This window comes from Mesoplodon densirostris, chromosome 19, assembly GCF_025265405.1.
Source record: "Mesoplodon densirostris isolate mMesDen1 chromosome 19, mMesDen1 primary haplotype, whole genome shotgun sequence".
In the NCBI taxonomy this organism is placed as follows: domain Eukaryota; kingdom Metazoa; phylum Chordata; class Mammalia; order Artiodactyla; family Ziphiidae; genus Mesoplodon; species Mesoplodon densirostris.
In genome coordinates this window covers 12,234,206-12,356,101 of record NC_082679.1, presented here as the reverse complement: position 1 = coordinate 12,356,101, position 121,896 = coordinate 12,234,206, and the positions used below count along the sequence as shown (strand labels likewise).

The window sequence follows — 121,896 nt, the reverse complement described above, 5'->3', positions numbered from 1 at the left end:
CTCTTCACAACTTGGACCAACCTCTGTTACTCTCTGGGCCTCGGTTTTACTATCTGTAAAATGGGTCTGAGGATGGTTCAGCTACCTAGTCTCTGCCTGGAGTCTCTCCAAAGCCAGGAGTCAGGGGAAGGATAAAAGTGAGACTTTTACAACTCGTCTTTTTCTTTCCCCTACTCCCAGGAAGCCCCTCTGGGAGCCTCTCCCGAGCCATGGACAACCCCAGTCTTCCAGAGCTCCAACAGCCTCTGCTGGTGGGTGTAGGCGGTGAGCCCCCTGTCCAGAAGCCTGGCGAGCCTGAGCCAGGGCCTCCCTTTCGAGAGACAGCCTTTGCAGAATCACTGAGGGGTTGGCAGTTCCTGCCACCATCTCTTCCTTCTGTGAGTGCTGTACTGGGGGAGCCAGGGCTCCCCGACCTTGAGGTAGGAGCAGGACCACTAATGTAGGCTACTTAGTGGGAGCTGGGGGAGGGGGCTGGAGGTGAATGCAGCTGTGGCCAACATCTGGCAGGCTGCTGGCCAACTCCAGCTGCCAGCTGCTGGCCTTGAGTCTCACTTCGCAACTGCGCGTGGCCTTCCAGGTGTGGTTTTTCCTGTTCTCCATCCCCCCTGGCTTCTTTACCTTTTCCTCTCCAGATTCATCTCTCATCTTTGTTCCCTTTGTGTCTGTTTTCCCTCTGATTTCTGACCCCCCTGTTCTCTATCAGTCCATCTCTTTCCAAAGCCGATGCATCTCTGTGCCTCTGTTTGCCCTGGTCTCTCTCTCTCTTTTTTCCAATTAATGTCATTTTTTATAATTTCTTATTCCTTGTGCATATTGTCAAGCTTGTCTTTTATTTGCTAAACATGGTTTTCCAGTTGCTATTGCCATATAAGAAATCACCCCAAAGCTTAGTAGCTTAAAACAACAATCATTATCATGGCTCATGGTTTCCATGGGTTGGGAACTTGGGAAGGACTTGGGTGGTTCTGCCTCAGGGTCTTTCATGAGGTTGCGGTCAGCCAGTGGCTAGAGCTGGAACAGTCAGGGTCTGAAGCAGCTGGGGTCTGGTTGACTAACTCTCTCTTAATGTAGTCTCAGGGCTTCTGCAGGAGTCTCCCCATGTGGGCTGGTTTGGGCTTACAGCATGGCGCCTTCAGGGCAGCCAGACTCCTTATGTGCCTCCAGCCTCCAGCAGGAGTGTTTCAGCAAAGCAGAAGCTGCCTCACCTTTTCTGACTTAACGCTTGCAAGTCGTGTTGCATTACTTCCACCACATTCTATCAATTACAAATGAATCATAGCCTGCCCAGACTCAAGGAAAGTGGACATAGACCTCACCCCTGATGAGAAGATTATCAGTCACACAGTAAGAAGAGCATGTGGGAGGGAAGAGATGGGTGTGGCCATTTTTGGAAACACAGTCTGCCACACTGTGGCAGTAAGCTTCGCTTTGACATGGTTTGTGTCAAAGAATCCCATTATTTGAAGACTTTGAGGGCCTTATTATTTCTGCTAGTTCTCCTCCACGGTTCCTGTCTGCCTGGTTATCTTTGACTGCATGCTGGTCACTGTATTTGGAAAATTGTTTTGAGGCCTAGAATGAAAGTACCTTCCTCAGGAGAGGATTTGGTTTGCTTTTGTCAGCTGTCTGGGGGTACTACCAGTTAAAGATCATTTTTAATCTAGTTCAAGGTCTGAATGAAAGCTTAATTTCTCATTCAGGGATTGATAAATGCCTGCAGGGCAGAAGGGGCCTTCTCTGTTCCTTTGACCTGTTAAATTAACCTTGATTTTCACTTCAGTTTTGGCTTTACAGTAACTCCTTAAAGTCTTGTGAGCTATTTGATGCAAGATTTTTAAAAATGTATTTTTAACTTAGAACCTGTAGTTTCAGCAGGCAGGTTTGTCCTAGTAATTTAGGCCACCAGAGCTGGCTCCCCTAATCGCCATCCTTTTGCAGGTTCCAGTCCCCATTGGTTTCTGTCGTCACTTCAGCGGTTTTTAACTCAAGAGCTTATAAGCAGCTGTAGTATCCATGTGTGGACCTGTGAACTTGAAATTGAACTCAAAGCTTTTGAGTGTGGGTGAGGCTTTTCCCTGGAGACAGGGTCCAGAGCTTCCCGTCAGAGGGATCCAGGATGTGGGCAAGTCAAGAGCCTACCTCTTGGAACATTTTTCTCTCTTGGTGTCTTTGGGGGCATGGGGAGTGGAGCAGTGGGGCAAGGAAGATGGGTGGAGATGACCACTTAAGACTGTCTCCTGCCCATAGGATGTGTCATCCAGTGACAGTGACTCGGACTGGGATGGGGGCGGCCTTCTCTCCCCACTCCTACCCCACGACCACCTTGGCTTGGCTGTCTTCTCCATGCTGTGCTGTTTCTGGCCTGTGGGCATTGCCACCTTCTGCCTGGCCCAGAAGGTCAGTCTGTGGGTGGAGCTGGGAGGGGGTTGGATATAGAAGAGAAAAATGCACTCGAAAGAAAAGAAAAAAAAGAGGAGGCATGCTTGGGGGAAAAAAAGTGATGGAGAAAAGGACTTACATAGAAACATTCAGGGGTAAAATGAGGCATTTTTCACAGAGGGCAGCCCAGAGTGGTGGTTAAGAACCTGAGCTCCAATCCTAGGCCTGCCACCCTCTGGTAAGGTTGTGGGCAAGCCACTTAAACTCCCGGTGCCTCATTTTCCTCATCTGTACAATGGGAATGAATAATTCCTGCCTCAGGGTCATTGTGAGGCTCAGCGAGTTAGAACTGTGGCATATAGTAATATATGCATATTTTTATTAATCACCCAGTATCCCCAGTGCCCAACTGTGCCTGACCCACAGTAGCTGCTCCCTGTTTTTGGAACATATGAATACATGGGTGTATTGGGTGGGGGAGGGGTCGGGCTGCGGGAAGCAGGGTGGGATGAGGGGATACCTGAGTCACCGCTGCCCAACGCCTCCACAGACCAACAAGGCTTGGGCCGAGGGGGACGTCCAGGGGGCAAGGGCCGCCTCCCGCCGCGCCTTCCTGCTGGGGGTCCTGGCTGTCGGGCTGGGCGTGTGCACGTACGCGGCCGCCCTGGTGAGCCTGGCCGCTTACCTCGCCTCCCGGGACCCGCCCTAGTTGCCCCTGCGGTCCCCACTGTGAACCCACGGGCCGCCCGCCCAGCGCGTCCGCGGTCAGAGTGGAGAATCCAGGTGGATGAGGCGGCAGCGCCCAGAAACGGGGAGGGAGTCGGTTCTCCCCCTCCCCCCCACCCCCCTTCCTGGAGGCCGCAAACAGCGATTAAACACCAGACACTCCTGCCGCCAAACCTCTGTCTGTGTGGGAAGGCGGAAGGGACGGGCCGGAGTGACAGGCTGCCCCCCGGGGTGCTTCCGGACACCTCAGAGCCAGAGAAGAGGGAATCCGAGGAAGCTCAGAGGGCTTCCAAATTGCAGAATATTCTCTTCACAACGTGGGTGATAGGTAGAGAATTAGAGAAAGCAAGGTTCCAAGGCCTTCCTCCTCCAAGTTCACTGTGTAACCTCTGCCCACGTACCTTCTGAGCCTCACTTTTCCTCATCTGCAAAATGGGACTAATTTCTCCCACACCTGGAGCAGCTCTGAAAACTAAAGAGTCATACAGTGTAAACAGCAACCTCCCCCAGAGCCCCCTCGCCAGCAAGTGGCAGAAATCCAACTTAGACTGCCTTATACGACAAACGGGAAGCTGAGGGAGAACTGGATTGAGGGCCTCAGATAAGAGTCTGGTCTCCCCATCTCTTGGCTTCACTGCACAGGCTCCACCTCGTGGGGGAGGAGAATGGAGCAGGCAGCTCTGGTACCCCAAAGATCCTCTTCCCCAGGCACCCTCTCATTGGCCCACCCGGGCTAGGAGGCAGCCCCATCACATAGGCAGAGACTGGGAAGGATGGGGCCTTCAGGCCTCAAAGTGCTGACACTGGCAGGCAAAATAGCCCTGTTCTGAGCTTATCAGAGGTACATTAAATGGAGCCTGATATTACCAAGTAATAAAGTGAGAGTGGTTTAGTTTTTTCATTCCACTTAATGCCATTTAATCTTGCTTCTTAGAAGAAAACACTATTCCTTGTTTGTGCTCTCCTGCGCGTCTTCACGGAGTGTAATTTCAAGCTAAAGATATTTATGCATTTCCTTCTTGTTTACTGGGGATGAAAATGACACCTGCTCAAAGGGGCAATTGTGGGCACCGTGTGGGCCAGTTTAAGCATGTGAAGTGTGCAGCAGTGGGCCCCCGGATGTGTCATAAAACCCTAAACGTCAGTGGCAGACAGGATCTGGCAGCCATGTGGCCCACCTGTGGGAACGTTATTCCTCGCTGGATGCGTCATCTTGGCTCCTGCCCCCTGCATGTGAGGGTGGGGATTAGTCAAATCAGAACTGAAAATACATCCATTTCCAAAAGCCCCTTAGGGGGTGCTATCACCCCTGAGAGAGAACCAACAGGCCTTGGCCACTTCCTTTCACAGACAGGGACCCGAGGTCCAGAATGCGCTGGCACCTCCAGTGTTTGTCTGCATAGTGAGGGCTCTGGGTCTGGACATTTTTTTTGGCCACACCACGTGGCACGTGAGATCCCCAACTAGGGATTGAAGCCGTGCCCCCTGCAGTGAACGCGTGGAGTCTTAACTGCTGGATGGCCAGGGAAGTCCCTGGGTCTGGACTCTTGAGTGGGGCCCGTGCTCCACCACTTAACTAGCTGGTGACCTCTGGCGGTTAACTGGCTTCTGAGCTTGTTCCCTTACCTTATTCTTTTTTTTTTTTTTTTTTTGCGGTACACGGGCCTCTCACTGCCGTGGCCTCCCCAGCCGCGGAGCCGGACACACAGGCCCAGCCGGTCATGGCTCATGGGCCCAGCCACTCCGCGGCATGTGGGATCTTCCCAGACCGGGGCACAAACCCGTGTCCCCTGCATCAGCAGGCGGACTCTCAACCACTGCGCCACCAGGGAAGCCCTCTTCCTTGAATTTTATTTATTTTTTTGGCTGCGTTGGGTCTTCGTTACTGCACGCAGGCTCTCTCTAGTTGCAGCGAGTGGGGGCTACTCTTGTCGTGGAGCACGGGTTCTAGGCACATGGGCTCAGCAGCTGTGGCACGTGGGCTCAGGAGTTGTGGCTCGAGGGCTCTAGAGCACAGGTTCAGTAGTTGTGATGCACAGGCTTAAGTGCTCCTTGGCATGTGGGATCTTCCCGGACCAGGGCTCGAACCCGTGTCCCCTGCACTGGCAGGCAGATCCGTAACCACTGCACCACCAGGGAAGTCCCTTGTTTCCTTACCTTAAAACAGAGACTGTAACAACAGCCACACCTCACAGGGTTGTCGGGTGGGTAAAAGCAGCATTCAGAGCCAGATTCCCCTCCGAGGCCCACGAAGCCCACGAAGCCCACTGCCTCCCTGACCACCTCCTTTACTCTCCTTAGCCCTCTGCTCCAGCCACACTGGCCACCTTGCTGGTCCTTGAACCTCTGCCCGTCTCTGCCAGGGGGTCCTCCCCCTACATGTCCATGAGTCCCTGAGTTTGTCCCTGGCCTCCTCCTGGGCTTCCCTCAGATGTTCCCCTCTCCACGGAGGTGTCCCCGACTGATGTATTAAATCTGCCCTCCCCCCGACTCACCTAAACCCGTCTTCCGTTTGTTTTTAAATAGCATCCACCATCCAAAAAACACCAATTTTATTTGTCTATCACGTCACTGCTCCTCGAACCTGGGATGTGGGCCTCCTTCACTGCTGAGGCCTCAGCACCCAGCAGGGCCTGCACACTCTAACAGCAGTCCCACTTCACTGGGCTGTCAGAATGAGTAGATTCAGTCAATAAATGAACCATCCTACTAGCGTTTTCCTGGGGTGGGGTGGGGTCTGTGCCCCCCGGGCCCAGGGGCTGGCTATAGCCACTTTCTCAGCAGGGCTGGGCTACCAGTTCATTTGACGCTGGAGGTGGTGGGAGGGGCACCTTGCCCCAGCGTGCCTCAGCTCTTCGAGTAACGCCTCTGCAGAGATTCCCGGTAGAAGCGGAAGACGTGCTGGGAGGCAGCCTGGGCTGCAGCCAGGCACTGCTGGAGCTGGGAAGGGAGGGGGCTCAGTGCTGCGGGCCCAGGCCTGCACCCACACGGCCTGACGGGCCCCACCTCCCTGTTCACCGGGAGCCCCGCCCCCCAAGGGGAGGCAGGTGGAGCGGGGATTACTCCCTGTGCATTTCCTTCTTCCCCACTTCATGGGCTCCTTCAAGGGGAAGGCCTCAGGGGTCAGGTTCCAGCAGCTCCAGGCCCTCAGACCAAAGGCATCAGGCATCCTGACCCCTGGACGTGACCCCAACCTTGTTGAGTTCCGGGGCCAGATTGGAATTTTAGAGCCACAGGCCCTGTGACTCCAAATAGTCTTAAAAGCCATGGAACCTGAGACCCCAAATCTTTACTGCCTTGTATACCTGGATTCACAGGAGGGCCAGGTGGGAAATATTCTTGGAGACCATTTGGCCCAACAGGTGCCCAACTCTGTTTTTCAGACACCCCGAGTTCCGGGGTGCACAGCTCTGAGCTGGAAGCTGGGAGGCCTCCAGGTGCCCCCATCTCTTGATTTCAACCTGTGCCCCTCTTCTCATAAATTGGTCTTCCCTTTAAAATGCCCACAAAGGTTTCTATGGCTACAAAGTTTGAAAACTCCTATTTACAGAAGGGATGCAAGGACGGGGCCCTCCTTAAGCTTCCTAGGATTGGGACAGGACCTCATGTCAGGTGGGTGGGAAGGATCTGGCATTCACCCCCAATTGCACAGTGGTACCTCAGCATCAGAGTAGAGCCCCTTGGTGGTGGACATCAGCAGTTTCTGTTCCACGCTGTCAAGTGCAAAGGTCAGGACTGCCCGGGCCTCCTAGGGATGAGGGGTACAAGGTGGGGGACCTGGGACTCTCTCTTCAGACACATTCTTAGCTGGTCCCCAAAAAAGTGTATTTTTAAAATTTTTGGTCTACATACCACCCGTTCCCTGCTTCCTTGAGTAATCGCTACCCATGCCAAATTCCACCACATGGTTCTGACAGGGGCTTCCGAGCACAGTATCCTGCGCCACAGGGGCAGCAGCCACAGTGCCGGTCGTTCCCCGGTGCCTCCCATCTCCCTGCAGCGCTCTGTACCCCTGGGGCTGGAAGCCAGCAAACTACATTTCCCAGATTCCCCTGCCAGTTAGGTTCTACCAGGAATCTGGTGGGAGACTGGGAGGGAGGATTGCAGCAGGAGTTTGGGGTATATCACCTGCCACAGGAGGCATGGAGATGGGGTGGGTTCTGGACTTCAGCAGCCAGGGCAAAGCCAGACCATCTCTGTGCATCTAGATCTGACTGCACCAGTGTCTCCACCAGTACAGAGCAGGAGCTGGCTTCCGGCTTCTCATCTCTGGGTGTCCTCTCTTCTTCCCCTTTGCTCCTTCAGCTCTTCCAATATGGTTATAGCTAGTTCCCTGCATTAAATTCTGTCTGAAATCCCCCAAGGGGTTTCTGCTTTCCCAACTGGATGTGACTGTTACAGTCCTGAGCAGATAACTGGGAATAACCAGAACCCTAGCACACTGTGATCTTGAGCCAATGAAGAAAAAACTCTTTCCTCCTTTGCTTTTTTTTTTTTTTTTTTTTTTGCGGTACGCGGGCCTCTCACTGTTGTGGCCTCTCCTGTTGCGGAGCACAGGCCCCGGACGCACAGGCTCAGCGGCCATGGCTCACGGGCCCAGCCGCTCCGCGGCACGTGGGATCCTCCCAGACCGGGGCACAAACCCGCGTCCCCTGCATTGGCAGGCGGACTCTCAACCACTGTGCCACCAGGGAAGCCCTGCTTTTGTTTTTGAACCTCTTAAAATCAGTTCCCTTTTTGCTTCAGCAGGTTAGAGCTGGGTTTCCAGCACTTGCCAAGATGAACAGGGCAGAGCTTGCCAGCTGAGACTGAGGTGGTACAAGCCAACTGTTTTGGAGAAGTGAGGCCTAGAGGAGGAGAGGAGGAGTGTCTACCCAAGGCCTTTGACCACCCCCCCCTTCATACCTACCTTTTCTTGCTTGGCTGTGGGGTCCAGCAGGAGGGTCCCATCAGAGTCCAGAGCACAGGTGACCCCACAGAAGAGGGCCCGCATGGGCACACCTGCGTCCACCAGTGCCATGCAGGCGGCATTCAGGCAACAGGCCAGGAGCTGAGTGCCACAGGCAGTGGTTAAGAGTTTCTTTTTTTTCTTCCTTTTTTTTGGCCGCACTGTGAAGCTTGTGGGATCTTAGTTCCCCAACCGGGGATTGAACCCAGGCCCTCAGTAGTGAGAGAGCAGAGTCCTAACCACTGGACCACTGGGGAATTCCCAGGTTAAGAGTTTCTACTGGAGGGCTGGTCAGCAGAACATATCCATACCTCCATTCACCCTGCCAGTGCCTGGAGCAGACATCACTAATTGATCACAGAAAGGCAGAGTAGTTCTGGGATCAAGTATCCTTGGGTTCCAGACCTGAATTTGCCACCTCTAAGCTGTGTGACCTTGAGCAAGTTATGTATTCCCTCTGAGCCTCAAGCAGGGATCATAATGATATTCGACAGATATGCACCTTCAGGGAAACGGAGGGCAGAAGCCTTCCAAGATCACACAAGGAGGCAGTGGCAGAGCCAGGCCTGGAGCTGGGGTATCTAGAGCATGCGGTGCTACCAGGCGATAGACGGGCAGGGTGACAGAGGGAGGGGTCGGTGTCCTCAGGGAGCCCACAGCGCAGGGGAGAGGTGTGGCCCTGGCATAGTGCAAGGTGAGCACAGGCCTGAGTCAGACAGGTGGCGCCACCTCAGTTTGCTCAAGTCTTTCCTCCCCAGGGCCCAGCTTCACTATCAGTCAGTCCCACCTCTGCCACTGACCCTCCATTGCCTCCCCTCTGTGAAATGGGTTCGCAACAGTCCTCCTCTTCCCTCATCTGTGAACTGTCTGCCCAACGCAGGGCCATGCCTGCAAAGCCGTCTAGTAATGCCCATTTCTGGTCCTTGGCCTCTACCTTTCTCTACCTCTACCCAAACCACAGCGATCTTTCAAGGCTGAGCTGCTGAACCTAAGGTTCTACCTGCTCAGGGCTCCCCTGGTGTTGAGCCTCAAATCCAAGCTCAGGGTCAGAGTTGAGGTCACTGGCACAGGCTTTGGATTCTGGAGGACTTCCTGGAGGAGGTGGCCTGGGGGAAAGGATACAGAGCCAGCATCGCTGACGACCTGCAGCACCACGGTTATGGAGGTGCGGGGGTGCAGAGCTCCCAGTACCACCGCTTCACAAGTGTTTCTGATCAGCCGCTCCCGGCTCTTCTCCGCTACGCCTGGGGAAATCAGGGGTGGGGTGGGGTTGTCAGACGACTCTTCCCTTCCATCTGGCTCACCTTCCTCCATATGCCCCACCCAAGCCCTCTGGAAAAGGGCCTGCAGTCCCAGTCCGGGTTGCTGAAAGACCCTGAATGGACGACAGAGGAGTCCCAGTGGGAAGGAGGCAGGGCCTGACTGCCACCCACCCGACCCCTGCCACTTCCAGCACCCACCAAGGGAGCCTCCCGGGGAGGAGAACCTTTGAGCTCCCACGTCCAGTGCTGCTGTCCACTCCCATCCCAGTGGGCCCAGCCCTGGGGAGTGAGGGGGACGGAGTAAAAGAGTGGAAAAACAGGTTAATGGAAAGGCGGAGAGATGGAGCCAGGAAAGAGGAGGGGAAAGTGAAGATGGAGAGAGACAGGGAGAAAGAGAGAAAAGTGACAGAAACAGGGACTCAGAAGCAGAGAGTTGGAGAAAGAGACAGATATAGCTGAGGGCAGGGGACTTCCCTGGTGGTCCAGTGGGTAAGATTCCACGCACCCAAAGCAGGGGGCCCAGGTTCGATCCCTGGTCGGGGAACTAGATCCCACATGCATGCCGCAACTAAGACCCGGCACAGCCAAAATAAATAAATATTAAAAAAAAAAAAAGGGAAGAAATAGCCGAGGGGTGATGAGAGGGAGGGGTAAGGGAGACACCGGGTGAGAGGCCCAATTACCAGGCAGACCGATCTTCGGCCTCAGGGTCACCTCCAGTGTGGCCTTGTTGAAGATCTCTTTGCTGACTTTCACCTCTGCTGGCCCGTACACGCCTGCCAGGACGGAGGTATCCCCTGGGGAGACAGCATGGGAGGTCTCACCCAAATCTTCCCTGCCTCTGGGGCCCAACGCCTGGCACTTAACATTGTGGGCCCTGAGCCAGGTGGCCAGGGTTGCCCACATCACCCTCACTGTGGCCCACCATTTGTTGGTAGTGATTCTTTGAGCACTTGCTTCATTTCTCTGCCTCCACTTCCTCATCTGTAAAATGGGGATAACTACAGTACCTCCCTCACAGCTGTGAGGATTACATGAGATAAAAAGAAAACCACTTGCGACTGTGCCTGTAAGTGTTGAGTGCCCAAAAGACTTTAGCTATTATTATAAATTTTAATGGGAAGTTCTTCCTGAGAGCTAAACTTTCTCCCTCTTACCGCTGCTGGTCCCAACTTCTCCATCCAAAGCTTCCCTTAGCCCAGCTCTCTTCCCTCTGGCTCACATCCCGAAACTGTGCAGCAGTCAGGACACCTGAGAAAGAGATAAATATCTGGGGGTGGGTCCTGACACCTGCTTATTTCCTCCTGGCTCTGTAACCTCAGCTGATTTTGCTCACTTCTCTGGGCCTTAGTTTCACCATCTGCAGAATGAGGAGACTGGACCTCAGCAGCAGCTTGCAAACTTTTCTGACTCTAACTCCCAATAAGAAATACATTTTAGAGCAGGACCTAAAACTCACCCAAAATGGAACAAAAGCCTCACAAAACAACTCTTACCGTTATTGCTTTGATATACTCTGATATCTTCTACTCTATTCCAGTTAAAAATAACCACTAATGACGCAGTGGTTCTCAACCCTGGCTGCACAATGGACTCACTGCGTAGCTTTAAAAGATACTGATGCCCAGGTCCCTCCCCGAGAGAGCCTAATTCCATTGCTGGGGGCTGGGGCTCAGGCACCAGCAGCCTCAGAGCTCCACAGGCCATTCTACTGTGTAGCTGGGCCTGCAACCTGCAGTGGGAAGAAACGGAGCTCCAGCAAAGCTTCAAAACACTGGCCTGCAATCAGAATCACCACAGCAATTAATTCAAAACTGTAGAAGGCCAGCCTTAGTCGGAGTGGGTAGGTTCTGAGGCTTTGCATTTTTTTTTTTTGCCGTACGCTGGCCTCTCACCGTTGTGGCCTCTCCCGTTGCGGAGCACAGGCTCTGGACGCGCAGGCTCAGCGGCCATGGCTCACGGGCCCAGCCGCTCCGCGGCATGTGGGATCTTCCTGGACCAGGGCACGAACCTGTGTCCCCTGCATCGGCAGGCGGACTCTCAACCACTGCGCCACCAGGGAAGCCCGAGGCTTTGCATTTTAACCTCATCAGAGATTCTGAGGCCAGAAGCATGTGGGACACACTTTTGAAGGTCTGCAAAGGACCCTGCTCCAGGGTCCTGGGCTTTGGGGTTTTAGAACACAAAAGGGGCTCAGTATTTCTTAAGCTCTAAGAAACTCCAGGCATCTGCATTTAGCGAGAGAGCTAAGCCTTGGGGAGGTCCCGGGTAGAGGCCTTTATTCCCCTGGGGTTGGCGGGGAGGAGCTGCCACACAATGGAGGGGATTCTCTTGGCTCCAGGAGAATGCACCCGAAGGGGGGAATTATCCAAGCAGAACTAGAGCCACACTGGGGCCTTCCTTCCTGTTACTACAGATGAGCTGTTTGTGGTTCACGTGAGCACAAGAGTTCCTCCCCTCTGGACCCCACATCCATCTAACTCCTGCCCCATTTCTCTGATCCTCTTACAGCAAAGCTCCTGAAAAGCTGTCTCCACTCGCTGACTCTTTCTTTTCCTCCTTGACCCCATCCCTCCACCAGAACAGCTCTTGACTGCGCTACCACCAATGACATACGTCCAAGTTGTCAACCCACAGGTCTAGCCCATCCTCACGTGATACAGCCTCTCAGTAGGACTAATGCAGTTGGTTGGCCCTTACAGCTCAAACACGTTCTTCTCTGGGCCCCAGGTCACCGCCCTCTCTTGGTTTTCCTCCGACCTTACTAGCTGCTCCTTCTCAGTGTCTTCTCCTAGCTCTGCACAAGCTAGAAGACCCAGGGCTTAGTCCTGGGACCGCTTCTCTTCTCCATCTATACTGATTTTCTCGCTGATCCCATCCAATCGGTAGCTTGAAATACCATTTATAGACGAAGGATTCCAAATTCCAGACTTGTACGTCCGACTGCCCAGTCCACACTGCCACGGGGATGTCTACTATGCACTGTAAATTTAATGTTCCAAACTTATCTCATCTTCTCCCAGCACAGCTGATCTGGGAAAAAAACTTTCACGTTATTCCTGACTCTTTTTTTCATATCCCCAAACCAAACCATCTGCAAAATCTGTCCGTTTTACCTTCAGAATCTCACCACCTGCACCGCTCCCACTCTGGTCTGAGCCACCCTTACCTCCCCCTTTCCCCCTCTAACCTCAACAGTGCAGCCAGAGAGATTCTGTTAATATATATTCAGATCATGTCACATGGCTCCATTCTCAATCACTAGGCCTTATAGGACGGGCAGGCCTCCTTACCTCCCTCCCGCCTCCTGTCTCTGCTGTAGCCACACTTGTCCCCTGACTATTCCTCACCAGGCAAGTTTTGGCCTCAGGGCCTTTACCCCTGTGGTTCCCAATGCTTGGTAAGCTTTCCTCTTGATCTCTTTAGGGTTTGCTTCCTTACCTTTAGGTTTTTATTCAGAAGGTACCATCTCAGTGAGGCCTTTCCTTACCATCCTAATTAAGACTGCAACCCTCTCTGGCACACCCTAATCCTCTTCCCTACTATATTTTTCTCCACAGCATTTTACTATATATTTTACGTAGTTATCTTTTGTCTGTCTCTTTGACTAGGATGTAAACTCCATTAGGGCAGGAATTTAAAAAAAATTTTTTATCCATGTATTCTCAGTGCTAGCAAAAATACATGTGTTCAATGAAGGAATGAGTGAAAACAGGTTCTGTACCTGGGTCTGAGGTAACGCCCTAAGGCAGGGCCTGAAGCATTTATGGGGGTGATCCTTAGGCCTGGCTCCAGAAGAATATTTCCCGGGGTCAGGGAGGTGAGTCTAGTCTGAGAATTATTTAGCTAGGGGAAGGGGATATTTACCTAATAGGTAAGACCTGCCCCAATCTTAGGGATATAGGAAGAATTGTGTATCCCAGTCAAAGGGATATTTACCCAATGGGTGGGGTGGGGCTGGGGACATCACCCTCAATCTGATAAGTATCCACTTCGGTAGAAGATCTGCCATGGGTCCAGGGAGTAATTAAACCGCTAGTGGTGATTTGCCAGTCTACCGGGTATTTATGCGAACCAAGGGGTTTGCCTCACCCTGGGATGTATGGACGCAGGGTGCGTGTGTGGGAGGCGGGGGAGGAACCTAGTCAAGGGAGACACCCGGGTAAGGAGATTTCCCCCATTCTGGAGTATTCGTTCTTAAGAGGAGGTCTGCCCCTCTCTCATTCTGAGTACTTACCAAAGTGGAAATACCTTCTCCCGGCTAGTATGGAGAGAGAGGTATATGTCTACTGACGTATGCAGTAGTATCCACCTCGGCAAGAAATGCACCAGTCCAGGAGGAATATTTACCAGCTAGCACAGTACACTGTAACCGCGCCCTAAAACGAATACGACCTGGGTGAGTTCCTACCTTGCAGGAAAGAGGCCGAGCCATCGGGCCGGGACAACAAATTCTGTTCGCAGGCAAAGTTCCGGAGGCTACAACCGGGACCCCGAGGGCCGGACTCTATTCCAGACTCAGCGCGGATCTTAGTCTCAGTCTGCATCGCGCCCTCCATCGCCCCGGAGCCCATGTGCAGCCGGGATTGTCGCTTCCGTCCAGAAGCGCGCGCTTGCGTACAGACTGCGTACCTAGTGCGCACGCGCCGACCCGGGGTCGGGGGTGTTTCCAGGATCGGCTCCCGCACGTGGCTCCGCGTTTACTAACAATTTGGTCCCTCCTACTCCCCCCTCGAAAGTCCAGGAAAGCCATTGGACAGAAGAGAAGAGAGGGAAGGCCTTGACATGTCCTACCCGAGGTCCCCGGGTCCTGAAACCCTGAGGCTCTGGTCAGGTTGCCCTCTTCTTTGCCTGTTACAGGAACAACTGCGATGAGGCGGTCAGAGTAATTTTGGGGAAGCTAGATTGTTTTATCCACCTACATATGTGTACTAGAGACCGCAGGACTAGTAGCAAGTGGTTTCTTGACAGGGTGATGCTGGCATTTGCGTCAGGCTTTTGAAGTGGCAGCCCCAAGCTCGGCGAGGAGGGGCGGATCGGCGAGGGATTGTTAGCCAAGATGGCGGTGGCGGCTGCCGCGGCGAGGGTCTGGGGGTCAAGTCGAGGCTTGGGCCGGGTTGGCCTACTGCTCCTGCGGCGGCCAGGGGCTCGTGGGCTGGCTAGATCAGTGAGTACCTGGGACACCGGGGAGTCTTCTCCAAGGAGGTATAGGGATGTTTACGCTGTCTTCAGAGTGTGGGGGTCCCTGTAGGGAGTGGAGGAAGGGCTGTTACAGAAGGGACAAGGGCTGGGAGAACCACTTGGAGAGGACACCCAAGGGAAGAACTTCCAGTTCCTTAGGAGGAGAAAAGCCAGGCAGCTCCTTTGTAACCCTGAGGGAGAGAGACAACTTGGAGAGAGCGAGGGAGTTACTTATTAGTTGCTGCCGTTCCCCAGGGGAGGCCGCTTGGAGGACACGGCGGGGTGGGGGGAAGGTGTGACCTTTCCTCTCAGGGGTTGGAGAAAACTGCCTTTGTAAGGGACAGACTTTCTTCTCGGTAAAGACTCCCCACACTTCAAGGAGGAGAAAAGAGAGATCAGGTTTCCCACCAGGGGCTTTTAGGGCGCCCTTTGCTCTAACTCTGATTTTTAAATGAATTGCGTAAAAAAGTCGTTTGATCCTGTGCCCCCTGATAGAATGCCTTGTCGGTTTTGGTGACTCTGCAGAGAAGGTGATCAATAAATATTTGTTGAATTAATGAGGGAGCGGGGGCGGGGGGAGAGAGGTCCAGACAGAGCACTTAGCCCACATTTCTTAGAAGCACTTGAGAAATGCTTTGTTTCTTGTCAAAAGTGTTAGGTTGGGCTTCCCTGGTGGCGCGGTGGTTGGGAGTCCGCCTGCCGATGCAGGGGACACGGGTTCGTGCCCCGGTCCTGGAGGATCCCACATGCCGCGGAGCGGCTGGGCCTGTGAGCCATGGTCGCTGAGCCTGCGCGTCCGGAGCCTGTGCTTCGCAACGGGAGAGGCCACAACAGTGAGAGGCCCGCGTACCAAAAATGTTAGGTTGATGCTGCTAATTGCTAGCTCACACAGCACAAATCTAGTTAGGAGCCGCTATTTAGGACAGAGGCTGGGGGCTGAGAAAAGCTGTGAACTAAGATTTCGCATATAAGAGAGTCGTGGTTAAGAAGATGGGCTCAGGAGCTAGACCATGTGGCGCCATGTCCCTAATCTGCCACTTTCCAGCTCTGTAGCTTTGGGCAAGGGACTGCTGCTCTCTGGACCTAATTTCCCCCTCTGTAACATGCTAACAATGGCCACGTCTTAGGGTTGTGTAAATTAAATGTGTAAAGTGCTAAGAACAGGACCTGGTATATGACGAGTGCAATTGGAATGTTGGCCGCTGTTGAAAGTGAGGGTGGACGGAATGGACAGAAACTGTCTTCGGAGATGGGGGAGAAGAAAGGAGGTGACCTTGGGAGGGTCTGGATTGGTGAGGGCCTTGGCGGGAAATCTATCGAGATCTTGTGGGGTTGGGCCTGACCATCTGATGCCCAAACCAAGGGAAGATGGAATCTGTGGGAAGAAGCTCTAGCTAGGGAGAGAAACGGGGGCAAGAACATGGGCTGGGAGTGAGGTGTGGGGACACCTGGGAAAGGAGTTGACGCAGGTAATTTCCGAAGGGCTGCTGGAGCAAGATGGAGGTGGGAGAGTCCCTGCCTTTTGGCTGTTCACGGTCAGTTTTTTTTTGTTTTGTTTTTTGAGCAGTCACATTCCCCACAGCTGAGCTCCCTAGAGCCCATTGGTTGGGCCTGCGCGGTGGGGGTGGGCTGGACTGGGGCAGGAGTAGGGAAGGGTCATTCATGACTGATTAAATCCGCTTCCTTCCTGGCTCAGTCTCCTCGCTGCCCTTCTCACTTACTTCCCCTCCTTTTTTTTTTTTTTTGGTGGGTTGGGTTGGGGGCAGGAGGTCTTTCAGAGTCCCTACGTTTTGCGTATATATTTTTAGAGTCCCTGTTTTTTCTTCTTCACTTTTAAATATTTCACTTGTTTTTTTTCTTAAAATTTAAAAAGGAAAATTTTTTTTTTTTGAGGGGAGGGAAGGAGTAGTAGCATTTAGTCAAAGATTTTGAGCCTGATCTGGTCAACAGGACTTTTTGTAATGATAGGAGTGTTCTATATCTATGTTGTCAAGTACAGTAGCCACTAGCCACACGTGGCTACTGAGCACCTGAAATGTGGCTTAGCATGACAGAGGAATTGAAGTTCTCATTTAATTTTTTTTTTTTTTTTTTTTTTTTTTTTTTTTCCGGTACGCGGGCCTCTCACTGTTGTGGCCTCTCCCGTTGCGGAGCACAGGCTCCGGACGCGCAGGCTCAGCGGCCATGGCTCTCGGGCCCAGCCGCTCCGCGGCATGTGGGATCTTCCCGGACTGGGGCACGAACCCGTGTCCCCTGCATCGGCAGACAGACTCTCAACCACTGTGCCACCAGGGAAGCCCTCATTTAATTTTTTAAAATCTATTTATTTATTTATTTATGGCTGCGTTGGGCTTTTTCTAATTGCGGAGAGCAGGGGCTACTCTTTATTGTGGTGCGTGGGCTTCTCATTGCGGTGGCTTCTCTTGTTGCGGAGCAGGGCTCTAGGCTCACAGACTTCAGTAGTTGTGGCTCGTGGACTCAGTAGTTGTGGCATGCAGGCTTTAGAGCACAGGCTCCGTAGTTGTGGTGCACGGGCTTAGTTGCTGCTTGGCATGTGGGATCTTCCCAGACCAGGGCTCGAACCCATGTGCCCTGCATTGGCAGGCGGATTCTTAACTAGTGCTCCACCAGTCAAGTCCTTGGCTAGTGTCTTAATGAAGCACTTTATCATTTATAGTGCCAACTGACACCATTATTGTATTTAATACTGCCATACTGCAAGGTATGTACTGGTAGTGTTCTTCTCTTACAGGGGAGGAGACTGAAGCTCAGAGAGGTGAGGTCTGAACTTGGAGCTCCGGACTCCAAAGCCTAGTCTCTTTCCACAGTACCAGGCTGCCAGGAGGAGAGGGTGTAGGGCTTCGGTTCAGGTCTTGCAACATCCTGCTTGGGGGTGGGAAGAGCCGGCCTCAGCCCCCATCATGCCCTCCCTTCACTGCCCTTCAGCCCCCACTGGCCATTTTCCCCTTTCCTTGGATGAGCTCCTCCCACCCGGAGGCCTTTGTAGGGATATGGTCCTTCAGGTGTCAGGCTGAGAGTTCACTTCCTCAGAGAAGCTTTCCTGACCCCATGACTGGTCTCAATGTGTAAAACAGGGACAATAGCAGTACCTCCCTCAGAGAGATACGCTGGGGGTTAAAGGAAACAGTTCTTAGGAAGCACTTACACATATATCCATGTGCTCGGTAAGGGCTCAAGAAATGGGGGCTGCTGTTTTCCCCCAGGAGCAGTGAATCAGTGGTGGCCTTGACTGATGCAGGGAAAAGATGCTTCCCATTTTCAGTGGCTGGGGGAGCTTAGTGCTGCTAAAGCCCCCGGGTCCCTGAGGCCAGAGAAAGCCTGATCCATCTCCGCACTTCCCTGGCCTCCCCAACCGGATCCCCCTGGAAGGGGAGGCCGCTGATGAGGTCAGTGGCATTCCTGAGCTGGAAGTAAAGCCAAGGTCAGCTTTGCACTCTTTGAGGCAGAACGCCTCAGACTCCAGGGAGAGAGCAGGCTTGGCCGGCCTCAGCTCTCCTAGCTTCGGAGGACTCGGTTAACTGGCACCATCCACACAGCCTTCCCTGGCTGGACCCCGCTCTTCTCTCCAGCTTCCCTGTAGTGGGCAGGCTGCCTGGCTTCATATGCTGACATCACTGCTCATGATCTCCCTGGGTCATGGCCAAGTCACCTAACCCCTCTGAGCCTCAGGGCCACCTGTGTGGTACGGAGGTGTGGTCATGGCGCCTGCTTCACCTGGGTGCTGTGCAGGCTCAGTGAGACACAGGCACCATACAGCAGGTGTCTGGTGTGGCGCCGAGGCACGTAGTTAACTGCTGTGGTTAACGTGCTACAGCCAGGTGGTCTCCAGGGTGCCAGGATCTCTCCTCTTGCCTCAGAGCCTTTGTCCTTCCCAAGGACTGACGTGTTCTTCCCCCAGCCTTTGCCTGGCTCACCCCGGCTCGTCCCTCAGGCCTCAGCTTCGCTCCCCCTTCTCCAGGAAGCTTTTCCTCCTGCTGCCTGTGATGCAGCTAGTGAAAGCCTTCCTCCTTGAGCTACGGCAGGTGCTTTACACCCGCCTCACCACCAGCCAGTGAAATGGAAACTTATTTCCACGAGGGGACACGGGTTCAGGGAGACAGTCTCCTACCCAAGGTGACGTGGCCGGAAAGGGACAGAGCCAGGATTCAAACACGGGCCGCTTGGCTCTCCAGCCCTCATCCTGCCTTGCCTATGTGTTAACTAACTTCTCTGCGATCCTGCCTCCTCTGACATTGCCCCTCCTGACTATAGCTTGTGTGTTCAGTGTCTGTCATCCGTCTCTCCCCGTTGTCCCCAGCCCTCAGTTCAGGGCCTGACTTGGAGCAAATATTCAGTGATTACTTGTTTGACCGCTACGGTCATCAAGTCCACTTGTTAGCTACTCATATTTATCGAGTGTTTGTTATGTGTCAGGCACTGGGCTGAGCACTGTACACACAGGAGCTCTTTAAATCCTCAGGACCGGGCTTCCCTGCCAGCGCAGTGGTTGAGAATCCACCTGCCAACGCAGGGGACATGGGTTCGAGCCCTGGTCCGGGAAGATCCCACTTGCTGCGGAGCAACTAAGCCCGTGCGCCACAACTACCGAGCCTGCACTCTAGAGCTCGCGAGCCACAACTACTGAGCCCTCATGCCACAACTGCTGAAGCCTGCACGCCTAGAGCCCGTGCTCCACAGCAAGAGAAGCCACCGCAATGGGAAGCCTGCACGCCGCAACGAGTGGCCCCCGTTGGCCGCAACTAGAGAAAGCCCACGCACAGCAATGAAATAAATAAATAAATGCAGCCAAAAATAAATAAAAGAAAAAAAACACTGTAAAAAAAAAAAAATCGGGACCATCTGTGAGATAGATGTTCACACCGCCCTTGGTTTACACATGAGGAAACTGATGCTCCGGGAGCTGTAGTTACACTCCCGAAGGTAGCAGTCAGCTCAGAGTTCCTGCCCTTAACTGTGGACCCATAGGGAGTGGCTCGAGGAGGGGCCACCACAGTACCTGTGGGGCAGACCTTGGCCTTCCAGAGCAGGCGTCTGTGTCCTGTGTGGTAGGAGAGAGCGTGGCTTCAAGGCTTTGTGTAAATCTGTGCAGCTTCTGCCATTGTAGATCACTGCCACCAGGACAAACCCACTCCCCCACCAAAAAGAAGGAAAAATGGGTGGAGACGCATATATCCTCTGCAGGCATTTTACCACCCACTTCCATTATGGAGCATTTCCTCAGGGCCAGGCACTGTGCCGATCCCTTTGGTAGCTCAAGGAATCAACACGGTAACCGTGGGGTAGGTACCACCTTCATCTCTACAGGCCCAGGAAGAGGGGGCATGGCCAAAGCCCAACTCCAGGGTACAGGGGGCATCAAGGTACCCTGATTGTAGCTCTCCAGCCTCTGGAGGCAGACAGTCCTGCCCTGACACCAGGGTTTGTTCGGAGCCCCATGACCCTGTCCTCCTGGCCCCTGGCCTCCCATCCTAGAGCCCCGCCCCAGATGGCGTCTCCCCTGTGTCTCAGCCTCTCTCTGGAGTGTCTGCTGGGGCCTCGGTCTGGAATTACAATACAGTCTTGAGATGCAGTCAGCCCTTCTCCCCAACTCCTCTTTTCCCCATCTTCCCAGGGTGCCAGTCAGTTTCCTTTTTCCCATTTCCTGACCCTAGATTTTGGGGTTTTTCCTCTTTTACCAATTTTTGAGCATGTAACGTGTCCCATGCCTTTGCTGAACCCTTTGTGTGCCTTAGGAACTTTTTGCAGCAGCTCTCTGCAGCCTTTTCGCAGATGAGGAAATTTAGAGACACGGTGTTTTGCAGAGGGCTGTGCAGTGAGCTGAGAAATTGGAACCCAGGTCAGTCTGATTCTAAGCCAGTGAACTTAGCCGCTCATTCATCCGTTCGGTCAGTAATTGCCTGTTGAAGTGTGCTCTGTAAACCAATGTGGACATGCTTCTTGCCTCCCTGGAGCTTGTGATCTGTGTGGGAGATACACATGAGAGGAATGGATCCTCTAGGTGAATGGAAGGGTCTGGCCGCCTGAGCGCTCAGAAGGCAGAAGCACAGTCTGCAAGAGTTGGGCCGCTGCCGTGCTGTTGTCAGGCCTGGACCCGCCCTGCCGTTGGGAGTATAATTTCCTTTATATCCTCACAATCACAAATGCAGATAAACGCACACATGTTCACATTCCCCTGCTGGAACCTGGGACGACCTCTTTGCCACAATTAAAGGAGGGAGGGTGGGGAACACATTTGAGCACCCATGTGTGAGATCCAGCTCATGACAAGCCCAGACATTCTTCTTTAGCACCTATTGGAAGTAAAGCCACAGTTACTGAGCTGAGAGGAACCTGGCGACCGGTGGAAAGTAAAGATGCAGATGTCTGCAAAGTGGGCCAGCAGTGGCAGCTGGGGTTCGGGGCCTGGGTTTAGGGGTCTGGATGTCAGCCCTGCCCAGGTTTGAAGCCCAGTCCTGACTTATTTGTTTTAGCCCCGGGGCCTGGTGCAGGGAGGTTATATTACCTCCCTGAGCCTGGGTTTCCTCGTCTGAAGGGCAACAGTACATACTCTCTGCCTCACGGATGTGCTCTTGAGGACTCAGTGAGGGTTCTGCATGCGGACCTCAGCCTGGTGCCCGGCAAAGGCATAATATAGGGGCGCTGTTGCAATGCTGAGATTAGTTCAAGGCATTCTAGCTCAAGTGCTGAGAAATGGAATTGGTTCCCCTCCTGGTGCACATGTAGGCTTCTTCCGGGCTTTCCTCAGCAGGCCTCCTCTCAGCCGGGGTCGGGGGGGGGGTGATGCTTCCCACGGGACTCCTTCCCAGTTCCACAAGGGAAGTGAGCAATGTGGAAGCTCACTTTTTGCCTTTTGCGTGTCCTGTTACCCCAGCTTCAAATGCCCTTTCCCTGATTCCTAGATATCCTTCAGGTCCCAGCTCTCATATCACTTCCTCGGGGGGACCTTACCCTCTTTCCACTCTGCTCTCACCCCATGGCTTCTCCTGGGAGAATACGCATCACCCTCATCCGCTCGGCGTTACTTGTTGAGGCTCTGTCTTCCTTGCTGGGCGGCAGGGACAGGTGTCTTGCCTCTCTTAGATCCCCAGAACCCAGCATAGCCCGTGGAACGAAGCAGGTGCTCAAATATTTGTTGAATGAGTCAGTCTGGGCTCCTGAACTGGAGTGGAGAGGGTGGTAAAGTGTGTGGAGCAGTTTGCCAGGTGATGGGGAAAGAGGCCTTCTAGTACAGAGAAGAGAGCAAGAGATGTGGTGGTAGAAACGACAATCAGCATCTTTTTGAGCCTTTACTATACGTACAAGTACTCTGCTCGGCGTTTTATACACGTGATTTTGTTTGAGCCGCGCAATGTTCCCATGAGGTGTTCTCCATTTTACAGGTTGAGAAAGGGGAGACTTGAAGAGGGGAAGTCCCGTTCCCATGGTCACTCAGCAAGGGATTTGAACTTGGCAGGCTGACTCTTAAGGGCTCACAGACATAAGCTCTAAGCTGGGTGGCCTCCTTGTGGGTAGAGGGGTCAGTAAGGAGCCCTTCTGGCTGATTGGAGGTCACTGTGCGGGGGGGGTGTGTGTGTCTGTGGTAGCCGTGGGAGATGGAGAGGACGGGGTAGCGGCGGTCAGCCCTGGGGAGGCCTTGAATGCCAGGGTGAGGAGCTTGGGCCTCTGATAATAATAGCTACTGGTTCTTGAGCTGCCTGCCACTTTATTAGATTATTTAACCTTTACAGCAACCCTGTGTGGTAGACATTATGATTTTTCACCCCAATTTTACAGCTGAGGAGCTGAGACACAGAGCAGTTGTAGGAACTTGCCCAATGCGTGACCCATTGGGAAGGTGGCGGAGCCGGGATTCAGACCCTGTGCATCAGGCCCCAGAGTCCCCCGCGGCTGTGGTGGCTTAATCACCAGGCCACGCTGCCTGCGGCTGCGGGGTTGCACCTGCAGAACCTCTGCTGCTCCTGACGAGGGCGTCTCCTCCCCCCTCCCCCGCCTTCTCTCCCCAGCATCCCCAGAGGCAGCAGCAGGACTTCTCGTCCCTGGATGACAAGCCCCAGTTCCCAGGGGCCTCAGCGGAGTTTATAGACAGGCTAGAGTTCATCCAGCCCAATGTCATCTCTGGGATCCCCATCTACCGCGTCATGGACCGGCAGGGCCAGATCATCAACCCCAGCGAGGATCCCCAGGTGAGAGGCCGCTTCCCCCCGACCCCGTGCCCAGGCCCCTTGCCCGTCGCCTCCCCTGTGGTCCCAGCTGGCCCACATGTGTCTGTGCCTCCACCTGCAGCTGCCCCAGGAGAAGGTGCTCAAGTTCTACGAGACCATGACGCTGCTCAATACCATGGACCGCGTCCTCTACGAGTCCCAGAGACAGGTGCGTGGGGTCGGGCTGGGGAGAGGGGCGGGGGATTGCCTGAGGTCCCCCTACCTGTGTTTGGGCCAAAAGACAGCTCCCAAGGAGGAGGGAGTGCAATGGAGATCCTTGTCTTGAGGTCCTTAGAGTTCTTGGGGTTCTGCTGGGGCTCTGGAGGAAGAGGGTGGGAGGGTCCTGCCCAAGGGCAGAAGGGTGGACCGGACCACGGAAAGCCTACTGTACGCCGGGCTGGGGGCTTAGCTGTGCTGGGAGAGGGCAGGCAGAAGACTGGACGCCCCTTCCTCTCGGGTGCTCACGGTCCTGAGAAGCAGGGTGGCTCTCGGTGCTTCCGGGGTGCCCGTGTCCACGGTGCCGCGGTGGGACACTCAGCAGTGTTAGCATCAGCCGACACAGACCCAGTCAAAGCAGTGTCAGCAAAGAGGGAATTGGTTGACGCGACTAACTGCAAGTCCGTAAGGCCCTGTTTCAGGCACAGCTGGACCCAGGGTCTCAAAACATGTTTTCTGACCTGTTTCTCTCTCTGAGTGTCTCTTCTACTCTCCTTTGCCTTGGCTTCCTTCATTCTCAAGCTGCCGTGGTCTCTGGACGCTCCAGATTCACGGAGAGGTGGCAGAGAAAGGGTTCAGGGTACAGGCTCTGGAGCTAGACTGCAGTTCGAGTCCACATTCTGTCACTCTCTAGCTTTGTGGCCCTGGGAAAGTTGCTTAGCCCTTCAGTGCTTCAGTTTTCTCTTCTCTAGCTATTTCATGGGGTTGCTGTGAGGATTGATGGTGGCCTACGTAATGGTCTTAGGAACAGTGAAACTGGCATTTGTCACGGATAGCAGTCTTGCAATTATTATCCTTTCTGTTTAGCAGTGGAAAGAGCATGTCTGGTCCCTAATGTTCCAGCAAAAGGCCCAGAGCTGACGCTTTTTGGCCAGGCTTTGGTCACAGACCCCCGCTTGAGCCAGCCCATGTGATTGACCGGCCAAGCCGGGGCCATGTGCCCACCCCCAGGAACCAAGGGAGCAGAGACCTGGAGTCCGTCCCTCCCGGGCTGCGGAGACGGAGGGCAGGAGCGTGGGGTCCCTGTTAGGAAAGTGGGAAGAATGCTGGGCAGGCTCGTCCTCAGGAGTGGGGATGGGCTTGGCGATCTGCACTTGGATCAGGCCCCCAGGCGACCCCACTGTGACCCCACTGTGCACTGAAAGCACGAGGCCCATGAGGACAGTTCCGAGCAGATGAGGCGGGCAGCCAGCTCCCTGGTTCTCTTGCTCACGGGAGCACTACGTGTGCGTTTTCCACTCTGCCCAGGAACTTCCCTTGGCTCCTACCGTCCACAGGATCAAGACCTGCCCCTCCTGTCCACCCTGTCTCCCATTCACTGTGGCCTCGGCCATCTGCTCCCCTCTGCATGGCCTCAGTGCCAGGCCACCCCTCCCACCCTCTCTCACATGCCTGGGCTTCTTCCTGACCCCTGGGTTGGCTGCGCAGACGGGGGCTTTGGAACCTGACGGATGTGGGTCCAGTCACAGATGTAACTTTAGGCAGGTGATTTTTCTTGTCTTTGCCTCAGTTTCTTTAGTGTATTAAAACATAGAAATAACAAGAGAACCCACCCAACCCCACCCGACCAGGTGGGAGTGGGAATTCTGTGAGACCCGGCATGTAAAGCCCCTCGCCCGTTGGCTGACCCAGGGAGCCCTCGGTAAGATCAGCTCAGCCATCAGGTTTCAGCCTTCCTTAGCTAGGGTTATCCCAGCAGCCCCCCCATCCCAACAGAAATAAAAGCAGTAGTTTAAACAGATTAATAGGTTTTTTCTCTTGCATAAAAGAAATGTGAAAATAGGTGGTCGGGGCTGGTATGGTGGCACCACGATGTCATTGGATACCCAGCACTGGCTTCTAGCCTCCAGGGCCCCTCATAAACCAAATGGCTGCTGGAGCCCCGTCCATGATGTCTCATTCCAGGCAGGAGGTAGAAGGAAGGTGGAAGGTCAAACATGGCACTGCCCAGCTATCTCCCCACACCCACATTTATAGAACTTGCCAGGCAGTTCCACCAGAAAACATGACACGTTTCATCGGTCACTCCCAGCTGCAAGGGAGACTGAGAAAGTAGTCTTTTAGTCCGGGCAGGTGCTGTCTGTGGTGGCATGAGATCTGTTAGCAAAGAGGAAGAGGGATCTGATACCGTGTAGGCAACCAGGGACCTCTGCCACTAGCCCAGGTCCTGTTTCCTCAGGGGGCCCCCCTCTCAGGCTCCTCCCCACACCAGCCTCGCAGCCCCGCCAGGCCCTCAGCACCCAGCATCCGCCCCGCTCATTGCTTTCAGTTGGCCCCCCACTTGGAAGAAAGTGTTGTTCATCTGTGGTTCCCCCACTGCGACAGGAGGCCCCTGCGGAACACGTGAGGCCTGGGCACAGGGCGTCCTGCAGCTGCTGACCCGGCTGGCTCCATTTTTACCTTACACACAGTCCTGCTTACCTCCATCTCTGTGCCAGGGCTCCCGGATCTCCAGCCAGACTTCACCCCTTAGCCCCCGATCTGCTTGGCTTCTCACCCCGGGTGTCCCTCACCAGATTCAGCCAGTCCAGACTTAACCTCAGCACCTTCCTCCCGGACCTTCTCCTCTTCCGCCCTTAGGCCATTTCTCAGAGATGGTACCGCCGTCCACCCATTTGCCCAAACTGGAGACCTACTGGTATTCCCTGTCCCCTCCCACCCCCTCACTATCACTTTCCCCTTTCATTCACTCTGCCCTTAGGTATTTCGTTAGAAATCCATTCTGCTCAGCACCCCCATCGGGAACCCAGACTTCCTCCCTTTCTGCTTCACCATCGTGGGCGACTTGGCTTTCGCCCTGTGCTTCTTGCCTCACGTTCACAAGATGGCTGCCACAGGTCCAGGCTTCACGGCTGTGTGCAAACCTGGAGGGACGGGGTGGCAGTAGCTGCAGTGACCTCTTTTATCAGGAAGGCAAGAGCAGGCTCCGCTGAGTCTCCGGCTGGAACTTGTGTCCTGTGGCCACTTCTGACTGTAAGGGAGGCTGGGAACATATTTTTCCAGGCTCTGGGATTAGGGGACTCAGGAGAAGGGAGTTGCCCCAGGCACCGGTGTAGGGAACCAACACAGGCCGCCGCTCCCTGCACCGCTCACTCTGCTTCTCAAGACTCTCAGCCGTCCTCTCCCTGCCGCCTGCCCCCACCGGGCCAGGCCGTGCCCCCTCCCACCTGGCGCTTGGCACTCGTTCCTGTCTCCTCCATCCGTTCCCACGTGGTAGCCTGAGAGACATTTTTAAAACATCTCTCCCCTGAGAACTGTTGGCGGGTTACCGTCGTCCTCAGGGTAAAGTCCGACACGGCGTTCCCTGCGCTACCTGGGCCCTGCCTCTCTCTCTCCCTCCTCGTCGTCCTCCACCCCTCCCACGTTGTGTCCCAGCCCTTCTGACCTCATGGCCTTTCTTGTTCTCTCTGCCTGGAAACCTCCACCCTCCCTACCTTTGCTCGGCATAGGCATTGCTCCTCGATGCCCCTCCACAGTGGGGCGGGTACCCCTTCAGCCCCCATCAGGCAGCCCCATCACCCTGGCTCTAACCAACCTGGCGGTTCCTCTGTGAAGGCAGGAGCGCCAGCGTGGCCTGGCCCAGAGCTGGCCTTCAGGAAGCATCTGTTGAATCACAGAGTAATCAGAAGTCGGTCAGCGTTTGGATGTTTCTCTGTCATTGCCCGGTCTAACTGGACCCGGCCCTCTGGGCCCTCCTCCACCCCCAGGGCCGGATATCCTTCTACATGACCAACTATGGTGAGGAGGGGACGCACGTGGGGAGCGCAGCAGCCCTGGACAGCACGGACCTGGTGTTTGGCCAGTACCGGGAGGCAGGTACGTCTGCCCATGGCAGCAGGTGCCAGGGACCTGGGTCTGTGGTCCCCATTGAGACAGGTCAGGCCCAGTCCCTCCTGCTAGGAAGGCGAGGCCCACATTAGTTACCAGTGGGCTCTTCTGGGAGTGGCACCTTGCCAGGGAGGCCTAAGGGTGCTTCCCCTCTGCGGAGGCCTGGCAGTATCGTAGCTAAGAGCCTGTGCTCCTGACCATTCCATGCCCTGCTGGTGACCAGTTGTTCGATTTTGGGCAAGTCACTTCCGTTCTCTGAGCCTCAGTTTTCTCATCTTTGAAATAGAGATTATGATGGGATGGCAACCCCTTGCGCTGTGGGGCTGCCACGAGCCTGCAGTGAGGCCAGGCCGAGCTGGCCTCTTCCCAGGTGCTGTATCCTGCACGCAGCTGCAGCCGAAGCAGATGCGTGGGCGTGTTCCAGCCTGGGAGCGGCTAACTTCTGAGTGAATGAGGGAGAGGATGGAAGGAGCAACGACTAGGAATGAAGAAAACGGATGAGTGTTAAGGAGAGACTGGGGGTGCAGGAGTGAGCCCGGGGAGCTGAGGGTGGGCTTCCAGAGCAGTTGTTGGTATGGGGCCTGGCAGGGGAGCCAGATCTGACCCTTCCTCTCAGGTGCTGCACGGTCTTGGGCAGGTTGCTTAACTGCTCCTTGCCTCAGTTTCCTCATCTACAGTGGGAGATGGTGAACCCTCCCAAGACAGTTGTTGAGGGGTTTCACAGGGCAGATGACGCAAAGCCCTCAGCACAGGGCCTGGCGTGGCGTAAGCACTCGGAGTCAGAGGCGGTGTCGTGACCAAGGCCTCTCACCCGGGGACAGCTCTTCAGTGGGGAGGTGTGGCCTGGCCAGGCAGGCTGCCCAGAGCGCTCCCGGGACCAGCACAGCCTTCCAGTCTGCTCTCAGACTATCTACTGTCTCAGCTGCGCCAGACCCCCCACCCCACATGCTCCAGGGGAGCAGATGCCCTGTGACGCTGTCCGTGGTTCCGCATCATTAGGTTTGCCTGGGCATTGGGCCGCAAGCCAGGCCCCTGCCACGTCTGCTAAGCGCTTCCCACTGTCTCTGCTGAGGGGATCTGTCTGGGGAGGGCTCCAAGCAGGGCCTGGAGGGAGGGTCCTGAAGTTACGGGCGGCCACTGGGCTCTGCACACGGGGGCTGTTTGGGCCCCGGCCACCTCTGCAGGAGTGAGCCGTCCTGCACCAAGGGTCATGGAAGGCCCTGCATCCAGGCAGCTGCCGAGGGCGCCTTTGCGGGACGAGGAGGAAAGGCAGGCCCCGCTTGTCCCAGTCCTGACTGGGCAGCTGCTCCCCGTGTGACTCTGTGTCTCCCGTGAAATGGGGAGAACAAGGGCACTGAGAACGGTAGCGCGCACTGAGCTGTCGTCAGTGCTGGAAACCCTGGAGCCTGTGTCGGTTCCCCTCGCAGCAGAGTGGAGGCCCCTGCCCACCTCCCACTGGAGCGGCCGCAAGGAACCCCCGCCAGTCCCACCAGCTGTGCGGGCCAGCTGGTGCGAAGCTTGGGTCAGAGAGGTGCGGCCTTGTGGCGCCTTTGATGACGAGGTGGGCGTCCACCGGGGTTTTGTTTGAAGAAAGGATTTTACTGCCATGAGCAGGTTTGAATATTTCCTCTCTAGTCCACAAGTCGTGAGCACGGCCCATACTTTTATTTGGTTCATATGATGATTTTTTTTTTTAAGTAGATGAATTAGTGGAAACGCTTAAAAATCAGGTAGCTTCCCCTCCTCTCCCCTAACACCCACCCTCTCCCTAAAAGAAAGCAAGCTGGATTGCTCCTTTTGAAAAACTGGACCATCTGGCCTCCCTGGGCAGAGGTTAGTTGGTTTGAATGGCAGCCTCCGTCTTGAGGCAGGCCTGTGCCTTCTGCTCTGCCCGCCTGCTTCCTGCACCCGCCTGGTCCCTATAAGCATCCGAACGCGCCTTCCCTGCTGTAGTACAGTCAGTGGAACAGGTCCCGGGCAGGAAGGGCCTGGCCCAGGGGCCCTCACAGGGTTGGCCTGTCCCGCACACCACCCGCCATGGTAACCCTGCCTTCTCCTGCACCAGGTGTGCTCATGTACCGGAACTACCCCCTGGAACTGTTCATGGCCCAGTGCTACGGCAACGTGAACGACCAGGGCAAGGGGCGCCAGATGCCCGTCCACTATGGCTGCAGGGAGCGCCATTTCGTCACCATCTCCTCTCCACTGGCCACGCAGATCCCTCAGGGTGAGGATGCACGTCCCGGGCCCCGGCCCCACAGTCTGACGTCTTACCCTGCTCGGGCCCTAGCCTCCTCCATCCCTTCCGGGGGCTTCCTGGTGGCGCCACGGTCCTAGCGCTGGTCTGGGCTCTAGACTTACAAGACCCCTCTTGTCTGGGACCCTCGTAGGAGGGCTCTAGTGGCGTCTTTGCCCCATCCGGCAGGTTTGAGCAGACACAGTCACAGTCTCAGTTTCCCACGCTTGTGCCCAGCCTGTGTCCATTCACCGGCACAGCCAACTGCATGGGACTGAGCATGTGCCAGCTTCCTTACTGAAGGTCACCCGGCAGGTAGCAAGAAGAGTAGGCACTCAAATCGTGGACCATGTGGCTCCAGAGCCTGGGTTCTCCACCCCGGCCCTGCCCTGCCCCTGTCCTGAGTGACTCCCCTAAAGCTTACTCCGCAAGCCCACGTTGCTTAGCGCAGTTGGTGTGGCTTCTGTTAAAGGTGACTGCTTGTGAAGCAGACCCGCCGGGGGAGGGCTGCGGCCACACAGTGCAAAAACAGGGATGTGGACAGCCCCCGCCCCCCGTCCTGTGGAGCCTGCACTCGGTTGAGGGTCAGTCTGCTCCAGGGCAGACACATGAACTGATGTGTACAGGGCTTAGAGTGCCTGGCATGTCAGAGGGCCCTGGGCACGTTCGCCCGGTGTGTTCTGTTTGGGAACAGGAGCGGTTTGTGTCTGAGGTGGGAGGCGGACAGGGCAGCTTTCTGGGAGGAGGTAGCATTTTCACTAATTTCCATTTTGTAGGCTTTCCATAAGGTGGGGCCTGGCCCTCATCTTCCATTTGGGTGACCAGTTAAGTCACTCAGGTGGCCAGTGTATGGAGTCCATGGTGTGTGCTGGGTGCCATTCTAGGTGCATTGAACAGAGGCAGCAAAAACCTCAGGCTTCCTGGTGCTGACAGTGGTGGGAGAGACGGACAATAAACAGGATGAAGTAACACATGGAGCATGTCAGGGGTGATAAGGCCCACAGGGAAAAATAAAGCTGAGAGGGAGCGGTTCTTGATGGGGGAAGGTGGGGACACGTGTCACCAGGTGAAAGTACAGACCAGAAGGTGAGAGAGGGAGCCACCCGGGATCTGGAGGCGGGTGCCTGCTCGGTGACGTGTCTGAGGTGCCAGGAGGAGCCAGTGGGGCAGGTGTGGAGGGAGGGGTGCACGCAGGTGGGGTCTCAGGCTGTGGACTTTCGAAGACACTTTGACCCAGAGTGGACCCGAGCTGGGGGAGGGGGAGGAGTCCTCTGCAGAACCACCTGCCAGCTCGGCTGCTGCCCTGAGGGTAACAGCTTGGGTGGGAGGAGCAGGGGGCTGGGGAGGAGGCTGCTTGGGCCAGAGGTGGGGCTGGGACTACCAGGGAGAGGTTAAGGAGTGGGGAGAAGGGCTCAGGTTCTGGCTCCATTTTGAAGGTCGAGCGGGCATATGGGGGCGTGACAGAAAGTCAGGAGTCAAAGATGCTTTAGTTTGTGGTCTGAGCAGTTGGAAGGATGGAGCTGCCGTCAGCCAAGGGGAGGAGACTGTGGACGGGGCAGCTTCTGGGGGAGGGGAGGGGCGGCTCAGGTGTTTTCTTTGCCCCCAGACCTTGGCAACCGCTAGCCTGAGGGCCGGAGCCCCGGGTTGGGGTGCGAAGGTGTGGACGCTGGGAGGGTGTGAGTGCAGGGAGACGCGTGTCTCTGCTCCTGCAGCGGTGGGGGCAGCCTACGCGGCCAAGCGGGCCAACGCCAACAGGGTCATCATCTGTTACTTCGGAGAGGGCGCGGCCAGTGAGGGGGACGCCCACGCCGGCTTCAACTTCGCTGCCACCCTCGAGTGCCCCATCATCTTCTTCTGCCGGAACAACGGCTATGCCATCTCCACACCCACCTCCGAGCAGTACCGCGGGGATGGCATCGGTAAGGGCCCTGGTGGCTGCTCCCCGCCCTGCCTGTGCCCTCTCCTTCCTCCCCTCTCTCCCCACTCCCTGCTCCTGTCTCACCTGAGCCCTGGGGCCTGACCTGCCTCCCTGTCCCTACAGCGGCTCGAGGCCCTGGATACGGCATCCTGTCCATCCGCGTGGACGGCAATGATGTGTTTGCTGTGTACAACGCCACCAAGGAGGCCCGGCGGCGGGCCGTGGCGGAAAACCAGCCTTTCCTCATTGAGGCCATGACCTACAGGTGCCTGCTGCCCCCCGTCGGTCCCCAGCCTCGACTGCTGCCGTCCTCAGCACCTCCCCCACATTGATCACCGTCCCCGCGGTAGAACCCCACTGCCCTGCCCCGTGTAGCCCCTTCCGGCCTTTATTCCATTCCCCCCTTCTCCCCTAGTCCACCCCTTCCTTCCTGACCTTCACCTGAGGGGCGCCGGCCTGACCCTGGGTCCCCCTCCCGCTGGTAGGATCGGGCACCACAGCACCAGTGACGACAGCTCGGCGTACCGCTCAGTGGATGAGGTCAATTACTGGGACAAGCAGGACCACCCCATCTCCCGGCTGAGGCACTACCTGCAGAGCTGTGGCTGGTGGGACGACGAGCAGGAGAAGGCCTGGAGGAAGCAGTCCCGCAAGAAGGTGGGCAAGGGCCGCCCTCTGTTGGAAACCACCCCAGGGGCCGTGTTCCGGGATGGTGTGTCACAGAGAACCCTGGAAGGGTGGGGAGGCTGGGGGTTGGGGGCCATTGAATTGGCAGTCTCGGGGATAACCCTGGTGACGTCTCTAATGTCACGATGCCAGGACACGTGCACCTCAGCCGTGTTCTGCCCTCAGCTCCTTCGCCTCTGAAGAGGGATACTGGGGTACCCACCTCAGAAGCTTGTCTGAGGGTTTGCATCTGATCCAGATGGGGTGTAAGTGTCCGCCAGAGTCTGTGCACTGCCCTCCTTGGCCCTGGTCATCAGACACCAGAAGCACTGCGGCCCAGTGGGCAGGGCAGACCCTGGTGTCGGGCAGCATGTGCTTCCTGGCTCTGCCCCTGACCACGTCATCGTGGGCACGTCCCTTCTCTTTTCTGTGCCTCGGTTTCCTCACCTCTGAGCTGCCTGCTTCTTAGGGCTGCTGAGAGGCTGAATCGATTCCATACTCTTAGTATAGTGCCTGGTTCTGCTAAGGGTGGAGATGCTGGGATTTGGGACATCAGTTGTCACCACTGGTTTTTTTTCCTTTTTAATTTATTAATTTATTTATTTTTGGCTGCGCTGGGTCTTCGTTGCTGCGTGCGGTCTTTCTCTAGTTGCAGCGAGCAGGGGCTACTCTTCGTCGTGGTGCGCGAGCTTCTCATTGCGGTGGCTTCTCTTTGTTGCGGAGCACGGGCCCTAGACACGTGGGCTTCAGTAGTTGTGGCGTGGGCTCTAGAGCGCAGGCTCGGTAGTTGTGGCACATGGGCTTTGTTGCTCCGCGGCATGTGGGATCTTCCTGGACCAGGCCTCGAACCCCTGTCCCCTGCATTGGCAGGCAGATTCTTAACCACTGTGCCACCAGGGAAGCCCGTCACCACTATTTCCATTGTCCACGTGGGAACTTGAGGCTCAGGGGGCTTAACCCCTCGCCAAGATCCCACAGGTAGGAAGCAGGTTCCTGGGTGAGAGGTTGGCTGCCTGCCCACTGCCGCTTGTCCCCCAGGTGATGGAGGCCTTTGAGCAGGCCGAGCGGAAGCTGAAGCCCAGCCCCAGCCTGCTCTTCTCAGATGTGTATCAGGAGATGCCTACCCAGCTCCGCAAGCAGCAGGAGTCTTTGGCCCGTCACCTCCAGACCTATGGGGAACACTACCCACTGGATCACTTCGAGAAGTGAGGCTACTTGCCCCATCCCCACCTACCTCAACTCTGCCTCTGAGGGGCAGAGGTGACGGGCAGGATGCTACCCTCTTCCCCTGACAGCTCCCTGCAGCACACTCGGGCCAGGGCAGCACTTGGGGCGGCTCCTGCCTCTCCAGGCTGTTACGTTGGTGGGGCCTTGGTCAGCCCCTTCTTTGCCTTTAGTTACAGGGTCTTCTCCCAGGGGCTGGGCAAGGGCACCTCCAGGACTGGAAGCCCCTCAGGGCTGGGGGTGGACGTGGCAGGTCAGCCTGTGGAACTTAGTCAGAGTGAGAGGTGGTCAGCAGGTAGTGAATAAACTGTGTCTCTGCATTTGGCTCCATGCTACCTCTGGTTTCTGTTTCCTGGAGTTTGGGATGTGGGAGCATGACTGGTTTGGGACCACCCCTGCTTCTCCAGTTGAGATAAACAAGGCCAAGTCTGTTGCGCTATCTTCTTACTCCAGAAACGTTTGCAAGCTGGAAGGTCAGCGTCAGCAAACAGGATGGGGGTGGGGTCCTCCGGAGACAGCCTCTTGTCTCCCATAGAACGGGTCAAAGCTGGTGTCCAGCAAGGTGACCAGGAGGCCATTGGAGCCAGCCTTGCCCAGTAAGTGTGGGGAGAGTGTCTGGTGTGAAGGTCAGGTGCAGCTGAGCTTTGCTCTGTAAACTACCTCAAGGCCCCGTAGACAGAGACGACGACTCCAGGCCTCAGGGTGGGGAGTGCATATTTTTCAAAAACTGAAAGACGGAAAAAACAGTCTGTCGCCTCTTGGGGAGGCCCAGGGAGGGCTCAGGCAGCCTCTATTCCAGGACCTCCTTCCTCGCACCGAGGCCTAGAAAGAGAGGCTGAGCAAGGGGCTGCGCCAAGGCCCAGGCCAGGTCTGCCCTCCCTGCCCCTCCCCACCTCCGAGTCTCAGCACTGGAGCTGAGGGTCCCGCAGCTGTTTCCAGAGCTGGATGCTGTCCTGGGGGCTGAGGGGCCGCACCAGCAGCAGGTCACGGAAAGCACAGGGGTCAGCAGTGCGGTCTGCCGGCCAGGCCGTGAGGAAGCCTTTGTGGGTCCTGGGGACCAGGCCCAGGGCTTGGAAGCACAGGCCGGTATAGACATCGTCGAAGGGGAAGGGGGCCACGCGGGCCGCTGCCCGCAGCAGCCAGGGTGCCAAGCGGCCCGCAATGATGTAGCCACCCCCACTTGCGTAGGCTGGGTAGCCGCCTTCAAAGAAGGACCTAGGCACGTAGAAGGGTCCTCCAGGATTCCGGAGGGGCTTGGCCTGGGTGAAGACCTCACCCAGGTAGAGGCCACGGGCCATGCTGGGCGGCAGGGCCCGCAGGTGGTCCAGAAGGGCGGGGATGTGCACAAAGGCGTCATCCTGGGCTTGCAGGATGAAGCTCACGCTGGGGCAGTGGCGGCCCAGCCAGGCTAGCAGCAGCAGGTCCTTGAGCGTCTGGTTGAAGGGGACGTCAAGGAAGTCCCAGAGCAGCAGGTCGCTGTAGCGGCGGCTCTCCCAGGCCACCAGGGAGCCTAGGTCAGGCCTCCCCTCGCCCGCTGGGGACCCCAGCAGGAAGAGCAGCCGGACCCCGGGAGCCGGCCTGCCCCACGTCTCCCTCACGGCCTGTCGTTCCGCAAAGCGCCCTGGTTCCGACTTGACGGCCAACAGCAGGTAGGGGATGTCAGGATCCTCGCAGCTGGCCACCTGGCCACTGCCACCCCTGGGCATCCACCGTGGGAAGCTCCGGCAGGCTGCCGACAGCAGGAAGTGGCGGAGGTCCTCGGGGTAGGAGGCGAAGTCGGGGATCTCAGCCGCAGCGGCAGCTCCCCAAGCGCGGCAGCCCCCCACCTCAGTGCTGTCCCCACTGGGCAGGGTCCCCAGCCGCCACTGCTGCTGGTTCCAGTAAGCCGAGGGCAGCGGGTCAGTCTGGCCCAGACGGGCCGAGAGGTTAGCCGGCAGGGTGGGCTCGGGGCTGGCTGGCGTGGGGCCTGGTGGGGTGCTGCGGGGTCCCGGGTAGGCCTTACCCAGCTGGGGCTCGGACGTCCACTCGATGTACACTTTGAGGCCCAAGAGCGTGAGCAGTGCTGACAGGCAGAGAAGGCACTTGGGGCAGCGCATGACCCGGCCCGGGAAAGGGCAGCTGTGGGAGCTGCAAAAGAGCCACAGAGGCCTTTTGGGGTGCAGGGACGGGCCCCCGGTCCCTGCCGAGCCCTCTAAGGCTTCTCGTAGTCTCAGACCCTAAACCAGCCCTCCACCAGCGACCCTGACTTTCCTGTCTTCCGGGACCTACAAATCCCTGTTTCACTCGCATTCCAGCACCCTGTTCTTGCCACTCAGCCCAGCTCCTTCTACTTTCATAGAAACTCGGGAGGCTACCTATTCCCCATCCGCACCCCAGAGACCGGGGACTCCGCCTTTCCGACCTCCCTCTGCCCCCAGTTCATCCCCCTCACCAGGAGTCAGGATCACTGGGGTCACCTCCTCGCCCGACAGTCCCCACCCCAGGCACGGCTCCCTCCCCTTTACCTCTGGGTCCGGCTCTGGCCAGCTCCAGCGCCCGGGGCCTAGGGCCGGCCCTCTGCCCTCTTCCGGCAGCGCTGGTGTCTCCAGCACTGTTGTTCTCCAGCCCAGCCCAGCCCAGCCCAGCCGGTCTGCGGGAGGCTGGGAGGGCCCCAGGGGCCGGGAGGGACCGGGGCGGGGCTGAGGGAGGGGGAGGGGGAGGAGGACAGGAGGCCGACCTGAGGGATGGGGCTCTGGCGTGTTGGGGCTGGTTTTCTGGTGAGACAGCGGGAAAGGTGCAAGGTGCAGGGGTGGCTGCAGAGACCGGGAGCTGACAGGCCGGGGGGAAGGGAGAACCAGGGGGCCTGGGAGAGAGTCCGAGGGAGGGTGCGGCCGAGGGGCTGGGAAGTGTCAGAATGGCCCAAGGGCAAGCCGAGTTCTAAAGTGGCCGGAGGCCAGGGGCAGGGCCTGGCCTGGGGAGGAGGCGGGGGTGACTGTGCTGAGAGGGCATGGGTGACCTTGCCAGAGGTGGGGGTGTGTGGCCCGGAGTCAGGGTGGGGATGGGGAAGGGGGCTGGTGGGGAGGAGGGGATACAGGCAGAGACCGACATTGCAGAGAAAGAAGAGACAGCCAGGGAGACCCCAGGGGCAGGCAGGGAGGACAGACAGGCGGCAGAGATTCAGGAAGGCCAAGAGGAGAGAGCTGCGAGAAGAGAGAGAGAGGACGGGAAGGTGGAGACAGCTGGCGAGAGATAAGGGAAGCCCTTGTCGGGGAGGGCGGAGAGATGTGCAGGGGCAGGTGGAGGGACGACGGGGTGGGAGCAGAGAGCAGGGAGTCTGCCAACCGAACCAGAGCCAGGCAGAGGCAGCCAGACCCAGAGAGGAGCCGGGGAGGAGCCGGGGAGGAGCCGGGGAGGAGCGGATGGAAGGGGTGGGGGGAGGGGGAGCCAAGCCAGAGGGCAGTGAAGGGGGGGCACCAGGAGCCCTGGAGCCGAGCTGACCCCCGTGCCTCCTCCGTCCCTCCCTGGTCCCACACTCAGGCCCTGGGCCTGCCACGCCCTGAGGCCCTGGCTCTGCCTACAGGGGCATGGTGATTCCAGGGACACTCCCATCCGGCCCCCCGGGACCAGAGAGGGTGTCTGCCAGTGTTTCCGTCACAGCCCTCCGGAGGCGTCTGCTGTTTGGGCTGCATCGGCTGTCTGGGGTGGCAGGCAGGTGGGGCCGCCTCATCCCAGACCTCCTGGAGCCTGGGCTGGGACACAGGGCCCCCCAGTGAGCCCGGCCTGACCCCCTTCACCCCCACCCGGGTTGGGAACTGTCCAGATCACCTCAGGAACCCTGTCTTTTGGACAGGGCAGCAGCAGTTGATTATCTGTCCAGCTGATTCCCTCTCCTCAGGATTGAATAATGGAGCCCATGGGACCAGATGGAGGAAGAGGGTATGGAGAAGGTGGGGAATACTGATGGAATAAAAGCCAGAGTGGGCTGGGGCAGGGCCCTGAGCAACCTTGGAAGGGGTCTCCAGCCCTCTTCCCCCCAGGCCGGGGTGGGGCGGTCCAGGCCCCCCGACTCTTGGCTCATCTAGCTTCTCCCAGGGCGCGGAGGTTTCTCCACCGGGGGCCGAGCTGCTGTGTGCATCAGTCTGCAGATGCTCCAGTCAGGAGAGAGAAACCGCTCAGCAGCCGGAACAGGTAAAGTCAAATGTTGAGAATGACTGAAGACGTGCCCTCTTGTGGAACGTGGTTGGGTGGGTGTGCGGGTTGAAAGCGGTGGACCCCATCTTCCTGTCTCCCCCAACCTTTGAATCTCCCTCTCCAGATTATGCCAGGGCAGTTCTGGCTTCTCGCCTTAGTAATCGTAGGTCACTGTTGAGTCCAAGTGCCAGTCAGCCAACTAAGAAAGCTGTCAGGAGCACCCCAGCTGCACTAGCTAACTTGTTATACCCAGCATCTCTAGTAAGTGCCCTCCTAGCGGTGAACTTGGCCCCATGCAGTGTAAGATCCACTCTCACTGGCCTAACACCCTGAGAACCCACTCCTGTGCAGGTTCCCCAGGGTTGACTCTACATCTCTTTGCAAGTCTTGCCCTTCAGTGTAAGAGCTGTTCCCTTCTGGGTCATAGTGAGCACCTGTCCTCTGGAGCGTGCTGAGACTTGACCCTTGGCATTTGTGGGTCTAGTGGCAGCAGGGAATGCTTGTGGTAAGTCTTGAGAAAAGCAGGTCCCCCTTTCAAGGCATCTGCCCCAGGGGAGGTCCTCACAGGGTTTTCAAGAGCAGGATCGCTGGTGGTCTCCTCACACTGGTCAGGGAGGCTCCCAGTGACTTGGGAGTTCGAGATCATCTGTTTCCTTTGGGTCCAACCAGATGACCTGATTCCAGATTTCTGGATCCTACTGTTGACCAGTCAGTGCCCTCACTTTCGTATGAGAAACTTGTTAAGACTGGGAATTCAACTGTCATAACTCAGCAACTCGAAAACCCAAATGTTGTGTTGTATTTTCAGCAGTATCTACAAGTAAGAACTTTGGGGGGCGGTGGGGGACTGTCATGGGAGATTTCCAATTCTGAAGGGATGACTTGAGCTGGGCACTCCAGGCAATCTACCTAGCCCTATCTTTAGAACTTTCATTACTGCTACAGCATCAAGTGCAGCAGCCATAGGGCCTCCCAGGGCATAAGGCTTCAGTTAGCACCTCATCACGACCCCAGGCAATAGCGTTTTCGTGATGCGGTTGCATGCTTTGGATTTTTGTTTTTTTAATTTTTATTTTATATTGGAGTATAGTTAATTAACAATGTTGTGTTAGTTTCAGGTGTATAGCAAAGTGATTCATATACATGTATCCTTTTTCAAATTCTTTTCCCATTTAGGTTATTACAGAATATGGGGCAGAGTTCCCTGTGTTGTGTATACATTAGGTCCTTGTTGGTTATCTATTTTTTTTTATTTTTTAAATGTTTTTGGCCTCACTACGCGGCTTGTGGGGTCTTAGTTCCCCAACCAGGGATTGAACCTGCGCCCTCAGCAGTGGAAGCACAGGAGTCCTAACCACTGCACCACCAGGGAATTCCCGATCTATTGATATTTTAAATATAGCAGTGTGTACATGTCAATCCCAAACTCCCAATCCATCCCTCCCCTCCACCCTTCCCCCCTGGTAACCTTAAGTTTGGTTCTCTAAGTCTGTGAGTCTGTTTCTGTTTTGTAAGTTCATTTGTATCATTTTTTTTTTTTTTAGATTCTGTATATAAGTGATATCATATGATGTTTTTCTCTGACTTAATTCACTTAACATGATAATCTCCAGGTCCATCCATGTTGCTGCAAATGGCATTATTTCATTCTTTTTAATGGCTAATATTCCATTGTATATATGTACATCTTCTTTATCCATTCATCTGTCGATGGATGTTTAGCCCATGGATTTCTAATGTCTCCTTTCCCACTGCCGAGGAGCTTAGCAATGCACTCAAGCCAAAGGCAGGATCAAACCAACCCCCAAATCCCATCTTTGTGGGAACACTCCAGATGCCAGTGCTCTATCAGTTTGGATCCAGTCTGGAGAGAAGAAAAGCCATACGGTAATTTGAACAGGGAAAGTTTAATATAGAGAATTAATAACTTTAACAGCAAAGTGAAGTAAGGAGGGAGATTCATTGGTAAGGTGCCTTGGAATTGACTGGAAATCCACCTTCAGGGGTGTGGTGGAGAGGCATTCACAGGGAGGCGCGTCAGTGGAGGCTCTCTATAGAACTGCCAGGTCGGGTGGGGGGGTGCCGGGAAAGCTGCTGACTACCTGACGCTTCAGGAAGCAGGTGCGCGGGGCAGCCGTGCGCTGCAGAGCTGCTGAGCCGGCAGTCCTGAGCGCCGCCAGGAAGCAAAAGCCTTGCCTCTCTCTCAAGGAACGTCTCTCGAGCGCCCTCTACTAGCAAACCTTATCAGGCCACTTAGCAAAGGAAAAATATTTCAAAGGCCCACATCAGTTTTCACAGAGCAAACAAGAAGGCTGAATTTGGAGCCGAGTCAGTAACTCAATAAGCAGCAACACTGTGGGATTTGGGGTGCTCCCAGCATTTAGTGGGTGTGGCCCAGGGACGCTGCAGCCTGCAGTGAGCTTGAGTCGTCCCACACAGGGAAGAACCATCCCTACAAAACGCCCATAGCACCTCCTGTATCAGTCAGGTCCTGGCAGGAAACAGTAGCACACTCGAGATAACCCGACAAGAGTCTTCTGACAAAAGTCAAGAAAAGTTTCTTGACGTAGAGGTGGGCACGCTGTGGGAGCACCGCAAGGGAGAGTGCAGCTCCCTGAGGCTACCTGCAGCCAGAAGCCCTTACCTCCCCCAGGCCTGAAGAGGCAGGAGAAGGGCGTTCCTGGAACTGGGAAGGAGAGAAGTGTGTGGAAAGGGCTGCCTGACAGGCTGACAGGAGCTGCGAGCTTCACCCCAGGGTGCAGCCAGCCAGAGCACCCCCGCGGTAGGGGACAAGCCACCTCACTCCCCTTGCCTCTGACCTGCCAGTGCCTCTGATCCTAGCCCGTCCCCCCGAGTGAACCCAACTGGAAGCTAGAAGAAGGGTGAGCTGTTAACCTCTCAGCACAGCCCGGCTGAGACCCAGCTCCACACGGACAGGGCCAAAGGCTAGGCAGGGATGGGGCTGCTGGCTGTGTCCCGGGACTGCTCCTCTGGCCCCAACTTGAGGCCCTGGGCCCAGTCAGCTCCCAGGACCTCACAGTTGGGCAGCATCTCCTCCACCAAGATCTGAGTGAGGCCTGGGTTGGACACGGCAGGAAGGTCAGAGATGTCCAGTCTGCGGAGGTTCCTGAGGAGGCAAGGTTGGGGCAGGGGTGTGAGGACACGCGTGAGGATGGCGTCTGTGGCAGCGGGGGTGTGGGGGCGCCCCCACCCCCACCTTAACCCCTAGCTTTCTAATAAAAATCTTTGTTCAACTACGTGAGACCCACTGTGTTCATTACAAACGGACACCTCTGGCTCCTACTGTTCTGCAACAGTGTGAATTTCTTGGGGTCCCATTAAAACAAAAAGGCAGGCAGGCTAGGAGTCCTCCCATCCTCCTAGAGGCTCCCCGCGCCACTCATCTGTGCTGACCCACCGCAAACGCCCTAGGTCCACCGTGGAGGCAGGGATGTGGGAAGTGCCCAAGAGCGCCCCTCCCTGGCTGGGGGCCCAGCCTGAGCTGAGGTCTCACTGGAGGTGGTGGAGGCAGGCGAGGCCCCGTTCAGAGATGCGGGGGCAGCCGGCCAGCGAGAGCTCTCGTAGCGAGTTGGCTAGCTGGTGGAGGCGGCCGAGACACCAGTCATCCACGTGGGGACAGCGCTGCAGCGACAGGGACTGGAGCTCCTTCAGGGCCACTGCAGGGGGAGAGGGCGGATGGCACTGAGGGCCCCTCTGGAGCCCACCACGAAAGGGAAAGCGCAGAGCCTCGCCCACCTCCCCACTCCCCGCCACACCCTACTCACAGAGATTGTCCAGGCCTTGGTAGTTGATGGCACAGCCGCTGGCGTCAACAGCCTCTATAGGCACCTCCCGGAGCTTCCAGAGCTCACCAGAGAGGCCACGCCCATTTGGCTGCATCCACTCCTTGTCCCGAAACCTGGAAGGGGAGAGAGGGAGTGTCAGCAGGGTCCCCCAGGCCACCAACCTCTTGAGAACACTCCCAGCCCCGTAATAAGAGAACACAGCACACTCACTACACACCAGGCCCTGCACTAAGGGCTTTACGTGTCTGGTCTCACTGGATCCCCTGACAACCCCATCAAAGATGGAACGTCTGGCCAATTTTACATGCCTGGAAGTTGAGGGTCGAAGAGATTACTCATAACAGAGAAAAGAGCTATAAGACAAGAATCCTTGTAGATGGGCAAAAGTTGAGGTGTTTTCAGACAGGTACATCATTTCTTAGGAAGGTGCTGGAGGAAGTGCTCAAACCAAGTGAAAATTTTACTTGGAACCAAGATGAGGGACAGATGAAGCCTACATGAATTGTTTTCAAAAAAAGGAAAGTAAAGGGGAAAAACAAAGGGAGGAGGAGGAAGGCAAGAAAAAGGAGGGGAAAGGAGGAAGGAAAAGACGCACTAACGCCGACTCAGCACACGTGCTAAGCCAGCCTGTGACCTGTGACAAGTGTCCAGATTGCAAAATATCTTTGAACCTTTACAGCGCACCTTGTAAGTTAGACACAACTACCATCCCATTTTACAGATGACAAAACTGAAGCTCAGGAACAAGTCCCCAGCCACACAGCCAGGAGGGGGCAGAGACCAGGGCACACACGAAGCCTGTCTGACTGACTGAAGAGCCCGGGGCTTAGACAGCCGCTCTCCCGCCTCCCCCAGCCCCATTCTGACACCTTTGCCATCGTACTTGACTGCGCCTCCCTGCTTCAGGATGAAATAGGCACCTGCGACGTAGGGGCCATATCGCTCCTTGATGTAGGTGAAGGACCTGCCGGGAGAACAGTAGCCGAGGGTGAGCCTTGGGAACACCACACCCCTCGCCAGGCCCCAGTGCTGCTGAGAGGGTCAGAGTCCACAGCACAGGACTGAGACTGGCAGGCAGGCAGGCAGACAAAGACTGCAAATATTTACTGAGGGTCTATGAAGTGCTGGGCACCGGGGGACAGTGGTAATCAAAAGGCAGATAATTGTCCCTGCCCTTGTGAAGTTATTTCACTGGGGAAACAGGTAACCGGGAAGTAAAAACAAATTGCAGAGTATCAATTCCGTGATGCACCAAGGGACAGACCAGGAGTGGCTTGGGTCAGGGGTAGGGATAGAGGAGGCTAATTTAATTTGGGTGTTAAGAAATGCTTCTCGGAAGAGGTGACACTTGAGCAGAGATTCGAGTGTGGGAAGGAATGTAGAGGTCAAGGTAAGAATCTGCCAGGCTAAGGGAACAGCTAGTGCAAAGGCTCAGGGGCTTGAATTACGATGGTTGAACAAATAGCAATAAGGACGCCATGCTGGCGGGGGTGAGCGGTGTCCCTGGTAGGGGTCTCAGAGCTCAGGAGGGGCCAGGTTTTCGGCCTTAGAGTTTGGCTTTTATTCTAGTTGTGGTTGGAAACCATTTGAGGGTTGTTTTTTTTTAAGATTTTTTTTTTGATGTGGACCATTTTTAAAGTCTATATTGTATTTGTTATAATAATGCTTCTGTTTTATGTTTTGGTCTTTTGGCCACGAGGCATGAGGGATCTTAGCTCCACGACCAGGGATTGAACCTGCACCCCCTGTATTGGAAGGCAAAGTCTTAACCACTGGACTGCCAGGGAAGGCCCCATTTGAGGGTTTTGAACAAAGTAGTAGTGTTATCTGTTTCCCTTTCTTAAGAGTCCTCTGGCTGCTGTGTAGACTATAATAGGGGGCAAAAGGTGACCAGTTAGGAGATGACTGCAGTAATCCAACCATAAAATGAAAGGGCTCAGACCAGGCTAGAAACAGCAAGGAGGTGACCGACCACCGGTCAAATTTGGGATATTCTGGTATTTTATTGGTGGACTGGATGTGGAGGGAAGGGATGCAAAGAGAGGAATCAGGGATTCCTTAGAATGTGGTCTGAACAACCGGGTAAGCAATGGTGCCGTTGACTGGGATGGAGAAGGCTTGTGGGTGAGAAGACTTTTTAAGGGGGAAACAAAAGGTTAGCCACGTTAGGTCTGAAGTGCCAGCTAGACCTCCAAGAAGAGATGGGCACTGGGTTGCGTCTGTGAGCCGGAGAGCTTGGGAAGTGTGTGGGCTGGAGACGAAGATGCAAGTGGGCAAGGCTGGCACTGGAAGCCCCAGGGCTGCCTGGAGTGGCAAGGGCGGGGTGGGCACTGACTGGGGAAGCCTGAACAGCAGGGTCATGCAGGCCAGGGGTTCTCACCGATTTTTCTGAAGCACCTTCAACATCTGCTTCTGGAGCAGGTACTCCCTCACAGCCTCCACATCATAGAAGCGGTCAGCCAGGAACTGGAGCAGCGTCCTCCCCTTCCTCTGACTGCCCTCCGGGTCCATTGACCTGCTCAGGCCACGGATGCCGCTGGTACCCCCGTTCCATACTTGAGCCACCAGGCGAAGGGACTGGGGAGGAGGAGAGGGGAGGAGAGGCTGAGCCTGGAGCCTCCTGTGAGACACACAGCCAGATCCCCCTGCTTTTGCTCCCAAGTCTCCCCTCCTCAGTGCTTCCCTGCTCACTTAATTCTCCTCTCAGAACTTACAATTCTTTCGGATCCATAAAATTTCCCCATGTTTCCCCCAAGTTCTTCCCCTTAATCAACCTTAAATTCTCTATGATTTGGCCAAACGGTCTTGGTTTTCCTAAATTCTCCCCCTAATTTCCCCCTAAGCCCGTTCTCTCAAAACCTCTATTATCTGAACTCTTAATGTCCCACAAATCCTCCCCTTAATTTTATCCAAATCCCACCAGACTTCCTGAATAACGCATTCCTTTCCCCCAAATACAATCTTAATTTCTCTCCAAACCACCCTTAGCTTATCTCTTAAAGCTCCCAAACTCTTCCTTCAATTTCCCCTCCAAAATTTTCTCTTAGTCTGCCTCAATTTCTCTTTTTGCTTTAACCAAATTCTCCCGATAATTTTGCCCAAATCCTTATTTTCCCTTAAAATTCCTCTTAAGTTCCCAACCTCTTACTTTAAGTTTTCCTAGGTCCATTCCTTGATTTTGCCCAATTCCTTCTAAATTCTCTCCACAATATGTCAAATCCTCCCCTTAATTTCCCCTAGGTCCTTCCCTTAGAATTCCCAAATTCACCTCTTGGATCCTGCCCCCACCCCCCATCATCCCTTTGATTTTCCATCAAAATTGCTAACTCTCCCATGAGTTTCCCTCACCTTTGGTTCCCTACCCTTGCACCTCAAATCCCAGTTTCTCTGCCAATCCCTCCCAAACCCTCATCCCTTGCAGGTCCCACTCTCGCCAGCCCCTAGTCTCCAGGAGCTCGCAGTCGGATCCCTCCTTCTGATTGGCTGGGCGCGCTTTCTCGGACCGCACGCGCTGCTTCCCCATTGGTTACCACTGGTTTCTCTCCTCCGCGGCCTGTGAGCCTCACCGATCCTTCCCGGCCCCCGACGGCCACACGTCTCCGCGCCCAGCTCGAGGCCTAGCGGGAGAGGCCCCCTGCTCCCCCTCGCTACTTGGTCCCTGGGCGCCGACAGAGGCCCTGAAAGCAGAGCGGACACTAATTAGGGGTGGGCTCCAGAAGCTTCGTTCACTTACCGCCCTGGGGGCCGCCATCTCGCTAGGATTATGTAACCGGAAGGGGCTGGTCTTTTCTTATCTAACCCACCCGGTTCAGGGTTGGGCGTCTTTTCTTTTGGCCACGCCCCCTCCGTTTTCCAGCCCTCCTCTTAAAGGAGCACACACTTATAACTCTTCTCGGGTTTAGGGATCGCTTGGAGCTCCCTCTGCCATGGGCCTAAAAATGGGACTCGGCAGCCTTTTCCTAGGAGAGCGTGGGCAGTTCTTCCTGTTGGAATACCATCCTTCCCTCCGACTGCACTCATAGTCCACCTGAGGTTCCCTGTTCCTCTACCTCTAACTTGCTACCTCCTTAGAACAGGGAATGATGTGTTGAGAAACTGTCCGCCTCTTCTTTTTTTTTTTTTTTTACTTTTTTTTTTTTTTTCTTTTTTATACGCGGGCCTCTCACTGTTGTGGCCTCTCCCATTGCGGAGCACAGGCTCCGGACGCTCAGGCTCAGCGGCCACGGCTCACGGGCCCAGCCGCTCCGCGGCATGTGGGATCTTCCCGGACCGGGGCACGAACCCGTGTCCCCTGCATCGGCAGGCGGACTCTCAACCACTGCGCCACCAGGGAAGCCCCGCCTCTTCTTTAAAGCAGGGTCAGGGAAGGGAAGCGTCCAGTAGATGGTGAGGTTAGACCTCAGGGTAAAGGACAGAGGTGAGATCTCAAGACTAGTATTGTGATGTGTTGGCAATTTCAGTTTGGAGTTCCAGGCTACATCTTAGTGTGAAAATTCAATATGAAGTCTTGTGGATAGAATTACTCATTCATTCCTTCTACAAATATTTACTGAGTCCCTACCACGTGGCAGGCACTGTTCTGGGTAGTGAGGTTGCCATGGGACCAAGACTCTTTCTCAGGGAGACGACATTCCAGGCAGGGAAAGGATGGATAAGAAACACATGAATAAGCAAGATAATTCCAGACAGTGTTCGATAAGAGGCAAATAAAAACAGGCAATATGGGCTTCCCTGGTGGCTCCGTGGTTTACAGTCTGCCTGCCGATGCAGGGGTCACGGGTTCGTGCCCCGGTCCGGGAAGATCCCACATGCCGCGGAGCGGCTTGGCCCGTGAGCCATGGCCGCTGAGCCTGCGCGTCCAGAGCCTGTGCTCCGCAACGGGAGAGGCCCCAACAGTGAGAGGCCCGCATACCGCAAAAAACCCCCCCAAAAGCAGGCAATATAATAGCGAGTGACTGGGGCACAAGGCCATCAGCAAAGACCTCTGTGAAGTGGTGACATTTAAGTGGACGTGAAGGATAACAAGGAAACAGCCATTCAAAGATCTAGGGGGAAAGCGTTTCAGGCAGAGAGGTACAGCCAGTGCAAAGGCCCAGAGGTGGGACCAGCTTGCAGAGAGAGAGGTGGGAGACTGGGTCAGAGAGGTGGGACAGAAACCGTGCTTTATTCCATTTGCCGGGGCATGCCACGATCTGATCTACATTTTCTAAAGATCATTTCTGCCAGGTGGAGAACAGACCTTAGAGAGCAAGGCAGGAAGCATGGAGCCAGCAAAGAGGCTACTGCAATCGTCCAGACAAGAGATGAATGGGGGCAGCAGCAGGGACCGGGCAATGGAAGTGCTAAGTGCTCAGATTATGAGTCTATTTTGAAGACAGAGCCAATAGCTCGAGAAACTAAAAGGAACGCGATCCATTTTTGGCGAGGGGGAAACTGGTAAAGTAGCAGGTATGGACGGGCAGGTGTGGTAGGCTGAATAGTTCCCCCACCCCCCAAATGTCCACATCCTGATCCCTGGAACCCGTGAATATGTTACGTTGTATGGTAAAGGGAAGATGTGATTAAGAATCTTGAGATGGGGAGATTATCCTGGATAATCCCGACGGGCCCAATGTAATCACAAGAGTTCTATTTTTTTTCTTTATAAATGTATTTATATTTATTTATTTATTTTTGGCTGTGTTGGGTCTTCGTTGCTGCACGCGGGCTTTCTCTAGTTGCAGCGAGCAGGGGCTACTCTTTGTTGCGGTGCACAAGCTTCTCATTGCAGTGATTTCTCTTTGTTGAGAAGCACGGGCTCTAGGCGCGCGGGCTTCAGTAGTTGTGGCTCGCGGGCTTAGTTGCTTCGCGGCATGTAGGATCTTCCCAGACCAAGGCTCGAACCAATGTCCCCTGCATTGGCAGGCGGATTCTTAACCACTGCGCCACCAGGGAAGTCCCAAGAGTTCTATTTTACTTTTTTTTTTTTTTTTTTGGCCATGCTGCACAGCATGTAGGAATCTTAGTTCCCCAACCAGGGATCGAACCTGTGCCCCCTAAAGTGGAAGTGTGGAGCCTTAACCATTGGACTGCCAGGGAAGTCCCACAAGAGTCCTATTTATTTATTTATTTATTTATTTAAAAATATTTATTTATTTATTTGTCTGCGCCAAGTCTTAGTTGCAGCATTCAGGATCTTTAGTTGTGGCATGCAAACTCTTAGTTGCCTCATGTGGGATTTTAGTTCCCCGACCTGGGATCGAACCCCGTGCCCCCTGCACTCCCAGTGCAGGGTCTTAGCCACTGAACCTCCAGGGAAGTCCCAGAGCCCTATTTAGATGGAGGCAGGAAAGTCAGTAAGTAGAGGACGTGATGACAGGTGCAAGAGGTTGGAATGATGCAGGGAAGGGCGTATGAGCCAATGAATGCAGGTGGCTTCTGGAAACTGGGAAAGGCTAGGAAATGGATTCTCCCCTACAGCCTCCAGAAGGAACCCAGACCTGTGGACACACTTTAGACTTCTGACCTCTAGAACTGTAAGATAATAAGTCTGTGTTGTTTTAAGCCACTAAGTTTGTGGTCACTTGTTACAACAGCAATAGGAAACTAATACAGTGGGGTAGATCCCAGCTGAGAGTTCTGTTTTGACCACATTCACCTTGAGATGCCCAAGACATCCAGCTGGAGATGCTAAGTAGTGGTCCGAAGGTCAGGACTGGAGTCAGAGACTTGGGAGCCATTGGCGTATAGGTGGAATTTTAACACCCCTGCAAGAGGGGTTCTAGTGGAGGGAGGCCCGCAGTGCCTCCCCACCTTCTCCATGATGGGGCCCAAGCTGCTAGTGATAATTCTCTGGGCAAGTCTAGGGTCGGCAGAACTGGCTGCTCAGCTGTGGGCCAACAGCCTGGACACCGAGGCACCCTGGCCAAGGGATCGTTTTCTCGGAAGCCACTCCTCGCTCCTCAGGCACATTGTCTGGGAAGCCCTGGGAGGGCCCGAGTGGAGAAGACTGGCAAGGAACAGGGGAGGGGAGCCAGGGGAAGCCAGAGATCAAGAGGGCTGCAGGGGAGGCTGGGGAGGAGGAGTGGGTGGAACCCAGGAGGGGGCGGGACGAGGTGAGGCTGGACATCCACACACTGGTGAGGGGTCAGCCCTGAGAAGAGGCAGCGAGAGGTGGAGTTTGACCTCCGCCAGAGGGGCTGAGGTTGGATCCTTGTGAGCAGAGTTGAGGTTAGACTTTGATTAAAACAAAACAAAAACACACGAAGCTGCTGATTCTCAGTGGAGAATGGACTTTGGGTGGCCTGAGGGGGTGGGGCTGGCCCTCTCCTACCCACCACTGCCCTTTACTCCCCCCCGCCCAGCCCCCAGCTCCCCAGGGGACTGGGTCACTCTGGACCTTGCTACTTCCTGCTCCTGGCTGCCACTGCTCAGAGACTATGGAGCTGTGGAAGCAGCTGAGGCAGGCTGGACTGGTGCCCCCAGGGCTGGGCCCACCCCCGCAGGCCCTGAGGGTGGTGCCCCCAGTGAAGAGGGTGGGTCAGACCCTCATGTTCCCAGGGGCTGACACTGGAGGTGCCGGGGAGAGTCTGCTGTGGCTCTGGAAGGAGCTGGTGAGTGGGGGGTTTGGAGGGGTAAGAGATGGGGTGGGGGGAGTGGATAAATGAATAGGAATGAGTGTAAATAAAAAGGGCCAGAGATTGAAAGACAGAAAGTCAGAGACAGGAATAGAGAAATAGAGGCAGAGGCAGACACACCCAGAGAACGATGGACACAGACAGAGACACAGAAAGACACAGAGACAGGACTAGAGAGAGGCAGAGACAGAGACCCAGAAAGAGACGAGAGATGGAAAGCAGAGGTTGAGAGTCGCAACAAGGACAGACTCATTAAATCTGAAAGACAGAGAGGTGGAGACAGTCCAGGGGCAGAGAAATAGAGACAGACAGAAAGACAGGGATATGGAAGGACAGAGACAGACAGAGACAGCCAAGTAGAGACAGAGAGATGGAGACAGATCACAAGAGAGGGAGACCTAAAAAGAGAGACAAAGAGACTAAGGCTCAAGACACAGAGAAAGAATGAGAGAGATGGAGACAGCGAGGGACAATGAAATGGAGAGACCAAGACAAAGGGAGACAGGGCAGAGATCAGAGACAGAAGCAGCATGGCAGTTAGAGTCCAGGGACACAGCGAGGATCCCACCTGCGGTGCTGTGGGCCAGGACTGTTAAAGAGAAAGTAACTTATGACACCTGTTAAAGATGCCAAGGCTTGGGGCTTCCCTGGTGGCACAGTGGTTGAGAGTCCGCCTGCCGATGCAGGGGACACGGGTTCGTGCCCCGGTCCGGGAGGATCCCGCATGCCGTGGAGCGGCTGGGCCCGTGAGCTGTGGCCGCTGAGCCTGCGCGTCCGGAGCCTGTGCTCCGCAACAGGAGAGGCCACAAGAGTGAGAGGCCCGTGTACCACAAAAAAAAAAAAAAAAAAAAAGATGGCAAGGCTCTAGGTATGAAGACTGCTGTGATGGGGATTTTGCAGTAGAGGAGAGAGATTGGGCTCAGCTCTGAATACAGCGTGGGCAAGGGGGAATTTACAGCCAAGGAGGTCAGGGGGTAGAAAATTCCTAAGAGGAAACCTCAGGGGTAAAGGGGGGATTCTGGCTCAACCAATCTAGCAGCATTCTTGCTGAAGGCAGGTCAGGGTGAGCCACCATCACCTGGGGGAGGGTGGAGGGCGAGGAACCCGGTCAAATAAGGAGGAGGGGGGATTCTTGCTAAAACTGGATTTTACAAAGAAGTGCTGATGGGCCTAGGAAAAGGTTCAGGATCCTGAGTAAAGTTTGGTCAGGAAAAGAATCTTTTCTGGGACTTGAGCTGAGACCTGCTCCCACCCAGGTTTCATGGCAGAGGCACACTAACCCCTTGCCCTCTGGGGTGGGGTGCCCATGACTCCCCCTTCCCACCCGCAGGTGAACCTCCGCCTAGTGGATGTCCAGCTGCTGGGCCAGCTATGCAGCCTGGGGTTGGAGATGGGGGCACTTCAGGAGGAACTGATCATCTTCCTGGAAGAGGAGGAGGACATACAGCTGGAAGGGAAGCAGGAGGGGGCCTGCGGTCCAGCCCCAGATCACCGCCTCCCTGACTTTGAAATGACTATCTGAGGCCCTGCTGCTGTGCTTTCGGACCCATGAATGGTATGCAAATTTATGCCAAGAAGATGGGGAAATTCGCAGGTCAAATCAACCTGCAAACGTTGATTTGGCATCGGCACGCGCTCCTTGAGCAAGTGCTTTCTCTGAAAATGTCGGAGATTAGATTGAGGGGTGGGCCCCTGAGCTGAGGGTGTGTTTGCAGGTGATGTGGGAGGTTTGCAGAGAAACTCTAGGTGTATTTGCAGATGCGCTGCAGTTGTGTTGCAGGGGAGGCGTGGGTCTTTGCAAATATGATGGAGATGCGTGCAGATGGCCATTGAGTGCTTGAAAAGTGGCTAGGTCTGACTGAGGTGTGCTGTACATGTAAAACACACGCTGAATTTCCAAGCTGGGTGTGATAAGAAGAACAGACAACATTTCAATAATCGTAAAAATTAATTACATTTTGAAATGATAATATTCTCGGTATGTTGGGATAAATAAAAATATGACTAAAGCTAATTTCACCTGTTTATTTGTAAACTCTTTTACTGTGGTAAAATATATCTAACATAAAAGTTACCATTTTAACCTTTTTTTTGCTGTACACAGGCCTCTCACTGTTGTGGCCTCTCCCATTGCAACGCGCAGGCTCCGCGGCCATGACTCACAGGCCCAGCCGCTCCGCGGCATGTGGGATCTTCCCGGACCGGGGCATGAACCCGTGTCCCCTGCATCGGCAGGCGGACTCTCAACCACTGCGCCACCAGGAAAGCCCCCCTAACCATTTTTAAGTGTACAATTCAGTAGTGTGAAATATATTCACGTTGTTGTGTGAATGTGTTTCATCTTGCAAAACGGAAACTGTACCCCTTAAACAACAAGTCCCCATTCCCCCTCCCCCAGCCCCTGGCAACCACCCTTCTACTTTGGGTCTCTATGAATTTGCCTACTCTAGGGACCTCATGTAAGTGGGATCACACAGTATTTGTCTTTTCATGACTGGCTTATGTCACTTAGCATAATGTCCTCAGGGTTCATCCATGTTGCGGTGTGTATCAGAATTTCCTTCCTTTTTAAGCCTGAATAATATTCCATACGTGTGGTATGTACAACCACATTTTATTTGTCGATGGGCACTTGGGTTGTTTCTACCTTTTTTGGCTGTGGTGAAATACATTGCTCTGAACAAGGGTGTACAGATATCTGTCCAAGTCTCTGCTTTCAGTTCTTTTGGGTATGTACCCAGAAGTGGAATTCCTGGATTGTATGCTACGTCTCTGTGTAATTATTTGAGGAAGTGCCATACTGTTGGCTGTACCGTTTGTCATTCCCAGCAACAGTGCACAAGAGTTCCAACTTTCCACCTCCTTGCCAACACGTTATTTTCTTTTTTCTTTTTCCTTTTTTCATGATAGCCATCCTAATGTCTGTGAGGTGATACCTCATTGTGGTTTTGATTTGCATTTCCCTAATGACTAATGATGTTGAGCATCTTTTCCTGTGCTTATTCATCTATTTCTTTTTACATCTTAAAATATGACTGCTAGAAAGCTTAAAATTACATAAGTAGCTCCCACTGTATCTCTCTTGCACTGCACTATTTCAGACGTTTGAAAAAGGAATGTGGGTGTGAGCAGATGAGCGGCGAGGTTTCCTCGATATTCCCAGACGCGTTGCAATTGTGTTACAGCGCCACCTGCAGGAGACAGGCAGATATCTGCAGATGGCAGCCGACGAGAAGCAGGGCTGCAAATATAACTCCTGCCTAGGTCCACATTTGTAGAAAAGATGCCCAAGACAGCAGGTGGAGGGCTCCAGCCTGAGGAGAGACAGCTCTTCTGGGAAGACAGTTGGACATTCTTCATAAAACCATTACTCCCAGTGAGGAAAAATACACACTTGCATTTCTGCAATTCTTCAAAACAGTTTTCTGGTTGGGAGTGAGGATATTCCCAGAGAAGTGAGATGCTGGCAGGTGCTGAATTCCTGTCTATGGGGATTTCCGTCTTCAGAAAAACATGCTTCTACTCTACAGCCCGCGAGCCACAACTACTGAAGCCCGCACACCTAGAACAAGAGAAGCCACTTCAGTGAGAAGCCTGCGCACTGCAACGAAGGCCCAACGCAGGCAAAAATTAATAAATAAAATAAAATTTAAAAATACCCTGGGTTTTTTTGTGCAGTGGAGTCACCCAAGACTCGAGGGGTTTGGGGGTTTGGGCTCCATCCTCAAACTGGTCCTCCTTTGCCTACCTTAGCCAGGTCTGCAGCTGCTGGGAGTTTTCCTGTAGGGGGTGGTTGCTGGGTAGAATGCTGGAAGTCAGACCCCAGTACCCGGGGAAGGGGAAAGATACCCCAAGAGCATTCAAATAAGCAGAGCCCCCATCTCTGACACTGGGCACTCTAGAAAGAGGCTGGGGGCAGTCCAGGTCTCTTGGCAGCTACATCGAGTCCGTGGGGGTCACCAGGGCTGGGGAGATGGGGCTCCATGGCCACAGGGTCTGGGTCATGCTTCACAAATGCCAAGGTACTCTGCCTCTTGCGGGGAAAGAGACTGGGAGGGAGGGAGGCACAGACGGGAGACTGGAAGGGGCGACTTGGGAGGGAATGCTTACTATTCAAGAACAGCATGGTGGGTGGCCCCTGATGTCTGGGTGGGAGTTGCTCTGGGCCATGTTCTGGGCCATAGAGGTGACATCTATGGTGGAATCACCTCAGTCAAACACTCAGGGAAGTTTGGGTGAATGTGGTCAGCTCCCCCTCCCCGGTACTGTCCTTCTCAATGCCAACTTACTGAGCTACATCCAGCAATGATCAAGTCAGCACCAAGTTTGCCCTCTGGAGCTCCCAGCCCAGCAAGGTGGGGGGACCCCTTAACACACAGAGATAGCTAAGATGATCAGGGCCGGGATGGGGGAGCACGGACTCCCCCATCTGCCAACATCTCACTTCTCTGGGAATATCCTCACTCCCAAATAGAAAGTGTTTTGAAGAAGAATTGCAAAAATGTAAGTGTGCATTTTTCCTCACCGGGGAGCATGGAGCAGGATGGGAGAGGACTCAGATAAGGCAAGAGGCCCAGCCTGAAACATCAGGAAAGTGTTCTTAGGAAAGAACCTAAGGAATAAGTAAATATGAGCCAAGCAAAGAAAGAGAATGGGAAAAGAGTAACAAGTAGGAAAACTACACATGCAAAAGTCCTAGAAGATCTAGTGATCTAGAGCCTTGCTACTCAAAGTGCGGTCCATGGGCCAGCAGGATGAGCATTGCTGCAGCTATCTACTGCTGCATAACAAACAACCCCAAAACTCAGTTATTTTAAGCAATGACAGCACGTATTTTGCACATGAATCTGCAGTCTGTGGGGATAACTCATCTCTGCTCCAAGGTGAGCTATTGCGCTTCAGGTGGAATCATCTGGAGGCACATCCATTCACACGTCTGGTAGTTGATGCTGGCTATTAGCTGGGGCCTCTGTTCCTCTGCAGGCCATCTCTCCATATGGGTGAGACTGGCTTTCACACAGCATGGTGGGTGGGTTCCAAAGGCAAATGTCATGAAGAGAGAGCCAGGCAGAAGCCATATTGCCTTGTAAAACTTAGCTTCAGATGCCAGGCAGTCACCCTCGCCATATTCCTCCTGTTATGGCAGTCGCAAAGGTTCAGGGGAAGGGGAAATGGTTCCCACCTCTTTATGGGGAATGCAAGGTTCTGGAAGCATGTGGACCAGGGAAACCAAGCAGGACCCTGTGGGGCCCTCCCAGGTACAAAAGCCCCTCTGTGTCCCCTGTTTCATGTTTGCAGACAGAGGCTTTAGTCTCCTAGACCTTCCCTGAGTTCCAAAGAGCAGATTCAGACAGTTACTAGGAATTAGGGAAGTGAGAGAATGCAGAAACAAAGGAAAAACAGTCAATCAAGAAAAGTAATGATGGCTTAAACAATGGTTCAGCAATAAAGCAGAGTGCTAGTTCCTTCTCAGGCGAAATATACAGCGGTCTGATGCATACCTTTGAGTTGTTCTGCAGAAATTAAGACCCCGACTCAGGTGGAGGATGGTGACTAAATGCTGACCACAAGCATGTAGACCCCAGACTGGTTGGAACCAGAAGGTTGATGATTAAGATTCCTGAAACATCACCCTGTTACTTCACCACCAACCAATCAGAAGAAAGTCATGTACTCTGAAGCCCTAACCTTAAAAGTTGCCTTTAAAAACCCTTCCTAATACTTACCTGGCAGGGGAGATACCATGATCACGAAGGTGGTTTTCCCAGGGTGAGGCTTATCCATTGCACTCCGGATGTGCTGACCCCTGTGGTTTCCCCACATGTGGGAAATTGACTGCATAATCTGTGGTAGTGGAAGACTGTGTTTCTGCTTTTCCCCGACAAACCTGGTTTAAGAGTAGCATTTGAGGGAATTCCCTAGCAGTCCACTGGTTGTAACTCCACACTTTCACTGCTGAGGGCTCGGGTTTGATTCCTGGTCAGGGAAATAAGATCCCACAAGCCATGCAGCATGGCCAAAAAACAAAACCAAAAACACTCTTCCTGAAAACCATCAGGAAGTTTGGGTCTTTTGAGCACAAGCTGCCCATCATCCTTGCTTGGTGCTTGCAAATAAATGCTATACTTTCCTTTACCACAACTTGGTGCCAGAAGACTGACTTTGCTGCACAATAGGCAAGCAAAATCAAGCTCAGTTCAGTAACAACAGGAAATATTGCTGTGGTCATTTTCAGAAAACACAAACTGCCACAGAATCACTGGGAAGCTTGGTAGATGTGTTGATTGTCAAGTTCCACACTAGACCTACTGAATCAGAATCTACATTTTGTAAGATTCTCAGGTGCTTCCTTTGCATATTTGATGCAAGAAGCACTGTTCTACCTCACAAATATGGCACTGTTTTGAGCAGGAGGGGACATAAGTTTTGAAAGCTCCCTCTAGCTGCTGTGTGGAGAGTGGGTTAGAGGAGTTTCAAGTGGTGGTTAGATACAAGTAACCAAAGAAAAAAATAGATAAATTGGAATTCATCAAAACTGAATACTTTTGTGCATCAAAATATATGATCAAAAGTGAAAAGACTGGTCTTCCCTGGTGGTGCAGTGGTTGAGAGTCCACCTGCCGATGCAGGGGACACGGGTTCGTGCCCTGGTCCGGGAAGATCCCACATGCCGCGGAGCGGCCGGGTCCATGAGCCATGGCCACTGAGCCTACACGTCCAGAGCCTGTGCTCCGCAACAGGAGAGGCCACAACAGTGATAAGCCCACGTACCGCAAAAAAAAAAAAAAAAAAGTGAAAAGACCAATTACCGGTACAGTAAGTCCCCTCCATACGAACTTTCAAGTTGTGAACTTTCAAAGATGTGAAGGTCTGTTTGCATGTCCAGTCACATAAGTTAGTCCATGTGTCTGGTGTACATTGTCACGTGCATGCATCCTCTACAAGTGGTTGTGGTTTTGTGTACTTTACTGTACAGTACCGTATAGAGTACAGTAGCACAGTATCTTTATTTCAAGCCCAGGATGTCCGGAAGTAAGCATAAAAGCAGCGGTGATGTAGCTGGTACAGTACTACCCAGACATCACTGGATCGTTTTTTTCAAGAGGGTAGATAGAACTGAATCCAGCAAGAAACCAGAACCTGTGCCATCAACGCCAGGTGTGAGTGAAACTGCAGCTTACCCTTCGTCTCCTATTGCTGATGATCCTTCAGTTCTACCATCTCTCACCTCCTCTCCCTCCTCCAGTCAGTAACTCTTCTTGCCTGTTCACTCCATGCCAGCCCCTGTATGCCAGCTGTTGTACTGTACTACTGTGCTTTTCAAGGTACTGTACTGTAAGATTAAATGTTTTCTTTATTTTTTGTGCTTGTTTTTTAAGTATTATTTGTGTGAAAATTATTATAAACCTATCACTGCACAGTACTATATAGCCGATTGTGTTATTTGGGTACCTGGGCTAACTTTGCTGGACTTACGAACAAATTGGACCTACGAATGCACTCTTGGAATGGAACTCGTTCATATGTAGGGGACTTGCTGCACTGAAATGAAATCAGTTATTTATTTATTTACTATTATTTTTGGCCATGCCGTGCAGCTAGCAGGATCTTAGTTCCCTGATCAGGGATTGAGCCTGGACCCTCAGCAGTGAAGCGTGGAGTCCTAACCACTGGACTGCCAGGAATTCCCTGAATCAGTAACTTAAAAACTCCCAAAAAACTAAAGTCTAGGACCAGATGGCTTCACAGGTCAATTCTTCCAAACATTTAGAGAAGAATTAATGCCTATCCTTCTGAAACTATTCCAAAAAATTGCAGAGGAAGGAATGCTTCTGAACTCATTCCATGAGGCCAGCATCACACTGATACCAAAACCAGAAAAAGACATCACAAAAACAGAAAATTACAGGCCAATATCACTGATGAACACAGATGCAAAAATCCTCAAAAAAATAGTAGCAAACAGAATCCAACAATACACTAAAAGGATCATACAACATGATCAAGTGGGATTTATCCCAGGGATGCAAGGATTTTTCAATATCTGCAAATCAATCAATAAGAATAAAAACCATATGATCATCTCAATAGGTGCAGAAAAAGCTTTTGATAAAATTCCTCAACATAATAAAGGCTGTAGATGACAACACCCATAGCTAACATCATACTCAATGGTGAAAAGTTGAAAGCATTCCCTCTAAGATCAGAAACAAGACAAGGATGCCCACTCTCAACAGCTTTATTCAATATAGTTTTGGAAGTCCTAGCCCCAGCAATAAGAGAAGAAAAAGAAATAAAAGGAATCCAAATTGGAAAGGAAGAAGTAAAACTGTCACTGTTTGCTGATGACATGATATTATACATAGAAAGATGTATGCCACCAAAAATCTGCCAGAGCTCATCAATGAATTCGGTAAAGTTTCAGGATACAAAATTAATATACAGAAATGTGTTGCACTTCTATACACTAACAATGTATTATCAGAAAGAGAAATTAAGGAAACAATTTCATTTACCACTGCATCAAAAGGAATAAAATACTTAGGAATAAATCTAACTAAAGGCAAAATAATTGTACTCTGAAAACTATAAGATATTGATGAAAGAAACTGAAGATGACACAAACAGATGGAAAGATACACTGTGTTCATGGATTGGCAGAATTAATATTGTTAAAATGGCCTTACTACCCAAGGCAATCTACAGATTCAGTGCAATCCCTATCAAAACACCAATGGCATCTTCCACAGAACTAGAACAAATAATTTTAAAATTTGTATGGAGACACAAAAATCCCCATATAGCCAAAACTGTCCTGAGAATGAAAAATGGAGCTGGAGGTATCATGCTTCCTGACTTCAGACTATACTACAAAGCTTCAGTAATCAAAACAGCATGTTAGGGCTTCCCTGGTGTCACAGCGGTTGAGAGTCCACCTGCCAATGCAGGGGACATGGGTTTGTGCCCCGGTCCGGGAAGATCCCACATGCCGTGGAGCGGCTAGGCCCGTGAGCCATGGCCGCTGAGCCTGCGCATCCGGAGCCTGTGCTCTGCAATGGGAGAGGCCACAACAGTGAGAGGCCCGCGTACCACCAAAAAACAAACAAAAAAAACAGCATGGTAGGGACTTCCCAGGTGGCACAGTGGTTAAGAATCTGCCTGCCAATGCAGGGGACATGGTTTCGAGCCCTGGTCCAGGAAGTTCCCACATGCCTCAGAGCAACTAAGCCTGTGCGCCACAACTACTGAGGCTGCGCTCTAGAGCCCACGACCCACAACTACTGAGCTTGTGAGCTGCAACTACTGAAGCCCGTAAGCCTAGAGTCCGTGCTCCGCAACAAGAGAAGCCACCGCAGTGAGAAGCCCATGCACCGCAACGAAGAGTAGCCCCCGCTCACCACAACTAGAGAAAGCCTGTGCACAGCAACAAAGACCAAACACAGCCAAAAATAAATAAATAAATTAAAAACCCCCCAAAACCCAAAAAAACAGCATGGTATGGTTCTCTCTTTCCAGACCTGGCTAAGGAGGAGGCTCCATTATGGGAGCTGACATCCGCCGTGACAAAGACTGAAAGTTTTGGCCCAAGGAGCCCAAGAGCCAGGATATCCACCTAAGACTGTTGGTCAAGCTGTACACGTTTCTGGCCAGACGAACCCACTCCATTTTCAATCAACTTGTGCTGAAGAGGTTGTTCATGAGTCGCACCAATCAGCCACCTCCATCTCTTTCCCAGGTGATCTGGAAGATGAAGCTTCCTGGCCAAGAAGGCAAAACAGCTGTGGTTGTAGGGTCTATAGCCAATGATGTGCCCGAACTGAAGGTGTGTGCTCTGCAAGTGAGTAGCATCCTCAAGGCCGGGGGCAAGATCCTCACCTTCGACCAGCTTGCCCTGGACTCTCACAAGGGTTGTGACACTGTTCTCCTCCCTGGTCCTCGAAAGGGCTGAGAGGTGTACAGGCAATTCTGCAAGGCCCCAGGAACCCCACATAGCCACACCAAACACTATGTATGCTCCAAGGGCCAGAAGTTTGAGCGGGTCAGTCGATGGGTCAGCCGTGGCTACAAAAACTAATCCCAGGTCCTGCCTTGTTATTAAAAAGATTTTGGATGCTGAAGAAAAAAACACAGTATGGTATTGGCACAAAAACAGACACATAGATCAATATGACAGAACTGAGAGCCCAGAAATAAACCCACACATATATAGTTAATTAATGTATGACGGGGACTTCCCTGGTGGTCCAGTGGGTAAGACCCTGTGCTCCCAATGCAAGCGGCCCTGGTTCAATCCCTGGTCGGCGAACTACATCTCCCATGCGTGCCACAACTAAGAAGTCTGTGTGCCGCAACTAAAAAAAAAAAGATCCCACATGCCTCGAGGAAGATCCCATGTGCTGCAACTAAGACCTGGTGCAGCCAAAATAAATAAATAATTAATTTTAAAAATGAATATACAAAGGGGAAAAGACAGTCTCTTCAGTAAATGGGAAAACTGGACAACTCATGTAAAAGAATAAAATTAGGACATTTTCTAACATTATACACAAAAGTAAACTCAAAATGGATTAAAGACCTCAGTGTAAGATCTGAAGTCAAAACACCTAGAAGAAAACACAAGCAGAACAGTTTTTGATATAAATCACAGCAATAATTTTTTTTGGATTTGTCTTCTAAGGCAAAGGCAAGGATGAATGGATAAGCAACATGTCATGTATCCATACAATTGTACATTATTCAGCCATAAAAAGGAATGAAGCAGGGCTTCCCTGGTGGCACAGTGGTTGAGAGTCCGCCTGCCAATGCAGGGGACACGGGTTCGCACCCCGGTCTGGGAAGATCCCACATGCCACGGAGCGGCTGGGCCCGTGAGCCATGGCCGCTGAGCCTGCGCGTCTGGAGCCCGTGCTCCACAACGGGAGAGGCCACGACAGTGAGAGGCCTGCGTACCGCAAAAAGAAAAAAAAAGAAATATTACTCTAGTTTCAAGTCTGTGTTTTTGTCAGGGAGGCAGTGTCAGTACAAGTACTTCAAAGGCAAACGTTCAGAATCAAAATACCTGTCCAGTGGTTGATGATCCCACAGTGTGGGAACCAGTTCAAGAATCCCATACAGTTATCTGTGTCTTCTGAACGTGCTTATCATAATATTTGAAGTATTTTTCCAGTTTCAAATCCTCTTTTTGTCAGGGAAGCAGAGTTGGGATTTATAATTAGCACCAAAACTTACATTTCTGCTGTTATGATGGGTTATCTTATACAATAATATGTGATGTTGTCTTTTAAGATTTCACAAAGATATTTTAGATACAGAACAGATATATTAGGAGAAATTAAAGCACCATCACTTCTGCTGGTTGGCGACCAAACATCTTTTTAAAGATATATGTGATCTTAGTTTTTTAAACAACTCATGTCCAACTGGTTGTATGCCACCGAAGCTATCTTGTCTAGCAGAAATATCAGTATCCTTTTGGTTTGGTATGTAACCAACCAGATTAAGGGTGTCAGGGCCTGCTCTGTTCCATGTATCATTAGTTTATCTTTTACGAGATTCCTTACTTTCTCTGTGAGAGATTCAGCCACCATACCTCCTAGAATTTCCGTGGCCTTGTCCTTGATAAGCGAACTAAACAAATCCATGGGGGAGAACGTGAGGTGTGTCTGTTCATTTCAGTCCCTGTCCTGAATTTATCTCCTCTTAGAGAAGTCATGGGACATGCATATTTCACAAAGAAAGTGGTCCTGGACAATGAGCCTGTGACACGGTACATGGCGTCACTTGATGTACCAGGTTACTTCCCTCCCACTTGTTTGACCGCCATGATGTCTAATCATAAAAATGCCAGAAGTCGTGAGATGCAATGAGTCCTTCCTTCCTCCTGCAGTATTGTGGGAGCACCGCCGAGTGGTTCAACCACTGGGGCCACATCTCACCACCATCCAGTACTCAGAAGGGGAAGTGGGCAGTCTTTAAAAGCTTTTATATAAGAAATGAAACATTTTGAAGTTGTTTTCATGCTGTGGTAGGCTGAATAAGGGTCCCAAGGATATCCACAATCTGATCTCTGTGAGCTGTGAAAGTTACATTACGTGATCAAGGGGCCTTTGCTCATGGGATAAAGTTAAGGATCTTAACTTGGGGAGATGATCCTGGATTATCCAGGTAGGATCTAAATGGGATCACAAGGGTCCCTATACTGGGAGTAGACAGAGAGAGATTTGAGTACAAGAAGGAAGAAGGTGATGTGAGGATGGACCAGAGGGAGAAAAGGTGATGGATGTAGTGAGGGGCCATGAGCCAAGGGATGAGGAGAGCCTCCAGCAGCTGGAAAGGCAAGGAATCCAATTGTCTCCAAGAGCAGCAGAAAGGAACGTGACCCTGCAGACACTGATTTCAGGCCAGAGAAACCTACTGGAGATGTCAAGACCGCTGACTGTTGGAGGATGAATCTGTGCTGTGAATCTGCTAAATTTGTGGTAATCTGTCGCAGCAGCCATACATGCTATTGCCAATAGTATGCACGTCAGCCAAACGTAAATTTCTAAAGACTTCAGCATTAAGACCTCAATTGTTTATTTTTTTAAAAAAGCTTCTTTTTCGACCAGGTAAACACTAAGTATGTATTTTTATTATTTTTTTTATGTTTTATTTTTTTTTGCGGTACGCAGGCCTCTCACTGCAGTGGCCTCTCCCGCCGCGGAGCACAGGCTCCAGACGCACAGGCTCAGCGGCCATGGCTCACGGGCCCAGCCGCTCTGCGGCATGTGGGATCTTCCCACACCGGGGTACGAACCCATGTCCCCTGCATCGGCAGGCGGACTCCCAACCACTGCGCCACCAGGGAAGCCCTGAAGTTTTTTGTTTTTTTTTTAAGATGTTGGGGGTAGGAGTTTATTAATTAATTTATTTATTTTTGCTGTGTTGGGTCTTCGTTTCTGTGCGAGGGCTTTCTCTAGTTGTGGCAAGCGGGGGCCACTCTTCATCACGGTGCACGGGCCTCTCTTGTTGCAGAGCACAGGCTCCAGATGTGCAGGCTCAGTAGTTGTGGCTCACGGGCCCAACTGCTCCGCGGCATGTGGGATCCTCCCAGACCAGGGCTCGAACCCGTGTCCCCTGAATTAGCAGGCAGATTCTCAACCACTGTGCCACCAGGGAAGCCTCCTGAAGTTTTTTTTAAGGAAGGTGATAAGTCATGAAAGTCATCTTACATACTAAAGTATTTCTGGCTTTTTGTACAAGCTCTTTGGAGAACAACAAAAGAGAAAATGCACTGATGTTATTTGGAGTGAGGTGAAGAACATGTGGCCTGTGTTTCCTAAAGGAACATTCTCTCCTTTGAAATGAACCGAGCAAGCAAACAAAATCCTTTTTCATGAGATTACTTCCTTAAGCCTAGAGAGTAAAAATGTATATGATGGAAGCTTAAAAGCAGTTTAGTTAGTAAAAGCATGTGACAAAATGAGACTTTTCTCCATTTGACAAGGAACCTCCATACTCAGAGAAGGGACTCTGTCTTGACACAGTAAGTGTGTGGTTAAATTTCATCTTAATTGAACCTAGCTTTGGCCAACTAATCTGCTCCTTAGAGCTCTTTTACTCTAATCAAATTTATTTTAAAAAGAGTGGGAAAAGAATCTAAAAATAAAAGAGTGGATATATGTATATGTATAACTGATTCACTTTGCTGTACACCTGAAACTAACACAACATTGTAAATCAACTATACGCCAATAAAAATGAAAAAAAATCTTTCAGTTTTGAAAGAGCCCTTTCAAAAGAAAGGCTCTTTACAGGCAAGTCACTTCCAGTGTTAACTATTAAAATATTTTACTGTTTGGCGTAGGTAGGCAAGCAGCAGTGCGTGTTTACATGGAGGCACAACGGCATTGCGTCCACAGTCTCAGGCTCCCTCCCAGTGTAGTCCCAAGAGATCTGGACAACCGGCAGAACAGTCCATCAGTCCTGGCCCACTATACTGATAACCACAAGGTAATCAGACCTGATGAACAAGAAGTGGCAAGTATTCTGAGTGCCTAGTATGACACATACGTTCCAAAGGGCAGTAGAGGAATACTACTAATATTGATCAGTGACAATGACATCAAAGATGACTGTAACATCCATTGGTGAGAATGATGCCAGTGGCAAGGTTCAGCTCTAGTTATCAGCAACTTAAGCAGTGTGTGAGGGTTCCATGGTCTGTGGGGCATCCTCGTCTGTGACCATTCAGGGACCTGCCACATCTATGGAGCTCTTAGGGCTCCAACAGTCTGAGGGCTGCTGGACCACCCTCCAGAGTATAGGACAAGTTACTGCACATAAATCTCCATAAACTCCATGTAAGAGGATGAATGGTACTTTGTGGGGCTTCTGGCAGAACCTAAGGAGAGAATTCCATGCAGCAAGGCCATGGCTCTACAGCAGTAGCAAAACAGCTCCTAATCTGCTCCTAAGCCTCAGGAGACAGACATGGGATGTAATGTGACCAGTTAGCCAGAACTTGGCATCATGTCCTTCATTCTATTACATCCCGCAAATTAAGGTCAGGTGGGGAGGGCAGCATTCACGACGAATGGAAGTGGTACGTCCAGGATTAGACAAGGGCAGGTGGCCCAGACCATTGGCACCTACTACTCCTGCACCGACACCTGTACACAGCTCTCTCCTGTGGGCTCCTGGGATGTTCACTCTGACTGGTCAACAAAGGAGAAGGTGGGCTTCCCTGGTGGCGCAGTGGTTGAGAGTCCGCCTGCCGATGCAGGGGACACGGGTTCATGCCCCGGTTCGGGAAGATCCCACATGCCGCGGAGCGGCTATGCCCGTGAGCCATGGCCGCTGAGCCTGCGCGTCCAGAGCCTGTGCTCCGCAACGGGAGAGGCCACACTGTGAGAGGCCCAAGTACCGCAAAAAAAAAAAAAGGGCTTCCCTGGTGGTGCAGTGGTTGAGAGTCCGCCTGCCGATGCAGGGGACACGGGTTCGTGCCCCGGTCCGGGAAGATCCCACATGCCGCAGAGCAGCTGGGCCCATGAGCCATGGCCGCTGAGCCTGTGCGTCCGGAGCCTGTGCTCCGCAACGGGAGAGGCCACAACGGTGACAGGCCCGCGTACCGCAAAAAAAAAAAAAAAAAAAAAAGTTGCACAGCTTTCTAAAATAAAATAGGGACCGAGGGCTTCCCTGGTGGCACAGTGGTTGAGAATCTGCCTGCTAATGCAGGGGACACGGGTTCGAGCCCTGGTCTGGAAAGATCCCACAGCCGTGGAGCAACTAGGCCCGTGAGCCATGGCCGCTGAGCCTGCGCGTCTGGAGCCTGTGCTCCACAACGGGAGAGGCCACAACAGTGAGAGGCCCGCGTACCGCAAAAAAAAAAAAGAAAAAATCTCTAGGAGGAAAAATCAACACCATTGAGAACCACTGAACTAGACAAATGTTTTTTAAAGGCTAAATCTAAACGATGAAGATAATAATGAATGAAAAAATTAGAGATAGATAAACCTTATATGTAGCAAAGTGCCATTTCAATAAATACAAAATAATATTTCAGGCATAATACAGCAGATCAGAAACCAGGTAAGAGGTCCTTTGGGCACTTTTCATGTTCTGTTCTTTTTGTTCAAAGCATCTTTGAACACTGTTTAAACATGAATCTCATGGTTTTCCCTAATTATAGAGTCAGAAAATACAGCTGCAAATAAAGCAAAGTCACTTCTCTCATGGAGTTGTGGAGACAGAAGATAAACAAGTAAATAAATGTATACTGTGTCAGTTGAAGATATGGACTATAAAGAACATTAACGGATTCATTTCCTTTGAAGAGCTGACATGCTAGCGTGCTGGGTGGGAAATCCCTTGTTTTGTGGGACAGTCCTGAGCCTTTTACCGCATTTTAAAATCTTGTCCCCACGTTCTAAGCTCTGGAAGGCCCGTCAAGTCACAGATAGAGCCAAACTATGGCCCGCCCCTACATTTTCTAATGCTCTCTGAGTGGCGGTCAGTGCCATCGCCAGTTGAGAAAAAATTCTAAATCTTTAACATTTATCTCCAGGGGTTTTTTTTGCCTTCTCTTTGGGGAGTAAGGGACTTCCTGGGAAAGTAGACAGGTCTGTGACCTCCCCAGGATCACCTGGAAGTGATCTGAATAAAGAGGACCCTTGCCCTCCTTTTTTTTTTTTTTTTTTTTTTTTTTTGCTCAGGGCCATTTTCTCTTAGAAGAAATTCACCTGTAACTCTGAGTCCATTCTTTCCTGGGGCACACAGGAAAATATTATGTCTAAATTATCCCAACTCCCATCCCTATTTCCTGGGAAAGAGACGTTTTGGTGGCAGAATGTGGTGGGGAGAATATTAACAGGAAAGGATGACATTCCCAAGCGCTCTTGCCCAGGGAGGGCAGCTCTGGGCTGTCCTCACCGCGCTGAGGACCAAGAGACCATGGACAGCTCCCAGCCTTTTTTCCTTTGCAAATGCAGGAAGGGACACAGGAAAACAGGGCCAGGCAGGAGATATGGGGATATATAGATACATAGAGCTGATTCATTTTCTTGTACAGCAGGAACTAACACAACACTGTAAAGCAACTATACTCCAATAAAGATGAAAAAAAAAAAAAAAGAAAACGGGGCCAGCTGATGCCCACACAAAGATGAGCAGGAGGAAGCAACCAGAGGTGGTAGACACATCATGAACATAACTTCTTCTTAGCCCCTTCCAGTGTCCTGAGCCCTCCTGGCCTCTTCAGCCCAGGCTCTGGGGGAAAAGATACCTATAAAACACGCCAACACTTCATGTTTCATCTCACCTTTCCCCAAGAACTCCCTCTCACCTGATCCTCATCACCCCCTTTCCACATGCACTGCCCCCTCGTAACTCTTGGTCCATCAAGACTTGCTCCTGTCTCCCCGTATCTGCTTACACAGTCCCCGCCTGGGGTGCCCTCTTCCCCTTTCTCCATCAACCTGCTCCTTCCCCTTTTACAGCCAGGCTCACTGGCCGTCTGCCACAGTTCATCCCAGCCTCCAAAGTTGGACAGTAGGGACCCCCTCTGAACTCCCGCCTCCGACTCTCTTCTCCTTTGTGCTGTAACAACGTGTTCAGGAGCAGTTCCTCTATTCACATCATGTGTCCTGTGGATCCCCGAGCACCCGAGAGACAGGCAGGCTGAGCCTAGATGTGCTTCTCAATGGGGCCATCACTCCTACTCAAGGGTCTGGCACAGAAAAATGGCTATAAAGTGTTCAGAGCATGAGGAAAGGAAGGAAAGATGGATGAATGGGTGGACACCTGCTTCAGCTCCCACATAATTACTATGGGAGTGCTTAGGGTGTGAAGAAACGGACATCCACATACACCCACAGCAGTGTATTGGTGCCAGTTTTATACAAGGTAAGGTGTAGGATCCTCTCCTAAATGTTTTTTGGGGTTTTTTTTGTTGTTTATTTTTTGCGGTACGCGGACCTCTCACCGTTGTGGCCTCTCCCGTTGCGGAGCACAGGCTCCGGACGCGCAGGCTCAGCGGCCATGGCTCACGGGACCAGCCGCTCCGCAGTATGTGGGATCTTCCCGGACCGGGGCACGAGCCCATGTCCCCTGCATCGGCAGGGAAACCCAATGTTTTGTTTTTGAGGTAAAATTCACATAACCTAATATTCACCACTTTAACCATTTTGAAGTGTAAGACCAAGGGAATGTGGCCCATCCGGTCCTACCAGAGTTCTACTGTGCTGCAGAATATGCCCAGGGTGGCCACAGTCCTGCACTGCCTGCCTTGCAGGCAAGAGTCAGCCCATCTCTGCCCGGCAGTTGATGTCCAGAGCACTAATCTGAACCAGAGGGTGACATCAGGACACATAAAGGTATCTCTCACACACCCACACACCACACACCCACACACAACCCCCGTGGGAACTGCTAGACTCACTCGACCCAAAAATGTCCTCAAGTAGCCTGAGCATGGAGACAGGATGATTTGGGGAGGAGAGTAACTAACCACCATCCTTAGACAAAATGATAGACGTGCCTTTGTTTAAAAACAATCCTGCTCTCATGAGAAGTGATGTCCCAGCGCACACCTCCTAGGGAGGGCGGTGCTGAGACATGCATCCCATCTGAATGGGGTACGGGTGAGTCTCCTGTAAGTGCAAACACTGCAGATTTCCTTCTCCCTGCTCTTTCCCCATTAATGGACCTGCCGAGGAGCCTCAGCACCTTTCTCCCTGCAGAGGCTATTTTGGGCATCATGACTGGGGTCCAAGCTGGGCTGACTCTGACGCAAAACCCCTGACTGTCTTCTGTTCCCAGATACCTGGGGGGTAGTGGCGCCCTTCTTCAGACTAGGCTCTCCTCTGCCAGACTTCCTCCTCTGCTTGGGGGGAGACAGAGGGCCCTCTCTCATCTGCAAATGGGTCTCCCTTTTTGTCCGCATCCCTCATTCTCAACTGCATGACGTTCTCATGCACTCATCTAAACAGGATGACTTTTCAATAGGCACTTCCCCCAACTCCATCGTGTGAGCCCAGGTCATCCACATCCTCCACCTCCTACCTCCTTGCACTGGGATCTTGTCACCATGGCCCAAGTTCCCTTCAAGTCAAAAGCACAGAAGATCTCACGGCATAGGACATTTTCAAGGAAAACAGAAACCCCCAACGGGGGAACCCTCCAGACTGACTGTGTCAGGCCTGACCAGAGGGCCCACATCCGTGAGCATCTCCTCATCTGGCTAACTCCCCTCAGGCACTCCAGGAGCACCTGGGACTCTGTGTGAGGTATTCTCTCTCTCCCTCCTGTGGGGCTCCATGGTCTGGGACATGTGAAGGTCTTCTCAGAGAAAAATACCTCCAAGTTTTTCCCACTCAGCTCACCAGGTCACTGCTAAGTTTTCCATCTATATGTGTTTATCTTGACAGAAACACGAGGTATCTGTATCAGAGAAGAGACCATTTACTCAGAGAGAGAGAAAGGGATCCAAAGACTTGGAGAGATTGGAATGTGGTATGGATTTATCATTTCAGACCTGCTCACCCACCCTGGGAGTGTTCAGAGGACACACCTTTCGCCATGACTGTGAGATATGAGTTTGTAAGGGAGCCCCAGCAGCCTTGAAGAGCTCTGTGATGGCTCTTCTCTGGAGGTCAGGAATTACAGGGGGAACTGCTGCTACAGAAGTGGGAAGTCTCAATGCAATGGGGGTAAACTGGATCAAGAGGTAGCAGAGCTAAGAGGCAGTACTTAATCACCAAAGGCAAGGTGGGCCATGCTCAGCATAATGGACAGCAGAGTCAAAGCCGCAATCAGAAGAGTCTGCCACAGAGAACAGTGGCACTGGTTAATTGATCATGGTTCCTAGAAATGAAAGAAATAGGAAGTCTACCAAATTCTTACTTGATCCATATAAGTGAAAGAGTTCTAAATCAAGTGAACAAAAGTTTAATTGAATCAAGAAAAAAAGAGTCAATGTCCTTCGATCAATTCCCAGACTGGGCCAGTTTAAAGACCCAGAATCCTTGGGGTACATGTATCTTTTTCAGCACTATTTACAATAGCCAGGACATGGAAGCGACCTAAATGTCCATCAAGAGGAATGGATAAAGAAGCTGTGGTACATATATACAATGGAATATTACTCAGCCATAAAAAAGAACAAAATAATGCCATTTGCGACAACATGGATGGACCCAGAAATTGTCATACTGAGCGAAGTAAGTCAGACACAGAAAGACAAATATCATATGATATCGCTTATATGTGGAATCTAAAAAAAAGGGTATAAATGAATTTATTTACAAAATAGAAGTAGAGTCACGGATGTAGAAAACAAACTTATGGTTACCAGGGGATAGGCAGGGGAGGGATAAATTGAGATATTGGGACTGACGTATACACACTACTGTACATAAAATAGATAACAAATAAGAACCTCCTGTATAACACAGGGAACTCTACTCAATATTCTGTAATGGCTTATATGGGAAAAGAATCTTAAAAAAAAAGAGTGGATATATGTATATGTATAACTGATTCACTTTGCTGTACATCTGAAACTAATACAACATTGTAAATCAACTATACTCCAATAAAAATTTAAAAAATTAAAAATAAAGACCCAGAGTCCTGAATAAAGGGGAGGCCAGGTCTCCTTGAGGAAGGACTGCACTATACTACCCAAATTTTTACTGTTAATATTTCTTTTGTTTCGTTTCGTTTTTTTTTTTTTTTTTTGCGGTACGCGGACCTCTCACTGTTGTGGCCTCTCCCGTTGCGGAGCACAGGCTCTGGACACGCAGGCTCAGCGGTCATGGCTCACGGGACCAGCCGCTCCACAGCATGTGGGATCTCCCCGGACCGGGGCACGAACCCGTGTCCCCTGCATCGGCAGGAGGACTCTCAACCACTGCGCCACCAGGGAAGCCCTGTTTTTTTTGTTTTGTTTTGTTTTACTGTTAATATTTCTCCAAGACTTCCTCCCCAAAGTGACCTTTGACCTTTTACCAGAGTGACTATACATCAGGGAAAAAGACATAATCAGACTTTTGGGGGGATTGATGGACACAGGCTGTGAACTGACGCTAATTGCAGGTGACCCAAAATATCACGGTAGCCCACCAGTCAGAGTAGGACCGTATGGAAATCAGACAAGCAATGGAGTTTTAGCTCCAGTCCATCTCACAAGGGCCCACTGGGTCCCTGAACTCATCCTGTGGTTATTTCCCCAGTTTTGAAATGCATACTTGGAGTAGATATATTCAGCAACTGGCAGAATCCCCACACTGGTTCCCTGAGCTGTGGAGTGAGGGCTATTTGGGGCGGATAGGCCAAATGGAAGCCACTAGAACTGCCTCGACCTAGGAAAATAAATCAAAAGCAATGCCACAGTCCTGGAGGGACTGCAGAGATTAATGCCATCAAGGAATTGAAGAATGCAGGGGAGGTGTGATATTGTGGTTTATAATAAGAAGCATACATTTGGTCTTCATCCCCATTTCTGACACAGAGCTCCTTAAAACCCTTGGAATTTCCTAAGTGCTTAGAGCTACGAAGGTGTCTTTTGTTATGTTAATGAGGTCTCTACTGGACTGCATCTAAAGATGAGGGCTGGTGCCTAGTGGACCCAAAGGAGTGATTAGAGGGTTGGAACTTTCAGTCCCATCCTGCCGCTGGACAGCCACATGCAAAAGAGTAAAATTGGATGACTATCTTACACCATAAAGAAAAATTAACTCAGAATGGATTAAAGACTTGAATGTAAGACCTGAAACCATAAAAATCCTAGAAGATAAACATAGGCAGTAAGTTCCTTGACATTGCTCTTGGTGATGATTTTTTGGATTTGACACCACAAGCAAAGGCAACAAAAGCAAAAATCAGCAAGTAGGACTACATCAAACTAAAAGGCTTCTGTGCAGTATAGGAAACAAACCATCAACAAAATGAAAAGGCAACCTACTGAATGGGAGATAATATTTGCAGATCATATATCTGATAAGGGGTAAATACCCCCAATGTATAAAGAACTGATACAACTCAATAGCACAAAACCAAACGATCTGATTAAAAAATGGGCAGAGGATCTGAGTAAGCATTTTTCCAAAGAAGACGTACAGATGGCCAACAAACAGGCGCAGGAAACGGTGCTCAACACCACTAATCATCAGGGAAATGCAGATCAAAACCACATGAGATATTACCTCACACCTGTTAGAATGGCTATTATCCAAAAGACAAGAAATAACAAGTGTTGGTGAGGGTGTGGAGAAAAGGAAACCCTTGTGCACTGTTGGCGGGAACGTAAATTGGTGCAGCCACTAGGGAAGACAGTATGGAGGTTGCTCAAAAAGTTAAAAATAGAACTACCATATGACCTAGCAATTCCACTTCTGGGAATTTATCTGAAGAAAATGAAAACACTAAGTTGAAAAGATTTATGAACCCTCATGTTCACTGCATCATTATTTACATTAGTCAAGATATGAAACGAACCTAAGTGTCCATCGACGGGTGAATGGATGAAGATAATGTAGTGTACATATATATAATGGAATATTATTCAGCCATTAAAAACATGAAATCTTGTCATTTTCTACAAACATGTATGGACCTTGAGGAGGTTCACTTAACATAATGTTAAGTGAAATGTCAGAGAAAGACGAATACTGTATAATCTCACTTATCTGTGGAATTTAAAACAAATCAAAAAACCTCAAGCTCAAAAACAGAGAACAGATTGGTGGTTGCCAGAGATGAGGAGTGGGGTGTGTGTGAAATGGGTGAATGGAGTCAAAAAGTATATATTCCGGTTTAAAATAAATAAACCATGGGGATGTAATGGACAGCATGGTGACTATAGTTAGTAATACTGTATTGCATATTTGAAAGTTGCTAAGAGAGTAGATCTTAAAAGTTCTCATCACAGGAATAAGATTCTATAACTATGCATGGTGACAGATGTTAACTAGACCTCTTATGGTGATCATTTTACAGTATATACAAATATTGAATCATTACGTTGTACACTTGAAAGTCATATATGTCAAATTATACCTCAATTTAAAATAATTTAAATTTTTTAAAAATAAAGCACTCACTAAAAAAAGGACAGGGTTCAGAGAGCTTCCAGACTGGTGAACACATGGAGATTTGGGGAGAGTGGAACACTCAGAGAGCATGGAAGCTCTGTGCCTTTTCCCCCATACTTTGTCCTATGCATCTCTTCCATCTGGCTGTTCCTGAATTACATCTTTTAATAATAATCCCATAATCTGGTAAGTAGAATGTTTTTCTGAGTTCTGTGAGCCGCTCTAGCAAATTAATCAAACCCAAGGAGAGGGCTGTTGGACACTCCCATCTGTAGCCTCTCTGTCAGAAGCGCAGGTGACAACCTGGACTTGTGATTGGTATCTGAAGGGGGAGGGGAAGGGTTGGCAATCTTGTGAGGAAAAAGCCCACACAGTGGAACTGGTGACCAGAATCATGAGGAGGTGATTTCCACCATATCCTCTTTCAACTCCATTTGGCCTGTACAGAAGACAGATGGGTCAAGGGGAAGGCACAGTGGATTATTATACACTTGTCCTATCTCAGGGGTTTATCACCTCTCCAGCCCTGAGTCATAATTTAGTCCACGGGGATCATGATAGCCTTCTCCTCTCACAAGACATCACTCTGGTCCTTGATGACTTTATGCTGATTGGACTAAGAGAGCAAGAAGTAGCAACTACTCTAGGCCTAGTTTACAGATAGTTCTGCTTGATATGCAGGCACCACGTGAAAGGGGACAACGGCAGCACTGTAGCCCCTTTCTGAAACTTCCCTAAAGGTCAGAGTGAAGGGAAATTGTCTCGGTGGGCAGAACTTCAGGAAGTGCACCTGATTGTTCATTTTGCTCGGAAGGAGAAATGGCCAGACGTGTGATTATATACTGATTCATGGGCTATGGCCAATGGTTTGGCTGGATGGTCAGGGATTTGGTAAGAACATGATTGGAAAATTGGTGACAAGGAGGTCTGGGGAAGAAATATGTGGATAAACCTCTCTGAATACTCACCATTCACTTCGGCAGAAGAAGATTTAAATACTCAAGTGGATAGAATGACCCATTCTGTGGACACCAGTCAGCCTCTTTCCCCAGCCACCCCTGCCTTCACCTGGTGGGCTTACGAACAAAGTGGCCATGGCGGCAGGGATGGAGGTTATACATGGGCTCAGCAACACAGACTTCCAGTCACCAAGGCCAACCTGGCTACAAGCCACCGCTGAGGGCCCAGTCCGTCAGCTCAGAGACCAGCTGGGCCTCTGATAGGGCACCATTCCCCAGGGTGATCAGCCAGCTACCTGGTGGCAGGTTGATCCTAGTGAAGCACCTCTGTTATGAAAGGACGGCATTTTGTTCTTACTGGAATAGGCAGTTACTCTGGATACAGATTTGCCTTCCCTGCAAGCAAAAGCTTCTGCCAAAACTACCATTCATGGGCTCACAGAATGCCTTATCCTCCAGCATGGTTCTCCACACAGCATTGCTTCTGATTATAGCAAATGAAAGGCAGCAGTGGGCCCACGCTCATGCAATTCACTAGTCTTACCATCCTGAAACAACTGGCTTCACAGAAGAGTAGGGTGGTCTTTCGGAAACTCAATTTCAGCACCAGCTAGGTGGCAAGACCTTGCAGGGCCAGGGGAAGGTATTCCAGGAGGATGGATATGCTCAGAATCAGAGTCCACTATGTGGTGCTCTTTCTCCCATAGCCGGGATTCTCAGGTCCGGGAATCAAGAGGTGGAAAATGGAAGCGATACCACTCACTTACCTCTCATGATCCACTATCAAAATGTACACTTCCTGTTCCCGTGACTTTATGCTCTGCTGGCCTAGAGGTCTTAGTTCCAAAGGGAGGAATGCTTCCACCGGGAGACACAAAAATGATTCCACTGACACATCAGGGTTCCTAGCTTTCAAGCTGCCCCAAAAGTGTAGAACCTGGAGAGTATGCCAATCTCAGCTTCAACCCCCTTTCCTCACAGGGATCAGGGGTCAGAAAAAATGAGAGAGACTAGTGAGGCCCAGAGATTGTGAGGGGGCAGAGATCACAGGGGTAGCTGCCTAGAACGGAAGCAGGTGAGGTCACTGGCTGAGGCTGTCCACAGAGGCCCCGGGAGAAGGTGGTACAGGAAAGAAACCCCAGGAATGGGGGGAGGGAGAAGCAGAGGACCACGGGTGCTGCAGGAGCTGCCCCGAGGCCCTGGGTGGGACTGGGTGTGTGAAGCCACCTCAAGACCAGGGGCCTCTCCATTCATAGCCTATGTGTACAGAGAGCACCAACGACAACCCTGGAGAAAAGTGGACTTAACACTTGAGAGTTCAGCCATGGGCACAGGGCACACGTGAGGCTCAGCTCTTGATGAACAAGAGGGAACCAGCTCCCTTCTCACCCGACCCAGGCCCCCGGAGTGAGAGGGGAAGTTGACTGTCCATCCTTTCCCCCTGTGCTCCCCTGACACAGACCTTCCCCTCCTGACGTGCCTGGTTCCCTGCTCCTGCCTCTTCTTCCCACAGACCCATCTCCTAGTGCTCCAGCCACATTCACTACTGTCTCCCAGGGATGCACACAGTATAACTTACTGGAGACAGACACAAACTCATATACATTCCTGGAAATCTGAGCTTGGTGACATCTCATTAAGGAATGAGATGTCACCAAGCTCAGATTTCCAGGAATGTATAGGCTGGAGTTCTTGGAGCAACAGAGACTGTGACTCACAGAGCTGGAACATGATGCAGCATTAACATGATATGTAACCCATGTAAAAAGTTCATGGTGTTGAATAAACATGCAGAGCAGCATGGCATGGTAACTGCTGCACTTCCCTCCTTGTCCACCAGAGGGCGGCAGAGTTACTCCATAGGCTAGAGCCTCCCCAAGGGCTACAGACCTCCCTCAGCCCAGCAGAATCGGACCCTCACCAGTGTCACCTTAGTCCATAGCTCTCCTCGCGCTCTCCAAGCTCCCCACAATGGACAGCTCCTCCATCCAGCCAGGAGTTAGCCCACTTCACACCTTTAGGAACTACTATTCCTTCAGGTCATCAGTGTGTGTCCCAGGAGGCTGTGGCCCAGCTAGACCCCCATGGAGAGAGAAGGAGCATCCCTCTCACCAGGCATTACTCACTTTACACCCTTTCCAGCCCCTCAGTCCTTTCCTGGAGCCTTCTGGCAGGAACAGAATGAAACCTTCTCAGAGCATTTGAGAACATTGGAAAGACCCTCCGTGTCACAGAGGGAAATACTATCCTGGTTTGGGGACCTCTAGGTGTCTGTGTGGTGCTGACAGACCTTGCTACTGAAACTGTGCTCCACAGCCCAGTATGATCAGTATCACCTGACAGCTAGTTAGATGCAGACTCTCGGGTCCACCCCACACCTGCGGAGGCAGACCCTGTGCTTTAACAGGATCTGCAGACCCTCTGTGTGCACACGAGAGGGGAAGAGTCTACCTCAGCCCACATTATGGGGTCTCAGCCTGGCTGGGCATACATGTGACCTGGGCAGCTGCCGAAACAGCATTTCTAAGGTGTCATCTGTGCATTCACAGTCTTTATAAAGTTCCACAGTGATTCCAATGCACAGCGTGGGTGACATTCCTGTGACAAGGGTTCGTGATGTAGCCGCAGGGCTCCTGCTCTAAAGGGAAAACCCAGAAGGGGAAGGGGAGGCTGTGGGGGAGAGGCTGACTGTGCACCCCAACTGCGAACTGTGGGGAATGCCCAGGACACTGAGCCCCAGGGTTGTGCTCCCCCCAACCAATGGCAAATTGTGTGTGTGTGTGTGTGTGTGTGTGTGTTTCTAGACTGAGAAGTCAAGCTGAAAAAGGCAGAAAGAGCAGCGGTTCGCAGGGAAATGAATTGTAAACAGAAAGGGAAGAGGGAAGAAGAGAGAAGGCAGGCAGGAAAGAGAGGGGAGGGAGAGGGAGGGTCCTGGGCAGAGACCCCGCCCCCGGCCCATGTGACCCAGCGAAGTGCTCCTGCCCCGGGAAGAGGCCCAGCACAGAGGGAGGAAGGACAGCGGAGCTCACACATCAGACAGCAGTGCTTGTGAGCGTTTCAGGAGCTGAAGCTCTTCTCACAGAGCGAGGGACACAGAAGAAAGCAGACACCATGGAGCCCCCCTTAGCCCATGCCCGCAGAGGGTGCATCCCCTGGAATGGACTCCTGCTGGCAGGTGAGAGGGGACAATTTTCAGGGTGCGGGCAGAGGTGGGAGAACAGAGACTGGCTGAGGTCTCTGGGGGAGACAGGGCTCTGAGAGGGGACAGAGGGCTTCTGCTTGGACCTGAGGGGCGAGGACATGGGAGCAGGGGAGGGTGGGGGGAGGGACTGCGCAACAGGAAACCTCAATGAACTGGAATTGGTGAGGGGCAGGGAATCCTCAATTACTGTACCTTTTCCAAATTATTCATCACTGAGCAGTAATTTTTCAAAACTGGTGACAATAACAATTTATGTCAGGGTGTCAATGCAGAAAAAAATGCAGCCAGGAAGCTAAACACTGTCCTTACCCACCACCCTTAGAAACTGACAAATAAACACCAGGCGGTGGAGGCCCTGGGAACACTCATTCCTTCCTCACCTGGTATTTGGAGCCTGGTCCAGGCCCTGGGTTACAACCAGGATCAGACAAGTCCCTGCCATCCCAGAGCTCACACTCTATGGGGAGGAAGACAGACAAGCAAGGAGATCTAGAATGTGCTGTCAGGTGCTGATAAGTGTCATGAAGGAAACGGAGCAGGGAAAGGTCAGAAAGTGAAGACGGAGGGTCTTTGGAGCAGGTGTCAGGGAGGGCAGCTCCCAACAGGCCCCTGAGTGTGAGCAAGCGTGTGAGGGCAGCAAGAGAGTGAGCCAGGCAGACACCTGGGGAAACAGAGGAAATAACAAGCTCAGAGGGGCTGAAGTAATGGGGGTCATGCTGCTGACACTGAGCCAGTAGCAAACACACATGCACACACAGACACACACAGACACACACACACACACATGCACTACAAAAACACACACCAAGGCTGAGGGATGAAGAGACCTGCTCAGGACCCAGGGCCCCTTTTTTCCATCCCAACACATAGGTCAGAATATTAATTTCTCTCTCTTCCCTCCTAGTCTCACTCGTAACCTTCTGGAACCTTCCCACCACTGTGCAACTCACTATTGAATCGGTGCCCTTCAATGCTGCAGAAGGCACAGATGTTCTTCTACTTGTCCACAATGTGACAGGGGACCTTCTAGGCTATGGCTGGTACAGAGGAGAAAGTGTAGAGAACAACCAACTAATTGCATCATGTAGAATAGACAGTAGTGCAAGTGCCATTGGGCCTGCACACAGCGGTCGAGAGACAATATACCCCAATGGATCCCTGCTGTTCCAGAACGTCACCCAGAACGACACAGGATACTACACCCTGCTCATTACAAAGAATGATTTACAGACTGAAAGACTAGCTGGACAACTCCGCGTATACCGTGAGTGATTCCTCTCTGACCTCTGGGTGTTGGGTGGGGTGAATTCTATTCACACGCAGAGGACTGACAGGCCTGGACTGTGTCTCCATCCCTCTCTGTATGACATCCCAGGTTGGGGTTTGAACATTTAGTGCAGGACACACACACGGTGGAGATAAATTTTAAAGGATCAGAATTCTTTCACAGAATCCGGACCCTGAAGACATTCTGTGCAGAAAGAAGGACCAGGCTGATGGGAGTAACACAGCAGAGGAAGATCAGCCTCAGTTCAACCCCCTGGGCCCCTCCCTGGGCCCAGGATGCTGAGGAAGACCCTGCAGGACTCAGTATGGGCCTGGCCTGAGGGCCCCCTGGGACCCCCACAGAGAAGCTCAGCCCCAGGAAGCCCCTGCCCAGCCCCTCAGCTCCCGCCTCCAGCGACCCCGGAGAACATTTGCCACTGTTGGGTTTTAGCCTCCTGGACGGGGTTGACTGGGAGCAATGACTTCCCAGCTGCCTGAGTCGCAAGGCTTCAGAGCTGGTCACCAGCCAGGTCTCAGCCCCAAGAGACCTTTGAGCAGGGGTGGAGTCTGGGCCTTCACCTGAGACTCAGCATGGAGAGCAAGACAGGCTAGATCCCCAGGTTATCAGCCAACCACCTGGGGACTAAGGAGACTCCAGAGGAAGGTCAGCATCCTTAGGGAGGAACAGAGGAGAGAAGATGCTCCTGGCAGCTCCTTGGCCACTGGGGCACAGCCCAGGGAGCCCTCTCCTGTGGATGCAACTAATAATAGATGCAGTTTTTATGGTCAGCTCCTCTATGCTCAGCTTCAGGGCAGTTAATTATTAATGATTTAAGGTTAATACATAGGCAACATGGCAATCCTGAGACAATTTACCATTTTTTCTTTTTTTCTTTTTTTTTTTTTTTGCAGTACGTGGGCCTCTCACTGCTGTGGCCTCTCCCGTTGCGGAGCACAGGCTCCACATGCACAGGCTCAGCGGCCATGGCTTACAGGCCCAGCCGCTCCGCGGCATGTGGGATCTTCCCGGACTGGGGCACGAACCCGTGTCCCCTGCATCGGCAGGCGGACTCTCAACCACTGCACAACCAGGGAAGCCCCATTTTTTCTATTTTAATGAGAAGAAACTGAGTTAAAGGGGATTACACTCACTGAATCAGAGTCACACAGACCATGACTGGCCAGAGTCATGCCAAGATAAGAGCCCCATCCTCTCCTCCATCCCGGGGGCCTTGTTGTGCATCTTTGGACCCAGAAACCAGCTGTTGGTTCAGATCCTTTCTGCTTGGGCATACCCAGCTCAGAGGGTATTCTCGTCCTTCTGTGAGCCTCCCGTTCCTCTCAGTGGTTCCCGAGACCTTCCCAGGGTGGGGCTGACAGACCCTGTGCCATCTGACTGCTTTACTGCCTATTTCATTGCCCGTGTGTCCTCATGATGGCACCTGTATCATAGGGCTCCCCAACGATGAGGTGCCCAAGCCACTGTCCTTTCACTTAGACTTGGCCCAACTCAGACAAATTTGATCCAGCTCTAGCTGTGTTTGCTGAGGTAGAAAGAAAAGAAAAGAAAACATGCCACATGCCACATGCCAGTGGTGGGCCTCCTCCCCATTTGCCTGACTGTCCACAGAAATTGGTGACAGGGACCTCTTCTCCTAAAGTTATTAACATAACACAGAACGTTTCTACTAATTTAAATGATTCCTCTCTTTATAAAACAGAGACTCAGGGCTTCCCTGGTGGCACAGTGGTTGAGAGTCCGCCTGCCGATGCAGGGGGCACGGGTTCGTGTCCCGGTCAGGGAGGATCCCACATGCCGCGGAGCGGCTAGGCCCGTGAGCCATGGCCGTTGAGCCTGCGCGTCTGGAGCCTGTGCTCCGCAACGGGAGAGGCCACAACAGTGAGAGGCCCACATAGCACACACACACACAAAAAAAAAACAGAGACTCAGACCTCTCCCTGATCAATTCTGTCCAAGACTAAGGGCAGAGACGTTGGTTCTGCTGCCAAAGCCAGCCAGCATGTCCCCCTCACTTTTTTTTTAAAATATTTATTTATTTTGGCTGGGTCTTAGTTGCGGCATGCAGGATCTTTTAGTTGTGGCAGGCGGGCTTCTTAGTTATGGCATGCGAACTCTTAGTTGGGGCATACATGCAGGATCTAGTTCCCCGACCAGGGATCGACGCCGGGCCCCCTACATTGGGAGCGCAGAGCCTTACCCACTGGACCACCAGGGAAGTCCCTCCCCCTCACTCTTTTCTAATCATTCCTTGGACTCACCTAGACTTTATGGGGTCACTTTCTTGTCAATCACCTTTAGCACCTGGGCAGAACTGCCCCACCTTATGGCCCCGCAGCCTGAATACTGGACTGACCACCAGGCTTGCTCTGGATCATCCCGTGTGTTATTTCTGCTCAAACACCCAGTTCCAGGCCATGCTGCCCAGTCTTCTTGGGGTTTAAGGACTATGGGATGGCCCATCATTACCTATCTCTAGGGAACCTTGGAAATCGAGGACTCAGTGAAAACACATCTCCACCAGGCAACGTAGGTCTGTGCAGCTTGAAGGGTCTCAGGACCTGCATGTTCCAGGTGAACACCCCAAGGTCAGTTAGGTACTCACCTGGTCAGTAAAAAACTAAATGAGGGGGCTTCCCTGGTGGCGCAGTGGTTGAGAGTCTGCCTGCCAATGCAGGGGACGCGGGTCCATGCCCCAGTCCGGGAAGATCCCACATGACGTGGAGTGGCTGGGCCCGTGAGCCATGGCCACTGAGCCTGCGCGTCTGGAGCCTGTGCTCCGCAACGGGAGAGGCCACAACAGTAAGAGGCCCGCGTATCGCAAAAATAAATAAATAAATAAATAAATAAATAAATAAATAAATAAATGAGGAAGCAAGGGGTCTCTGATTTCCAGGCCTATGTTACTGCTCTCAAACCTTGATACATGACAGACACTTGAGGAAGTCTGTGCTTTCTCTCAGACATAGAGCAGGTGGCGTTATATTCTCTGAGTTCAGATGTTCATGCATTTGTCTTGTGATACAAAGACCTGCCTTATTCTTTAAGGACTCAGTTTGGCTCAAAGGTGAGAAATGCCAACTCTGATTGAAGTTGCTATTGGAGGAATCAAGGTATAAAAGGGGCAATGTTCTCTCTGTTGTCTTCACAGCGGTGGTGCCCACCCCCGTTATCACCAGCAACAACTCCAACCCTGTGGAGCAGGACACTGTAGTGTTAACATGTGGGCCTGAGACTCAGGACACCTCCCACACATGGTGGGTCAACAATCAGAGCCTCCCCAACAGCACCAGGCTGGAACTGTCTGAGGACAACAGGACGCTCACTTTATTCCATGTCACGAGGAATGACACAGGACCCTATATGTGTGAAACTCAGAACCCAGTGGGTGTCAGCTGCAGTGACCCATTCACCCTGAATGTCATCTGTGAGTAGCCTCTGTTCCTATGTGCCCCAGGCAGCCCGACTGAATCTCCACTGCCGGAGGCCAGACCACACCCATCCCTCTCAGGTCCAGGTACATGGACCCTCACCCCTGGATATCAGGCTGGCCATGACTTCCTGTCCAGGCAAATCTGGGCAGGCCCAGCCTTGAGCCAAGACTGGGAGGCAACAGCTGCTCCTGTCTTGAGAGGCTCAGGGTCACCATCCTCTGATGGGAGAAAAGGTTAATATCTCAGACTCAGGATGAGTGAAAATGAGGGGTAGTTATTGTTGGGGAATTTAAAAACAAGACTGTCCTTGGCTCAGAGGGATACTTAACCCTTCTACAGTCCAGGAGGCTGTGTTGGGCCAGTCTAAGAAATTATTTAACAGGAAGTAGATGCCTCCCCTACTTTATGGAAAGTTCCCTTGGCCCCAGAGATGCACAGAGTTGGCAAGCCTGCCTTCCCCAGTGTACTCGGAAGTGTATATAAGGAATGGGACCTGAATTAGTTTAAAGTCAAAGAAAATTGTGGAAAAAGGTCAATGAAAGTTAATGAAAAATCCCACTTGATGTTGAAGATGCTAGACATATGGGCTGAGAAGACGTTCCTGGTGCCGATACTACAGAGCTGTCCAGGGAGACTGGTCAGGGGTCATCCTGGGGTATCTGGGTTTCAGAGAGGAGTTGCAGCCCTCTCCTTATGGATCGTCACCCAAAGAGAGACCCACGACCTTGTTCACAGGGTCAGGGCCAATCTCTGCATCACCTTTACAGAGCTCACGGGCCCCGGGGGTGGCTGAGACCTCTGAGGAAAGAGCGTGGCCCCAGACCCCTGACCTATTCTCAGTCAGTCACCCCCTGTCTCTCCACAGACCCAGTGGCACAGCCCTCCATCGAAGCCAGCAACACCACAGTCACAGAAAATGAGAATACCGTGGTCCTGACCTGCCGCACAAATGACACTGGGATCTCCATATGCTGGTTTTTCAATGGCCAGAGTCTACTGCTCACGGACAGGATGAAGCTGTCCCCAGACAACAACACCCTCACCATCAACCCCGTCAGGAGGGAGGATGCCGGGGATTATCAGTGTGAGGTCTCCAACCTGGGCAATTCCAGCAAAAGTGACCCCCTCAGGCTGGATGTGAAATGTAAGTGACCACTCGCCCCATGCTACATCTTCCCTGGAGGATTACTCTACAAACAGTGTGCAAAATGGATAGAGGTCACGGGGGCAGAATATCAAATAAGAGACCGTTACAGTAAACAGCAAAATAGATAAGAGCTTAATCTCTAAATCAAATATACTTAAGTTTCTTATCCTGGGTTTGGGATTTTAGTGTGACTTTCACAAGATTCTTCTTGTTTTTTTTTTTTCTGTTACCATTTTTAATGTGGTAAAATATACATAAGATATATGATTTTAGCCATTTTTAAGACTGCAGCTCAGTAGCAATAAGTATATTCATATTCTCATGCAATCATTACCACTATCCATCTAGAACTTTTTCACCTTACCATACTAAAACTCTGTACCCATTAAACAATAACTCCCCAGTCCCCCAACCCAAACCCTGGCAACCACCATTCTACTTTCTTTGTCTCTATGAATTTGACTATTCTAGTTATTTTGTATAAGTGGAATCATATAATAATTATCCTTTTGGGTCTGATTTATTTCACTTAGCATTATGTCTTCAAGGTTCCATCCATGTTATAGCATATATCTGAATTTCATTCCTTTTAAAGACTGAATTATATTCCCTTGTATGTATATACCACATTTTGTTTATCATTCATAAGTTGATTGTCTTTTAAATTGCTTCCACCTTTCGGCTGTTGTGAATACGCCACTGTGAACATGGGTGTACAAATATCTGTTCAATCCCTGCTTTCAGTCTTTTGAGCACACACCCAGAAGTGGATTTGCTGGGTCAAATGGCAATTCTTTGTTCAACTGTTTGATGAACTGACATACCATTTTCCACAGTGGTTGCATCATTTACGTTCCCACCAGCAATGCACAAAAGTTCCAATTTTTCCACATCCTTGCAAACACTTGTTGTTTTCTGTTGTTGTTTTTTTTTAACAGCCATTCTAAAGGGTGTGAAGTGATATCTCACTGTGGTTTTGATTTACATTCCCCTAATTATTGGTGATGTTGAGCATCTTTTCATGTGCTTATTGGCCATTGTATATCTTTTAAAAAAATTTTATTGGAGTATAGTTGATTTACAATGTTGTGTCAGTTTCAGGTGTACAGCAAAGCAATTCAGTTATACATATTCATATATTCATTCTTTTTCAGATTCTTTACCCATATAGGTTATTACAGAATATTGAGTAGAGTTACCTGTGCTATACAGTAGGTCCTTGTTGGTTATCTATTTTATATATAGTAGTGGGTATATGTTAATCCCATGCTCCTAATTTTTCCCTCCCCCCCCGGACGTTTCCCTTTTGGTAACCATAAGTTTGTTTTCGAAATCTGTGAGTCTGTTCCGGTTTTGTAAATAAGTTCACTTGTATCATTTTTTTAAAATTACATTCTACTTACGAGTGATATCATATCTTATTTGTCCTTCTCTGTCTGACTTACTTCGCTTAGAATGAGAATCTTGAGGTCCATCCATGTTTGTGAAAATGGCATTATTTCATTCCTTGTTTTACAGCTGAGTAATATTCCATTGTGTATATATGTACAACATCTTCTTTATCCATTCCTCTGTCAATGGACATTTAGGTTGCTTTCATATCTTGGCTATTGTAAATAGTGCTGCAGTGAACATTGGGGTGCATGTATCTTTTCAAATTATGGTTTTCTCCAAATATATGTCAGGGATTGCTGGATCATATGGTAGTTCTATTTTTGTTTTTTAAGGAACCTCCATACTCTTCTCCATAGTGGTTGTACCAATTTACATTCCCACCAACAGTGTAGGAGGGTTCCCTTTCTCCACACTCAATTCAGCATTTATTGTTTGTAGACTTTTTAATTATTATTTTATTTATTTATTTTATTTTTGGTTGAGTTGGGTCTTTGTTGCTGCACACGGGCTTTCTCTAGTTGTGGTGAGGGGGGGCTACTCTTCATTGCAGTGCGCGGGCTTCTCATTGTGGTGGCTTCTTTTGTTGCAGAGCACAGGCTCTAGGCATGCGGGCTTCAGTAGTTGTGGTTCATGGGCTCGAGAGCGCAGCTCAGTAGCTGTGGCACACACGGCCTTAGTTGCTCCACGGCATGTGGGATCTTCCCGGACCAGGGCTCAAACCCATGTCCCCTGCGTTGGCAGGAGGATTCGTAACCACTACACCACCAGGGAAGCCCCTGTTTGTAGACTTTTTGATGATGGATGGCCATTCTGATCAGTGTAAGGTGATACCTCATTGTGGTTTTGATTTGCATTCCTCTGATAATTAGTGATGTTGAGCATCTTTTCATGTGCTTTTTGCCCATCTGTATGTCTTCTGTGGAGAAATGTCTATTTCGATCTTCTGCCCATTTTTTGAGTGGGTTGCTTGTTTTTTTGACATAGAGCTGCATGAGCTGTTTGTATATTTTGGAGATTAATCCCTTGTCGGTCACTTCGATTGTGAATATTTTCTCCCACTCTGTGGGTTGTCTTTTCATTTTGTTATGTTTCCTTTGCTGTGCAAAAGTTTTTAAGTTTAATTAGGTCCCATTTGTCAATTTTTGTTTTTATTTTCATTACTCTAGGAGCTGGATCAAAAGAAATATTGCTACGATTTATGTCAAAGAGTGTTCAGCCTATGTTCTCCTCTAAGAGTTTTATAATGCCCGGCCTTACATTTAAGTCTTTGATCAATTTTGAGTTTATTTTTGTGGATGGTGTTAGGGAGTGTTCTAATTTCATTCTTTTACATGTAGCTGTCCAGTTTTCCCAGCACCACTTATTGCAGAGACTGTTTCTTTGGAGAAATGTCTCTTCAGTTCCTCTGCCCATTTTTTAAAATTTTTATTTATTTAATTTATTTATTTTTGGCCGTCTTGGGTCTTCATTGCTGCATGCGGGCTTTCTCTAGTTGCGGCGAGCGGGGGCTACTCTTTGTTGCAGCGCGTGGGCTTCTCATTGCGGTGGCTTCCCTTGTTGCGGAGCATGGGCTCTAGCTCTAGGCTCGTGGGCTCAGTAGTTGCGGTGCATGGGCTTAGTTGCTCCATGGCATGTGGGATCTTCCTGGACCAGGGCTCAAACCCGTGTCCCCTGCATTGGCAGGCATATTCTTAACCACTGTGCTGCCAGGGAAGCCCTCCTCTGCCCATTTTTATATTGGGTTGTGGTTGTTGAGTTGTAATAATTCTTTGCATATTCTGGATGTTAATCCATTAACAGATATATATGTTTTGCAAATATGTTCTCCCATTCTGTGGGTTGTCTTTTCACTTTGATGCATAAAAGTTTTTAAATTTGATGAAGTCCAATTTACTGTTTTTTTTTTCTATTCCTTGCCTGTGCTTTTGGTTTCCTATCCAATAAATCATTGCCAAATCCAGTGTCATGAAGATTTCAGCCTATGTTTTTCTTCTAGTTTTAGCTCTCATTTAGATTTTTTTATGCATTGTGAGTTAATTTTTTTGTATATGGTGTTAGGTAAGGGTTCAACTTCACTCTGTTGTATAAATATCTGGTTTTCCCAGTTACATATGTTGAAAAGACTCTCCCATATAATCATCTTAACACCCTTGTCAATGTCATCTGACCATATATATGAAAGTTTATTTCTGGGCTTACTATTCCATTGTTGTGCATGTCTGTCTTTATTCTAATACCACACTTTTTTTTTTTTTGCGGTACGCGGGCCTCTCACTGTTGTGGCCTCTCCCGTTGCGAAGCACAGGCTCTGGACGCGCAGGCTCAGCGGCCATGGCTCACGGGCCCAGCCGCTCCACGGCATGTGGAATCTTCCCGGACTGGGGCACGAACCCGCATCCCCTGCATCGGCAGGTGGACTCTCAACCACTGCACCACCAGGGAAGCCCCATAATACCACACTTTTTTTTTTTTTTTTTTTTTTTTTTTTGCTGTACGCGGGCCTCTCACTGCTGTGGCCTCTCCCGTTGCGGAGCACAGGCTCCGGACACACAGGCTCCGCGGCCATGGCTCGCGGGCCCAGCCGCTCCGCGGCATGTGGGATCTTACGGGATCAGGGCACGAACCCGTGTCCCCTGCATCGGCAGGCGGACTCTCAACCACTGCGCCACCAGGGAAGCCCAATACCACACTTTTGATTACTGTAGCTTTGTAACAAATTTTGAAATCAGGAAATGCGAGTCCTCCAACTCTGTTCTTCTTTTTCCAGATTTTTTTGGCTTTTAGGGGTCTCCTGAAATGCTATATGAATTTTAGGGCTGATTTTCTATTTCAGCAAAAAAAAAAAAAAAAGTCATTGGGGAATTTTGATAGGATTGCGATGAATCTTAGATCACTTTGGGTAGTACTGTCATCTTAACCATGTTAAGTCTTCCAATCCATGGACATGGAATGTCTTTCCATTTATTTATGTCTTTAATTTCTTTCAGCAGTGTTTATTTATAGTTTCTCAGTGTATAAATCTTTCACCTCCCTGGTTAATTCCTGAATATTTCATTATTTTTGATAGTATTGTAAATAAAATTTTCTTAATTTCCTTTTTGAATGTTTCATTGTTTGTGTATAGAAACAACTGATTTTTTTAATAGTATTTATTTATTTATTTTTGTTTTTGGCTGCATTGGGTCTTCGTTGCTGTGCGCAGGCTTTCTCTAGTTGCGGCGAGCAGGGGCTACTCTTCATTGTGGTGCACGGGCTTTATGTGCGTGGGCTTCAGTAGCTGTGGCACGCAGGCACAGTAGTTGTGGCTTGCGGGCTCTAAAGCACAGGATGAGTAGTTGTGGTGCATGGGCTTAGATGCTCTGCAGCATGTGGGATCTTCCCAGACAGGGATCGAACCCATGTCCCCTGCATTGGCAGAAGGATTCTTAACCACTGCGCCACAAGGGAAGTCCCGAAACAACTGATTTTTACATGTTGATTTAGTATTCTCCAGCTTTGATGAATTTGTTTATTAGTTGTAACAGTTTTCTGGGGGATCTTTATGGTTTTCTACATATAAGGTCATGTTATCTGCAAACAGAGATAATTTTACTCTTCTTTTCCAATTTGGATGTCCTTTATTTCTTTTTCTTGCCTAATTGCTCTGGCTAATACATCCAATACTATTTTGAATAGAAGTGGAAAAACAGGCATTGTTGTCTTGTTCCTGACCTTAGAGGAAGAACTTTCAGTCTTTCACCATTCAGGATGATGTTAGCTGTGGGTTTTTTATATATGTCCTTTATTATGTTGAGGTGGTTTCCTTCTTTTCCTAGTTTGAGTGTTTTCATCATGAAAGGTTAGTGGATTTTTGTCAAGTGTTTTTTATTGATTTAACATCCTTATTTTATATGTCTATTCATAGTCTTTATTTCTTTGTGATTTCATCTTGTAGCTTTCATGTTTCTAGGAATTTGTCCATTTTGTAGAAGTTATCCAATTTGTTGCCAAATGATTATTCATAGTACTCATATTTTGTAGAATTGGTAGCAATGTTCCCACATTCATTTCTGATTTTAGTAATTTGAATCTTCTTAGTCAATCTAGTTAAAGATTTGTCAATTTTGTTAAAATTTCTGAAGAACCAAATATTGGTTTTATTGATTCTCTCTACTGTTTTTCCATTCTCTAATTTATTTATCTCCATTCTAATTGTTATTGTGTCCTTCATTCTGCTAGCTTTGGTTCATTTGTTTTTTTTTCATTGTTTCGTTTTTCGTGTCCCTTAAGTTGTAAATTTAGGTTGCTGATTTGAGATCTACTTTTTTAATGTAAGCATTTACAATGATAAATTCTTGCACAGGATTCTTTTTTTTTTCCTTTTTTTTTTTTTTTTTTGCGGTATGCGGGTGCCCCACTGTTGTGGCCTCTCCCGTTGTGGAGCACAGGCTCCGGACGCGCAGGCTCAGCGGCCATGGCTCACGGGCCCAGCCGCTCCGTGGCATGTGGGACCCTCCCGGACCGGGGCACGAACCCGTGTCCCCTGCATCGGCAGGCGGACTCTCAACCACTGCGCCACCAGGGAAGCCCTTGCACAGGATTCTTGACTTCTCTGAGCCTCAGATTCCTCAACTGAAAATTGCAATAAAAGTACCTGCTTCATGGTTTTGTTTCAGATTTAATGTAATATTCAATTAAACCCACAGCAAAATACACACAAAGGAAAATTTTTCCAAAAATGTTAGCTGCTATAATTACTATTATTATCATTAGGCTATGTGAAATCGGGAACTCCAATTCAAGGACTACCTAACTCTAGATCCATCTCTTATTAGCCATATGACTTTGGGTTTTTCACTACTGGAAGCCTCAGATTTTCCATCTGTAAAATGGAAATAATGTCTATCTGACAGGGTTATTATATGAATTAAATGAGATATATGGGAAATATTATATGTAGCACAGAATCTGGCACCTAGTAAGTACATCATAACAATAGCTAACATTAGTATTAATTTTCAGTTTTGAGTTGAATGGTGAGGAAAACTGAAATAAAAAAGAACAAAGAGGGCTTCCCTGGTGGCGCAGTGGTTGAGAGTCCGCCTGCCGATGCAGGGGACACGGGTTCATGCCCCGGTCCAGGAGGATCCCACATGCCATGGAGCGGCTAGGCCTGTGAGCCACGGCCGCTGAGCCTGTGCTCCGCAGCGGGAGAGGCCACAACAGTGAGAGGCCCGCGTACCGCAAAAAAAAAAAAAAGAAAAAGAAAAAAGAACAAAGGGCAGGGCCTCCCTGGTGGTGCAGTGGTTAAGAGTCCGCCTGCCGATGCAGGGGATACGGGTTCGTGCCCCGGTCTGGGAGGATCCCATATGCCGCGGAGCGGCTGGGCCCGTGAGCCATGGCCGCTGGGCCTGCGCATCTGGAGCCTGTGCTCCGCAACGGGAGAGGCCACAACAGTGAGAGGCCCACATACCGCAAAAAGAAAAAAAAAAAAAAAAGAAAGAACAAAGGGCAAAAGGTATTATATATTTGGGGAAGGAAGGCATAACATAAAAGACCCATAGGAACATGTTACTGAGTAAATATGGAAGAGAGAAAAAAAGGAGTTGAGTGCAAAGTTTCACGTCTAGTATGTTAGTTTTCATCCCGTGAGATGCAGCCCAGATGGGATTAGACATACAAGATATTCATTGGGAAAAATGCCTGTGAAGGAAAGCGGGGCAGGAGTGGGAGGAGCCTGGGAGGGTCCTCAGACCATGATGCATATTGTATCCCTGGGAAGGAGAAAGGAAAGGAGGAAGTTTTAGGCTGCAGTGCAGTTCTAAGAGAGTGTCTGCAAATCTGATGAGGAGTCCTTGAACTAAAGTCACCCATCACAAAAAAATCATTTCTCGCAGAACTGGGATTGATTTCATATTCCTGCTGGGAACCTGTGTGAAGGGTGGTCTCTGTGCAGGGGGGCAGTGAATTCAGAGGGCCTTCCATCAATAAATCCCCACCAAGACACCTAACAGGCACATATTCATGGCGGCTACACCTGGGCCACACCCAGAGAAAGATGTAATCATGAAAAGATGGGAAGCTATAACATAGAAAAATAACCATTAGCGTTTCTTCCATGTCCAAAGCCTTCAAAAATATCTGAGTGCAGAAAGGCCACACTGGAATTGAGGCATGTCTGACCACCAACCTAGAAATACAGTCGGAGAGAAAAAAATTACAAAAATATAGTCGGCTAGTCACCTCACAGCAACCTTCCACAGACATTTTATTCCTTGAAGGAACAAGTCGAGACTATTTCATATTGAGAGTTATTTCCCAGAGCACCCCCCACTGTAAAATAATGTCACCTACCTTGACTCTTCGTTTTTCTTTCCGTGACAGATGTTTCAACACAAGGAAGTTCTTCTGGCCTCTCAGGTGGTACTGTCGCTGGCATCGTGATTGGAGTCCTGGCTGGGGTAGCTCTGATAGCAGCCTTGGTGTATTTTCTGTACATCAGAAAAACTGGAGAGTATGGTGTCTTTCCTCTTGTTTTGCTTTCTCTGAGGCTAACTGCCATGCTCGGGAGAGGGAAGGAGACTTCATCTCTGTCTCTGGACCTGGATCTGCTCCTCATTCTTCTTAAAGCCCTGCTTCTTGGCATTAATTCCTGTGGGTCTCTTCTTCCCTGGTCTTCATGCTTCCTGTGCCCTCCTCTCTCTTGGACATAGTTTTTCCCAACCCCATCTGGTTTAGAGGGGGCAGAACCAATTATGTTCCTTGGTCCCCAGTCAGGGAAGCCAAGGTCCAAGAAGGAAAACTAATGAGGAAATGAAAGAAGCAGGAGGAAGGGAGTCCTGTGCTCTGTCGACAAGAGTAGCAGGAGGAGGGAGGGACAGGACAGGAAGAGAACCTAAGAAAAGCAGAAACAACCAAAGGCCTCCTGGGCAATAAATAAAGTGACAAAAAAACAGCATCGACCTACAAAAGGGGAAAGGTGTCAGGGTAGAAATAAGCTCAGAAGCAGTTGGCATGAATGGCCCTAAATGTGAACAGCCAGTAAGCAGGAGAGGAGTAAACACTAGAAGGGATGATAGGTAGATTGAAGGAGGTCCTCAGAGGAAAGAGGACCAACCAAGGTATAAATGAACATTGAGGAGCCCCAAGGAATCATGCTGACAGTGTCCTTCCTAATTCAAGGAGCAAAGATCCTGTGCCTGGGAATAGCAGTCACAGTGTCTGATATTTATTTAGGGCAAGTGACCAGCGCGATCTCACAGAGCACAAATCCTCAGACCACAACCAGAGTAAGTAAACCTGCTCCCCTAGTGAGAGCTTGTATGTTCTACTATATACCCTGCCCTACCAGGGAATCCCGGATTTCCAAGGGAATCCCTACGTTCTGAATTATTAGAGGGGATCTCAGTTTCCCATTCTTAAACTGGCATAGGTCCTCACACCCTTCCTGCTGCAAAAGATTCCCCTGAGACACAGCTGGGGGAGAGACACTCGCCCCTCCTAGGCCAGGCAAGCCAAGCAGGCCATGAGATGGACACGTTTCCAGGAGCCTTTTCCTCATCCTACCTCCTTCCCCCTCCTGCCTCTATCACGGATGCGGACATCTCCTTTGGTGAGACTTTCCCTGCCTTTGGTGCTCTGGGTACTGTGGGCCTCAATGCCCCTCCTTGCCGCTGGAGCCTGCTGCTGAGACACACACCTGGGCAAAACTCATGCCTTGTGAACTAGAAGAAATCTTCAGAAGTGCACTGAGGCCTCTCCCCACCCCTCCTTGGTCTAATGCCCTGGGGTCTGGACTGCAGACTGAGGGAAGCGAATTCCTTAAGTCTTAATCATGGGCCACCTCCCCACCCCACCCTCTCACCACCTGCCACCTCCTTCAGCTAGAAGCACAACAGCTTAGGAACACCACGTTCGGAGGCAATAAGTCAGCTCTGCATTTTCATGGGTTGATAACTCTCCTTTGTTTCCCTAGGTCAGGGCCACTCTGACAATCCACCTAACAAGGTAAGCACAGCCAGTTTCACTGGCTCCTTTTCTCATGGAAATATCTCTGTGTAGAATGGGTTATTCTTGAAGATACAAAAGTGAGATCAAGTTTGGGTCAAAGTTCCTCACTTCAGCAACAGACAAAGAAGTATTACCCCCACCAGTCTACCTCATTGCAAGATGTGAACTTGAATCCTGGCTGGGACCTTGGGCTGGTAACCTAACCTCTTTGATCCCTGGCTTTTTCATGTGTAAAATGGACATGCTGCCTCCTTCAAAGAGAAGTTCAAGGAATTAAATGACCTAACAAAGGTAAAGCACCTGACACAATGCCCAGCTCAAGGAAGGCACTAGATCATTCTCCCTCTTCTGCCTCCAACCTGACCCTGCTCTTCCTATCAAATGATAATTTCCAATCTAATAGATCTGAGGTCTTAGTTCCTTTAGTTTCTGATAATTGTACTGAATTTTTCTCATCTTAACCTTCAATAGAATATACATATATATTGAAAAATGCTTCAATCGTCAGTATATTTTAACAATGTTTAAGTTTCTACGAGTTGTACATACCTATGTAAACAGCACCCAAATCATTAAAAAAAAAATCAACCCCCGCAACAAACACACACACAAAACGCTCCAGTTACTTCCCTCCAAAGAGTAATGACTGTCCTTATTTCCAGTGCATTAGGTTCGTTTTACCTGATTATGCACTTATATAAATGAAAAATACGGTGTATACATGTGTCTGGCTTCTTTTTTTTTTTTTTTTTTTTTGCGGTACGCGGGCCTCTCACTGTTGTGGCCTCTCCCATTGCGAGGCACAGGCTCCGGATGCGCAGGCTCAGCGGCCATGGCTCACGGGCCCAGCCGCTCCGCGGCATGTGGGATCCTCCCGGACCGGGGCACGAACCCGTGTCCCCTGCATCGGCAGGCGGACTCTCAACCACTGCGCCACCAGGGAAGCCCCCATGTCTGGCTTCTTTGATTCAAAATTGTTTTATGAGATTCATTCATATTGTTGTGTGCCTTTGTCGTTTATTTATTCTCATTGTTGTATCATCATATTCCATTGTAGCATTCCATAATCTATCTCTTCTAATGAACATTCAACAGGATGTTAGTAGGCAGAGAAAATGGGTAATAAAAGTACTTCTCTGAACTAAAAGTTTCAAAGTGAAACAAAGTGAAAGCGTGTGGTGCTGAATCACACTGGACAAGGTGAGGGCCTGGCCCATGACACTGATTTAATTGACTGCTGTTCATTCCTTTCAGATTGACGAAGTTGCATATTCTGCCCTGAACTTCAATGCCTGGGAATCAAAGAAACCAACTTCAGCCTCCCCATCAGCCACAGAAACAGTTTATTCAGAAGTGAAAAATAAGTAATGCGACCAGTCCTGCTCACTGCACTTATTCCAAGCTTCTCATCCCCATCCCTAGGAGATCCCTTTGCCCTCTGGGAAAAATGGGAATAGTGTCTTTCCCCACCTTTCATCCCTAATGAGGCTCCTCCAGGCTGCCTGGTCACAGTCCCTTCCTTCAGTGTCAGTAGATGAAAAGGTACATCCAGGAGGAGGTCTGTAGGAAACCCAACCTTCCTTGTCATTGAACTTTGGCAAAGCAGACCTTGGGAGAGAGTTGCCAGAACCTCCACGCCTCCCCATTTCCTGACCTAAACTGGTTTTAAACTTGCCTATTCAGAACACTCATTCCTTCCCACCCCAGCCCTTTCATATTGGGAGTTTAACTTGAATTTGCCATAACCTGGAAAATTATGTCCTTGATCCACTGAAATGCATGTGCCAGAAAAGGAGAGGAAAAGGAAAAACTTCTCTTGCTCTCTGAAGCCCGGTGTGAACCCACCATTCACAGGAAAACACATACATAACCAATTCTGAACTGGGAAATTCTATACCTTTGTCCACTTTCAGGGTCGTCTACCTGCAGGACCAGGGCTAAACAACTTACTACTTAGCTAGAATACCACCTAAACCTTTGAAAGCCTGTCTTCAGAGAACCTACTAGAAGCAACTAGAAAACAACTTCTCAAAGTCCATAAGTGAATCCTAATGGAAGTTGCAAAAAAAATGCACATACTGTTTTAATAACTTTATGGGCTTCATTAAAGGAAATGCCCAGAGATGGAGGGATTATCGCTTTAGAGGACAATCAGCTCTTAACAGAGACAATCTTCTGGGATTTGGGAAAGGAATCAGAAAGTTACCCTGCAGAAATTATTTAAATAATGGTTAAAGAATGTACAATTTGGGGTATTGGGTTTTTTCCTTCCTTCTGAGACATTCACCATTTAAATTTTTGTAATTGTTTGTTTATGTGAAAGGGGTTATGTTTACTTAATTTGCTGTGTAAGCCAATCTGACCGCCTTAGGTGAAAGAAGCCACCAAAACCCCTCAAGTCCCTCTGGCCAGAAGCTCCTCAAGCCTTTTATGTCAGGGGCTCCAAAAAGAAGATAAGAAGAAGCAGTTTTCTACATTCATGGCCAGAAATGGATCTCGCTCAGTTTCTAGGCATCTCAGACCAACCACCAGCACCATTCTATTCCGCGTTGCTGCCTGTGCACGTTCCATCTGCCTCACTCACCTTCTCAGGAAACCTTGGCCTCTGCTAAGGTGTGTTTGGTTCTTGAGAAGCAGGAGCACCTGAAGGGAACACGACCACCCACGCAGTCGGCATCGTTTACAACCTAGAAAGCTGCACTGGTGCTGATGCTCCTTAGGACACAAGGGGAGGATTATAACTCAGCGCTTGGCTTCGTGAAAGCGTCTGAAATTTGTTTTCTCCCATGGGGTCTATGAGACCCAATGTGTCAGCATAAAAAGGGGCAGGAGAAGGAGAGGCACGTCTACTTCCCACCCAGCCTCCTTCTGCATGGATGGAACCTCCTTGAGGCTGTTGAGAGAAAGGTTTTATTCCATATTCATTATTTGATCTAATGCTGTGTGGAACTGGGCCCCTCAAAGAGGGTTGGTTGGGAGTTCTCTGTACTCAGGTACCTCTTTCAGGGTTTTTTAACCCTGACACAGACTGTATATACCTCCCCTCATCCACGCGATTCTGTGTAATTGAATTTTGCCTGGCTAAGGCCGCTTCTGAATTATTTGTAAAATTTGTTCCATATTTATAGTAAAAATTATATATCAGGCATCAACATGCTGCCTCACAGTTGGTACTATTTTCTATAATGTTTTCTTTACAGGCAGAAGAAACAGAAATTGCTTAATAGGGAGTCAGCGTGAGCCTATTTCTAAGTCCACATGGTATCTGATCTAGTGATCGGAGAATTCACTAAATTCATTTGCACACCTGCTAACAAAGTGAGTCTATCTAGAGCAACAAGCCACAGCTCCAACCTGCCTGGAAGAAACTGCCTGTCTTCCTCTGGGACAGAAGATGATTTCATGAGTAGAAGGTCTCCTGGCCTCTTTACTAGGGACAAATCACACTTCCCACGCAGATGGCTCCAGTGAATCAGCTGCAGCGATACAGCTTTCACTCCAACAGTCTCCACGGCTTCAGGGGTATAGAAATCTCTCTAGCACCCTCCCTCTTCCTTGTACCCTGTTCCTTTCTTTCGGCCCCTCAGAGGGTCAGAGCTCTTCTAACCTGGATAACCTTCATTCCTTCATTAGCCTGTTCTCTCATTTCCTTCACTTCCAAGCCATTGGAACGTGTGCTGTCTTCCTCCTTCCTCGTGCCCTGGTTTCTCCCGGCCCTCTGCACTGCTGGCTCCCTTCCCAAGACCACTGGAAGCAGCAGAAAATCAGCACCCATCTCTTGGCCAATTCAAAGGTACTTTCACTGTCCTCACAGTGTTCACTTTTACAACATCTGAGACCACACACAACCTTTTCCTTCTGGACACTCTCCTCCTACCAGCCCCACCTGTGCATGGCACCCCGACGTCAGATTTCCTACTCAGACCTGCTTGTCTCACTCCACACCACCCTCTTTCCACAGCTTCCATGACCTCTCTGCAGGTGACTCCTTCATCTATATCTCTAGCCCGTTCTACTTCCCAGAACTCGTGACACTCACATCCAAATACCTTCTGAAATTGCTCCCCATCTGAACTGGCTTCCCCCACAGGTCACTCATTCCTCTCAGTGACGCCACTGCTTCCTCAGCCCTTGCTCTTCCGTTTTCTAGATTCAATACATCGTCGAAGCCTGTTGATTCCTTGTTTAACATCTCTCAGTTATGTCATTCTCTCCATTCCCATACACCTAAATAACCCAGGCCCTCAACACCTCTGCTGGAAGTACTGCTTCCAGTACTGAAGTTAGCAGAGTTAGCATCTTCCCATAACTAGGGCGCCTGCCGGCCACTGGTGGGGAACTCTGACCCCCAAGGAGACGGGAGGAACCCCAGAGTGAACCGGTAGGACGTAGGGGGACCGAGGGGGGAGGAGAAGTGAAGGCCAGACAAGATCGGCTCCCCTGCGGCCTGGGAGATCAGGAGAGGCAGGTGGGAGGGACTCTCCGGAAAGAGCGGGAGAGGAGCGGAGGTCGTTTGCCCCGCCCACTTGGGCCCTGGGGAGCCTGCTGAGTCCCTAGGCGTATCCCCTGCCCTCCAAACCCCTCTGCAGGCCACGTGGGTCCTTGGGGGCATAGGAGGGAGACGGGGGACATCAGGAGGGGCCCTCTGGGAGGAGCAGGAGAGGAGCCGGGGGTGATTGCCCTGCCCACTCAAGCCCAGGAAGCCTGCTGGGCTCCCAGGTGAGGCCCCCCACCCTCTGATACCAGGGGTGGGGGGCACGCCTGGGCCCCTTCTGTTCTGTTGAGACTAAGCCCTACCCCTCACAGCCCCCAGGGCCTTTTCCAGCCCTATGGGTCCTAAGCATAGGCCCCGCCCACTGCCCAAACCTCACCCTTGCTTAGGTCCCACCCTCCACAGCCAAGGCCTTTTCCCCCTTTGTTTTTTCTTTTTTTCTTTTCCCTCCTCCTCTTTTTTACTACTGTGGTACTGTTGCACCTTCTGGTTGTTGATTCATCTATATTTCTATATTTTTATATTCTTTCTAACATATCTGTTATTTTCCTAGTCTCATTTTATTTTGTACTTTGTTATTGTTCTCTCTCTCTCTCTTTTTTTTTTTTTTTTTTTGCCAACCCCCCACCCCCACCCTGTGGCTTGCAGGATCTTGGTTCACAAGCTGGGGGTCGGGCTGAAGCTCCTGTGGTGGGAGCTCCCTGTTGGAAGCCCTGGACTAACAGGGAACCTCAGAGCCCAGGGAATATTCATCAGAGTGAGGTTTCACGGAGGTCCTCATCTCAGCACCAAGACCCAGCTCTCCCCAACAGCCTACAAACTCCAGTGTTGGAAGCCTCAGGCCCAGCAACCAGTAAGACAAGAAGACAATCCCACTCATTAAAAAAAAAAAAAAAAAAAAAAGAGATGGCAAAAAAGTACATCACAGATGAAGGAGCAAGGTAAAAACCTACAAGACCAAATAAATGAAGAGGAAATAGGCAATCTACCTGAAAAAGAATTCAGAGTAATGATAATAAAGATGATCCAGAATCTCGGAAATAGAATGGAAGCATGGATTGAGAAAATACAAGAAATGTTTAACAAAGATCTAGAAGAACTAAAGAACAAACAGAGATGAACAACACAATAACTGAAATGAAAAATACACTAGAAGGAATAAATAACAGAATAACGGAGGCAGAAGAACGAATAAGTGAGCTGGAAGACAAAATGGTGGAAATAACTGCCAAGGAGCAGAATAAAGAAAAAAGAATGAAAAGAATTGAAGACAATCTCAGAGACCTCTGGGACAACACTAAACGCACCAACATTCAAATTATAGGGGTCCCAGACAAAGAAGAGTAAAAGAAAGGGTCTGAGAAAATATTTGAAGAGATTATAGTGGAAAAGTTCCCTAACATGGGAAAGGTAATGGTCACCCAAGTCCAGGAAGCACAGAGAGTCCCATACAGGATAAACCCTAGGAGAAACACACCAAGATACATATTACTCAAACTAACAAAAATTAAATTTAAAGAAAAAATATTCAAAGCAGCAAGGGAAAACCAAAAAATAACATATAAAGGAATCCCCATAAGGTAATCAGCTGATTTTTCAGTGGAAACTCTGCACGTCAGAAGGGAGTGGCAGGATATACTTAAAGCGATGAAAGAGAAAAACCTACAACCAATGTTACTCTACCCAGCAAGGATCTCATTCAGATTTGATGGAGAAGTCAAAAGCTTTTCAGACAAACAGAAGCTAAGAGAATTCAGCATCACCAAACCAGCTTTACAGCAAATGCTAAAGAAACTTCTCTAAGCAGGAAACACAAAAGAAGAAAAACACCCACAAAAACAAACCCAAAACAATTAAGAAAATGGTAATAGGAACATACATACTGATAATAACCTTGAATATAAATGGATTAAATGCCCCAACCAAAAGACACAGACTGGCTGAATGTATACAAGAACATGACCATTTATATGCTGTCTACAAGAGACCCACTTCAGACCTAGGGACACATACAGACTGAAAGTGATGGGATGGAAAAAGATATTCCATGCAAATGGAAATCAAAAGAAAGCTGGAGTAGCAATACTCATATCAGATAAAATAGACTTTACAATAAAGAATGTTACAAGAGATAAGGAGGGACACTACATAATGATCAAAGGATCAATCCAAGAAGAGGATATAACAATTATAAATGTTTATGCACCCAACATAGGAGCACTTCAATACATAAGGCAAATGCTAACAACCATGAAAGGAGAAATAGACAGTAACACAATAATAGTAGGGGACTTTAACACCCCACTTACACCAATGGACAGATCATCCAAACAGAAAATAAATAAGGAAACACAAGCCTTAAATGACACATTAGAACAGATGGACTTAATTGATATTTATAGGGCATTCCACCCAAAAGTGGCAGAATACACTTTCTTCTCAAGTGCACATGGGACATTCTCCAGGATAGATCATATCTTGGGTCACAAATCAAGCCTCAGAAAGTTTAAGAAAATTGAAATCGTGTCAAGCAGCTTTTCCGACCACAACCCTATGAGATTGGAAATCAATTACAGGAAAAAAACTGTAAAAAACACAAATACATGGAGGCTAAACAGTGCACTACTAAATAACCAAGAGATCACTGAAGAAATCAAAGAAGAAATTTAAAAAACATAGAAACAAATGACAACAAAAACACGATGACCCAAAACCTATGGGACGCAGCAAAAGCAGTTCTATGAGGGAAGTTTATAGCAATTCAATCTCACGTCAAGAAACAAGAAAATCTCAAATAAAAAATCTAACCCTACACTTAAAACAACTAGAGAAAGAACAACATAAATGAAATAGAAATAAATGAAATAGAAATGAAGAAAACTATAGCAAAGATCAATAAAACTAAAAGCTGGTTCTTTGAGAAGATAAACAAAACTGATAAACCCTTAGCCAGACTCATCAATGGGAGAGGACGCAAATCAATAAAATTAGAAATGAAAAAGGAGAAATCACAAATGACACTGCAGAAATATAAAGGATTATAAGAGACTACTACAAACAACTGTATGCCAATAAAATGGACAACCATGAAGAAATGGACAAATTCTTGGAAAGGTACAATTTTCCAAGCCTGAACCAGGAAGAATTAGAAAATATAAACAGACCTATCACAAGTAATGAAATTGAAACCGTAATTAAAAATCTTCCAAAAAACAAAAGTCCAGGACCAGATGGCTTCACAGGTGAATTCTATTAAACATTTAGAGAAGAGCTAACACTGATCCTTCTCAAAATCTTCCAATAAATTGATGAGGGAGAAATACTCCCAAATTAATTCTATGAAGCCACCATCACCCTGATACAAAAACCAGAAAAAGATATCACAAAAAAGAAACTTATAGACCAATACCACTGATGAACATAGATGCAAAAATCCTGAACAAATACTAGTAAACAGAATCCAACAGCACATTAAAGGATCATACACCATGATCAAGTGGGATTTATCCCAGGGATGCAAGGATTCTTCAATATATGCAAATCAATCAATGTGATAAACCACATTAAAAAATTAAGGAATAAAAACCATATGATCATCTCAATACATGCAGAAAAGCTTTTGACAAAATTCAACACCGATTTATGATAAAAACTCTCCAGAAAGTGGGCAGAGAGGGAACCTACCTCAACATAATGAAGGCCATATATGACAAACCCACAGCAAGCATCATACTCAGTGGTGAAAAAGTGATCCACTAGGATCAGGAACAAGACAAGGATGTCCACTCTCGCCACTCTTATTCAACATAGTTTTGGAAGTCCTAGCCACGGCAATCAGAGAAGAAAAAGAAATAAAAGGAATACAAATTGGAAAAGAAGTAAAACTGTCACTGTTTGCCGATGACAGGATACTATACATAGAAAATCCTAAAGATGCCACCAGAAAACTACTAGAACTAATCAATGAATTTGGTAAGGTTGCAGGATACAAAATTAATGCACAGAAATCTCTGGCATTCCTATACGCCAACAATGAAAAATCAGAAAGAGAAATTAAGGAAACACTCCCATTTACCATTGCAACAAAAAGAATAAAATATCTAGGAATAAACCTGCCTAAGGAGGCAAAAGACTTGTACTCAGAAAAGCATAAAACACTGATGAAAGAAATCAAAGATGACATAAACAGATGGAGAAATATACCATGTTCTTAGATTGGAAGAATCAATATTGTGAAAATGACTATACTGCCCAATGCAATCTACAGAATCAATGTAATTCCTATCAAACTACCAATGGCATTCTTCACAGAATTAGAACAAAAAATCTTACAATTCGTATGGAAACACAAAAGACCCCGAATAGCCAAAGCAATCTTGAGAAAGAAAAATGGAGTTGGAGGAATCAGGCTCCCTGACTTCAAATTATACCACAAAGGTACAGTAATCAAGACAGTATGGTACTGGTACAAAAACAGAAATACAGATCAATGGTACAGGATAGAACGCCCAGAGATAAACCCACACACATATGGGCACCTAATTTATGACAAAGGAGGCAAGAACATACGATAGAGAAAAGACAGCCTCTTCAATAAGTGGTGCTGGGAAAACTGGACAGCTACATGTAAAAGAATGAAATGAGAACACTACCTAACACCATACACAGAAATAAACTCCAGATGGGTTAAAGCCTTAAATGTAAGACCAGACATTATACAACTTTTAGAGGAAAACATAAGAAAAACACTCTTTGACATAAAACACAGCGAGATCTTTTTTATCCATCTCTTAGAGTAACAGAAATAAAAACAAAAATAACCAAATGGGACTTAATTAAACTTAAAAGCTTTTGCACAGCAAAGGAAACTATAAATAAGACAAAAAGACAACCTTCAGAATGGGAGAAAATCTTTGCAAATGAAACAACAGACAAAGGATTAATCTTCAAAATATACAAACAGCTCATGGAGCTCAATATTAAAAAAAACAAACAATCCAGTCAAAAAATGAGCAGAAGACCTAAATAGACATTTCACCAAGGAAGACATACAGATGGCCAAGAAGCACATGAAAAGATGCTCAACATCACTAATTATTAGAGAAATGAAAATCAAAACTACAATGAGGTATCACCTCACACCATTCAGAACGGCCATTATCAAAAAAGCTAGAAACAATAAATGCTTGAAAGGGTGTGGTGAAAAGGGAACCTTCCTACACATTGGTGGGAATGTAAATTGATACAACCACTATGGAAAACAGCATGGAGGTTCCTTAAAAAACTAAAAATAGAACTACCATATGACCCAGCAATCCCACTACTGGACATACACCCTGAGAAAACCATAATTCAAAAAGAGGGCCTCCCTGGTGGCGCAGTGGTTAAGAGTCCGCCTGCCGATGCAGGGGATACGGGTTCGTGCCCCAGTCTGGGAGGATCCCATATGCCGCGGAGCGGCTGGGCCCGTGAGCCATGGCCGCTGGGCCTGCGCATCCGGAGCCTGTGCTCCGCAACGGGAGAGGCCACAACACTGAGAGGCCCGCATACCTCAAAAAAAAGAAAAAAAAAAAAAAAAAAGAGACATGCACCACAATGCTCACTGCCGCACTATTTACAATAGCCAGGACATGGAATCAACCTAAATGTCCATCGACAGATGAATGGATAAAGAAGATGTGGCACATATATACAATGGAATATTACTCAGCCATAAAAAGAAACTAAATTGAGTTATTTGTAGTGAGGTGGATGGACCTAGAGTCTGTCATACAGAGTGAAGTAAGTCAGAAAGAGAAAAACAAATACCGCATGCTAACGCATATATAGGGAATCCAAAAAAGAAAAAAATGCCCCGCAACTAGGTTCATCAATCAACTGATGAACCTAGTTGCAGGGCAGGAATAAAGAGGTAGACATAGAGAATGGACTTGATGCAATGGGGTGGGAGGGCGAAGCTGGGGCGAAGTGAGAGTAGCATCGACGTATATACACTACCGAATGTAAAATAGTTGGCTGGTGGGAAGCAGCAGCATAGCAGAGGGAGATTGGCTCGGTGCTTTGCGATGACCTAGAGGGGTGGGATAGGGAGGATGGGAGGGAGGCTCAAGAGGGAGGGGATATGGGGACATATGTATGCATATGGCTGATTCCCTTTATTGTGCAACAGAAACTAACATGGTATTGTGAAGCAATTATACTCCAATAAAGATGTATTAAAAATAAAAATAAATAAATAAATGAAAGACTGATGTTACCAAGTGTTGTTGAGGATGGGAAACAACAGGTATTCTTACAGACTGCTGGTAGAAACATAAAATGGCACAACCACTCTGGAAAAGAGTTTGGCATTGTCTCATACATTTAAATGTACTTATACAGTCCAACAATGCAACACCCAATTATTTTTTTATTTATTTTTTTTTTTTTGCAGTACGCGGGCCTCTCACTGTTGTGGCCTCTCCCGTTGCGGAGCACAGGCTCCGGACGCACAGGCCCAGTGGCCATGGCTCACGGGCCCAGCCGCTCCGCGGCACGTGGGATCCTCCCAGACCGGGGCACGAACCCGTATCCCCTGCATCGGCAGGCGGACTCTCAACCACTTGCGCCACCAGGGAGGCCCCAACACCCAATTATTTACCCAAGAGAAATGAAAATAGATAACCACACAAAGAGTTATACACGAACATTCATAGCAGCATTATTCATAGTAGCCAAAAAGTGGAAACAACTCAAATATCCATCAACGTGTGCATGGATAAGCAGACTGGTATATCCATACAACGGAATATTAAATGGGAATTTTAAAAAAGGGGAGGGGGGCACAAATGACTACTAATATAAGATGGATGCATTTCTAAAACATTCTGCTATGCAAAAGAAGCCAGACACAAAGGAGCACATGCTGTATGATGTCATCTTAATGAAGTTCAAAAATAAGCAATAGTAATTAATGGTGTTAGAATTCACCGCAGTGGGGTAGAATTAACTATGAAGGTGCACACAAGAGCTTTTTGGGCTGATGGAAAGATTCTACATCTCAATTCAGGCGGTGATCACATGGGTGTGTACAGTTACCAAAAATCAAACTGTACACTTAAGATCTGTGTGCTTTTTAATGGATTTTAATTTTATGTGAATTTTAAAAAATAAAACAAAGGAGCAGCTAATTCAACCTATCAGGTACAAAGCACCTGTATTCATTTTCTACTTTTGCAAAACAAATTACCACAAATTTAGTGGCTTAAAGCAACACCCATTTTTTTAGCTCGCAAAATTCAGTTCCTTGAAGTTTTAAGACCGAGGTCCTCACTGTCCTGATACAAACACTCTCAGCTACTACAGGACCTTTTCAGGTCCTAGGCACGAGGCCCCCTCTATCTCAGCGATGGAGAACATCCCTTAAATCCAATCCCTCTTACACGTCTAATCTCTCTGATTTCCCCTTCTGAGACCAGCTGGAAAAAACTGCCCATTTTAAAGGGCTCCTGTGATTACACTAAACCTACTTAGATCATCTCTTTTTGTTAAACTTAAAGTCAACTGATTAGTGACCCCATTTACACCTGCAAAATCCCTTTTGCCACATAAGGTAACACAATCACATGCATGATTACTCATCATATATTCACAGTCCAGGGATTAGGAGTAAATCTTGGGGTACCATCCTAGAATGCTGCCTACCACAGCACCATATGAAAGCTGTTTATGCTCTCAGGGAGCTCCTTCAGGGTCCCTGTTCTGAAGAAATAGAAAAAAAGCCAAAGGGGGTCGGTCCAAACTCAATTTGTTATTACAAGAGACTAAAGACAAAAAACAGAGACAAGAAAGCAATGGCCCATTTCCTGCTAGCCTGTAAATCTAAGTCACAGGTGCATTCATTGCCCTCAAACCTTTAGTAATGTTCACAGGCACTGATAGTAGCTAGCACCAAAGTTAACCCCTAACTAAAGTTATCAGAAACCAAAAGACATCCCAATAAACCAACCAAAAGTTACAGTAAGGCTGCACTAATCCAACCAGGACATTTTATAGACTTCCGACGATTCATTTATTCAACATCACTTATTGAGGATGTACTATATGTCAAGCACTAAGCCACTTGCTGAGAACATATGATGATTATAAAATAAAGCCCTTATTTGGATTGTTTTTCAAAAAATTCTACTGTAAAAAAAGGGGGAGACAAAAAAGAAATGAAGGAGTTACAAAAAATGGGAAGGGAAGGAAAGGGGAGAATTCTGAGGTAATTGCAGAAATTCAAACACTGAAAATGTTATGGTACTGAGGAAGTACTACTTTTTAGTGTGACAATGGTACTGTGATGATGTTTTTCAAAAAGCCCTTATATTTTAGTAACACAACTGAAATTTACAGACGATATGATTTGATATCTGGGATTTGCTTCAAAACAATTCAGGGCTTCCCTGGTGGCGCAGTGGTTGAGAGTCCGCCTGCCGATGCAGGGGACACGGGTTCGTGCCCCGATCCCGGAAGATCCCACATGCCGCGGAGCGGCTGGGCCCGCGAGCCATGGCCGCGGAGCCTGTGTGTCCGGAGCCTGTGCTCCGCAACGGGAGAGGCCACAGCAGTGAGAGGCCCGCGTACAGCAAAAAAAAAAAAAAAAAACAATTCAGATTTGGAGAAGGGAGCATAGATACAACAACATTGGTCATGAAGGGGACTTCCCTGGTGGTCCAGTGACTAAGATTCTGCGCTCCCAATGAAGGAGGCCTGGGTTCGATCCCTGGTCAGGGAACTAGATCCCACATGCTGCAACTAAGAGTTTGCACGCCGCAACTAAAGATCCCACGTGCTGCAACGAGGATCCCTCATGTGGCAATGAAGATCCCACTTGCCTCAACTAAGACCCTACGCAGCCAAATAAATAGATAAATATTTTTTAAAAAAGATTGGCCATGAAATGATAATTGCTGAAGCTGCGTGATGAGTACACATAGATTCATTGTATTATTAGCTTTACTTTTGCAACTATTTGAAATTTTCAAGACAAAAAATCCTTGCTCTCCAGAAGCTTATAACACAAGAGTCAGATATTCCAACAAACAGATTGCTAAGTAGTTTAACAAAATATACACAAATTGCTAGTCCAGCTCTGAGGACCGTGACTGTCCTGGAATAGGCAGAAGGAGTCAGACAAGATGTCAAATGAGTGGCTCCCTTGACCAGAGTCTTCCAGGCAGAAGGGCAGGCAAGCGGGTACAAAGGCATGCGGATGTCAAGCCACAGAGCTTCCGCACACCCTTCGGATGACTTGCTAGAGGCCATGTTACTTAAGAGCACATGTTCTAGAGCCAGACCAGCTGTGCTGGAGTGCCTGCTCCTGAGTCCCTCCTGTGAGACCTCAGGCAAGCTGTCTGTCATGTCTACGTGCCTCAGATTGTTCACCTATAAAATGCAGATTATAACAATACCTACTTCACAGGGCTGTTGTCAGGAGTCAATGAGTTAATCCATGTGCAAAGAGTTAAGAAAAAAATGGGTGAAGAATAAACATGAGCTGTTAGTGATGGAAGCAAGTATCCCAGCCCACAATACCACACATCTTGAAAATGTCATCGAATTTCTATTTGTTACTTATCTTCTTTGATTAGACTGTATATTTGCACACTAGGGACTATGTCTATGGATCTCTACAGCTCAGAACATAGCCTAAGGTCATGGCCATAACAGGCACCAATCAGTCAACTCTTCTTTCAGGCAGCAGGGGTGGGACCACCCAAAGGCTCTGTCTAGGCCCCTGTTTATTCTTCTATGGATTAGACCCTGAATTCTTACAGTTCTTTGGCTTCCTTTCACTTCCCTTCCTCGTTTGCACCCTGTCCCTTACTCTGCTCCAGAGATGTTCATTCACTAATGGTGCTCTCTGGTCCACTCCCTGGCAGGTGACCCAACGCTTCCTTTATCTCTCTCCCCACTGCTATATTATCCAAACAGACACTGCAACACTTATTCTGCAACTAATAAAGGGTGAAAGGAGGATGAATTTATAGACCATTGGCCTCACACCTATTTGTGAGAAGTAGACACCTCTGGAAAAGAGAAAAGCAAGTAAGATGGTAGCCAGAACATAAAGCCTTCAAACATAGTCCCACTACTGAAGAGAACCCATAGACATATTAGTAATAATCAGCTAACACCTCACTAGGGTTTGGGGGTACTCAGAAACTTCTGGGGAGGAGAGAGAGGCACAATGGGCAGGGAGTCCAGTTTTATGTTAATTTTTGCTGTGCAAAATAATTTCTTTCTGCCCCACTAGAGACATCCTCAATTACCCTCCAAAGCAGAGACTTAGAGAGGAAGATCCAGAGTCTGAGAACTCAGAAGACACAAGACAACAGACTCTAAAGATGAAGTATGAAGCCCAGATGCAGGTCTCTCTTGAATCGCAACTGTCTGTACAAAGTGCCCTCTGCCCTGAGCAGCAATCTGGGGCTGGAACGTGATCCTGGTCTCCCCAAGAGTGGGAAGTGCTGGTAGAACATTAACTAACTATCTGAGAGCAGAAGGAAATGGAGCCCTCTGAAGGGCCTCTCCCTACATATTCTCCCCAAGTTACCTCTGAGAGTGGGGCCATTCAAGGCCATGTCCCAGCCCTAGGATTTTTGGGGTTTTTTGGTTTTTTTGTTTGTTTGTTTGTTTTGCGGTACGCGGGCCTCTCACTGTTGCGGCCTCTCCCGTTGCAGAGCATAGGCTCCAGACGCGCAGGCTCAGCGCCCACAGCTCACGGGCCCAGCCGCTCCGCGGCATGTGGGATCTTCCCAGACCGGGGCATGAACCTGTGTCCCCTGCATCGGCAGGCGGACTCTCAACCACTGCACCACCAGGGAAGCCCCCCAGCCCTAGGATTTAATGGTTCTTTTCTTTTATAACGTTTGGGGAGGGATCACAGAGCAGAAATGGGACACTGGAAAGGACAGACTAAAAAGAACTGGTTAAGCATGCTTTGTTTAAAGGTCAAAGTCTTGTGAACCATGCCAACCTCCCTTCCCCGCCTGGGCTCTCTGTGACGATGAGCCTTGCCCTGTGCTTTGAGCCCCACTGAACCCAGCACTCTTCTTGCTTGAGGGCTAGAGAAGTCAAGGAAAAGGGGAACTGGAAACAGGAAGACAAATGAAAAAAGCAGAGTGGCAGGACTCTTAAAATACTCAGTGTGATTATAAGGAAATGAAACTGGTCTTCTTGTAGGGCTCAGACTAGTTTTGAGAGCAACTGTACATAAGTGACTAAAATATTCTGAGTAATGACAGAACTTTTGGGATAAAAAGGTAGCCAACTAGGACAACTACCTTTAAGGTGCCCATACTTATTTGGATATGATATACTTGTAAAAGGAATCCTATAACTCACCTGAGTCTCATAACTTTGTCTTAACATAGGACTGAAGAACAATTTGATACAACTAGGAGTTTAAGGAGAAAGGGGAGATTAGGGGGGAAAAAGGAGTGTAGTGGCAGAGATTTGTAGATAAGAAAAAAGAAGACCCAAAGGAAAGAGTAATACAAAGGGAACGATAAATTCCAGAGATGGAAGCACTGTGTTAATTATGACTAAAATCAGCTAATGGGCCCCCTTCCCCAGCTGAAGCTTTTCTGGGTAACGCTGTCACCCAGCCCTGTGTGGTCTAGGATGAAGTGAAGTAGGAGTGGAAATGGGCAGAAACAGACATTAAAGTCTCCCAATTCCATTTAAACCCAAGAAGGGCTTTATTACCCTACACTGGAGTGTTAGACTTTGTGCATTTTTTGGTTAGTTTACATTAGACAGAGAAATTTGTTTACATCAATTCTTCAATGATAAAGAATTGGTAAAGAATCAACCATGGGACACAGAGGCAACCTAGTCCCAGGGCAGAGTCTGTGTGGGGTGGTGGTGGGCATTGTTGGCGCTTACTCAAATAGTTCCTCAGGAGCAGCCCAGATCTCTGAGGGCTGCTACTCCACCACAGCTCACCCTGATATATGCTGAGATCCCACATAGGCCCCACCTGCCTTGCAACATGGTTCTACAACACAGCAGGGGTAGCAGAGGCTGGGGACAGTGACCAGCTGTGAGGGACAAAGGGGACTTGCAACCAAAGCTATGTCAGAGCAGAACCACAGGCGCCTGCACAGGCAGTGCATTGGACCTCTGTCTGTGGCCAATGCAAGCCAAGAGCCCGCAAGAGCCCCACTTACTTTGGCTCTCCCCTGCTCTGGGGCAGGGGTCTAAGTATGGGGAGAGTGAAAAACATACACTTAAAGGGAACAGAGCCGGTTCAGGCCAACACTCACAGCTTCTTCTCCAGCAACTTGGTATCAGACCCCACCTCCAATAGGGCAGTGATGGCCACTGAGCAGAGGGGAAGTCCCACCAGACACCTGGCTCCAGTTCTAGCCCCTCCATCTCCAGCCCCACACCCTACAAAGGTTATAGATACCAGCACACTCAGAGGCAAGACATGACTTATGTCCATGTCAAATCCAGTTTTCCCACCAAAGGCACTGGGTACATGCAGTCTATAGAGGGATGCTCCCACACAAGAACACCATTTCAAGACCACAGTAGTTATCTATTTCACCTAAACTCATAGAGGTAGAGAAAGTTAAGCAAAATGAAAAGGCAGAGGAACTACTCTCAATTGAAAGAATAAGAGAAAACCCCTGAAAACCTAAATAAATCAGAAAGAAACAATTTATCAGATAAATAATTCAAAGAATTGGTAACAAAAATGTTAACGGAATTAGAGAAAAGAATTGATGTACATAGTGAATACTCTAACAAGGAAGTAGAAAATATAAGAAAGACCTAATCAGAAATGAAGAATTCAATAGATGAAATTAAAAACACATTAGTAGGAATGAATAGCAGGGACTTCCCTGGTGGTACAGTGGCTAACACTCCATGCTCCCAATGCAGGAGGCCCAGGTTCGATCCCTGGTCAGGGAACTAGATCTCATATGCCGCAACTAAGAGCTTGCATGCCACAACTAGAGATTCCGCATGCCACAACTAAAGATTCCACATGCTGCAACTAAAGATCCCACATGCTGCAACAAAGATCCTGTGTACCACAACTAAGACCCAGCACAGCCAAATAAATAAATAAATAAACAAAGGAATAAATAAAGGAATGAATAGCAGACTAAGTGATACCAAAGAACACAAAAGTGATTTGGGAAATAAAATAAAGGAAATCACCCAATCAGAATAGCAAAAAGAAAAACAAATTTTGAGAAATGAAAACAATTTAAGAGATTTCCGGTATTACATTAAGGATATCAACATTCACATTATAAGGATCCCAAAAAGAGAAGAGAGAGGGGGAAGGGGATCAAAAATGTATTTGAGGAAATTATGGCTGAAAATTCCCAAACCTGAAGAACAGTACAGATATCCAGGTACAAGCACAGAGGGTGGCAAACAAGATGAAGCCAAATAGATCCACATCAATACATATCATAATTAAAATGGCAAAAGTTAAAGATAAAGAGAGAACTCTAAAGGTAGCAAGAGAAAAACAAAGAGTCATATACAAGGCAATTCCCATAAGGCTATTAGCTAATTTATCTGCAGACACTTTGCAGGCCTGAAGGAATGGCACAATATTTTCAAAGTGCTGAAAGGGAAAAACCTACAACCTAGGATACTCTACCCAGAAAGACTATCATTTAGAATAGAAGGAAAGATAAAGTATTTCTCAGATAAGCAAAAACTAAAAGAGTTCATCAATACAAAACTTACTCTAAAAGAAATTTTAAAGGTCTTCTCTAAGTGGAAAAGAAGTAAGAATCTATAGGAAAGGAAAAATCCCACTAGGAAAGGCAACTATATCATAAGGACTGAGCATCAATCACTTAAATAAGTCAGTTTTTAATAAGTCAGAGATTTTAAATAAGTCAGAGATTAAAAGACAAAAAAAAAATTGTAAAAAGCAACTACAACTAGAATAAATAGTTAAGGGATAAGCATGAAGATGTAAAATATGACATCAAAAAACACAAAATGTGGGCCTCCCTGGTGGCGCAGTGGTTGAGAGTCCGCCTGCCGATGCAGGGGATACGGGTTCGTGCCCCGGTCTGGGAGGATCCCATATGCCGCGGAGCGGCTGGGCCCGTGAGCCATGGCCGCGGAGCGGCTGGGCCCGTGAGCCATGGCCGCTGGGCCTGTGCGTCCGGAGCCTGCGCGTCCGGAGCCTGTGCTCCGCAACGGGGGAGGCCACAACAGTGAGAGGCCTGCATACCGCAAAAAGAAAAAAAAAAAAAAAAAAAAACACAAAATGTTGGGGAGGGGAGTAAAACACTGTAGATCTTTAAGAATGTGTTTGAGCTTAAATGACTACCATACTGAAACAAATAGATATAGTTACAGGTTGACATTTGTGAACCCCATGGTAACCACAAATCAAAAACCTACAATAATACACAAAAACTAAAAAGGAAGGAACACAAGCATACCACTAAAGAAAATCATCACACTACAAGTGAAGAAACAAAAAGAAGAAATGAACAGAGAACTACAAAAACAACCAGAAAACGAGTAGTAAAATGGTAATAAGCACATACCTATGAATAATTACTTTAAATGTCAATGGACTAAATGCTCCAATCAAAAGATATAGAGTGGCTGATTGGATTAAAAAAAAAAAAAGACCTGTCTATATGTTGCCTACTAGAGATAGACTTCAGAGCTAAAGGCACATACAGACTGAAAGTGAGGGGATAGAAAAAGATATTTCACACTAATGTAAATGATTAGAAAGTGGGGGTAGCAATACTCATATCAGACAAAACAGATTTTAAAAGAAAGGCTATAACAAAAGACAAAGAAGGGCACTATATAATGATAAAGGGATCAATACAAGAGGAGGGTATTACACTCATTAACATATATGTATGCAACACAGGAGCACTTAGACATATAAAGCAAAAACTAACATACATAAAAAGAGGAAATGACAATAATACAATAATAATAGGAGACTTTAACACCCCTTACATCAATGGACAGATCACCCAGACAGAAAATCAATAAGGCAATAGTGGTCTTTTTTTTTTTTGGCCATGCCCTGCAACATGTGGAGTCTTAGTTCCCCGACCAGGGATTGAACCCATGCCCCCTGCACTGGGAACGTGAAGCCTTAACCATTTGACCACCAGGGGAGTCCCAATAGTGGTCTTAAGTGACACAATAGACCAGTCAGACTTAATAGATATCTACAGGACATTCCATCCAAAACCAGCAGAATATACATTATTTTCAAGTGCACATGGAATGTTCTCCAGGATAGATAACATGCTAGATCAAAAAACAAGTTTCAACAAATTTAAGAGAATAGAATTGATATCAAGCATTTTTTCCACTACAATGGTATGAAACTAGAAATCAATTATGGAAAGAAAAATGTGAAAAGAAAAAACACATGTAGACTAAACATGCTACTAAGAAACCAATGGACCAAAAGAATTTGAAAAAAAATAGATACATGTATATGTATAAGGGAATCACTTTGCTGTACAACTGAAACTAACATAACATTGTTAATCAACTATACTCCAAAATAAAATTAAAAGTTTAAAAAAAACAATGGGACAATGAGAAATAAAAGAGGAAATGAGAAAATACCTTGAGACAAATGAAACTGGAATCACAACTATCCAAAATCTATGGAATGCAGAAAAAGAAGTTCAAAGAGGGAGTTTATAGTGATGCAGGCCTTCCTGAAGAAACGAGAAAAATCTCAAATAAGCAACCTAACCTACCACCAAAAGGAATTAGAAAAAGAAGAACAAACAAAGCCCAAAGTCAGCAGAAGGAAGGAAATAGTAAAGATCAGACAGGAAATAAATAAAATAGAGACCCCCCCCATAATAGAAAAGATAAAGTAAGCCAAGAGCTGGGGCTTTTTAAAAAATAAATAAAATTGATAAAAATTTAGCCATGCTCACCAAGAAGAAAAGAGAGAGAAGCAAAATAAACAAAACAAGAAATGAAAGAGGAGAAGTAACAGTTGATACCACAGAGATACAAAAATCATAAGACAATACTATAAACAGTTATATGCCAACAAATTAGACAACCTAGAAGAAATGGACACATTTCTAGAAACATACAGCCTGCCAAGATGGAATCAAGAAGAAACAAACACTTTTTTTTTTTTTTTTTTTTTTTTTGCGGTATGTGGGCCTCTCACTGCTGTGGCCTCTCCCGTTGCGGAGCACAGGCTCCGGACGCACAGGCTCAGCGGCCATGGCTCACGGGCCCAGCCGCTTCGCGGCATGTGGGATCTTCCCGGACCGGGGCACGAACCCGTGTCCCCTGCATCGGCAGGCGGACTCTCAACCACTGCGCTACCAGGGAAGCCCGAAACAAACACTTTTAACTGACCAATCACTAGTAGTGAAATTGAATTGGCAATTTAAAAAAACCCCAGCAAACAAAAGTCTAGAAGCAGATGGCTTCAGAGGTAAATTCTACCGAACATACAAAGAAGAGCTAATACCTATCTTTCTCAAACTATACTAAAAAATTAAAGAAAACAGAACACTCCCAAAATCATTCTATAAGGTTACCATTGTCCTGATACCAAAACCAGCAAAGACGCTACAAAAAAAATAAGAAGAAAGAAAATTAAAGGCCAATATCGTTGATGAATATAGATGTAAACATTCTCAACAAAATATTAGCAAAATGAATCCAACAGTATATTAAAAGGGTCACACACCATGATCAAGTTGGGTTTATTCCAGGGATGCAAGGACAGTTCAATATTCAGAAATCAATCAGTGTGATACACCATGTTAACTAAAGGAAGGATAAAAATCACATGATCATCTCAATAGATGCAGAAGCAGCATTTCACAGAATTCAAAACCATTCATGATAAAACACTCATCAGGGAAGAAACATACCTCAACATAATAAAGGCCATTTATGACAAACCCACAGCTAACATTACACTCAATGGTGAAAAGCTGAAAGCCTTTTCTCTAAATTCGGGAACAAGATAAGAATGCTCACTCTTGCAACTTCTATTTAACATAGTGTTGGAAGTCCTAGTCATAGCAATCAGACAAGAAAAAGAAATAAAGGCATCCAAATTGGGAGGGAAGAGTTAAAGCTGTCACTATTTGCAGATGAAATGATACATTATGTAGATAACCCTAAAGTCTCCACCAAAAAAACTATTAGAACTAATAAATGAATTCAGCAAAGTTGCAGGATACAAGATTAAGATACAGAAATCTGTTGCTTTTCTATACACTAATAAAGAGCAATCAGAAAGGGAAAGATAAAAATCCCATTTAAAATCACATCAAAAAAATAAAACACCAAGGAATAAATTTAACAAGGAGGTGAAACACCTATAATCTGAAAACCATGAAACAATAATGAAGGAAATTAAAAGAAAAGAAGCATTCAGGGCTCTGCCACACTTTCCCTGGACTCCCTGCTACTAATCACAGAAACAGAACTTGAGAGCAAAGATGATCTCACCCAAATCTAACAATTTCCAGATAAGAAACTCAAGTCCAGAGTGAGCAAGTGACTTTCTCATGGTAACAAGGGAAACTGGTCGCTTAGCTGACTCAGAACCAGCTCTCCTCACTCCCAACCCAGGGCCCTGTCCCACCTCTGGATGTCCCCAAGGACCCAGTGTGTGAACAGCCCCAAAACTGAACTCTATAAACTCTCAGCTGTCCTCACTCAGGGTAGGGAGTGTAACTGGATCGGCCCTCCAAACGTGTAGTGGATGGTTCATATTTCCTCCTGTTTATCTGCACTGCCGGGCTCAGGGCCCTGAGGGAGACTAACCCTCCACTTCAGAACAGATGGGGAGCACGCAGACCTCTGTGTGGGTGACAGGATTTCCACTTCACATGCCAGGCTTCAACTCCACCATCCCCACTGCTGCTCTCAGCATGTCCCCGCGCCTCATGGGGTGAAGCGGCTGAACCTCATGGAAAGCACCACCTCCGCATCGAGTGTGGCCGGGCCTGAGAGGAACCACAGTGCAACTGCGGTAAAAGTGTTTATAGCACACTGCCTGGCCTGCAGTAAGCACACAATGTTTGCTGACTATTAGTTGTTCTGTTAGTACATGACTAGTGGTACTAGTTGTCAATTGTACTGTAATTATTAGCAAGCAGGCTGAATTTGCTGGCTGTTAGGAGTTCATAGTGCAATATGTACATATAAAACTCATTACTTCCCTGGTGGCTCAGTGGTTGAGAGTCCGCCCGCCGATGCAGGGGACACGGGTTCGTGCCCCGGTCCGGGAGGATCCCACATGCCGCGGAGCGGCTGGGCCCATGGGCCATGGCCGCTGAGCCTGCACGTCCCGAGCCTGTGCTCTGCAATGGGAGAGGTCACAGCAGAGAGAGGCCCGCGTACCGCAAAAAAAAGAAAAAAAAAAAACTCATTACTCCCAAGAAATTGACAGGTCAAGTAATTTTTCAGCAAAAAGTAGCCTTCCAAGGAGGTTTCTAGACCTAGTAGCCTAGATACTAGCTTCATCCTTCTAAGATGCTTCTTCCCCTCTGCCCTCCCAGTCTCACCCCTCCCTCTTCTGCCCGTGGACATGGTGCTCTCAACAAAACCTTACGTTCACATTGTGCTCTGTGTTTCATAATGAATGTTACAGTGCTTTATAGTGTGTGTTGAGTGCCTGCCCTTCTCTCCCACCTTCTCCACAAGTCCTTCCTTTCCTCCTCCCCTCTCCACCTCCCCCCTCGTCGACTAACAGCTCCCATTTACCATAAGACTTACAGGTGGTTAGGATGGGACCCCAGGTTAAGAATATCTATCTGACCAAAACCCTGAAAAGTCACCCCTATCACAGAGCGAAGGTTGATGAAGAGTAGAACTCAGCCCTGGGCCCTTGACGAGGAGACCAGGCCGAGCAGTACGGCACAGGCATAGACTCTGGGCTTGCTCCCTCTTCTCCACCTCGGCCTCCACCGCTCACTCGCTGCAGCCCCAGCCTCCCTGTAGACCTCTCCCCACTGCCCATACAGTATTTCCACCCGCACAGCCCACAGGCATCTTATCTAAACATATCCAAATCTGAGTTAGCATCTCGGTCCCTAGGCAACCACCCCTCATCCTTCTCTCAGGGCTCTTGACATCTGATCACCCAAGAGCCCAAACTGGACGCAGCTGCCACTCATCTTCAGGCCTCCTCCTCACCACCCTCTCCTCTCTGGTCACTCATCAAGGCCCGCCAATTCTTCACAAAGCTCTCCTGTCCCCTGCTCTCCATGCCCTCTGCTCCCCCACTACAGATCTCAGACTCTCATGGGGACTTCTCCACAGCCACAGTTCTCTCAACATAACAGCTACCAGAGAGCAGGCCCCGAATCGCAGATCTGACCAGGTCACTTCCACTTAAAAACGCTGGTAGCTGGCTTCCCTGGTGGCTCAGTGGTTAAGAATCCACCTGCCAATGCAGGGGACATGGGTTCGATCCCTGGTCCGGGAAGATCCCACATGCCACAGAGCTACTAAGCCCGTGCGCCACAACTACTGAAGCCCTCGCGCTTAGAGCCCCTGCTCTGCAACAGGAGAGGCCACTGCAATGAGAGGCCCGGGCACCGCAGCAGAGAGTAGTCCCTGCTCACCGCAACTGGAGACAGACCGCACGCAGCAATGAAGACCCAATGCAGCCAAAAATAAATTAATTAATTTTAAAAAAAACCAACCAAAAAACCACCTCTGGTAGCTCCTCACTCATGAGAGTACAAACTCCTTGGCTGTTCCTCATCAAGACTTTCACTGCTTCATAAAACCCTACCCCTCCTGCCACCAAAAAGGGCCCCAAATAAGACCAGGCCAAAAACACCCACCCCGTTCACTCTATTCTAAAAAACCAGCAACCGGTTACATGATACCTGGGAGTGGGTCCCCTCTCATACAGGCATTAGTCAAATTTATTTTATCTGATGGTAGATCCTTGGGCCCCCAAAGGGGTGATACAGATTTCAATGAGGAAGAGGAAAGAAAATGCATGGGAGGGCGTTCAAGCTGTAGGGCTTGAGTTCATCCAGTCAAATTTCCTCATCTTGCAGCAGGCAAAGGTAAGGCCTAGAAGAGTAAATCTACCAATTCAAGGTCAGAGCTTAGTCATCAGCCCCAGGGCGCAGGTTCCCTGGCCCACAATTCTGTTTCTTCTGCCAACAGGCCTAGAAACCTTTCCCAAGCACAACTGTCTGGGATTCCCACAACCCTCCCCATTCCCTGGATGCAAATCAGGACCCCTACCACACCACACAAGCCTGCAGATTCTAAGATGACCTGGAAGAAACAGAACAGGAAAGCTCAAACTGTGACATCAGTTCAGGGTGGAACTCCTGGGGACAAACACAAGGGCCTTTGACTATAGGGAAAAAATAGGCCTATTGTTTTCATGGGCAGAACCAAACCACAGCAGGATCAAGGAGACCAGTTCTATGCCCAGAGATCAGGACTTGGCCCGAAGATATCAGAGTGGAGAAGCGGGAAACGAGAAAGAAACACATACTTTAAGAAAACAAGGGCATTAAAACAGTTCTTACCCCTGGTTTTTGTTTTTTAGTGTTTTGGTTTTCTTTTCTCACATAGGCCTCTGAGTCTCCTAGGGTCTAGGAGGGCCAGGAAAAGGAGTCGTTCCCTGGAAGGCAGAGGGCTCAGGATGAGATTTGAGGGCTCCATTATGACACTGTTAACAGAGAAGAAAGCTACTCCATCATCTCCCTAATTACAAGTAAAAGAAAAACAAAAAACCTAAAACTAACTCTATCCCTCAACAAAGGAAACATACCCTCCTGCAAAATACAGGGGACTCATTTGGAAACTGCCCACCTGCCCACCTCAGTAGTGCAAGAAACAGGAGGAGGGAAATGCAGAAAAGCCTGAACCTTAAACAACAACTATTTCATGAGCACATCCTCTGCAGCCACCAAGTCTGAAGCTACTTGATATGATTTCAAATTGCCAGAATGTCTTCTTTCGCACCCTAACCCATCTCTGACCATATTCCTTGATGCCTAGAGATTCACTCCTTTGGGTCTGATCCTTTGAAGTGATTGAACATTTAGACTGAAGAACAAAGTCTCGTGCTCAGCCCCAGACCAAGTCTATCATTCCTCCCTTCCTGCCCTGACACAAGCTGTTCCTCTACGTGTAATATCCTTCCTTCTCCTGCCTTTGGCCTCAGCGAACTCAAATGGCATGATCTCTCAGAGAGTGGGAAGGGGCTCCACAGGCAGGTGAGTAGTGGTTCCCCCTCCATGCTCCCACTACTCGTTGAACGTACCCCTATTTATAACATCACAAAGTAATGATATTTAATTTTTTATTTTTATTTTTAAATTTATTTTAATTAATTAATTTATTTTTATTTTTTTAAATTTATTTTTATTTTATTATTATTTTTTGTGGTACGCGGGCCTCTCACTGCTGTGGCCTCTCCCATTGCGGAGCACAGGCTCTGGACGCGCAGGCCCAGCGGCCATGGCTCACGGGCCCAGCCTCTCCGCGGCATGTGGGATCCTCCCGGACCGGGGCACGAACCCATGTCCCCTGCATCGGCGGGCGGACTCTCAACCATTGCGCCACCAGGGAAGCCCTAATTTTTTATTTTTGAAAATTAAGATACAGTATGAAAAGATAAAGCATCACCCATATTCCATTTTCTACCCACAATCTAGACTTAATCATTGTTTAACAATTTGGCATATTTCTTCCAGTCTCCTTCTCTGGGTGGCAAACTGTAACTTCCTGGAATGCAATGACAATATACTCTTTCCCCTGTTCCTACAGTTCTGGAGATTAGAAGTCCAAAAAGAGTGTCACTGGACTAAAATCAAGGTGTTGGCAGGATGGCATTCCTTCTGGAGAGCCAAGGAGTGAATCCACTCCCTTACCTAATTCAGTTTCTAGAAGCCACCCACATTCCTTGGTGCTCAGCCCCCTTCATCTGCAAAGCCAGTGATGGCTGGTGGAGTCTTTCTCACGCTGCATCATTCTGACCCTGACTCTCCTGCCTCCCTCTGTCACTTATGAGAATTCCTGTGATGACATCGGGTCCACCTGGATAATCCAGGATACTCTCCCCATCTCAAGATCCTGAACTTCATCACATCTGCAAAGTCCCTTCTCCCAAATAAAGTAACATTCACAGGTTCCAGGGATTAGGATGTGGACATTTGGGGAGGACCATTATCTGCCTAAACTTTACCCACACCCAAAACTTGCTTTGCCTTCCTCCTCTTTCACTTTCTTCTTTTTTCTTAAATTTAATTAAAAAAATTTTTTTTCAGTTATACATATACATGTGCCTATTCTGTTTCAAATTCTTTTCCCAATTAGGCTGTTACATAATACTGAGCAGAGTTCCCCGTGCTATACAGTTGGTACTTGTTGGTTATCCATTTTATTATTTTTTCTTCTTTTAATTTATTTATTTGGTTGCACTGTGTCTTAGCTGCTGCAGGCAGGCTCCTTAGTTGTGGCTCGCAGGCTCCTTAGTTGCGGCACATGGGTTCCTTAGTTGTGGCAGCCGGGCTCCTTAGTTGCAGCTAGCAGGCTCACTCCTTAGTTGCGGCTCGCAGGCTCCTTAGTTGTAGCATGCAAACTCTTAGTTGCGGCACGCGAGATCTAGTTCCCTGACTGGGGATCAAACCCGGTCCCCCTGCATTGGGAGCTCGGAGTCTTAATCACTGCACCGCCAGGGAAATCCCTGGTTATCCATTTTAAATATAGCAGTGTATATATGACAATCCAAACTCCCTAACTATACCCCCCACCCTTCCCCCCTGGTAACCATAAGATCATTCTCTAAGCCCATGAGTCTGTGTCTGTTTTGTAAATAAGTTCATTTATATCCTTTTTTTAGATTCCTCATATAAGTGATATCATATGATATTTCTTTCTCTGTCTGACTTACTTCACTCAATATGACAATCTCTAGGTCCATCCATGTTGCTGCAAATGGCATTATTTCATTATTTTTAATGGCTGAGTAATATTCCATTGTATAAACGTACCACATCTTCTTTATCCCTTCTTCTGTCGATGGACATTTAGGTTGCTTCCATGTCTTGGCTATTGTAAACAGCGCTGCAATGAATTGGGGTGCACGTATCCTTTTGGACCATGTTTTTCTCCGGGTATATGCCCAGGAGTGGGATTTCAGGATCATATGGTAGCTCTATTTTTAGTTTCTTAAGGAACCTCCATACTGTTCTCCACAGTGGCTGCACCAATTTACATTCCCAAGAACAGTATAGGAGGGTCCCCTTCTCTCCACACCCTCTCCAGCATTGTTTGTGGATTTTTTTTTTTTTTTTTTTTTTTTTTTTTTTGCTGTACGCGGGCCTCTCACTGCTGCGGCCCCTCCCGTCGCGGAGCACAGGCTCCGGACACACAGGCCCCGCGGCCACGGCTCGCGGGCCCAGCCGCTCCGCGGCATGTGGGATCCTCCGGGATCGGGGCACGAACCCGCGTCCCCTGCATCGGCAGGCGGACTCCCAACCACTGCGCCACCAGGGAGGCCCTGTTTGTGGATTTTTTGATGATAGCCATTCTGACTGGTGCAAGGTGATATCTCATTGTAGTTTTGATTTGCATTTCTCTAATAATTAGCGATGTTGAACATCTTTTCATGTGCCTCTTGGCCATCTGTATATCTTCTTTGGAGAAATGTCTGTTTAGGTCTTCTGCCCAATTTTTGATTGGGTTCTTTGTTTTGATGATATTAAGCTGCATGAGCTGTTTGTAAATTTTGGAGATTAATCCCTTGTCAGTCACATCATTTGCAAATATTTTCTCCCATTTTGTGGGTTGTCTTTTCATTTTGTTTATGGTTTCCTTTGCTGTGCTAAAAGCTTTTGAGTTTAACTAGGTCCAATTTGTTTATTTTGTTTTCATTTCCATTATTCTGGGAGACAGATCAAAAAAGATATTGCTGCAATTTATGTCAGAGAGTGTTCTGCCTATGTTTTCCTCTAGGAGTTTTATAGTGACCAGTCTCACATTTAGGTCATTAATTCATTTTGAGTTTATTTTTGTGTATGGTGTTAAAGAATGTCCTAATTTCATTTTTTTACATGTAGCTGTCCAGTTTTCCCAGCACCATTTATTGAAGAGACTGTCTTTCCTCCATTATATAATGTTGCCTTCTTTGTCACAAATTAGTTCACCATAGGTGTGTAGTTTATTTCTGGGCTTTCTATCCTGTTCCATTAATCTATATTTCTATTTTTGTGCAGTACCATACTGTTTTTATTTTTTAAGATTTTTTTTGATGTCTTTTTTGCCCCCTCTGTTTTCATGATGCAACAAACACAGCTTTTTTCTTGATGTCTTTTTAAAAAGACTTTTTAAAAGTCTTTTATTGAATTTGCTACAATATTGCTTCTGTTCTATGCCTTGTTTTATGGCCACAAGTTCAGGTGAGATCCTAGTTCCCGGACCAGGGATCGAATCCGCACCCCCTGCATTGGAAGGTGAAGTCCTAACCACTGGACCACCAGGGAAGTCCCAGTACCATACTGTTTTGATGATTATAGGTTTGTAGTATAGTCTGAAGTCAGGGAGTCTGATTCCTCCAGCTCCATTTTTCTTCCTCAAGATTGCTTTGGCTATTCAGGGTCTTTTGTGTCTCCATACAAATTTTAAGATTTTTTTTCTAGTTCTGTGAAAAATGCCATTGGTAATTTGATAAGGGTTGCATTGAATCTGTAGATTGCCTTGGGTAGTATAGTCATTTTGACAATATTGATTCTTCCAATCCGAGAACATGGTATATGTTTCCATCTGTTTGTACCACCTTCAATTTGAAAAAGGAGAAGTTACAACTGACACCACAGAAATGCAAAGGACCATAAGAGACTACTACAAGCAACTGTATGCCAATAAAATGGACAATCTGGATAAAATGGACAAATTCTTAGAAAGGTACAATCTCCCAAGACTGAACCAGGAAGAAATAGAAAATACAAACAGACCAATAACAAGTACTGAAATTGAAACTGTGATTAAAAAACTCCCAACAAACAAAAGTCCAGGACCAGATGGCTTCACAGGTAAATTCTATCAAACATTTAGAGAAGATCTAACACCTATCCTTCTGAAACTGTTCCAAAAAAATTGCAGAGGAAGGAAAACTCCCAAACTCATTCTACAAGGCCACCATCACACTGATACCAAAACCAGACAAAGATACCACAAAAAAAGAAAATTACAGGCCAATATCACTGATAAACATAAATGCAAAAATCTTCAAAATACTAGTAATCCAAATCCAACAATACATGAAAAGGATCATACACCATGATCAAGTGGGATTTATCCCAGGGATACAAGGATTTTTCAATATCCGCAAATCAATCAATGTGATACACCACATCAACAAATTGAAGAATAAAAACCATATGATCATCTCAATAGACTCAAAAAAAGCTTTTGACAAAACTGAACACCCATTTATGATAAAAACTCTCCAGAAAGTGGGCATAGAGGGAACATACCTCAACATAATAAAGGCCACACACGACAAGCCTACAGCTAACATCATACTCAATGGTGAAAAGCTAAAAACATTTCCTCTAAGATCAGGAACAAGACAAGGATGCCCACTCTCGCCACTTTAATTCCACATAGTTTTGGAAGTCCTAGCTATGGCAATCAGAGAAAAAAAAGAAATAAAAGGAATCTAAATTGGAAAAGAAGAAGTTCAACTGTCACTGTCTGCAGATGACATGATACTATACATAGAAAATCCTAAAAATGCTACCAGAAAACTACTAGAGCTCATCATTGAATTTGGTAAAGTTTCAGTTTACAAAATTAATACACAGAAATCTGTTGCATCTCTATACACTAACAATGAAAGATCAGAAAAAAATTCAAGAAACAATCCCATTTACCACTGCATCAAAAAGAATAAAATACCTAGGAATAAACATACCTAAAGAGACAAAACACTTGTACTCCAAAAACTATAAGACGCTGATGAAAGAAATAACTTTTCTTCCGATGCAGAGGCAGGAGCACAAGCTTCGAGGTGAAACACACTAGCTCTGTCATTAACTGGCTGGATGACCCGGACCAGTCACTTCACCTCCCTTAGCCTCTTCTTCCTCACTTGTAACACAAGGGTAACTCTTACTGCATTAGGAAATGACAGTAAAAGAGTAGGTGAGATATCTAAGGCATTAAACACAAAGCCTGGTACGTGATGAGCCCTCAGTAAACATTCCTTTCAACCCGTGCCTTTTTCCATCCCATATTCTCTCACCCTCGTCCATTTTCTCCTTCGTCTCCTTTCACTTCAGTGATGCAGTCTAACCATTTAGCTAAAATGGTCATACACCCGTTTCCTGTGATTCTGCTTCAGTGCTTCTTTGAATGGAATCTGATATCACTCAAGATAGCTCACTATATTTATACGGAGAGATCTGTTTTTTAAAAAGTCCTTTTACGTTCACATGAAGCTTTTATATACGTCCTCGTAACTTACACCTGCCAGTCCTAATTCTGCCCTGTTAATTTATACATACTTTTCTTTATTTTATCCTTTTTCAGTCTTTCCCTTACACCTTATGAATAAGGATAGTACACAGACAAAAGTAATGCCTGGTTACAACAGGGAATTTCTTAAGCAAATGAGTTCATTTTGCAAGACATCCCCTGAAGGCTGTTTCTAGACTTGGCTTTCAGCGAAACCATTTAACGCTAGGACACATTCCCAAACCCCCAGGGACAATAACTGTGACCCAAGCCATACAGCCTCTGGGTATTCTTGACATTGCTCTAAGACATTTTCCAGAACGTTGTTTATGAGTTACCCGATACCTAATCCTTCCATTCCTGGAAGGTAAACCTCCCTCTGTCATTTCTTTTCCAGCTGGCCTGCCAGGACCCTGGCTAGAAGATGCCCCCCCGCCCCCAGATAACCAGGGTGGCATCTTTGCCTGTTCCCATAATTATTATAGCTCACACTCACTCACACTCACCACGTGCCAGGTACTGGCACCTAAGGAC

At 49.1% G+C, this 121,896-nt stretch overlaps 7 protein-coding genes, 1 non-coding gene and 1 pseudogene across 10 annotated transcripts; 6 read left to right on the top strand and 3 right to left on the bottom strand.

Annotated features, from left to right (window-relative positions):
- Nucleotides 1-209: 209 nt before the first annotated feature.
- On the top strand, nucleotides 210-3,088 carry TMEM91 (transmembrane protein 91). The gene is made up of 3 exons (XM_060083488.1): nucleotides 210-419; nucleotides 2,248-2,397; nucleotides 2,930-3,088. The coding sequence occupies exons 1-3, from the start codon at nucleotides 210-212 to the stop codon at nucleotides 3,086-3,088; spliced, it is 519 nt and encodes a 172-aa protein (XP_059939471.1).
- Nucleotides 3,089-3,993: 905 nt separating this feature from the next.
- On the bottom strand, nucleotides 3,994-13,907 carry EXOSC5 (exosome component 5). 3 transcript variants are annotated; one of them, XM_060083921.1, is made up of 6 exons: nucleotides 13,727-13,907; nucleotides 9,999-10,112; nucleotides 9,176-9,297; nucleotides 8,015-8,155; nucleotides 6,764-6,853; nucleotides 3,994-4,332 (listed from the first exon to the last, which is right to left on the bottom strand). In XM_060083921.1, exons 1-6 carry the CDS (start codon nucleotides 13,887-13,889, stop codon nucleotides 4,240-4,242), a joined length of 723 nt encoding a protein of 240 aa, XP_059939904.1. In that variant the 5' UTR covers nucleotides 13,890-13,907; the 3' UTR covers nucleotides 3,994-4,239. The 3 variants fall into 3 exon arrangements, with proteins under 3 accessions (XP_059939904.1, XP_059939905.1, XP_059939902.1); XM_060083919.1 differs by lacking the exon at nucleotides 3,994-4,332 and adding an exon at nucleotides 5,643-6,045; XM_060083922.1 differs by lacking the exon at nucleotides 6,764-6,853.
- Nucleotides 13,908-14,359: 452 nt separating this feature from the next.
- On the top strand, nucleotides 14,360-33,126 carry BCKDHA (branched chain keto acid dehydrogenase E1 subunit alpha). The gene is made up of 9 exons (XM_060083487.1): nucleotides 14,360-14,482; nucleotides 22,521-22,700; nucleotides 22,801-22,887; nucleotides 26,642-26,750; nucleotides 28,828-28,989; nucleotides 30,711-30,917; nucleotides 31,040-31,181; nucleotides 31,402-31,573; nucleotides 32,621-33,126. The coding sequence occupies exons 1-9, from the start codon at nucleotides 14,375-14,377 to the stop codon at nucleotides 32,789-32,791; spliced, it is 1,338 nt and encodes a 445-aa protein (XP_059939470.1). The 5' UTR covers nucleotides 14,360-14,374; the 3' UTR covers nucleotides 32,792-33,126.
- On the bottom strand, nucleotides 31,391-35,435 carry B3GNT8 (UDP-GlcNAc:betaGal beta-1,3-N-acetylglucosaminyltransferase 8). The gene is made up of 2 exons (XM_060083486.1): nucleotides 35,311-35,435; nucleotides 31,391-34,933 (listed from the first exon to the last, which is right to left on the bottom strand). The coding sequence occupies exon 2, from the start codon at nucleotides 34,900-34,902 to the stop codon at nucleotides 33,709-33,711; it is 1,194 nt and encodes a 397-aa protein (XP_059939469.1). The 5' UTR covers nucleotides 34,903-34,933; nucleotides 35,311-35,435; the 3' UTR covers nucleotides 31,391-33,708.
- Nucleotides 35,436-39,833: 4,398 nt separating this feature from the next.
- On the bottom strand, nucleotides 39,834-44,596 carry DMAC2 (distal membrane arm assembly component 2). The gene is made up of 6 exons (XM_060083639.1): nucleotides 44,516-44,596; nucleotides 43,163-43,359; nucleotides 41,666-41,746; nucleotides 40,762-40,895; nucleotides 40,491-40,653; nucleotides 39,834-40,103 (listed from the first exon to the last, which is right to left on the bottom strand). Exons 1-6 carry the CDS (start codon nucleotides 44,531-44,533, stop codon nucleotides 39,923-39,925), a joined length of 774 nt encoding a protein of 257 aa, XP_059939622.1. The 5' UTR covers nucleotides 44,534-44,596; the 3' UTR covers nucleotides 39,834-39,922.
- A 3,453-nt stretch (nucleotides 44,597-48,049) lies between these two features.
- ERICH4 (glutamate rich 4) lies at nucleotides 48,050-49,920 on the top strand. The gene is given in 3 exon segments (XM_060083045.1): nucleotides 48,050-48,112; nucleotides 48,114-48,374; nucleotides 49,729-49,920. Coding segments are annotated over 3 exon segments (516 nt in total).
- A 4,196-nt stretch (nucleotides 49,921-54,116) lies between these two features.
- Nucleotides 54,117-54,279, top strand: LOC132481041 (U1 spliceosomal RNA). The gene has a single exon (XR_009530748.1). It is a non-coding gene; the product is annotated as a U1 spliceosomal RNA (small nuclear RNA).
- A 3,660-nt stretch (nucleotides 54,280-57,939) lies between these two features.
- LOC132480259 (large ribosomal subunit protein eL18-like) lies at nucleotides 57,940-58,473 on the top strand (annotated as a pseudogene).
- Nucleotides 58,474-75,039: 16,566 nt separating this feature from the next.
- On the top strand, nucleotides 75,040-91,748 carry LOC132479808 (carcinoembryonic antigen-related cell adhesion molecule 7-like). Its single transcript, XM_060083409.1, has 8 exons — nucleotides 75,040-75,103; nucleotides 76,035-76,394; nucleotides 79,567-79,842; nucleotides 80,715-80,993; nucleotides 88,755-88,884; nucleotides 89,607-89,659; nucleotides 90,346-90,377; nucleotides 91,635-91,748. Exons 1-8 carry the CDS (start codon nucleotides 75,040-75,042, stop codon nucleotides 91,746-91,748), a joined length of 1,308 nt encoding a protein of 435 aa, XP_059939392.1.
- Nucleotides 91,749-121,896: the final 30,148 nt, after the last annotated feature.

What these genes read in the sequence shown, in the direction of transcription:
- TMEM91 (XM_060083488.1), top strand. Translation starts at nt 210, where the DNA reads ATGGACAACCCCAGTCTTCCAGAGCTCCAACAGCCTCTGCTGGTGGGT. An exon ending in CAGGGCTCCCCGACCTTGAG is followed by an intron (nt 420 to 2,247) that starts GTAGGAGCAGGA and finishes TCCTGCCCATAG; the next exon opens with GATGTGTCATCCAGTGACAG. An exon ending in CCTTCTGCCTGGCCCAGAAG is followed by an intron (nt 2,398 to 2,929) that starts GTCAGTCTGTGG and finishes ACGCCTCCACAG; the next exon opens with ACCAACAAGGCTTGGGCCGA.
- EXOSC5 (XM_060083921.1), bottom strand. Translation starts at nt 13,889, where the DNA reads ATGGGCTCCGGGGCGATGGAGGGCGCGATGCAGACTGAGACTAAGATC. An exon ending in GCCGAAGATCGGTCTGCCTG is followed by an intron (nt 9,298 to 9,998) that starts GTAATTGGGCCT and finishes TGATTTCCCCAG; the next exon opens with GCGTAGCGGAGAAGAGCCGG. An exon ending in TCGTCAGCGATGCTGGCTCT is followed by an intron (nt 8,156 to 9,175) that starts GTATCCTTTCCC and finishes TGTGGCACTCAG; the next exon opens with CTCCTGGCCTGTTGCCTGAA.
- BCKDHA (XM_060083487.1), top strand. Translation starts at nt 14,375, where the DNA reads ATGGCGGTGGCGGCTGCCGCGGCGAGGGTCTGGGGGTCAAGTCGAGGC. An exon ending in ACCCCAGCGAGGATCCCCAG is followed by an intron (nt 22,701 to 22,800) that starts GTGAGAGGCCGC and finishes CTCCACCTGCAG; the next exon opens with CTGCCCCAGGAGAAGGTGCT. An exon ending in TGGCCAGTACCGGGAGGCAG is followed by an intron (nt 26,751 to 28,827) that starts GTACGTCTGCCC and finishes CTCCTGCACCAG; the next exon opens with GTGTGCTCATGTACCGGAAC.
- B3GNT8 (XM_060083486.1), bottom strand. Translation starts at nt 34,902, where the DNA reads ATGCGCTGCCCCAAGTGCCTTCTCTGCCTGTCAGCACTGCTCACGCTC.
- DMAC2 (XM_060083639.1), bottom strand. An exon ending in AAGGTGCTTCAGAAAAATCG is followed by an intron (nt 41,747 to 43,162) that starts GTGAGAACCCCT and finishes TTCTCCCGGCAG; the next exon opens with GTCCTTCACCTACATCAAGG. An exon ending in CCAAGGCCTGGACAATCTCT is followed by an intron (nt 40,654 to 40,761) that starts GTGAGTAGGGTG and finishes CTCCCCCTGCAG; the next exon opens with TGGCCCTGAAGGAGCTCCAG.
- LOC132479808 (XM_060083409.1), top strand. Translation starts at nt 75,040, where the DNA reads ATGGAGCCCCCCTTAGCCCATGCCCGCAGAGGGTGCATCCCCTGGAAT. An exon ending in ATTCACCCTGAATGTCATCT is followed by an intron (nt 79,843 to 80,714) that starts GTGAGTAGCCTC and finishes GTCTCTCCACAG; the next exon opens with ACCCAGTGGCACAGCCCTCC. An exon ending in CCTCAGGCTGGATGTGAAAT is followed by an intron (nt 80,994 to 88,754) that starts GTAAGTGACCAC and finishes TTTCCGTGACAG; the next exon opens with ATGTTTCAACACAAGGAAGT.